This window comes from Chlorocebus sabaeus, chromosome X (genome assembly GCF_047675955.1).
Source record: "Chlorocebus sabaeus isolate Y175 chromosome X, mChlSab1.0.hap1, whole genome shotgun sequence".
NCBI lineage: Eukaryota > Metazoa > Chordata > Mammalia > Primates > Cercopithecidae > Chlorocebus > Chlorocebus sabaeus.
Window position 1 is genome coordinate 51,885,961 of NC_132933.1, and position 140,372 is coordinate 52,026,332.

Consider the following 140,372-nt stretch of genomic DNA (forward strand, 5'->3'; position numbering starts at 1 on the left):
CTATTTTTACACTACTGTGGTTTTAAAGTTTTTATAATGGATGTTAATTGATTTCATTTCAGAAAAAAATCAATAAAGAAATTTCCAACCTCCAGAAGTGTTTTGAGACTGAAAGGGAAATCCATTGTAGAAGTTAATGGGTTCAGTGCATTCTGGAACTTGTCACTCTATCTCTAAATATCCCTTCCAGGCTGGGCGCGGTGGCTCACGGCTATAATCCCACCACTTTGGGAGGCCGAGGCTGGAAGATAACTCGAGATCAGGAGTTCGAGACCAGCCTGACCAACATGGTGAAACCCCATCTCTACTAAAACAACAAAATTAGTTGGGCATGGTAGCCCATGCCTGTAATCCCAGCTACTCGAGAGGCTGAAGCAGGAGAACTGCTTGTGCCCGGGACGGGGAGGTTGCAGTGAGCTGAGATCATGCCATTGCACTCCAACCTGGATGACAAAAGAGAAACTCTGTCTCTAAATAAATAAATAAACATCCCCTAAAAAAAAAAAAAAAAAAAAAAAAGTCAGAAGCTTGGCTGGGCACAGTGGCTCATGTCTGTAATCCCAGCATTTTGGGAGGCTGAGGTGGGAGGATCACTTGAGGTCAGGAGTTCGAGACCAGCCTGGCCAACGTGGTGAAACCCCGACTTTACTAAAAATACAAATAATTAGCCGGGAGTGGTGGCGCATGCTTGTAATCCTAGCTACTCGCGAGTCTAAGGCAGGAGAATTGCTTGAACATGGGAGGCGGAAGTTGCAAAGCTGAGATCGCCCTATTGCAGTCCAGCCTGGGTAACAAGAGCGATACTCCGTCTCAAAAACTAAAAAATAAAAATAAAAATCACAAACTTAGGTCTAATATATAGAATTTGGGGGAAGTTCTAGTAATCTGGTGCAATTTAAATGCAAGGTGGACACTGAAGAATCTCTAGAAATGAAGACCACAAGGTAGACATGGACTACATAGTTATGCCATGCTAAAGAGTTTAGATTTTATTTTGAAGGTGATGGGGAACCTCTCAAATATTTTAAGCACCTATTTCCAGAAGATTACAATCACATGAGTGAGTGCCGAAGTCAAAAAGGAAAAAACTAGAGTAGAGACTTAGTCGATTTCTAAGGTAGAAATGTAATTCCAAGACAGGCAGACTAGGTTCTGAATATGAGGAGTAAGAGGAAACAAAAGAGGACGACCCCTCAAGACTCACCATAAACAATCTGTTCTTTATCCATATTACATTACATCTTCTTCCTGACATGTGTGAAAGGAAATAAGTTACTCTCTCTTTTCTAAGAAGCATGCCAAGCACCTTTTATTTGTGGGGCAGAGTTCACCATAAAAAGTTGAGAACCGCCGGGTGCGGTGGCTCACGACTGTAATCCCAGCACTTTGGGAGGCCGAAGCGGGCGGATCACGAGGTCAGGAGATCGAGACCATCTTGGCTAACACACGGTGAAACCCCGTCTCTACTAAAAATACAAGAAAATTAGCCGGGCGTGGTAGCGGGCGCCTGTAGTCGCAGCTACTAGGGAGGCTGAGGCAGAAGATTGGAGTGAACCTGGGAGGTGGAGCTTGCAGTGAGCCGAGATCATGCCACCGCACTCCAGCCTGGGCGACAGAGTGAGAGTGTGTCTCGTAAACAAACAAACAAACAAAAACTTGAGAACCATGAGCCATTAATCTGATCAAGATTCTCATACCCATCCAGAATACATATGCACATGTGTAAGATGTATCCTTCTTCTCGCCCCGGCTACAGTCCATTTCAAGAAAGTCTTCTTTTAAGAAACTGGCAAAAAAACGGATATTCTGCCAAATATGCCAAGATTCATATATAGATAGAAAGGTTCCCCATCACCTTCAAAATAAAATCTAAACTCCTTAGTGTGGCATAATTATGTAGTCCATGTCGACCTTGTAATTCTCATCTCTAGAGATTCTTCAATGTCTACCTTGCATTTAAGTTGCACCAGATTACTAGAACTTCCCCCAATTTATTCTACATAAATATGAATGTATGTATTCATATGATATACAGTGACTGGTAGATCGACTGTTTTGTTTACTTTTTTAGGCAAGCCAAAATATTTAAAGATAAAATAGGGCAGAAAAAAAAAATCCATTTACCTTCTTCTATGAAAGACAGGAGGATGCCCTTCTAAATAAAAATTCTTTAAGAATTCAATCTAATATTGGCATCTAAGCCAATGCTGCTTGCCATCCTAAAATTATTTTCCTTTTAAAATAATCTTTGATGTCCATTTCCAGTAATATGGTAGCCAAAATAACCTGAATGAAAGTCCTCCCACACTACAAAACACTTAGAAATACCAAATGAGATACCATCTCACACCAGTTAGAATGGCAATCATTAAAAAGTCAGGAAACAACAGGTGCTGGAGAGGATGTGGAGAAATAGGAACACTTTTACACTGTTGGTGGGATTGTAAACTAGTTCAACCATTATGGAAAACAGTATGGCGATTCCTCAAGGATCTAGAACTAGAAGTACCATATGACCCAGCCATCCCATTACTGGGTATATACCCAAAGGATTATAAATCATGCTGCTATAAAGACACATGCACACGTATGTTTATTGCGGCACTATTCGCAATAGCAAAGACTTGGAATCAACCCAAATGTCCATCAGTGACAGACTGGATTAAGGAAATGTGGCACATATACACCATGGAATACTATGCAGCCATAAAAAGGATGAGTTCGTGTCCTTTGTAGGGACATGGATGCAGCTGGAAACCATCATTCTCAGCAAACTATCGCAAGAACAGAAAACCAAACACCGCATGTTCTCACTCATAGGTGGGAACTGAACAATGAGATCACCTGTACTCGGGAAGGGGAACATCACACACCGGGGCCTATCACGGGGAGGAGGAAGTGGGGAGGGATTGCATTGGGAGTTATACCTGATATAAATGACGAGTTGATGGGTGCCGACGAGTTGATGGGTGCAGCACGCCAACATGGCACAGGTATACATATGTAACAAACCTGCACGTTGTGCACATGTACCCTAGAACTTAAAGTATAATAAAAAAATTAAAATAAATAAATAAATAAATAAATATTTAAGAACAGAAAGAAAAAAAAAGAAATACCAAATACAATATAAAATCCTTTTAAATGTACAGCTGAACTTGCAAGTAAAGGAAATCCCCAGAGGTCAAAACAAAGTGGAAAAACCCAAAACCAGAATATTGGGTAGGAGTTAAAATGTCAGTTACTCCACTAGGGGTGGGGGTGGGGTGCAGGTAACTTAGTTATCTCATTAAGTAAGGTGGTCAGGTTTTTTTTTTTTTTTTTTTTTCCCATAGGTTATCAGGGAACAGGTGGTGTTTAGTTATATGAATAAGTTCTTTAGTGGTGATTTGTGAGATTTTGGTGCACCCATCACCCGGGCAGTATACACTGAACCCAATTTGTAGTCTTTTATACCTCACCCCCTTCCCACCCTTTCCCCCGAGTCTCCAAAGTCCATTGTGTCATTCTTATGCCTTTGCATCCTCATAGCTTAGCTCCCACTTATAAGTGAGAACATACAATGTTTGGTTTCCCATTCCTGAGTTACTTCACTTAGAATAATAGTCTCCAATCCCATCCAGGTCGCTGTGAATGCCATTAATTCACTCCTTTTTATGGCTGGGTAGTATTCCATTGTATATATATACCATGGTTAATTTATCCACTGGTTGATTGATGGGCATTTGGGTTGGTTCCACGTTTTTGCAATTGCAAATTGTGCTGCTATAAACGTGTGTGCAAGTTTCTTCTTCGTATAATGACTTCTTTTCCTCTGGGTAGATACCCAGTAGTGGGACTGCTGGATCAAATGGTAGTTCTACTTTCAGATCTTCAAGGAATCTCCACACGTTATTTTTTTTTTCTTTTTTCTTTTTTTTTTTTTTTTTTGAGACAGAGTCTCATTCTGTCGCCCAGGCAGATCGCAGTGGTGCGATCTCAGCTCACTGCAACCTCTGCCTCCTGGGTTCACGCGATTCTCCTGCCTCAGCCTCCCGAGTAGCTGGGATTACAGGCGCACACCACCACGCCCAGCTAATTTTTTGTGTATTTTTAGTAGAGACGGGATTTCACTATGTTGGCCAGACTGGTCTCGAACTCCTGACCTCATGATCCGCCCGCCTCGGCCTCCCAAAGTACTAGAATTACAGGCGTGAGCCACCGCGCTCGGCCCCCACACTGTTTTCCATAGTGGCTATACTCGTTTATATTCCCACCAGCACATAAAAGTGTTCCCTGTTCACTGCATCCACACCAACATCTACTGTTTTTTGATTTTTTGATTATGGCCATTCTTGCAGGAGTAAGGTGGTACTGCATTGTGGTTTGATTTGCATTTCCCCAATCATTGGTGATATTGAGCACTTTTTCATACACATTTGTATATCTTCTTTTGAGAATTGTCTTTTCATGTTCTTAGCCCACTTTTTGATGGGATTGTTTTTATCTTGCTGATTTGTTTGAGTTCATTGTAGATTCTGGATATTAGTCCTCTGTCAGATGTATAGATTGTGAAGCTTTTCTCCCACTCTGTGGGTTCTCTTTACGCTGCTGACTGTTCCTTTTCTCGTGCAAAAGCTCTTTAGGTTAAGACCCAGCTGTTTATCTTTGTTTTTATTGCATTTGTTTTTGGGTTCTTGGTCATGAAGTTCTTGCCTAAGCCAATGTCTAGAAGGGTTTTTCTAATGTTATCTTCTAGAATTTTAATAGTTTCAGGTCTTAGATTTAAGTCCTTAATCCATCTTGAGTTGATTTTTGTGTAAGGTGAGAGATGAAGATTCAGTTTCATTCTCTTACATGTGGCTAGCCAATTATCCCAGCACCATTTGTTGAAAAGGGTGTCCTTTCTCCACTTTATGTTTTTGTTTGCTTTGTTGAAGATCAGTTGGCTGTAAGTATTTGGGTTTATTTCCAGGTTCTTTATTCTGTCCCATTGATCTATGTGCCTATTTTTATACCAGTACCATGCTGTTTGTCTGACTATGGCCTTATAGGATAGCTTGGAATCAGGTAATGTGATGCCTCCAGATTTGTTCTTTTTGCTTAGTCTTGCTTTGGCTATGTGGGCTCTTTTTTGGTTCCATATGAACTTTAGAATTGCTTTTTCTAATTCTGTGATGAATGATGGTGGTATTTTGATGGGAATTGCATTGAATTTGTAGATTGCTTTTGGAAGGATGGTCATTTTCACAATATTGATTCTACCCATTCATGAGTATGGGATGTGTTTCTATTTGCTTGTGTCATCTATGCTTTCTTTCAGCAGTGTTTTGTAGTTTTCCTTGTAGAGGTTTTTCACCTCCTTGGTTAGGTCTTTTCCTAAGTATTTTATCTTTTTCGCAGCTATTGTAAAAGGGGTTGAGTTCTTGATTTGATTCTCAGCTTGGTCACTGTTGGTGTATAGAAGAGCTACTGATGTGTGTACATTAATTTTGTATCTGGAAACTTTGCTGTATTCTTTTATCAGTTTCAGGAGCTTTCTGGAGGAGTCTTTAGGATTTTCTAGGTAAACAATCATATAATCCACAAACAGCGACGGTTTGACTTCCTCTTTACCGATTTGGATGTCCTTGATTTCTTTCTCTTGTCTGATTGCTCTGGCTAGGACTTCCAGCACTACATTGAAAAGAAGTGGTGAGAGTGGGCATCCTTGTCTTGTTCCAGTTCTCAGAGGGAATGCTTTCAATTTTTCCCCATTCAGTATTATGTTGGCTGTGGGTTTGTCATAGATGGCTTTTATTACATTGAGGTATGTCCCTTGTATGCCAATTTTGCTGAGAGTTTTAATCATAAAGGGATGCTGAATTTTGTCAAATGCTTTTTCTGCATCTATTGAGATGATCATGCGATTTTTATTTTTAATTCTGTTTATGTGGTGTATCACATTTATTAACTTGTGTATATTAAACCATTCCTGCATCCCTGGTATGAAACCAACTTGATCATGGTGGATTATCTTTTTTTCTTCTTCTTCTTTTTGAGACAGAGTTTCGCTCTTGTTGCCCTGGCTGGAGTGCAATGGCACAATCTCGGCTCACCGCAACCTCTGCCACCTGGGTTCAAGCAATTCTCCTGCCTCAGCCTCCTGAGTAGCTGGGATTACAGGCATGCGCCACAACACCCAGCTAATTTTGTATTTTTAGTAGAGATGAGGTTTCTCCATATCGGTCAGGCTGGTTTCGAACTCCTGACCTCAGGTGATCAGCCGGCCTCAGACTCCCAAAGTGCTGGGATTACAGGAGTGAGCTACCATGCCCGGCCCCTGGATTATCTTTTTGATATGTTGTTGGATTTGGTTACTAGAATTTTGTTAAGGATTTTAGCATCTATGTTCATTAGGGATATTGGTCTGTAGTTTTGTTTTTTGGTTATGTCCTTTCCTGGTTTTGGTATTAGAATGATACTGACTTCATAGAATGATTTAGGGAGGGTTCCCTCTTTCTCTATCTTGTGGAATAGTGCCAGTACAATTCTTTGAATATCTGGTAGAATTCTGCTGTGAATCCGTTTGGTCCTGGACTTCTGTTTTTTGTTTTTTGTGTTTTTTTTGAGACAGAGTCTCACTCTGTCACCTAGGCTGGAGTGCAGTGGTGCAATCTCAGCTCACTGCAACCTCTGCCTCCTGGGTTCAAGTGATTCTCCTGCCTCAGCCTCCTGAGTAGCTGGGATTACAGGTGCGTGACACCACTCCCGGCTAATTTTTTTGTATTTTTAGTAGAGACGGGGTTTCACCATATTGGTCAGGCTGGTCTTGAACTCCTGACCTCGTGATCCACCTGCCTCGGCAATATCAATCTCGCTGCTGGTTATTGGTTTGTTCAGAGTATCTAATGCTTCCTGATTTAAGCTAGGAGGGTTGTATCTTCCCAGAAATTTATCCATCTCTTCTAGATTTTCTAGTTTAAGCATTTAAGGCGTTCATAGTAGCCTTGAATGATCTTTTGTATTTCTGTGGTGTCAGTTGTAGTATCTCCCCTTTCGTTTCTTATTGAGCTTGTTTGGATTTTCTCTCTTCTTTTCTTGATTAATCTTGCTAATGATCTATCAATTTTATTTATCTTTTCAAAGAACCAGCTTTTTGTTTGTTATCTTTTGTATTTTTTTGTTTGCTTGTTTCAATTTCATTTAGTTCTGCTCTGATCTTGGTTATTTCCTTTCTTCTGTTGGGTTTCGGTTTGGTTTGTTCTTGTTTCTCTAGTTCCTTGAGGTGTGACCTTAGATTGTCTGTGCTCTTTCAGACTTTGTGATGTAGGCTTTTAGGGCTATGAACTTTCCTCTTAGCACCGCCTTTGGTGAATCCCAGAGGTTTTGATAGGCTGTGTCACTACTGTCATTCCGTTCGAAGAATTTTTTAATTTCCGTCTTGATTTCATTTTTGACCCAATGATCATTCAGGAACAGGTTATTTAACTTTGATGTATTTGCATAGTTTTGAAGGTTCCTTTTGGAGTTGATTTCCAGTTTTATTCCACTGTGGTCTGAGAGAGTGCTTGAGATAATTTCATTTTCCTTAAATGTATTGAGGCTTGCTTTGTGGCCTATCATATGGTCTGTCTTGGAGAAAGTTCCATGCACTGTTGAACAGAATGTATATTCTGAGGTTGTTGGATGGAATGTTCTGTAAGTATCTGTTAAGTCCATTTGTTCCAGGGTATAGTTTAAATCCGTTGTTTCTGTCTTGATGACCTGTCTAGTGCTGTCAGTGGAATATTGAAGTCCTCCACTATTATTGTGTTGAGGTCTATCTCATTTCTTAGGTCTATTAGTAATTGTTTTATAAATTTGGGAGTTCCAGTGTTAGGTGCATATATGTTTAGGATTGTGATATTTGCCTGTTGGACAAGGCCTTTTGCTGTTACATAATGTCCCTCTTTGTCTTTTTTAGTTGCTGTTGCTTTAAAGTTTGTTTTGTCTGATATAAGAATAGCTACTCCTGGCCGGGCATGGTGGCTCACGCCTGTAATCCCAGCACTTTGGGAGGCGGAGGCGGGTGGATCACAAGGTCAGGAGTTCGAGACCAGCCTGGCCAATATGGTGAAACCCCGTCTCTACTAAAAATACAAAAATTAGCTGGGCATGGTGGTGAGTGCCTGCACAGTTACTCAGGAGGCTGAGGCAGGAGAATAGCTTGAATCCAGGAGGCGGAGGTTGCAATGAGCTGAGATTGCACTACTGTATTCCAGCCTGGGCGACAGAGTGAGACTCCATCTCAAAAAACAAAAACAAAAACAAAAAGAATAGCTGCTCCTGCTCGCTTTTGGTGTCCCTTTGCATGAAATGTCTTTTTCCACCCCTTTACCTTAAGTTTATGTGAGTCCTTATGTGTTAGGTGAGTCTCTTGAAGGCAGATAGTTGGTTGGTGAATTCTTTTTTTTTTTTTTTTTTTCATGGGATGGAGTTTCACTCTGTCGCCCAGGCTGAAGTGCAGTGGTGCAATCTCGGCTCACTGCAACCTCCGTCTCCCAGGTTCAAGTTGGTTGGTGAATCTTATCCATTCTGCAATTCTGTATCTTTTAAGTGGAGCATTAAGCCTATTTACATTCAATGTTAGTACAGAGATGTGAGGTACCATTCCATTCATCATGCTATTTGTTGCCTGTATAGCTTGTTTTTTTTTTTCTTTTTGTTTTTAAATTGTATTTTTTTTTTTAAGACAGAGTTTCGCTCTTGTTGCCCAGGCTGGGGTACAATGGCACCATCTTGGCTCACTGCAACCTCCGCCTCCCAGGTTCAAGTGATTCTCCTGCCTCAGCCTCCCAAGTAGCTAGGATTACAGGCAAGTGCCACCATGTCCAGCTAATTTTTGTATTTTTAGTAGAGATGGGGCTTCACCATCTTGGCCAGGATGGTCTCGAACTCCTGACCTCGTGATCTACCCTCCTCAGCCTCCCAAAGTGCTGGGATTACAGGTGTGAGTCACTGCGTCTGGCCTGTATTTTTGTTTTATTGGTCCTGTGAGATTTATGCTTTAAAAAGGTTCTGTTTTGATGTGTTTCCAGGATTTGTTTCAAGATTTAGCGCCCCTTTTAGCAGTTCTTGTAGTGGTGGCTTGGTAGTGGCAAATTCTCTCAGCATTTGTTTGTTTTAAAAAAAACCTATCTTTCCTTCATATATGAAGATTAGTTTCACTTGATACAAGATTCTTAGCCAGGCACAGTGGCTCACGCCTGTAATCCCAGCACTTTGAGAGGCCTAGGCAGGCGGATCACCTGAGGTCAGGAGTTCAAGACCAGCCTGACCAACATGGAGAAACCCCATCTGTACTAAAAATACAAAATTAGTCAGGCATGGTGGCGCATGCCTGTAATCCTAGCTACTTGGGAGGCTGAAGCAGGAGAATCGCTTGAACCTGGGAGGCAGAGGTTGCAGTGAGCCAAGATCTCGCCATTGCACTCCAGCCTGGGCAACAAGAGCGAAACTACGTCTCAAGAAAAAAAAAAAAAAGATTCTTAGCTGATAATTGTTTTGTTCGAGGAGGCTGAAGATAGGGCCTCAGTCCCTTCTAGCTTGCAGGATTTCTGCTAATAAATCTGCTGTTAATCTGATAGATTTTCCTTTATAGGTTATCTGGTACTTTTGTCTCACAGCTCTTAAGATTCTTTCCTTCATCTTAACTTTAGATAAGCTGATGACAATGTACCTAGGTGATGATCTTCTGACAATGAAATTCCCAGATGTTCCTTGTGCTTCTTGTATTTGAATGTCTAAGTTTCCAGCAAGGCTGGGGAAGTTTTCCTCGATTATTCCCCCAAATACGTTTTCCAAACTTTCAGATTTCTCTTCTTCCCCAGGAATACCAATTATTCTTAGGTTTGGTCATTTAACATGATCCTATACTTCTTGGAGGCTTTGTTCATATTTTCTTATTCTTTTTTCTTTGTCTTTGTTGGATTGGGTTAATTCGAATACCTTGTCTTTGAGCTCTGAATTTCTTTATTCTACTTGTTCAATTCTATGGCTGAGACTTTCCTGAGCATTTTGCATTTCTATAATTGTGTCCATTGTTTCCTGAAGCTTTGATTGTTTTTTATTTATGCTATCCATTTCACTGAATATTCCTCTCTTCACTTTTTTTTTCTTTTTCTCTTTCTTTTTTTTAAGATGGAGTTTCACTCTTGTTGCCCAGGCTGGAGTGCAATGGCACTATCTCAGCTCACTGCAACCTCCGCCTCCCGGGTTCAAGCAATTCTCCTGCCTCAGCCTCCTGAGTAGCTAGGACTACAGGCATGCACCACCACACCTGGCTAATTTTGTATTTTAGTAGAGACAGGGTTTCGCCATGTTGGTCAGGCTGGTCTCGAACTTCTGACCTCAGGTGATCTGCCCACCTTGGACTCCCAAAGTGCTGGGATTATAGGCATGAGCCACCATGCTCGGCCTTCTCTTCTTGTTTCATTTCCTTTCTTTTCTTTCCTTTTTTTTTTTTTTTTTGAGATGGAGTCTCACTCTGTTGCCCAGGCTGGAGTGCAGTGGCACAATCTTGGCTCACTGCAACCTCCGCCTCCCAGGTTCAAGCGATTCTCCTGCCTCAGCCTCCCAAGTAGCTAAGACTACAGGTGTGTGCCACCACACCCGGCTAATTTTTTTGTATTTTTAGTAGAGACGAGGTTTCACCGTGTTAGCCAGGATGGTCTCGATCCCCTGACCTCATGATCCGCCCACCTCAGCCTCCCAAAGTGCTGGGATTACAGGTGTGAGCCACCGTGGCTCTCCAATTTTTTTTATTTCCTTACATTGGGCTTCACCTTTCTCTGGTGCCTCCCTGAGTAGCTTAATTACTAACCTCCAGAATTCTTTTTCAGGTAAATCAAAGATTTCTTCTTGGTTTGGATCCATTGCTGGTGAGTTAGTGTGATCTTTTGTGGGTGTCAAGGAACCTTGTTTTTTCATATTACCAGAGTCAGTTTTCTGGTTCCTTCTCATTTGGGTAGGCTCTGTCAGAGGGAAGGTCCAGGGCTGAAGGCCATTGTTCAGATTCTTTTGTCCCATGGCATGTTCCCTTGATGTAATATTCTCCCCCTTTTCCTGTGGATGTGGCTCCCTAAGAGCCAAGCTGTAGTGATTGTTACAGCTTTTCTGGATCTAGTCACCCAGCAAGTCTACCAGGCTCTGGGTTTGTACTCGGGGTAGTCTGCACAGAGTCCTGTGATGTGAACCGTCTATGGATCTCTCAGCTGTGGATACCAGCACCTGATCTGGTGAAGATGGAAAGGGGGTGAAATGGACTCTGTGAAGGTTCTTAGCTTTGGTGGTTTAATGCACTATTTTTGTGCTTGTTGGCCTCCTGCTGGGAGGTGGCGCTTTCCAGACAGCATCAGCTGTGGTAGTATGGGGAGGAACAGGCGGTGGGCGGGGCCCTAGAACTCCCAAGAGTATGTGCCCTTTGTCTTCAGTTACCAGGGTGGGTAGGGTAGGATCATTGGGTTGGGGCAGGGCTAGGTGTGTCTGAGCTCAGAGTCTCCTTGGGCAGGTCTTGCTGCAGCTGTTGTGGGGTATGGGGGTGAGGCTCCCAGGTCAATGGAGTTATAATCATAGAAGGATTATGGATGTCTCTACTGTGTTGTGCAGGTTGTCAGGAAAGTGGGGGAAAGCCAGCAGTCACAGGCCTCACACAGCTCCCACAGAATCCAAAGGGCTGGTCTCACTCCCACTGTACCCCCACCCAACAGCACTGAGTCTGTTTCCAGGCAGTGAGTAAGCAGGGCTGAGATCTTGCCCCAGGCTACCCACCTCCCAGCTGTGAAAGCAAGTATGGCTTTCCTTCTTACCCCGCCTGTGGAGTCTGCACACCAGATTCATGCCCCACCCCCTAACAAGTTCTGGCCAGAAGACTTCTCCATCAGTCCATCAGTTCGAACTGTCTTTTTTTGTTTGTTTGTTTGTTTGTTTGTTTGTTTGTTTGTTTTTGAGATGGAGTTTTGCTCTGTCGCCCAGGCTAGAGTGCAGTGGCACGATCTCAGCTCACTGCAGCCTCTGCCTCCTGGGTTCAAGTAATTCTCCTGCCTCAACCTTCCGAGAAGCTGGGATTACAGGCGCGCATCACTACACCTGGCTAATTTTTGTATTTTTAGTAGAGACGAGGTTTCAGCATCTTGGCCAGGCTGGTCTTGAACTCCTGACGTCCGGTGATCCACCCTCCTCACTTTCTCAAAGTGCTAGGATTACAGGCTTGAGTCACTGTGCCCGGCCTCAGTTCAAATTGTTACAAAGTTCGGCTGGAGATTTCTTTCTCCCTGTGACCTTTTCCAAGTGCCTCTGGCCACCCTACCAAAGGACCCCTGTAAGGCCAGGCAGAAATGGTTTGCTAGGGGACCCAGTGAGCTCACAGGGCTTTTCCCACTCTTTCCTCTACTCCTGTATTTCGCACGGTATCTAAATCAACTCAGCTTCAGGTAAGGTCAGAATCTTCTCCCGTAACCTAGGCCTTCAGTTTCCCCAGTGGGGGTGTGTGTTCAGGGGCAGAAGAGCTCCCTTTCCCACTTCCACAGTTTGGGCACTCACAGTGTTTGGTGTGTCTCCTAGGTCCTGCAGGAGCAGTCCGCTTTCTTCAGAGGGTCTGTGGGTCCTCTTGGGTTTCCTGATTTATTCCTGCAGTCGTTCCGGCGCAAAATTTCATGATGCGAGCGTCCACATGTTGCTCTGTTCGTCCAAGTTGGAGCTGCAATCTAGTCCTGCCTCCCATCTGCCGTGATCCACCTTCTTCTTTTTTTATATGGAACACTTCACTTCACGGATTTGTGCATTATCCTTGTGCAGGGACCATGCTAATCTTTTCTGCATCATTCCAATTCCAGTACATGTGCTGCTGAAGCGAGCACACGTGCTTAGGTTCTGATGGCCTTGTAGAGGAAGGAGACAGAGCCTTCGGCCTCAGTAAGGCAGGGGGTTGGAACTGAAACACCTGTAGGAAGTTGGGAGTTTCAAAGGACTACACCTTCAATAAGGTTGAACTAGACAAAAATTGATTCGCTAGCATAGGAAGACAACCTGGGCTCTAAGAAGGTAGAAAACAGGTCTCCCTCTGAAGCCTGCTTTCACATGGGTTTGGGATTCAAAATGTATAACTCCTACAATGTCCAGGAACCCTCTACACCAAACAATAAGTATAAAGTGTATACTCACTTAAGAGTATAACTATTGTTATTCCTACCTAGCAGAAGCAACATAAAACAACTCTAGAGAGACATATCCCTCACAAGATCCCCACAAGTAAAGCTGCACTGAACACAATTTAAAATAAAAAATTATAAAACACATGAAAAAACACCACACCATAATCAAATGTCTGAAGACACAACGCATAGACCCTGAAACACACAGACTCATCTAATACACACTACAAAATATGCTTAAAATGATTAAAGATATAATTGAAAATGTAAGAAAAGAACAAGACATTATTTTATTTTTACAGATTTGAGGATACAAATGCAGCTTTGTTACATGGATATATTGTGTAGTGGTGAAGTTTGGGCTTTAAAGTGTAACCGTCACTCAAATCATATACATAGAACCCATTAGGTAATTTTTTTTTTTTTTTTTTTTTTGAGACGAAGTCTTCCTCTGTCGTCCAGGCTGGAGTGCAGTGGCGCAATCTCCACTCACTGCAAGCTCCACTGCCTCCTGGGTTCACGCCATTCTCCTGCCTCAGCCTCCCGAGAAGCTGGGACTACAGGCGCCTGCCACCACGCCTGGCCAATTTTTTTGTATTTTTAGTAGAGACAGGGTTTCACCGTGTCAGCCAGGATGGTCCCGATCTCCCGACCTCGTGATCCGCCCGCCTCGGCCTCCCAAAGTGCTGGGATTACAGGCGTGAGCCACCGCGCCTGGCCGAGGTAACTCTTTTTTTCTTTTGTTTTTTTTTTGTTTTTGTTTTTGTTTTTTTTTTTTTTTTTTTGCGACAGAGTTTCGCTCTTGGTGCCCAGGCTGGAGTGCAGTGGTGCAATCTTGGCTCACTGCAATCTCTGCCTCTGGGGTTCAAGCGATTCTTCTGTCTCAGCCTCACAAGTAGCTGGGATTACAGGCGCATGCCACCAAGCCCAGCTAATTTTTTGCATTTTTAGTAGAGACGGGGTTTCATCATGTTGGCCAGGCTGGTCTCAAACTGCTGACCTCAGGTGATCCACCCGCCTCAGCCTCCCAAAGTGCTGGGATTACAGGTGTGAGCCGCTGTGCCTGACCCATTAGGTAATTTTTTATCCCTTACACCTCTTGCACCTCCCACCTTTCTGGGTCTACAGTGTCTATTATTCCACTCCAGTACACTATTTTTAAAAGGCCAGGTAGTATTGAAAAAGAATTCTAGACATGAAAAAAAGTTTTAAATTTAAAAACTCAATAGACATGTTAAACCACAGATTGGGCACAATTAAAGAGAAAAGTGGTAACTAGAAAAATAGATATATAGAATGCAACACAGAGAGATAAAGAAATAAAAAATATGAAAAGAGGTAAAGAGACATGCAGGACAAATTTGAAAGTAATATTCAAAGAAGTAATGATTGAGGGTATTCTAGAACTGATTGTTTAAAAATGTGAATTCTCGGGCCGGACGCGGTGGCTCACGCCTGTAATCCCAGCACTTTGGGAAGCCAAGGCAGGTGGATCACCAGGTCAGCAGTTCAAGACCAGCCTGACGAAGATGGTGAAACCCCATCTCTACTAAAAATACAAAAAAATTAGCCAGGCGTGGTGGCAGGCACCTGTAATCCCAGCTACTCGGGAGGCTGAGGCAGGAGAATTGCTTGAACCCGGGCGGCAGAGGTTGCAGCAAGCTGAGATCGTGCCACTGCACTCCAGGCTGGGTGACAGACTGAGACTCCATCTAAAAAAAAATAAAATAAAATAAAATAAAAAGAAATGTGAATTCTCAAATTCAGAAACTGTGAGTCCTTAGCAAGATAAATACAATAAATTCACATTTAGACCATTTTATTGAATCTTTAGAACATCAAAACAAATGATCCTGGTGATAATACTTAACATTTTCTATGTGCCCCATTGCTCTAAACACTGTACCCAAGAGATAATCATTTTAATATATTGTTATATTTTCTTCCAGTGTTTTATCGATGTATGTATATGCACAATACAAAAATTCAGAATAATTTTTGTATTATTCAAAACAAAATCAGAATAAACCCACACATAAAAACTTGTATTCTTCTTTTTTTTTTTTTTTTTGCTCAACATTTTACCATAAGCATTTTCCTATGTTATTAAGCAGCAGCAATAGCTGCAATAACAGCATAAATAACAACTAACATTTTAGTGTTGTTGTCAGGAGTATGGGTTTTGAAATCAAACTTTCTGGGTTTAAGTCCCAGCTCACCACTTACTAGCCATGTGGTGGACAAGTGACTCATCCTCTCTCTGATTCCATGTCCTCAGTAGTAAAAACCTACATCCTGGGGTTATTGTGAGTTACTATTTAATTTACTTTTTTTTTTTTTTTTTTTTTTGAGACAGAGTTTCACTTTCACTGCCCAGGCTGGAGTACAATGGTGCAATCTCGGCTCACTGCAACCTTCGCCTCCCAGATTCAAGCGATTCTCCTGCCTCAGCCTCCCCAGTAGCTGGGATTACAGGCGCTCGCCACCACAGGTGACTAATTTTTGTCTTTTTAGTAGAGACGGGGTTTCACCATGTTGGCCAGGCTGGTCTTGAACTCCTGACCTCAAGTGATCCACCTGCCTCAGCCTCCCAGAGTGCTGGGATTATAGGCATGAGCCACTGTGCCCCCAGTCTTGTGAGTTCCTGTTTACTAAGCTGTCTGCTGGGCACTGTGCTAAACACATGAATAATGTCATTTAATAATAATCATAATCATAATCATAATCATAATCATAATAACCACCCAGTGGGTTAGAAACTGCCCTTGGTCCTATTTTATAGATGAGAAAAGGGGCTTAGGAAGACTCTTAGGTGATTTGCCCAAAGTCATATGACCAATGATGGAGGTTTGACTTGAGTTCATATCTACCCCCAAAACCTATGCTCTCAATTGTTGTGCTACACTGTTCTTCCATATCATTTTATTTTATTTTGTTTTATTTTATTTACTTACTTATTTTGAGACAGAGTTTTTGTCACCCAGGGTGGAGTGCAGGGGCACTATCTCGGCTCACTAAAACCTCCGCCTCTCGGGATCAAGTGATTCTCGTGCCTTAGCCTCCCAAGTAGCTGGAATTACAGGCATGCGCCATCACGCCCAGCTAATTTTTGTATTTTTTAGTAGAGATGAGGTTTCACCATGTTGGTCAGGCTGGTCTCGAACTCCTGACCTCATGATGCGCCTGCCTCGGCCTCCTAAAGTGCTGGGATTACAAGTGTGAGCCACCCCGCCTGGCCTCTTCTATATCATTTTAAAGGCTTCATAGTATGTACAAATCATAAAGTTCACCAAAATATTCCTCAAATGTTGCACATTTAGATCTTTTCCATTTATTTTCTATTACAAATAACCCGGTAAAGCACATCTTTGCCCATAAAATATTGTGTGCACTTCAGATAAACCCTTTTAGTGGAATTACTCTGAAGTGGACTTACTAAGTAAAAAAAGTATGACATTTTAAGGGTCTTCATGTATGTTACCAAACTGCTTTTCAGAAAGATTGAAACCATTTACATACTCACTGGCAGTGTATGAGAGCAAAGTGGAGTTTTTAATTTTTTTAATTTTAATTTTTTGAGATGGAGTCTCACTCTGTCACCCAGGCTGGAGTGCAGTGGCGTGATCTCGGCTCACTGCAACCTCTGCTTGCTGGATTTAAGTGATTCTCCTGCCTCAGCCTCCCGAGTAGCTGGGACTACAGGCACACGCCACCATGCCTGGACAATTTTTTGTATTTTTAGTAGAGACTGGGTTTCACCATGCTGACCAGGCTGGTCTGGATCTCCTGACTTCATGATCCACCTGCCTTGGCCTCCCAAAGTGCTGGAATTACAGGCGTGAGCCACTGCTCCTGGCACGTCATTTCTGTATGTTGGTAATGTTTCAAGTACTCTCTTCTAGCTACTTGGAAATATACAATATATTGTTGCTAACTCTAGTGACCCTACTCTATTATGGAACATTAGAACGTATTTCTTCTAACTGTATGACTGGATCCATTAACCAACCTTTTATTCATCACCCGCCTCCCACCCACACACCCTTTCTAGCCTCTGGTATCTATAATTCTCTTCTCTATTTCCATGAGGTCAACTTTTTTCTTTCTTTTCTTTTCTTTTTTTTTTTTTTTGAGACAGAGTCTTGCTCTGTCGCCCAGGCTGGAGTGCAGTGGCGTGATCTCGGCTCACTGCAAACTCCGCCTCCCGGGTTCATGCAATTCTCCTGCCTCAGACTCCCGAGTAGCTGGGACTACAGGTGCTCGCCGCCACGCCCGGCTAATTTTTTGTATTTTTTTTAGTAGAGACAGGGTTTCATCATGGTCTCAATCTCCTGACCTTGTGATCCGCCCTCCTTGGCTTCCCAAAGTGTTGGGATTACAGGCGTGAGCCACTGCACCTGGCGGAGGTCAACTTTTTTCATTTCCAGCGTATGAGTGAGAATATGTAGTATTTGTTTTTCTGTGCCTGGCTTATTTAATATAATGACATCTAGTTAGTTCCATTTATGTTGCTACAAATGACATGATTTCATTCTTTTTTTATGGCTGAATAGTATCCCACTGTGTATATATACCACATTTTCTTCTTCTTTTTTTTTTCAGAGATGGGATCTTGCAATGTTGCCCAGGCTAGAGTGCAGTGGCACAATCATGTCTTCAATATCCCACTTTCAGCATTGGACAGATTTTCCAGACAGAAAAATCAACAGAGAAATTTCAGACTTAATCTGCATCATAGAAAAAGTGGATCCAATAGATATTTACAGAACATTTCATCCAACAGCTGCAAAATACACATTCTTCTCCTAGCACATGGATCATTCTCTAGGATAACCATATGTTAGGTCACAAAGCAAGTCTTAAGACTTTTTTTTTTTTTTTTTTTTTTTTGAGATGGAGTCTCGCTCTGTCGCCCAGGCTGGAGTGCAGTGGCTGGATCTCAGCTCACTGCAAGTTCCACCTCCCAGGTTCACGCCATTCTCCTGCCTCAGCCTCCCGAGTAGCTGGGACTACAGGCGCCCGCCACCTCGCCTGGCTAGTTTTTTGTATTTTTTTAGTAGAGACAGGGTTTCACCGTGTTACCCAGGATGGTCTCGATCTCCTGACCTCGTGATCCGCCCTCCTTGGCTTCCCAAAGTGTTGGGATTACAGGCGTGAGCCACTGCACCTGGCGGAGGTCAACTTTTTTCATTTCCAGTGTATGAGTGAGAATATGTAGTATTTGTTTTTCTGTGCCTGGCTTATTTAATATAATGACATCTAGTTAGTTCCATTTATGTTGCTACAAATGACATGATTTCATTCTTTTTTTATGGCTGAATAGTATCCCACTGTGTATATATACCACATTTTCTTCTTCTTTTTTTTTTTTCAGAGATGGGATCTTGCAATGTTGCCCAGGCTAGAGTGCAGTGGCACAATCATGTCTTCAATATCCCACTTTCAGCATTGGACAGATTTTCCAGACAGAAAAATCAACAGAGAAATTTCAGACTTAATCTGCATCATAGAAAAAGTGGATCCAATAGATATTTACAGAACATTTCATCCAACAGCTGCAAAATACACATTCTTCTCCTAGCACATGGATCATTCTCTAGGATAACCATATGTTAGGTCACAAAGCAAGTCTTAAGACTTTTTTTTTTTTTTTTTTTTTTTTTTGAGATGGAATCTCGCTCTGTCGCCCAGGCTGGAGTGCAGTGGCCGGATCTCAGCTCACTGCAAGCTCCACCTCCCAGGTTCACGCCATTCTCCTGCCTCAGCCTCCCGAGTAGCTGGGACTACAGGCGCCCGCCACCTCGCCCGGCTAGTTTTTTGTATTTTTTTAGTAGAGACAGGGTTTCACCGTGTTACCCAGGATGGTCTCGATCTCCTGACCTCGTGATCCACCCGTCTCGGCCTCCCAAAGTGCTGGGATTACAGGCTTGAGCCACGGCGCCCGGCCCAAGACATTTTTAAACATTGAAATAACATCAAGCATCTTCTCTGACCACAATGGAATAAAACTAGAAATCAATAATGAGAGGGATTTTAGAAACTATACAAGCACATGGAAATTAAACATTATGCTCCTGAATGACAAGTGGGTCCATGAAGAAATTAAGAAGAAATTGAAAAATTTCTTGAAACAAATGATAATGGAAACACAACATACCAAAACCTATGTGATACAGCAAAAGCAGTAGTAAGAGGGAAGTTTATAGCTATAAGCACCTACATCAAAAAAGAAGAAAAACTCCAAATAAATAATCTAACCATGCATCTTAAAGAACTAGAAAACTAAGAGCAAACAAAACCCAAAATTATTAGAAGAAAATAAATAATATAGATCAGAGCAGAAATAAAATAAAAATGAAGAAAAGAACACAAAAGATCAATGAAAGAAAAGTTGATTTTTTAAAAAGATAAACAAAATAGACAAACCCTTTGCCAGAACAATGAGGGAAAAAAACAAAGAAGACCCAAATAAATAAAATGAGAGATGAAAATGGAGACACTACAACTGATTCTGCAGAAACTTAAAGGATCATTAGTGGCTACTATGAGCCAATAAATTGGAAAATCTAGAAGAAACGGATACATTTCTAGACACATATAATCTACCAGGATTGAACCAGGAAGAAATCCAAAACCTGAACAGACGAATAACAAGTAATGAGATCGAAGGCATAATAAAAAGTCTCCCAGCAAAGAAAAGCCCAGGACCCAAAGACTTCACTAGTGAATTCTACCAAACATTGAAAGAAGAAGTAATACCAGTCCTACTCAAACTATTCCAAAAAATAGAGGAGGAGGGAATCCTCCCAGTCTCATTCTACAAGGCTAGTATTACCTTGATACCAAAATTAGACAAAATACATCAAAAAAAATAAAATAAAACTACAAGCCAATTTCTTTGATGAATATAGATGCAAACATACTCAACAAAATACTAACCAACTGAATTGAACACATTAAAAAGGTAATTCACCCTGACCAAGTGGGATTTATCCCTGGAATGCAAGGTTGGTTAGACATACACAGGTCAATCAATATGATTCATCATATCAACACAATGGAGGATAAAAATCATATGATGTGGGTGGGCATGGTGGCTCACGCCTGTAATCCCAGCACTTTAGGAGGCCAAGGCGGGTGGATTGCTTGAGGTCACAAGTTTGAGACCAGCCTGGCCAACATGGTGAAACCCTGTCTCTACTAAAAATACAAAAATTAGCTGGGTGTGGTGGCACACATCTGTAATCCCAGGTACTCAGCAGTCTGAGGCAGGAAAATCACTTGAACCTGGGAGGCAGAGGTTGCAGTGAGCTGAGATCATGCCACTACACTCCAAACTGGGCAACAGAGCAAGACTCCATCTCAAAAAAACAAAAACAAAAACAAAAAAACCATATGATGATTTCAATTGATGCTGAAAAAACATTTGATAAAATTCAACATTTCTTCGTGATAAAAACCCTCAAAAAACTGGGTATAGAAGGAATATACTTCAACATAATAAAGACAATATATGACAGACCCATAGCTGTTATTAGACTGAATGGGGAAAAACTGAAACCCTTTCCTCTAAGATGTGAAACACAACAAGGATGCCCACTGTCACCACTGTTGTTCAACATAGTACTGGAAGTCCTAGCTAGAGTAATCAAAGAAGAGAGATATAAAGGACATCCAAATTGGAATGGAAGAAATCCAATTATCCTTGTTTGCAGATAATATGATCTTATATTTGGAAAAACCTAAAGACTCCACTAAAATACCATTAGAACTGATAAACAAATTCAGTAAAGTTGCAGGATACAAATTTAGCATACAAGAATCAGTAGCATTTCTATAAGCCAACAGTGAACAATCTGAAAAAGCAATCAAGAAAGCAATTCCATTTACAATAGCTACAAAAAACAAACAAACAAAAAAACAAAACACCTAGGAATTAACCAAAGACGTGAAAGATCTCTACAATGAAAACTATCGGGCTGGTAAAAAGTAATTGTAGTTTTTGCCATTACTTGTTTTTTTTGTTTGTTTGCTTTTTTGAGACAGAATCTTGCTCTGTCACCCAGGCTGGAATGCAGTGGTACGATCTCGGTTCATTGCAACCTCTGCCTCCTGGGTTCAAGTGATTCTCCTGCCTCAGCCTCCCAAGTAGCTGGGATTACAGGTGCATGCCACCATGCCCGGCTAATTTTTGTATTATTAGAGATGGGTTTCGCCATGTTGGCCAGGCTGGTCTTAAACTCCTGATGTCAAGTGATCCACCTGCCTCGGCCTCCCAAAGTGCTGGGATTATAAGCATGAGTCACTGCACCCAGCTGCCATTACTTTTAATGGCAAAAACTGCAATTACTTTTGCACCAACCTAATATAAAACATTGATGCAAGAATTTGAAGAAGACACAAAAAAATGAAAGTGTGTTCCATGTTCATGAACTGGTAGAATAAATGTTGTTAAAATGTCAATACTGGCCAGGTGCGGTGGCTCACGCCTGTAATCCCAGCAATTTGGGAGGCCAAGGCAGGTGAATCACCTGAGGTCAGGAGTTCAAGACCAGCCTGACCAATATGATGAAACCCCATCTCTACTAAAAATACAAAAAGTAGCCGGGCATGGTGGCACATACCTGTAATCTCAGCTATTCAGGAGGCTGAGGCAGGGAGTCACTTGAACCCGAGAGATGGAGGTTGCGATGAGCCGAGATTGTGCCATTGCACTCCAGCCTAGGAAACAAGAGCAAAACTGTGCCTCAAAAAAAAAAAAAAAGAAAAAAAAAAGTACTATCCAAAGCAATCTACAGATTCAATGCAATCCCTATCTAAATACCAATGACAGTCACAGAAATAGAAAAAAAATCCTAAAATTTTTATGCAACCATAAACAACCCAGAATAGCGAGAACCATACCCAACAAAAAGAACAAAACTGGAGGAATTACATTACCTGACTCAAATTATACTACAGAGCTATAGTAACCAAAACAGCATGGAACAGGCAGAAAAACAGACATGTAGACCAATGGAACAGCATAGAGTACCCAGAAACAAATCCATACATCTACAACAAACTCATTTTCAACAAAGGTGCCAAGAAAATATGCTGGGGAAAAGACAGTCTCTTCAATAAATGGTACTGGGAAAACTGGATATTCATAAGCAGAAAAAATGAAACTAGGTCCCTATCTGTCACCATCTACAAAAGTCAAATCAAAATGGATTAAAGACTTAAATCCAAGACCTCAAACCATGAAACTACTACAAGAAAACACTGAGGAAACTCTCCACGATGTTGGACTGGGCAAAGATTTCTTGAGTAATCCACAAGCACAGTCCAAAGCGAAATGGACAAATGATTTAAAAAGCTTCTGCACAGGAAAGGAAACAATCAACAAAGTGAAGGGACAACCCATGGGTGGGAGAAAATATTTGCAAAGTACTCATCTGACAAGGGATTAATAACCAGAATATGCAAGGAGTTCAAACAACTCTATATGAAAAAAAAATCTAATAATCCAGTTAAAAAATGGGCCAAATATCTGAATAGATCATCAGAGAAATGCAAATCAAAACTATATTGAGATACCGGCCAGGTGTGGTGGCTCACGCCTGTAATCCTAGCACTTTGAGAGGCCGAGGTGGGTGGATCACTTGAGGTCAGGAGTTCAAGACCAGCCTGGCCAACATGGTGAACTTCGTCTCTACTAAAAATACAAAAAATTAGCTGGGTGTGGTGACCCATGCCTATAATCCCAGCTACTCGGGAGGCTGAGACAGGAGAATCACTTGAACCTGGGAGGTTGCAGTGAGCCGGGATTGTGCCATTGCACTCCAGCCTGGGGGACAGAGCAAGACTTGGTCTTAAAAAAAAAAAGAAAGAAAGAAAGAAAAGAAAACCCCCTAAAAAACGATAATGAGATACCCTCTTACCCCAGTTAAACTGGCTTTTATACAAAAGACAGGCAATAACAAATGCTGGTGAAGATGTGGCAAAAAGGGAATCCTCGTACACTGTCGGTGGGAATATAAATTAGTACAACCACTGTGGAGAACGGTTTGGAGATTTTCTCAAAGAACTAAAAATAGAGCTACTATATGATCCAGCAATCCCACTTCTGAGCATATACCCTAAAGAAAGAAAATCAATATATTGAACATATATCTGCATTCCCATGTTTACTGCAGCATTATTTCACAATAGCCAAGATTTGGAAGCAACTTAAATGTTAATCAGCAGATGAATAGATAAATAAAATTTGGTACATATACACAATGGAGTATTTTCCAGCCATAAAAAGAGTGAGATCTTGTCATTTACAACAACAAAGGTGTACCTGGAGGTGATTATGTTAAGTGAAATAAGCCAGGCACAGAAAGACAAACTGCACGTGTTTTCACTATTTGCGGGAGCTAAAAATTAAAACAATTGAACTCATGGAGATACAGAGTAGAAGGATGGCCACCAGAGGCTGGGAATGGGGTGGTGGGGGAGTGGAGGGGAAGTGGGGATGGTTATTGAGTACAAAAAATAGAAAGAATGAATAAGACCTAGTATTTGATAGCACAACAGGGTGACTAGAGTCAACAGTAATTTAATTGTACATTTAAAAATGACTAGGCCGGGTGCGGTGGCTCACGCCTGTAATCCCAGCACTTTGGGAGGCTGAGGTGGGCAGATCACAAGGTCAGGAGATCAAGACCATCCTGGCTAATACAGTGAAACCCTGTCTCACTAAAAACACAAAAAATTAGCCAGGCATGGTGGCGCACACCTGTAGTCCCAGTTACCCGGGAGGCTGAGGCAGGAAAATGGCACGAACCTGGGAGGCGGAGCTTGCAGTGAGCCGAGATCGCGCCACTGCACTCCAGCCTGGGCCACAGAGCAAGACTCCGTCTCAAAAAAACAAAAACGAAAAACCTAAAAGAGTATAACTGGATTGTTTGTAACACAAAGGATAAATGCTTGAGGTGATGGGTACTCTATTTACCCTGACGGGATTATTATGCATTTCATGCCTTATCAAAAATATCTCCCATACCCATAAACATATACGTCTACTATGTACGCACACACACACACAAAATGAAAATGAAAAAAAGAAAGCGAAAAGAGAAAAAAGAGGAAGAAAAAATTACTCTGTTTTCAGACTGGTTTTGTTTTGGGGGATTCAATGCTTAGCCAGTTCATTTACAGCTCTCCCTTGGTGTTCAGTTCCTGCTTACATGGATCCTCATGTCAGCCAGAGGTGAAAACTTAGGTTCTTCTCGGCCCTTTTCTGAGCATATTTCTGAGCATGAGCGCCTGGCATGCATGTGACCTTTTTCAATTCTCTGGTATACACAGGAGCTGTTAAAATCCCTTATTTCCCCACATATTTCCTTTCCGATCTTCTTCCTTCCTTCAGTCTATTATTTGTTCTGACCGTTATCTCTTTCGCCAGGCTGCTCCAGACAATACTGTGCCTTCAAATACTTTCAGCAAAAACGACCTACTTCTGAGAATGCTCCAAGTTGAGTGAAATGAGGCAGGTCCTTGCACCAGTTCTTGAGAGAACCACTAGTCAGGTTGAAGCATAAAACTGCAGCATTTGGAAATAAGGTCTGCATTGCTCCCTCCAGCACTATAAAGTTATACCAGGAGTGTGGGATGCTACCTTCATGACTGCTGCTGATCTAAAGCAGGGAGTTGGCAAGCAGGTGATTAAAAACACCACAGCATTCTTTTACTGCAATGTAGCTGCTGCTTTCTTAATTAAGCTTTCCCTTGCTTGTTGTAAGTTTTCGACTAAATTCCAGAGTTCTGCAAAAATTTACAGTCTTTGACAGCTTGTTATTTGATTTTGGAGGGATGGAGCCCTGGGGTTCCCTATTTTGCCATTTTCCATGACATCACGAACAAGTATAGTTGTCATAAGCTTTTGATTAGTTTCCAGAGCTCTGATAAAGTTGATTTTGACACTGTTTGCCAGTTTATTTTCTGCTTTTGTGAAGGGATAGACTTTTGGAGTTCCCTACTCTGTCATTTTTGCTAATGTTACTTAAATTCAGGAATCTTTTTTAGGGAAAATTGTCCATTTCAGTATTTTACTCCAACAGGGAGTCATTGCTGGAAGAAGACAATGTCTGACCACTCTGGCTTCTACAATGGTCTAGTCATAACTCTCAGATCCAGCAATTTCATTGGCGGAAGCTTTACCTTACAGAAGATGGGCCTTATTAAAACGATAAGCAGTAGCTCCATTAAACAGGTACAACAATATCTAAATTTTTTTTTTTTTTTGAGACGGAGTTTCACTTTGTTGCCCAGGCTGGAGTGCAATGGCTCGATCTCGACTCACTGCAACCTCCGCCTCCTGGGTTCAAGCAATTCTCCTGCCTCAGTCTCCCGAGTAGCTGAGATTACAGACATGTGCCACCACACCCGGCTAATTTTGTATTTTTAATAGAGACGAGATTTCACCATGTTGGCCATTCTGGTCTTCAACTCCTGACCTCAGATGATCCACCTGCCTCGGCCTCCCAAAGTGCTGGGATTACAAGTGTGAGCCACTGCACCCAGCCAACAATGTCTAAATTTTTTAAAGGTTGATTATATAGCTTTTATTCTCTTCCCCTTGCTTTCTTTTTTCCCACTAGCACGTTTTCTTCCTTGCACTTTTCTGTATTTTTTTTTTTTTTTTTTTTTTGGAGATGGAGTCTTGCTCTGTTGCCCAGGCTGGAGTGCAATGGCATGATCTTGGCTCACTGCAACCTCCGCCTCCCGGGCTCAAGTGATTCTCCTGCCTCCGTCTCCTGAGTAGCTGGGATTACAGGCGTGCACCACCATGTATGGCTAATTTTTGTATCTTTAGTAGAGATGGGTTTCACCATGTTGGCCAGTCTGCTCTCAAACTCCTGACCTCGTGGATCCGCCCATCTTGGCCTCTAAAAGTGCTGGGATTACAGGTGTAAGCCACTGCACCCGGCCTCTGTATTTTGTAAAATGTTTTATAGTCAACATGCATTTACATTTTATAAAAAGACATGTAAATATCTTGTTTTATAAGTGGAATAAAAGAGATTTATGAATGTAATAAGAAAGAATTCAAGTTCCTTACTACAGCTTATGAAGAACAGTTAAATTTTAAATTATCTTCTCCCCTGAAGAAAAATATAAATAATTGTAGTTTTACTTTATTATATTACAGTATTCTAGAATTTATAGATTACTACTTTTTATCCCTTTCTTTAGTTCACAGTGGTGATAGATACCTGAAGAAATGATTCTGGTGGGCTGGATTAATATTCAGCAAGTGTTCTTCACTTTACAACCTATTGGAATTACATTTAACCCAACGCTAATTTAAAAACAAGTTTGTGTCGAGAAGCCAGCAGAACAATATTTTAAAACCTTTTTTTTTTTTTTTATGAATCATGGTCAGGTTTAGAATAAGTCAACAAGCATTCAGAATTTCTCCTTTTCCAGAATATATTCAATAAAATCTCATTTTTTCCCATACACAGTCACATAAGCCTAGACACATATTTACTTACTTTTCTTTCTTTCTTACTTTCTTTCTTTTTTTCTTTTTTCTTTCTTTTTTTTTTTTTTTTTTTTTTTGAGACAAAGTGTCACTCTCTTTCCCAGGCTGGAGTGCAGTGGTGCAATCTTGACTCACTGCAACCTCCGCTTTTCTATAATAAAAAAATTATCAGGAGTGTATCCCGGGCCAGGCATGGTGGTGGTTCTAGAATTGATAGATTAGCGCTATTACTGTAATCCCAGCACTTTGGGGGACCGAAGTGGGAGGATCCCTTGAACTAAGGAGTTCAAGACCAGCCTAGGCAACATAGCAAGACCCCTATCCCTACAGAAAATTTTGAAACTAGCCAGCTGTGGTGGCATGCACCTCTAGTCCCAGCTACTCTGGAGGCTGAGGTGGGATGATCACTGGGGCCCAGGAGGTAAAGGCTGCAGTGAGCTGCAATGACATAACTGCACTCCAACCTGGGTGACAGAATTAGACTCTGCCTCAGGAAAAAAAAAAAAAAAAGAATTATTTCTCCATACGTTGGTCAACATGATTTTCAGAAAACACAAATCAGATCACGTTACTATCCTGCTTCAAACCCTCCAATGAGAAACATATCTTGTTCACGGATTGGAAGATTCAGCAGAGTAAGATGTCAATTCTCACCAAATTGATGTAGAGGTTTAATGCTATTCCTATCAATATCCCCACAAGAGGCTGGGTGCAGTGGCTCACTCCTGTAATCCCAGCACTTTGGGAGGCCAAGGCAGGTGGATTACCTGAGGTTGGGAGTTCAAGACTAGCCTGGACAACATGGTGAAACTCTGTCTCTACTAAAATACAAAAATTAGCTGAGCGTGGTGGTGTGCACCTGTAATCCCAGCTACTCGGGAGGCTGAGGCAGGGGAATCCTTTGAACCCGGGAGGCACAGGTTGCAGTGAGCCGAGATCGTGCCACTGCACTTCAGCTTGGGGGACAGAGGGAGACTCTGTCTTAAAAAAAAAAATCCTCACAAGATTTTTTATTTTATTTTTAGTTTTATTTATTACGATTTTTGAGATGGAGTCTCACTCTGTCACCCAGGCTGGAGTGCAATGGCTCACTCGGCTCACTGCAAGCTCCGACACCCGGGTTTATGCCATTCTCCTGCCTCAACCTCCCGAGTAGCTGGAACTACAGGCACCTACCACCATGCCTGGCTAACTTTTTTTTTTTTTTTTTTTTTGTATTTTTAGTAGAGACGGGGTTTCACCATGTTAACCAGGATGGTCTCGATCTCCTGACCTCATGATCCACCCGCCTTGGCCTCCCAAAGTGCTGGGATTACAGGCGTGAGCCACCATGCCCTGCCTATTTTTATTTTTTTGAGACGGATTTTTGCTCTTGTTGCCCAGGCTGGAGTGCAATGGCACGATCTCAGCTCATTGCAACCTCCACCTCCCATGTTCAAGAGATTCTCCTGCCTCAGCCTCCTGAGTAGCTGGGATTACAGGCATGCAGCACAACGCCCGGCTGATTTTTTGTATTTTTAGTAGAGACAGGGTTTCATCATGTTGGTCAGGCTGGTCTCGAACTTCTGACCTCAGGTGATCCACCCACCTCAATCTCCCAAAGTGCTGGGATTACAGGCGTGAGCCACTGCACCCGGCCAAGATATTTTATTAATACAGACAAGATCTTTCTAAAATTCATATGGAAAGGCAAAGGAATTAGAATAGCAAAAACAATTTTGCAAAGGAAGAAAAAAGTGGGAGGAATCAATATACTTAATTTCAAGACATTAGAGAACTACAATAATCAAGACTCTGTGGCAGTAGTGGAAGGACAGACAGACAGATAAGAGGAACAGAATGGACAACCCAGAAGTAGACCCACACAAATATGTCAACTGATTTTGACAAAGGCACAAAAGAACTCAGATGGTATTAGAGCAATTGGACAAAATGACAAAAATGAACCTTGACGTAGACCTCACACCTTATACAAAAATTAACTCAAAGTGGATCACAGACTCAAATTTATAATATAAAAGTATAAATTCAGGCTGGGCACGGTGGCTTACTCCTGTAATCCCAGCACTTTGGGAGGCCGAGGCAGGCGGATCACCTGAGTTCAGGAGTTCAAGACCAGCCTGACCAATATGATGAAACCCTGTCTCTACTAAAAATACAAAAATTAGCCAGGCATGGTGGCATGTTCCTGTAATCCCAACTACTCGGGAGGCTGAGGCAGGAGAATTGCTTGAACCCAGGAGGTGGAGGTTGCAGTGAGCCGAGATCACACCATTACACTCCAGCCTGGGCAACAAGAGCAAAACTCCATTTCAAAAAAAAAAAGTATAAAATTTTTAGGAAAAAATACGAGAAAGTCTTCAGGATCTAGGGTTAGGCAAAGAGTTCTCAGATATGACATGATCCATAAAAGGAAAAATTGATTAATTGGGCCTCATGAAGATTTAAAACTTTTGCTCTTTGATAGAGTCTGTTAAGAGGATGAAAAGACAAGCTATGGACTAGGAGAAAATATTTCCAAACCATGTAACTGCCAAAAAATTTAGAATATCTCGATACTCAACAGCAAAAAAAAAAAAAAAAAAAAAAAAAAAAAAAAAAAAAATCCATATAGAAAATTGGCAAAAGATATGAACAGAAATGTGTGTGTACCAAAGAAGATAGACAGATGGGCTGAGCGTGGTGGCTCACACCTGTAATCCCAGCATTTTGGGAGGCCAAGGCAGTCAGATCACAAGGTCAGGAGTTCAAGACCAGCCTGGCCAACACTGCGAAACCCCATCTCTACTAAAAATACAAAAAAATTAGCCAAGCGTGGTGGCAGGCACCTGTAATCCCAGCTACTCAGGAGGCTGAGGCAGGAGAATTGCTTGAACCTGGGAGGCAGAGGTTGCAGTGAGCCGAGATCACGCCATTGCACTCCAGCCTGGGCGACAGAGTGAGACTCGATTTCAACGAAACAAAACAGAACAAAAAACAAAAAAAGAAGATAGATTGCAAATAAACAGATGAAAAGATGCGCAATATCATCAGCCATTAGGAAAATGCGAATTTTTAAAAGATATCCACAAGATATCACTACATACCCATCAGAATGGCTTAAAATAAAAAATAGTGAATACATCAAATGTTGGCAATGATGCAAAGAAACTCTATCAGTGAGCTTGAAAGGAGTATAAAACGGTACAGACACCCCAGAAAACTGCTTGGCAGTTTATTAAAAAACTAACTATGCTATTACTATATAACCCAGAAATCACACACTTGGGAATTCATGTCAAAGAAATGAAACTGATGTGCACACAAAAACCTATACACAATTGCTCATCGCAACTTTATTCATAACAACCAAAGACGAGAAGCAACTCAAATGCCAATAACAGGTGAATGGTTAAATAAAACTACTCAGGCATAAGGCTAGGTGTGGTGGCTCATGCCTGTAATCCCAGCACTTTGGGAGGCCGGGGAGGGTGGATCACTTGAGGTCAGGAGTTCGAGACCAGTCTGGCCAACATGGCAAAACCCCGTCTCTACCAAAAATAAAATAGCTGGGCATGGTGGCACACACCTGTAGTCCCAGCTACTTGGGAGGCTGAGGTGGGAAGATCGCTTGAGCCTTGGAGGCAGAGGTTACAGTGAGCCAAGATTGTGCCACTGCACTCCAGCCTGGGCAACAGAGTCTCACTCTGATTTTGAGACAGAGTCTCACAATACATAAATAAATAAATAAATAAATAAGAGTATATTCCTGTCTCTGCCTTATAATCTGATCCTGATCAGTTTCTGTCTAAGGAAACTTTTTTTTTTTTTTTTTTTTTTTTGAGATGGAGTCTCACTCTGTCACCCAGGCTGGAGTGCAGTGGCATGATTTCAGTTCACTGCAACCTCCGCCTCCCTGAGTTCAGCGATTCTCCTGCCTCAGCCTCCTAAAGTGCTGGGATTACAGGCATGAGCCACCGCACCCGGCTTGTCTAAGCAAACTTAACTTTAGCTTCTGTTGCTTGACCTGGAGTTACAGTTGAATCTCACAACTCAAGGCTATACTATAGGGAAGCAACTTTCCTAGGAAAATGATCCAAATAAGTGAGATATTCTGGGAACAAATAACAGAAAGAGATAAGGATAAAGCTGGTGTCAGATCCTAGAAATTGGGACTGTTTGTGAGACTTTCAATATAGGCCTGTCATTTTGGTCTTTTATTCTGACTGAAGCAGCACTTTCTTAATCATAGTAAAATAGAAATGAAATGCTTATCTGCTACTCATTTCTCTAGGAAACATGATAGACGTGCTCCTTAATTTTACCAGTCATTTGTGCAATTTCTTCTATTTTGATTAGTGGGTCATAAAATATTAGTAACTATCAATCTAAAAAAATTTTTAGCCTTTTCTCAGTAGAATAATGATGCAAATTACTTGAGAATCAGAACTATCCTGCTTTATAGCTGCTGTGGGACTTATTTAATCCAAAAAAAAAAAAAAAAAGATAGGGCTCAACTGAAATCTGGTAGAAGTTCAGAGTTTACATAGCACAAGTGTGTGACTAAGAGCTTTTGATTCTTTACGTGGGCTGGACTTTAAAAACTGTAGTATATGTTTAAAAAGCAGTACAGAGACCCTAAGTTTTGTTTATAGTCACATCACCTTGCTCGACCATGAACTTTGTGTCATGTATGCAGTGGAAATTGGAGAAGCTGCCCTTTTCGCAGCCTGTGCCTTTGCCCTGGCAACACTGGTAACAACTCTGAGTGTGCTAAGTGTATTATTCAGGTAAACAGAATTAAGATGCTTTATTTAAACCTTCTGTAAATATCAGCATCATTTTTGCTCTATTCTCCTCCATTCTTATTTTTAATTCTCATACCCCCAAATGAGTTCTAGCTGATAGTATTTTACTTCTGCTGAGGATGATCTTTTATTTCCCTTATCTCTTTTATTTAGGAGAAATTTTAATTTTTAGAGTTTAAATTTAAAAATTAAAATTTTAATTTTTAGAAGATATTATATATTTCAGTAAATATTCTTCCATGTATAAAACCCACCAACTATAACGTTGCTTGATTTGTCACTTCTGCAATAATTTTTCTTTAGTTTATCTGTCTTATGTGCCTTTTGGTGCTTCTTCCTAGGAGCTCCTTGGTAGAATTAAAATAACTGTCTTTTTTTTTTTTTGAGACAGTGTCTCGCTCTGTTGCCCAGACAGGAGTGCAGTGGCACGATCTCGGCTCACTGCAACCTCTGCCTCCTGAGTTCAAGGATCCTCCTGCCTCAGCCCCCCTAGTAGCTGGGATTACAGGCATGCGCCACCGTGCCCGGCTAATTGTTGTATTTTTTGTAGAGACAGGTTTTCGCCATGTTGGCCAGGCTGGTCTCAAACTCCTGACGTCAGGTGATCCACCTGCCTGGGCCTCCCAAAGTGCTGGGATTACAGGCGTAAGCCACCATGCCTGGCCCAATAACTCATTTTTATCCCTATTGAAACACTAGAAAAATTCTACATGGTACAAGAACATTGAGTGAACCTGGTCATTTTTATCATTTTTCAACGAATTACCTAGCCTATGTCTGGAGAAGGAATTCTCGGTTTATTTACCTTTTCTCTGTTTTCCCACAGTTCAATTCTATCTTCTTACTTTTTGAATGAACAATTGAATATGCATGGTAAGATCATAAGTGCATCTTAAGTGTCCTGGGCTCTATGTAATGATGATCTATGTTCAACAGGGGGAACAGATTTCTACCTTGTCACAGATGACTGAGAAATGGAAAAATCCAGGTACTAACTGAACTAAATAGGGCATAATTTTTATTTTAAAATAATGTTTTTTCTATTTGAAAAAGTAGTTACATTTATTGCGAAGTGTTAACAAAATACATGATTCAGGAATTGGTTTACTGGCAGTAGAAAAAAGCTACAATATTAGAGGTCTACCTACTTAATTTTTAATTTTTATTTTTTAATTTTGTTTTATTATTTTTAATTCTTAATTGACACATAATAATTGTACACATTTACAGGGTACAGGGTGATATTTTGATACATGTATACAATGTGTAATGATCAAATCAGGGTACTTGACATATCTATCACCTCAAACATTTATCATATCTTTGTGTTGTGAACATTCAAAACCCTCTCTTGTAGCTACTTGAAAATATACAATAAATTATTGTTAGTTACAGTCACCCTACTGTGCAATAGAAAACCAGAACTCATTTCTCCTCTCTAACTGTAATTTTGTATTGGTTAACCAACCTCTCCCCCTCCTCTTCCCAGGTTTTAGTAACCATTATTCTATTCTCTGCTTCTAATGAGATCAATAGTTTTAGCTCTCACACATGAGTGAGAACATGTGATATTTATCTTTCTGTGACTGAGACTTCTTTTTTTTTTTTTTAAGGCAGAGTTTCGCTCTTGTCGCCCAGGCTGGAGTGCAATGGCATGATAGCTCACAGCAACCTCCACCTCCCAGGTTCAAGTGATTCTCCTGCCTCAGCCTCCGGAGTAGCTGGGATTACAGGCATGTACCCCTACGCCCGACTAATTTTTGTATTTTTAGTAGAGACGGGGTTTCACCATGTTGGCCAGGCTGGTCTTGACCTCCTGACCTCACCAGCCTCGGCTTCCCAAAGTGCTGGGATTACAGGCGTGAGTCACGGCACTTGGCCCCCTAACCACATTTCAAGTGCCCCGTAGCAACACATGGTCAGTGGCTACTATAATGGACAGTGCAACTACAGAACATTTGCATCATCACAGGAAATTCTATTAGATAATGCTATTCTAGAGAATGAAATAAGATAGGAAAAACTGTATATATAATGGAAAAAAATGAGATTAAATTTTCTATCTCTTTTCACTCATGTGTGCTTGTATACATAGAAAACCCAAGGGACAGTCACCAAAATGGTGGAGTAGAAGCAATCTGGCTTCATTTTCCCCGACAAAAAATTAAAAACAACTATTCAGTGCCAAACTTGTTACTAGCAATATCCCAGAACTCAAAACTGAGACTGTGTCAATCTCTGGGGCCACAAAGAATTGAAAAACTGTGACTAGATGGTAAGAGAAACAGACACCTCTACCTACAACACCTCTTTCCCCAGCTGCCAGGCACCTTGCAGAAAAGTCCCCCTGGACTCCTGGTTTCTACACTGGAAAAAGCAAGATTGAGGTGGACAGCCAGCTCTCTTACTATCTTGGGTTCCTTTGTAGGAAAGCCATTCCTGCTCAACCCATGGGAAGCATCAGGAGTGTCTGGAAGGAGAAAAACCCCTGAGGGCAGCTAGGAACGAACAGTGGAGGTGTGGCTAGGACCCCATTCCAGGGAAACTCAGGAGCTGCTCTTTATCTCAGTCAAAGGAGATACCAAATCAGAGAGGCAGTTCAGCAGCATCATGCTGTAGGAGGCACGCTCCTAGGGTCCTCTGGCCACTAACCTTAGCCAGCCTTCCCACACAGGCAGGATATTCCCTTTGGGATTCCCAGCCCCCCAATCTGGGGCAATGCTCGGAACTTTTGTGAGAACTACAGCAAATCTTGGCTAACTAGTGCCAAAAAGGAAACAGCAATCTGGGATTAAGGGGACTCAACAAGCAAATTGCATAGAACTTCTAATCAGACATGCTCAAGAAGGACCAAACCAAGCCAGAGAGCAAAGACTGGAATAAATAACTAATCCTTCAATGTGAAGCCATAGACATATATTCATAAGAAACAACAGTAAATGGGAACCATGATCTTCCCAAATGAACAAAGTAATAAGCCAGTGACCAATCCCAACAAGACAATGATACATGAGCTTTCAGATCAATAATTCAAAATAACAGTTTTGAGGAAATTCAGGGAACTCTAAGAAAACACAGAAAATCAATTCAGTATTTTTTATAAGAGAAATTTAACAAAGAGCTCGAAATAATAAAACAAGTCAAACAGAAATCCTGGAACTAAGAAATGCATTAACCAACTAAATTTCCAAATAGCCTGTCTTCAAGCTCACTGAGTCTTTCTTCTGCACAATGAATTCTGTTGTTAACCTCAGAAAGCAAATCTAAGAGACACTGGCCTTAAAGAGGAAACTGAGAAAGAGCAAGGCCTAGAAATCTTATTCAAAAAAATAAGCACAGAAAACTCTCCAAACCTAGATAAAGATATAAGTATCCAGGTATAGGAAGGCCAAACATCACCAAACAGATTCAGTGCAAATAAAACTGTACCAAGGTATATACTAATAAAACTCTCAAAGGTAAAGGATGAAGAGAGGGTCCTAAAAGCAGCAAGAGAAAAGAAGTAAATAATGGGCCAGGCGCGGCGACTCAGGCCTGTAATCCCTGCATTTTGGGAGGCCAAGGTGGGAGGATCACTTGAGGTCAGGAGTTCAAAACCAGCCTGGGCAACATGGTGAAACCCCGTCTCTACTAAAAATATAACAATTAGCCAGGCGTGGTGGTGTGCACCTGTAATCCCGGATACTTGGGAGTCTGAGGCAGGAGAATTGCTTGAACGGGGAGGCAGAGGTTGCAGTGAGCCAAGATCATGCCACTGCACTTCAGCCTGGACCACAGAGCAACTCTCCATCCCCCACCCCCCCCCCCCCAAAAAGGAAGCAGCAGCAAATAATGTATAAAGGGGCTCCCATTTGTCTGGCAACAGAATTCTCAGCAGAAACCATATAGATCAGGAGGGAGTGGGGTGACATATTCAAAGTGCTGAAGGAAGAAACTGCCAAATGAGAATACTGTACCCAGCAAAGCTTTATCTCCTTCAGATGTGAAGGAGAGATGAAAAATTTCCCAAACAAAAACTAAGGGAATTCATCACAACAAGAACTGTCTTACAAAAAATGCTAAAGGCATTTCTTCTATCTGAAAGAAAAGGATGCTAACATGCAATAAGAAAATATCGGAAGGCATAAAATTCACTGGTAAAAGTAAGTAGACAGACAAATTCAGCATACTTTAATACTGTAATTGTGATGTGTAAACCACTCAGATCTCTAGTATGAAAACTAGAAGGCTATCAAAAATAATAATAACTATAACAAGTTTATAGTAGATGGGCAACGTAAAAACATGTAAATTAGTTGGGTGTGGTGGCTCATGCCTGTAATCCCAGCACTTTGGGAGGCTGAGGCGGGCAGATCACTTGAAGCCAGGAGTTCAAGACCAGCCTGGCCAACATTGCGAAACCCTGTATCTACTAAAAACATACAAATTAGACATGCTGGTGGAACATGCCTGTAATCCCAGCTACTTGGGCGGCTGAGGCATGAGGATCACTTGAACCCAGGAGGCAGAGGTTGCAGTGAATCAAGATCCTGCCACTGCATTCCAGCCTGGGCAACAAAGTGAGACTCTGTCTCAAAAAAATAAATACATAAAATAAAAATAAAAAGACGTAAATTGAGCCAATAAAACATCAATAAGGAAAAGCCCAGAACCCGATGACTTCATTTCTGAATTCTACTAAACTTTAAAAGAGGAACTAGGCTGGGTACAGTGGCTCACACCTGTAATCCCAGCACTTTGGGAGGCTGAGGTGGGCAGATCACGAGGTCAGGAGATCGAGACCATCTTGGCTAACACAGTGAAACCCTGTCTTTAATAAAAATACAAAAAATTAGTCAGGCGTGGTGGCGGGTGCCTGTAGTCCCAGCTACTCCAGGGGCTACGGCAGGAGAATGGCATGAACCCGGAAGGCGGAGCTTGTAGTGAGCCGAGATCACCCCACTGCACTCCAGCCTGGGCGACAGTGCAAGACTCCGTCTCAAAAAAAAAAAAAAAAATCCACCAAAATACAAAAAACTAATATCAGTTCTTCTCAAACCCTTCCAGAAAACTGAACAGAAGAAAATTCTTCCAAACTCATTTGGAAAATCTATTAGGCCAGCATTACTCTGCTACCAAAACCAGACAAGGACACAACAAAAAAAGAAAACTGTAGACCAATATCCATGATGAGCATAGAAGCAATAATCCCCAACAAAATACTAGTAAACCAATTCCAGGAGCACATTTAAAAGATCATTCACCATAATTAGGATTTATCTCAAGGATGCAAGGGTGTTTCAGTGTATGCAAATCAATAAATGTGATATAACACATCAACAGAATGAAGGACAAAAATCATTTTATCACCTCAATAAACTCAGAAAAACACAATTGATAAAATTCAACATCCCTTCATGATAAAAAGTCTCAAAAAGTTAGGTACAGAAGAAATGTACAGCAGCACAACAAAGGCTGTGTATAACAAACCTACAGCCAGCATCAGACTAGCAATCCCATTTACAATAAATCCAATTTATAATAAACACAAAAAGAGGGAACAGTTGGAAGCTTTTACTTTCAGATCTAGGACAAAACAGGCATACCCACTTTCACCAGTTTTATTTAATGTAATGCTGGCAGTCTAAGCCAGAGTAATTCAGCAAACAAAATAAATAAAGAGAATCCAAACTGGAAAAAAAGGAAGACAAATTGTCCTCTTTGTAGACAACATGATCTTATATAGAGAAAACCCTAAGAGCTCCAGCAAAAAACTGTTAGAACTGATGAACAAATTCAGTAAAGTTGCAGAATACAAAATCAACATATAAAAATCAGTAGTGCTGGGCATGGTAGCTCATGCCTGTAATCCCAGCACTTTGGGAGGCCAAGGTGGGCGGACCATGAGGTCAGGAGATCGAGACCATCCTGGCTACCACGGTGAAACCCATCTCTACTAAAAATACAAAAAATTAGCCGGGCATGGTGGCTGGTGCCTGTAGTCCCAGCTACTGGGGAGGCTGAGGCAGGAAAATCACTTGAACCCAGGAGGCGGAGGTTGCAGTGAGCCAAGATTATGCCACTGCACTCCAGCCTGGGCGACAGAGTGAGACTCCATCTCGGAAAAAAAAAAAAAAAAGTGACTCCATACACCCCAAGAATGAACTAGTGGAAAAAGAAAGTAAAAAAAGCAATCCTATTTACAATAAAAACAAAAAATACCTAGGAATGGCCAGGTGCAGTGGCTTATGCCTGTAATCCCAACACTTTGGGAGGCTGAGGCAGGCGGATCACGAGGTCAGGAGTTTGAGACCAGCCTGGCTAATACGTTGAAACCCTATCTCTACTAAAAATACAAACATCAGTCAGGTGTGGTGGCAGGCACCTGTAATCCCAGCGACTCGGGAGGCTGAGGCAGCAAATTGCCTGAACCCGGGAGGCAGAGGTTGCAGTGAGCCAAGATCATGCCACTGCACTCCAGCCTGGGTGATAGAGCGAAACTCGGTCTTAAAAACAAAAAACAAAAAACAAAAAACAAAAACAAAAACAAAAAACCCTAGGAATATATTTAAATGAGGTAAAAGACCAAGATGAAAAAGTTATAAAACACTAATGAAAGAAATTGAAGAGGACAAAAAAATAGAAGGACTTTCATGTTCATGGACTGGAAGAATCAACATTTTGAAAAAGTAATCTGTTACCAAAAGTTGTCTATACATTCAATGCAATCGCAATCAAAACACTAATGACATTATTCATAGAAATATTTTTAAAATCCTAAAATTTGTATGGAGTTACAAAAGATTCTGAGTAGCCAAAGTAATTCTGAGTAAGAAGAACAAAGCTGAAGGCACCACACTACCTGACTTCAAAATATACTACAAAGCTATAGTGACCAAAACAGCATAGTACTGGCATAAAAACAGACACATAGACCAATGAAGGAGAATAGAGAATGCAGATATAAACCCATGTATTTACAGCCAACTAATTTTTGACGAAGGTGCCAAGAACATTCATTGGGGGAAGTGACAGTCTACTAAATAAATGGTGCTGGGAAAACTGGATATCCATATGAAGAAAAATGAAACTATACCCCTATATCTCACCATATATAAAAATCAACTCAAAATAGATTAAAGACTTACGTGTAAGACCTGAAACTATGAAATGACTAAAGGAAAACATAGAGGAAATACTTGAGGACATTGGTCTGGGCAAAGATTTTATGGCTAACACCTCCCAAGCACACACAACAAAAGCAAAAATAGAGGAGTGGGATTACATAGGAAAGAAAGAAAATTAACTCAAAATGAATCAAAGACCTAAATGTAAGACCTTAAACTATAAAACTCTTAGAAGAAAACATAGGGGAAAAGCTTCATGACATTGGATTTGACAATGATTTCTTAGATATAACGACAAAGACACAGGCAACAAAAGAAATAGTAGATAAATTGGACTTCACCAAAATTAAAAACTTTTGTGTACCAAAGGATGCTATGTAGCTGGGATTACAGGTGCCCACCACCACACCTGGCTAATTTATTTTTTTGTATTTTTAGTAGAGATGGGGTTTCACCAGGTTGCCCAGGCTGGTCTCAAACTCCTGACCTCAAGTGATCAGCCTGCCTCGGCCTTCCAAAGGGCTGGGATTATACCGCACCTAGCCAGAATATATGAAGAACTCTTACAACTCCAGAACAACACAAAGTAGAACCCAACTAACCTAATTAATAAACGGGAAATAAAGTTGCAGAATACAAAGTCAACATACAAAAATCAGTAGTAACTCTATACACTCCAACAATGAACTAGTGGAAAAAGAAAGTAAAAAAGCAAGCCCATCTATGATAACTAAAAAAACCCTAGGAGTATATTGAAATGGAATATATTGAATAGACGTTTCTATTCAATATTTCATGTGCTAATTGGCCATTTGTATCTCTTCCTTGGAGTAATAAAATAGGCATTTCTCCAAGGAAGAGATACAAGTGGCCAATTAGCACATGAAAAAGGTGCTCAACATCATTAGCCATCAGGGACATGGAAAGTAAAACCACAATGAGATACTACTACATACCCATTAAGATGCCAATTATTTTTTAAAAGTGGAAAATAACAAGTGTTGGCAGGGACATGGAGAAATTGAAGCCTTTGTGCATTGTTGGTAAGACTGTAAAATGGTACAGTCACTGTACAAAACAGTTTGGTGGTTCTTCAAATAGCTAAACATGGAACTATTGTGTGATCTAACAATTCCACTTCTAGGTATCTTCTTAAAAGAATTGCAAGCAGGGACTCAAACAGATATTTTTGCACCAATATTCGTAGCAGCATTCATCACAATATTTAAAAGTTACGAACAACCCAATGTCCATCGGCAGATGAATGGATAAACAAAATGTGATATATCCATACAATGGAATATTATTAGTCTTTAAAAGGAATGAAATTATAATACATGCTACAATATGGATGAACCTTGAGAACATTATGCTAAGCAAATGAAGACAGACACAAAAGGGCTAATACAGTCATCCCTCGATATCTGTGGGGGATTGGTTCTAGGCTCCCCAGGCAGGTACCAAAATCCACAGATGCTCAAGTCCCTTACATAAAATGGCATAGTATTTGCATGTAACCTGCACACATCCTCCTATATATGTTAAATCATTTCTAGATTACTTATAATACCTAATTACAATGTAAATACTATGTAAATAGATACTATATTGTATTGTTTAGGGAATAATGACAAAAAAGTCTGTACATATTCAATGCAGATGCAACCATCCATTTTTTTTTCAAATACTTTCAAACCACAATTGGTTGAAACTATGGACACAGAATCCAAGGATACAGAGGGCCACTGTACTGCATGAGTCCACTTATATGAGGTACCTATAATAGGCAAATTCATAGAGACAGAAAGTAGAAGTTAGCAGGGGCTCAGGAGGGGAGGGTAGAAAGGAGACTAACTATGCAGGAGAGATCTGAATATGGAGACATAGGCAGTAGTGAGAATCAAATGGAACTGGGCTTAAATAAATTATTGGTTCTGCCCTTTATTAGGTGTGTGACATGGGTCAAGTTAATTAACCTTTTCATTTTAATTACATATTTTTATTTATTTATCTACAAAATTTTATTACAAATTCTTCAGGGCTTCATAAATTGTACATCAATAAATTTAGAATATCTAACTGTTAAGAGATAATACAGGGTCACTAATTTAATACTTTTTTTTTTTTTTTTTTTTTTTGAGACAATGTCTCACACTATCACCCAGGCTGGAGTGCAGTGGTACGATCTTGGGCCACTGAAGCCTCGAATTCCCAGGCTCAAGTGATCCTCTTACCTCAGTCTCCCGAGTATCTCCGCAGGCACATGCCACCATGCTCGGCTAATTTTCATAGTTTTTTTAGAGATGGAATTTCACCATGTTGCCCAGGCTGGTCTTGAATTCCTGAGCTCAAGTGATCCATCCACCTCGGACTCCAGAAGGGTTGGGACTATAGGGATAAGTCACCTGGCCCAGCTAATTTGGTAAATTTACCAGGAATCGGGATCTGGTATTCAGGCTCACAACTTTAAAACTTGATCTTGTCAGTTCCCCTTGTCAGCAAACTCACAAGGTATACTAATGGATAAGCTAGAATGACAATTTTAGACACTCAAGTATCTAGAAAGAATGCTCAAACACCTTATTTCGGGCACATCCTTTTATAATTTTGAAGTATCAAGGAGGCTGATGTTACTTGTAAAGTTAGTAATCAGTAAAGAAATGTGGATTGTCTTAAGCAAAATCTAATCCAGACTTTTTTGAGACACAGCAGACAGTACCTGTCTTTCCAGGAAAAGTTGTTCACATCTCCCAGTTTCAGACTCTCTCCTAGAGAGTGCAGGATGTAAAAAGTCAATTCTTTTTTACTCCTCCTTTGCCTATGCTCCAATGAAACTAGATATACAACGGCTTTCAATCCTGGCTACACATTGGAATAATGTGAAATCCGAAATTTAAAAACATACCTAGAGCAATACCCATGCCTCACCCCAAGACAACTGAATCGGAATCTCTGAAAAGATAGGAACTTTACATCTGCATTTAAAAAAAACTCCTCCCAAAATTCTGATGCATAGTGAGCATCAAAAATATAATGGACATCTTATTACATGTCCATTTTTTGTTGATTTTATGTTGAGTTCTTGTCTCTCCTATATTACATACATAATACACTTAAATAAAATATAGTTTAGGCATATACATAGATCTGAGAAGAAAAATCACACTCTAGGGTTGACTGCTAATACATAATATCAAGAAAAATTGTAGGTTTTTTATATTTAAAAGTATATTAAAATAATTAGAAGTTTAGAGTCTGTGTATAATACCAAAATCTAATACCTAGAAAACAAAATTTTGATTATTATAAATAACTGATCAAATTTATCCACAACTTACATATTTCTTTTTAATTCATGTATAATCATAGTACATATTTTGAAGGATACATGTGATATTTGATACTTGTCTACAATGTGTAATGATCAAATCAGGGTAATTGGGATATCCATCACCTGAAACATTTTTATCTTTTCTTTGTATTGGGAATATTACAGTTCTTCTATTCCAGCTATTTAGAAATATATGAGTTATTGTTTACTATAATTTCCCTAATGTACTACTGAATACTAGAACTTATTACTTCTACTGAATTGTATTTTTATACCCCTTAATCAACTTCTCTTCATTCTCCCCTCCTAGCCTGTGGTAATCACCATTTTATTCTCTACCTCCATGAGATCTACTTTTTTAGCTCCCACATATGAGTGAGAACACGCAGTATTTGTCTTTCTATGTCTGGCTTATTTCATTTCACACAGTGGCCTCCAGTTCCATCCATGTTGCTGCAAATGATGGGATTTCACTCTTTTTATGGCTGAATAATAGTCCATTGTGTGTATATACTGCATTTTGCATTTTCTTTCTTTTTCTTTTTTTTTTGTTTTTTTTTTTTGTTTTTTTTTTGAGACGTAGTCTCGCTCTGTCACCAGACTGGAGTGCAGTGGTGTGATCTCGGCTCACTGCAACCTCTGCTTCCCGGGTTCAAGCAATTCTCCTGCCTCAGCCTCCCGAGTAGCTGGGACTACAGGCGTTCACCACTACACCCAGCTAATTTTTGTATTTTTAGTAGAGATGGGATTTCACTATGTTGGCCAGGATGGTCTCAATCTCTGGGCCTCGTGATCCGCCCGCCTCAGCCTCCCAAAGTGCTGGGATTACAGGCGTGAGCCACCACGCCTGGCCTATATACCGCATTTTCTTTTTCTATTCATCCGCTGATGAACACTTAGGTTGATTCCATATCTTGGTTATTGTGAATAGTGCTGCAATAAACTTGGGAGTGCAGATCTCCTTGATATACTGATTTCCTCTCTTTTGGATATATACCTATACCTAGTGATGGGATTGCTGGGCCAAGTGAAAGTTCTATTTTTAGTTTCTTATTAATTAGTTAATTAATTAATTTATTCATTTTTGTAGAGATGGTGTCTCAGTATGTTGCCCAGGCTGGTCTCGAACTCCTGGGCTCAGGTGATCCTCCTGCCTGGCCTCCCAAAGTTCTGGGATTACCGGTGTGAGCCACCATCCTGGCCTATTTTTAGTTCCTTGAGGAACCTCCATACTGTTTTTCATAATGACTGTACTACTTTATATTCCCACCAACAGTATACAAGATTTCCCCTTTATCTGCATCCCTGTCAGCATTTGTTATTTTTTTGTCTTTTTGATAATAGCTATTCTAACAGGGATGAGATGGTATCTCATTGTGGTTTTGATTTGTACTTCCCTAATGATTAGTAATGTTGAGCATTTTTTTATGTATCTGTTGGTCATTTGTATCTCTTCTTTTGAGACCTATTCAGGTCTTTGCCCATTTAAAAATCGGATTAACTATTTTTATTTATTTATTTTTTGCACTACTGAGTTGTTTGAGTTCCTTATATAGTCTGGTTATTAATCCCTTGTTGCATGGATAGTTTTCAAATATTTTCTCGTATTCTGTGGGTTATCTCTTCACTTTGTCGTTTGTTTCCTTTGCTGTACAGAAGCTTTTTACCTTGATGTGGTCCCATTTGTCTATCTTTGCTTTTGTCATCCATGCTTTTGAAGTCTTACCAAAAAAAAAAAAAAATCTTTGCCCAGTCCAATGTCCTGGAGAGTTTCCCTAATATTTTCTTTTAGTAGTTTCATAGTGCCAGGTTTTACATTTAAGTCTTCAATCCATTTTGAGTTGATTTTTGTATATGATGAAAGATAGGGTTAATTAACCTTTTAAAATCTCAGTTTGCTAATCTGAAAACAAAAATCAATAAACAGAATCATAATCATACCAAACTCAGAGGGCAATTGTGAGGGTTAAGTGAAATATCGCATACGAAGCACTAGCAAAGAGTCTAGCACATAAACACTCAGTGAATGTTAGCTATTAATGACCTTAGGACAATTTCCGATACCTAATAAACTTACATTGAAGGAACACATGCAACTGCATATATGCTATAATGAAGCATAGTTAGGGAGGGTGACGAGTGCTTTATAGGGAAAGGCATGCAAAAGAACTTATTGAAAAGAAACTGCAGCATGACAGACTAGAACCCGGAAATACACTATGTACCTGACAATATGATAGTATGTATAGGACAGTTTTTTTTTTTCTGTATTTGTACATCATGTTGCTTCTTGGATCACCTCTCCTCTACCAAAAGAAACCATAATTCATATCCTTTTCTTTCTTCCACTTTATATTTCCCTGTTTTCTTATGAAGGGGCTGGAGCTTTGGCAATAATGAAAAAGTTACATATGTGTATGCTCTAAGTAGATTGTAAATTTCTGAAGGATAATTTTTGCCTCCTTCCCATGAAACACTTAACTATATTTTAAGCATTTAATAAATGTTTCAAATCCCGTCTGGCACACTAAATTCTCAACTAACATTTGTTGGATGATTGAATTTATAAGTGAGCAGTTATTGTGCTCCCCTCCTCTACCCACAGGGATGCTCCCTGAGACACTTCTGTCAGGAGTACTAGTTTCTTCTTCTTCTCCTTCTTTTTTTTTTTTTTTTTTTTAACGGAGTCTCACTCTGTCACCCAGGCTGGAGTGCAGCGGCGCGATCTTGGCTCAAGGCAACCTCCACCTCCCGGGTTCAAGCGATTCTTGTGCGTCAACCTCCCTAGTAGCTGGGATTACAGGCACGCGCCACCATGCCCGGCTAATTTTTGTATTTTTAGTAGAGACGGGGGATTCTCACGATGTTGGCCAGGCTGGTCCCGAACTACTGATCTGAGGTGATCCACCTGCCTCGGCCTCCCAAAGTGCTGGGATTACAGGCGTGAGCTACTGCACCTGGCCAAGAGTACTATTTTCATTTACCAAACATATATATCTGATTCTTTTTGAAAAGGCTTTGAGCAGCTTTTAGTGTTATTTACTGCATGAGACAAAAAATAATTAGGGAAATGGGAGAGAACACACTTATTTAAGATAAAACTCAACATATGCCAGTAAGGATCACAGTTATTACAAGTTGGTAGCAAGTTTGGTTCTGAGCTTCCTAGCAGCCATCATAAATTTAATTATATAATTCACCCTGTCCTTACAATTCAAAACAATTATTCAGCTATTTCAGTTACCAAAAACAGAATTTTCATTTCCGTTTTCATGAAAGGATTCTTTTTTTGATATAATTAATGCCTTCAAGAATATTGTATAGTAAATGTAAAACTGGTCTCTTTGGCCTATTTTGTTGCATAATCCTTGATGTAGCCCCATGTCATAATGCCAAAATGAAGGTTAGCAGATGGATTCTAAAAGGGACCAAAACAATTTTGTCTTGGTGTGAAGCTCTGATAATCTAGTTTAATTGAATGAAAAAAATCATGTCCCAAAACAAAATGATTGTAGAATCGTCTTCCGAAAATATTTATTCCCTACGATTAAGTTTAGGTTAAGTGTTAGGCAGTGGAGACTTGGCTGCTACAATCTTGAACAGGCACCTGCAATGTCGGTAATAGTATTACGTCTTAGAGACGTAAAGAAACCTTTTACATTTACGAAGGTTCTGGAACCCTTCAGGTCACGTGACTACACAGGAAGCCATTTTACAACCCCAACGAGGCGGACCATGGAGTGTCCCGAGGGACGGCTCCCCGTTTCTTCAGAAAATGATTCAACACCAACAGTTTCAACATCGGAAGTAACTAGCCAACAAGAGCCCCAAATTCCTGTCGACCGTGGGTCTGAAACCACCTGTGAAAGCAGCGCCGACATTGCTGGCGACCAAGGCACCCAGATTCCTGCCGACCAGTACGCTCAAACGGATGCGGACGGCAGCGCCCAGGCTGCTGCCCAGGCCCCAGAAAACTTCCAGGAAGGGAAAGGTAGGTGGCTTTTTAAACTTGTTCCCCCAGCCGAGGACCTTCTTTAGGAGAAACAAACTGCTTTTAGTTCGATTCAAAATTTGTTTGAATTGCGGCCCCCTTGAGGAGCAGTGGGCGACGGAACTTGTGCCCCTCTCCAGAGGATGTAAAATGTTGACTCTGTTGAGGAGAGGGGAGCAACTGATCATGTTAGAGGGCTTTGGGCACGGATTCTAGCTGTTCAGTGGGTTTGCCCGGCGGTGTATTTGTCACCAGGCAAGGTCACCGTGCCTAGGGACAAACCGTCCGACCTAACGGAATGGTGGAGCAACCAAAAGCGAGCAACTCGTTTTTATTGTTTTTCTTTTTTTTTCGACGGAGTTTTGCTCTTGTTGCCCAGGCTGGAGTGTAGTGGTGCGATCTCGGCTCACTGCAACTTCTGCCTTCCGGGTTCAAGCGATTCTCCTGCCTCAGCTGCCTGAGTAGCTGAGATTACAGGCGCCCGCCATCATGCCTGGCTAATTATTATTATTATTAATAGAGACGGGGTTTCAACATGTTGGCCAGGATGATCTCGAACTCCTGACCTCAGGTGATCCACCCATCTCGGCCTCCCAAAGTGCTGGGATTACAGGCGTGAGCCACCGCGCCCGGTCCAACTCGCCTCTTAGGAGTATCGCTGTCGCCTGGTAAAAACCTTCTGGCGCCCTGAAGGTTGCCCCTGTGTAAAGGTATTTATTTATTTATTTATTTATTTATTTGGACGGAATCTCACTCTGTCGCCAGGCTGGAGTGCAGTGGCGCAATCTCGGCTCACTGCAACCTCCACCGCCCGGGTTCAAGCGATTCTCCTGTCTCAGCCTACCGAGTAGCTGGGACTACAGGCGCGCGCAGCCACGCCCAGCTAATTTTTGTATTTTTAATAGAGACGGGGTTTCACCATGTTGGCCAGGATGGTCTTGATCTCTTGACCTCGAGATCTGCCCGCCTTGGCCTCCCAAAGTACTGGGATTACAGTCGTGAGCCACCCCGCCCGGCCAAGGCAATTTGTTTTGAAGCCTCGGTCTTGCTTCGAGAGGTCCCTGAGCGGTCGCGTCCCCCTGGGCCCTCCCCTCCGCGCTGGGCGCCTTTCTAGCCTTCCCGCCCAGCACGCGGTGAGCCGGCCACTGCCTCGAGGTCGTGCTTCAGTTGGCTGGGTAGCGCGACCGCGGAGGCGTGGCGAGGCGGGGAGGGGCCGGCGCGCGCCGCTCTTACTGTCCAGGCGCCGGCCGCCGAGCGTTTGCCTCTACGTTCCGCGCGGGAGCCCACGCGCGGTTCGTCCGGAGCCCACAGACCAGAGGCGCAGGTCACCAGCCCCTACAGCCTTTTCGGTGTTGGCGCCAGTCCGCGGAGGAGCGGGTGAGTCGAACGGCCGACCGGGCGTCCGGGACCGGGTCAGCGCCCCCGCCGCTGTGCACCCCGCCGTGGTGCACCCAGCTGCCCTCCCCAGCCCGCCTGCACGGTGAGGCCCGAAGGCTGGGACCCGTTGCGACCTGTTGGGCCTCGCGGGAGGTTTTCAAGGGAAAGTGGATCAAAGCCTAGGGGTGGAACTTTCCCTTTGAAAGCTTAGTGCCCAGGGGATAAGGATGGAGGTCAGTCTCTAAACTGTAGCTAGCGACTGCGAACTTGAAAAAAACACCCATTTAGGCGTGTACTGACTTGCATGGCCTGGAGCATGCTGCCAGGCGCCTTCCAGCCAATTATAATTCCAATTGTAATTCTGCTAAAGCGAGATGGGGCTAGGTGAATGGTGGGAAGGGGTCCTGTTAATTTAATCAGGTATCAAAGAGTGCTTGCTGGAAAAAAGCGGATGCTTTTTCTTAAAGTGAATAACGTACAACTAGTTGTTTAGGTAAATGCAAGTAAGAAATTTAAAAAATAATTAAAACCCAGTTCAACCAGGATTGTCTAACTTCTCTCCCACCGGACCTTTTATTAGGCCTGTTTATCAAACAACTACATTGAAATAGTTTCATTTCTTACATTCGTTCTTCCATAAAAGAGGAATTACCAAAAAGTCTTGGAAATGAACAAAATGCCCTAGTTTTAGTTCTGCTGAGAAATCTAAAAGTTACTACTGATCTGATAAAATCTTGCTTAGCAGCTAGTTCTTCAAATAATCTGTTCCTGCTCCCAGCCTTAATTGTTACTATGTTCTGTTAGGGAATGTGCTCAGCCCCCAGATTTTTTATTTATTTTAATCAACTCTCTTCTTGCATTTATATTTCTCTTTTGTATTTATAGATGCACATATATTCATATATATCTGCATGAAACAAGAAGAGAAGAAATTACAATCACAAATAATGCATCTTTCCCTCTCCCATCCTGGGTGTCTGCTTTTCTACTGCTGATTTTTTTTTTTTTTTTTTTTTTGAGGAGTTTCACTGTGTCACCCAGGCTGGAGTGCAGTGTCGCCATCTTGGCTCATTGCAGCCTCCACCTCCTGGGTTCAAGCAATTCTCCTGCCTCAGCCTCCCAAGTAGCTGGGATTACAGGCGCCCACCACTTCTCCCGGCTAATTTTTGTATATTTAGTAGAGATAGGGTTTCACCATGTTGGCCAGGATGGTCTGGAACTCCTGACCTCAGGTGATCCTCCTGCCTCAGCCTCCTAAAGTGCTGAGATTACAGGTGTGAACCACAGCGCCCAGCCATCTTTCCACCTTTGAGAAAAGTCTCCCACAGAAGTGTGGGCCTGGCTGAGCACAGTGGCTCACACCAGTAACCCCAACACTTTGGGAGGCCGAGGCGGGTGGATCACCTTAGGTCAGGAGCTGGAGACCAGCCTGGCCAACATGGTGAAACCCCGTCTCTACTAAATATACAAAAAAAAAAAAAAAAAAAAAAAAAAAATTTTAGCCGGGCGTGGTGGCAGGTACCTGTAATGCCAGCTACTCGGGAGGCTGAGGTAAGAGAATTGCTTGAACCCGGGCAGCAGAGGTTGCAGTGAGCTGAGATCACGCCATTGCACTCCAGCCTGGGCAACAAGAGTGAAACTCTGTCTCAAAAAAAAAAAAAACAAAACAAAAAAGTGGGCCCTAATACCCCAAATGCATGGTTCTACAAATACATCCCAAATACATGGAAAATAAGATTAGAAATAAAATCTTGGTTCATTGGGAGAACATAAAATTGAAAAATAATGAAAAAATGAAAAATAATGAAATAACTTGGGATCCAGCAATCCCACTTCTGGATGTATATCCTAAAAACTTGAAATCAGTGTGTCAAAGAGATATCTGCACACATATGTTCATTGCAGCATTACTCACAATAGCTAAGTTATGAAATCAATCTAGGTATGCAACAAGTGAATGGATAAATATGTGGTATGTGTACCCAACTGAATACTATTCAGCCTTTAAAAAGAAGGAAATTCTATCATTTGCAACAACATGGATGAATCTGGAGGATATTATATTAAGTGAAATAAGCCAGGCAGAGAAAGACAAAAATCACATATTCTCACTTATATGTGGAATCTAAAATAATTGAACTCACAGAAGCAGAGAGTAGAGTGTTGGTTATTACAGGCTGTAGTAGGGGGAGGGGCAGTGCGGAGATGTTGATCAAATAGAAAATTTCAGTTAGGCTGGTCCGATAGTAGTGGGATATTGTCAGAACTTATTAACATTAATGCCACTAAAGTTGGTATACAATCTCCCACTGCCAAATTTGGCTTTTAAAATTAAAAAAATGAAAGTTGCAGTTAAGGGGAATAACTGATAAGTATTTAAGGTGATGGATATGCTCATTAGATTGATTCAGTCATTTCACACTATATCATAACATCACTGTGTACCCCATAATTATATATGATTATAATTTGTCAAAAAAAGATTAACTTGGAAGGAAAGTATTCATTTCACCAAAGGTATATATATATTTTAAGTGAAGAGATCCATCTTAGGAGTTCTTTTAAATAACTTTTGGGGGCATTCGAAGTAAGTGGTGGTTGTAAGGATTATATGAAATGATAGACCTAATGTACTCAATGTAGTACTGGCCATACAGAATGCACACAATAAAAGGTAGTAATGAATGAAAGGGTAATAATGAATAAATCAAATCAGATTTTATGTTCTCCATAAAATCTCCATCTCAAAAACAAACAAACAAACAAACAAAACAAAACAAATAGAAAAGGACTGGACTCCATGCCGGGCGCAGTGACTCACGCCTGTAATCCAGCACTTTGGGAGGCTGAGGTGGGCGGATCACTTGGGGTCAGGAGTTTGAGACCAGCCTGGCCAACATGGTGAAACCCTGTCTCTACTAAAAAATACAAAAATTAGCTGGGTGTGGTGGTGCATGCCTGTAGTCCCAGCTACTTGGGAGACTGAGGCGGGAGAATGACTTGAACTCGGGAGGTGGAGGTTGCAGTGAGCCGAGATCGCACCACTGCACTCCAGCCTGGGTGACAGGGCGAGACTCTTGTCTTAAAAAAAAAAAAAAAAAAAGAACTGGACTCCCTAACTTTGAGGGTAGCTCAAAGCTGTTGTTGCTGGCTCTAGAGTCATAAAAAACTGCCTGGTCTCCCATGGACTGCTTAATTTCTACTAATCCATTAAGGTAGGTGAAATATTGAAAATCAAGCCCTTGCTTACTTCAAATCATCACAGATCATTTCTGCAAGTGGTTTCTAGGTCGATTTCAGCTTTTGGTTTGCATTCTTCCCTGCAGAGGTTATATAGTTTGCTTAGGGAGCCACCACCGTGTTGTTGAATTGTAGTCTTTTACCTGAGAGTCTAAGAATATGATTAAGAAGATGAAATCATGTTTCATAACAGCTGTTATTTCATTTGTTCATCAAATTACATCATGTAATTTGGATTGACTTTGAAAAATCTACACATATTGGAGAGGAGCTAAGGTAACGTCTAGAAATAATTAAGTTATGTCAAATAAGGTATTGTCTAACTGTACACACATCATTCTAGTGTGTTGGTCTAGTGTCTAGTGTTGTGGGCAAGATCTTGTATAATTTAAGCAGTACTACTAGAAGTGGTCAGGAGGGGGAGCAAGAGGAGTTTTTAGTGACTGTGTTGGTTTTCTTTTTGCTTTCCTGAACTCAAAATCAAGACATGAGTAAAAGCCAGGATGAAGTTCCTGATGAAGTTGAGAACCAGTTTATATTGCGTCTGCCTCTGGTAAGAATTTGTATCTCAGAACAAATATCTTCATAATTATAGTGTGTGTTTGTTTGTTTGTTTGTTTTTTGTTTTTGTTTTTGTTTTTTTTGAGATGGTGTCTTTGTTCTGTCACCCAGGCTAGAGTGCAGTGGCACAATCTTGCCTCACTGCAAGCTCCGCCTCCTGGGCTCACGCCATTCTCCTGCCTCAGCCTCCCGAGTAGCTGGGACTACAGGCGCCTGCCACCACGCCGAGCTAATTTTTTGTATTTTTTAGTAGAGACATGGTTTCACTATGTTAGCCAGGATGGTCTCGATCTCCTGACCTTGTGATCCACCCACCTCGGCCTCCTAAAGTGCTGGGATTACAGGTGTGAGCCACTGTGCCCGGCCAATTATAGTTTAATTATAATTATAGTTCTACTTGGATTCTGTAACATTTCTATTTCAGGTAGGCTATAAAAACTCAGAACATTTGTTTCCCAGGAATCATGTTCTGTAAGCAGTCCTATCATAGCGTGTACTTTTTTGGCAGCATTTTTTCCTCCTGTACATACTACCTATCATGCAGGTTGATTTCCTGGCAAAACAGCTGTGACAATGATGGACCCAGTCACTTACTACCAATACTAACAGCCTGTTCCCTGGACAACCAAGATAAGACTCCTCTGAAATCCTTTCTGTCACCTCAAAAGGGGCAGTGAGAAGGGCCAGCATTATTCACCACCATGCAAGACTTTTAAAGCTCATCTCAACAAGTATTTGGCTGTCTTTCCCCACACTGATACCCGTATTCAAGCAATTACTTAGTCTAGGCAGCTATATTAAGGATGGGGTTCAGAAACCTATTTCCCTAATTAGGGTTACTTAATATACCAAGCAAACTGCAACTAGGTAAGCCTTTCTTTAGCAACTATAACAGACGGGTAGCAGGATTGTAGAGCTGGGGGAAAGTATTAACTGTAGCTACTAAGAGACAATTATGAGTTTAGAGTCAGCTTCATCCTAACTTGACTTATACAGTGCACAGTATCTCATGGTACATGGTCTTGTTAGTAACATTTGGGAGGTGTAAGGTTTTATTTAAGGGAGGACTTTGTTTGATATATTTATTCTGTTAGCTGCCAAGTAGATGTTTAGTTCTTCTGATTTTTCAATTTACCTCCTTTTTAGGAACACGCTTGTACTGTCAGGAACCTAGTACATTCTCAAAGTGTCAAGATGAAGGATAAACTGAAAATTGACTTACTGCGTAAGTAGCTAATATCCATTCACTATACATTGAACAATAATTTATTAAGGGATTGCTATGTGCCAGGCACTATACTTGGTACTAAGGATGTGAAAAATGATAGAATATAGTCTCTGACTTGATGGACTCATGCTTTAGAGAGGCTTAAGTCCTCTTCTTTTAAGAGGAAAGGAAGTAGGAATATTGCACCTCGAGTTGAGTGATTATCATAGTGTGTTTAAGGAAACTTGGGGGTCAACTGTGGGGTTTTCATACTGCTGGTAGTCTCCTATGTATAAACTTTATGATTTCTGAACATCCCCGGGAATGACAAATGGATATGCCATTCTTTGTTTGTAAAGGTGACATGTTTCTTTTTTTCCATTTTTTGAGATGCAGTCTTGCTCTGTTGCCCAGGCTGGAGTGCTGTGGCGTGATCTCGGCTCACTGCAACCTCCGCCTCCTGGGTTCAAGTGATTCTTCTGCCTCAGCCTTCCGAGTAGCTGGGATTACAGGCACGTGACACCATGCCTGACTAATTTTTGTATTTTTAGTAGAGACGTGGTTTCACCATGTTGGTCAGGCTGGTCTCAAACTCCTGACCTCTCGATCCACCTACCTTGGCCTCCCAAAGTGCTAGGATTACAGGTGTGCACCACCGGGCCTGGCCAGTGATATATATTTCTTTCTTTTAAATAGTATTTGTTATATTTGCAAATCGTACATCCAATAAAGGGGTTAATATCGAAATATATAAGGAACTCAACTCAATAGCAAGAAAACAAATAAACTGATTTTAAAATGGGCAAAGGATCTGAACAGATGCTTCTCAAAAGAAGACATACAAGTAGCCAAAAGGTTCATGAAAAAATGCTCAGCATCACTAATCATTAGAGGAATGCAAATTAAAACAACAGCGAGATATCACCTCATACCTGTTAGAATGGCTTTTATTAAAAAGAAGAACAATAACAACTGTTAATGAGGATGAGGAGAAAAGGGAACCTGTGTACCCTATTGGTGGGAATGTAAATTAATACAGCCTTTTTTTTTTTTTTTTTTTTGAGATGGAGTCTTGCTGTGTCACCCAGGCTGGAGTGCAGTGGCACGATCTTGGCTTACTGCAACCTCCGCTTCCTGGGTTAAAGTGATTCTCCTGCCTCAGCCTTCCGAGTAGCTGGCTCTACAGGCGTGTGCCACCACACCTGGCTAATTATTTTGTATTTTTGGTAGAGATGGAGTTTCACCATGTTGACCAGGCTGGTCTCGAACTCCTGACCTCAAGTGATACACCCACTTTGGCCTCCCAAAGTGCTGGGATTACAGGCGTGAGCCACTGTGCCTGGCCTACAGCCATTATTATTTTTTTTAATGGTATGGAGGTTCCTCAGAAAACTAAAAATAGAACAACCATATGATCCAGCAACCCCACTTCTGTGAATATATTCACAGAAGGAATTGATAGCAACACATTGAAGGCATATCTCTCTGCACTCCCATATTCATTGTAGCATTATTCAAAGTAGCCAAGATATGGAATCAACCTAAGTGTCCATCAGTGGATGAATGGATAAAGAAAATGTGATACGTATACACAATGCCATACTACTCAGCCTTTTAAAAAGAACAAAATTCTGTCATTTGGGACACCATGGGTGAATCTAGAGGCCATTTGCACCAAGAGCATGCATGCTCTTGTAAATAGGTAAATAAGTAAATAAATAAATAAATGTTTTCACACAAACTTATCTGCATAAAAAACACACAACCAAAAATAGATAAATAAATTTTGCTAGTTTATTTTTTTTAATACAGAGAAGTATATAGAAAACAAAAAGTGGCCCATAATCTCACCAGTTAGTTAACACTGATTGATATTTTTTTTTTAAAGATAATATAAGTTCATAGTTAGAAAATTCAAATAAAACAGGCCAGGCGTGGTGGCTCATGCCTGTAATCCCAGCACTTTGGGAGGCTGAGGCGGGCAGATCACTTGAGGTCAGGAGTTCCAGACCAGCCTGGCCAACATGGCGAAACCCCATCTCTACTAAAAATGCAAAAATTAGCCAGGCATGGGGGTGCACACCTGTAATCCCAGCTATTTGGGAGACTGAGGCATGAGAATTGCTTGAACCCAGGCGGCGGAGGTTGCAGTCAGCAGAGATCGTGCCTGCACTCCAGCCTGGGCAACAGAGAGAGACTCCTAAAAAAAAAAAAAAAAAAAAAAATCAAATGAAAAAGAAAAGTTCAAAAGGAGAAGAAATAAAACTCTTCTTCTTTATGGTGCCCCAACCTCAATACCACAGATAACTGATATTAACTGTTTCTTGTCACTTCCTTATTGGCAAAACTTTTATGCATAATACTAGAATGGAAACAATCTAATTCACACAAAATGGTAAACATTGTTTTGTGTCTTTCTTTCTTCACATAGTACTAGAAGATTATACTTGAATCCTCTTGTGTCAAAAGACATTCATGTTTGGGACATCTGAGCAGCAATATTCAGAGTTTAATATATGGCTGTTGTATAGAATTTTATCTTTTTGAAGCTAATTAGAGATTTAACTTGAGACTTATTAGCACCATTCTAGGGTCAGTCAATCCTTCCCTCACCCAGCCCTTTGAAAACACACATGTACAATGACACGATTAAATGCTTCTAAAAAGAAAGGAATTGGTTTTAATGAATGGAATTTGCTTTGCAGGATGAGAATGAAACATTTATTGCTTCACACATATTTAGTTCACATCCATTAACAAGAAACTTAGCTACTTTTGCCCAAGTGATGTAAACTAGGAAAAAAAGAGTTCCATATGCTTTCCATTTTTTTCTTTAGGAAGCTATTAATTGTGTACACAATTTTAGCATTATGAGAGATAGTAGGTTTCTTGGAAAGACTAGTCTGTCCCACATAAGTCTTCATTATTCAAACCTTAGGAAGTTTAAGAGTTCACTGGGAAGATATCAACTTTAATCTTTACTTCTCTTCAGCTGATAGGCGCCATGCAGTTGTTGAAGTAGAAGATGTTCCACTAGCTGCTAAGCTGGTTGATTTGCCTTGTGTTATTGAAAGCCTGAGAACGCTTGATAAAAAAACTTTTTATAAAACAGCAGACATTTCTCAGGTATGGACTAGTTTTCTTTACTAGCCTCACATCCTTCAAGGAATTCTTTTCTCTCCCTATTTTTCTTTCTTTCAGTACTCCTTTCCACTTGGTGAATGGCTGCTTGGCATTTCTAATTTCCAGATCGATTGCACAGGAATGAAATGTCATGTGCTGGTTTGGTGTTTGATCCCTAGATTTCAGTATTTTATTTTAACCAAATAGCCTATAGAGAGTCCCATTTGCCACTTATAGTGACTTTTCATTAATTGAAACATATGAGCAGCTGGGATCTTCTGAACTTTGTATTAAAACAGTATGTTGTTAACTCTGGAGGTTTAAATTGGTTCTTATTCATCATCTCTGCTGTTGATTTCTTATTTCCTCTCTAAATCAAAATGCTGAGATAGGCCAGGCACAGTGGCTCATGCCTATAATCCCTACACTTTGGGAGGCTGAGGCGGGAGGATCACCTGAGCCCAGGAGTTTGAGACCAGCCTGGGCAACATAGTGAGACTTCATCTCTACAAAAACAAAATTAGCCAGGTGTGGTGGCACACACCTGTAGTCCCAGCTATTCTACAGATTGAGGTGGGAGGATCACTTGAGCCCAGGAGGTCGAGGCTGCAGTGAGCCATGATCACGTACCATTGCACTCCAGCCTGTATGACAGAGCAAGACTTTGTCTAAAAACAAAACAAAACAAAAAACCTAAACTAAGTTCCAAGATCTGTTTCCAATATATTCCCTCTGTAGTGGCAAACACTCTAGTGGGGGAAAAAAAAACCCTCAGAGTTCATATGTAGTGCTGCTGGTGGCTGGTGGAGGGGAGGAGAGGGAGAGAGAGGGACTGCAAAAATGAGAGAATATAAATGTACATTACAAAATACTTGGTTTTCTGGAAATGGCAAGTATCAGTCTCTTCTGTGCATTTCTAGTGGTAAGAATGATTATGATTGCTAACCCAAAATTTGTGGTCATAGTCAACTTCCTTGTCTTTGTTAAATGTAGATGCTTGTGTGCACTACTGATGGTGATATCCACCCTTCTCCAGAAGAATCAGCTGCCTCTGCTGATCCTAATATAACCAGGAAAAAAGAAAGGGAGAGAGAGAAAAAATATGTCTGGAAGCATGGCAGTAAGTCAATAGCCCCTTGATCATTCCTGCTGACTAAAATTTATTTGCTGAATCCTAATTCCTGGTGAAACAGGGACCTCTTACCACACTTAGGTGTTTGGTTCATTAAGTTCTCAGACACTCTTAAGAGGAGTCATGTTGGCTGGGCACGGTGGCTCACGCTTATAATCCAGCACTTTGAGAGGCCGAGGCGGGTGGATCACCTGAGGTCAGGTGTTTGAGACCAGCCTGGCCAACATGGTGAAACCCCGTCTCTACTAAAAATACAAAAATTAGCTGGGTGTGGTGGTGGGCGCTTGTAATCCCAGCTACTCAGGAGGCTGAGGCAGGAGAATCGCTTGAACCGAGGAGGAGGAGGTTGCAGTAAGCCGAGATCGCACCACTGCACTCCAGCCTGGGCAACAGAGTGGGACTCGATCTCAAAAGAAACAAAACAAAACAAAACAAAGGAATCATGTCATGAGCCTTTGGTTTATAGCATGATCTTTGTCTTTATCAAATTCAGCTATGTGACTACCATCAATCATATAACGTTTCACTGTGTTGTATTTATTTTAGTTACTCCACCACTTAAGAATGTCAGAAAGAAAAGGTTCCGGAAAACACAAAAAAAGGTTAGTTACATGCAGTTTGTGTGTCTGCCGGGCTGATTAGAAGAGGATCATGGGCCAGAAGGAAAGAGAAAAAGTCAGTTGGGAATTAATTTGTTAATTCATTTATATGTTCAATAAACATTTATTGAATGTGAACTAAATGCCAGGCGCTGTATGCTAGCAGTTGGGAATATAGTAGTGAATAAAAATACCTGATCCTTTAGGTTATAGGCTAGTCATTTGGGGTCTGGAAGAATCATACATTTGAAACTTCTGTTAATGCTTTCAGTTTTCGATTGCAAGATCTAGTTTTAAAGTGAACCCATCCAGAACCTGAAAATTGGGAATTGTGGTTATATTCCTAGTCTTATTTTAGGCTTATAGAACCTTTGTCAAACTACAGGAGTATTGTGGCTTGGCTTCTTCTTTTGTTTAAAATTAAACATTTTATTTTGAAATAATTGTAAACTCACATACAGTTGTAAGAAATAAAAGAGAGATATCGTGTACCTTTTTGCCATTTTCCCCATTTTGTAAAACTATAATACAATATCACAAACAGGTAATTGACATGATTAGAATTCAGCAATCTTATTCCAATTTCTCCAGTTTTACTTGTACTCATGTATTTTTGTGCATGTGTTGAGTTCTATGCAGTTTTATCCCATGTGTAAGTTCATGTATCTGCCTACACAGTCAAAATACAAAACAGTTTCATCATCAAAAGGATCCCTCATTTTGCTTTTATATAACCATGCCCATTTTCCTTCCACCTCACACCCCAGTCTCTGACACTTGGTAATCACTAATCTGATCTCTATCTCTGTAATTTTGTCATTTCAAAAATTTAATATTAATGGAATCATGTAGTATATAACATCAGAGACTAGCTTATTTTTTCATTCAGCATAATTCACTTAAGATCCATGTAAGTTTTTGTAGCATTAATAGTTTATTTTTTATTGCTGAGTAGTATTCCATGGTATGAATGTACCACATTATATAACTGTTCTCCCATCGAAGAACATCTGGGTTGTTTACAGGTTTTGACTATTATAAATAAAGCTGTGAACAGGTTTTTGTGTGAATATAAGTATTCATTTCTTTGGAATAAATGTCCAGGAGTATAATTGCTGGGTCATATGGTAGTCGCATGTTTAGTTTGATAAGAAACGACCTGTTTTCCAGAGTGACTGTACCATTTTATATTCCTGCCAATAATGTATGAATGATCCAGTTCCTCCACCTCCTCACCAGCGTTAGGTGTTGTCACTATTTTTCATTTTAGCCATTCTGATAGGTGTGTAGTGATCTCACACCACACCACTAATGTAGTGGTATTAATTTACATTTCCCTGATACCTGATGGGGTTGAACATCTCATGTGCCATCTATTCCACTTCAATGAAATGTCTGCTCATGCCTTTTGCCTATTTTCTAAATTGATTTTTTATTATTGAGTTTTGAGAGTTCTTTTTATATTCTAAATACTACTAGTGTTTTATCAGATATGTAGTTTGCAAATATATTCTCCCAGTCTGTAGCTTGTCTTTCCATCCTCTTTGTAGGGTCTTTCAGAGAGCTAAAATTTTTAGTTTTGATGAGGCACAATATATTGATTTTTTTGAAAATGATCTTGCTTTTTATGGTAAATCTAAGAACTCTTCGCCTAGCCCAGATCCTGAAGATTTTCTCCTGCTTTTTTTTTTAACTTCTTTTTAAGCCCGATGCCCATTTTTGACTTAATTTTTGTAAAGCTATGAGGTTTAGTTCAAGGTTTTTGTTTTTTATTTTTATTTTTGCTTTTCTTGCCAAAGGATGTCTAATTGCTCTAGCACTGTTTGTTGAAAAGGCTATCCTTCCTCTGTTGTATTGCTTTTGCACCTCTGCCAAAATCAGCTGGGCTTGTTTTTGTGGCTCTGTTTCTAGGTTCTCCATTCTGTTCTATTGATCCATCTGTCAATCCCTCCACCAATATCACAGTGTCACTATATAATTGGTCCTGAAATTAGAAAGGCCTGAAATTAGAAGGCTGATTGCTCTGACTTCACTTTTCTTTGTCAGTATTGTTTAGCCATTCTACAGTCCATATCTTTATTTATTTATTTATTTATTTATTTATTTATTTATTTATTGAGACGGAGTCTTGCTCTGTTGTCCTGGCTGGAGTGCAATGGCACGATCTCAGCTCACTGCAGCCTCCACCTCCCTGGTCAAGCGATTCTCGTACCTCAGCTTCCCAAGTAGCTGGGATTACAGGCATGGGCCACCATGCCTGGCTAATTTTTGTATTTGTAGTAGAGACGGGTTTTACCATGTTGGTCAGGCTGGTCTTGAACTCCTGACCTCAGGTGATCCGCCTGCCTTGGCCTCCCAAAGTGCTGAGATTACAGGCATGAGCCACCATGCCTGGCCAAAAGCCTATATCTTTTAATGTAAGTTTTAGAATAAGCTTGTCTATAGCTACAGAAAACCTTGCTAGAATTTTGGCAGGAATTACATGAAACTTATAGATCAATTTGGGAAGAATTAACATTTTTACTATGTTGAGTCTTCCAGTCCATGAACACAGTTGCCTTGGTTTTTATACTCTGTAAGTCAACATTTATTGAGTGCCTACTCAATGTAAAACAAAGTTAAGAATAGTTGTAGAACTCTTTAAGCTTTACTGAAATATAGGCATCATAATATAACTTGTTTATTGTGTTTTATTTCATAGGTCCCTGATGTCAAAGAAATGGAAAAAAGCAGCCTTCCTGAGGTACAGCAGTCATAATATAACTTCATTTTTACCCTTAATATATTTTATTTAATAGCTCATTCATTTCAAATGAATCAAATCAACCACAAAAGCTACTTTTGAGCCTTCCTTCTCACCTCTAACCCTCATCCTAAACACATACACTGGGTTTGATTCACTGAAAAATGAATTCATTGTTTGATGTTTGATAACTCCTGGAGGAAAAGATACAATTTGGCCAGTGACCCCGTGTATTCTAATCTGCTCTTTTTATTCTGACATTTATTTCAAAAGCCATTCCTTGGGAGCCTGAGTGCACTTTTAACAGCAGTTGTTTGCAATTGCTTATTCCCCATCAAAGTCCTAATTTCTATTTGTGGCATGACAAATTGGTTGCTGTGGAGATAATTATGTAAAACTGGATTCAAGGGAGAACATACAGCTAAGATCCAGTTTTTGTAGGAACGTCTCTAATAATAAAGATGTGAGGAAGTGAAATCTGGGAATTTGGATCTTTAAACCAAATTATTTCTAAATAACTAATAAGGAATTATAGTTCTTTGCCAATATAAACCAGGACAAATAATTTATAACTGAGACCTAAGGGTTGCACCTCTGAGAGAGGTCTTTACCATAGAACTGCAGATTGAAAAGATTAAATGTCTCAAGTAATTTGTTTAATTAGGAAAAAATAAGTTTACTGTATAAAATTCTAGACCCTGGCTAAAGATTCCTTCATAAATAGCACTACTTAAAGTAGAAATTTGGTTGGATCAGAATTTAAAGAGGCCTAACATTTGAATTCATTGGTACATAGGAGGGCACTCCTGCAAAACACAGGGTGTTAAATGACAGTATTGGTATCCCCCTCTAATCCCCAACTTTGCTTCAGTACATTGAATCTCCAGATGTGGAAAATGAAGTAAGGAGACTGCTGCGTTCAGATGCTGAAGCCATAAGTACCCGTATCCTTTATACAAATATTTTCTGCATAGTCTGTTCTGCCCCATTTGTACATGCTAACGAAGCCTCACCTCTGGTGTTTGTGTGCCAGCCTTGATGTGTAAAACTTAAGATTTTTTCAAATGTTATGTTCTAGCTAGGAACAGCAAATTCATGTAATAGAAAATTATTTATTGTGTAATTCAATATAAAGCACTTCTCCAAGCTAGGAATTCCAATACAAATGGCCTAAACTTGGACTAAATTAAATAGCACTGTTAGTCAAAGAGCCCCTTCCCTTTCAGCTGTGCCTTTTTGTTTCCTTCTGTTTTTTCCTTGACTACCCACTCCTTTCAGGTTGGGAAGTCGTTGCTGAAGATGGAACCAAGGAAATAGAAAGTCAAGGCTCCATCCCAGGATTTGTGATATCCTCGGGAATGAGCAGCCACAAGCAGGGTCATACCTCATCAGGTACTTTAGTAAAGGCAAAGCAGGAGTTTCAGATAGGGCAGGTATTGACTGGGTATCAGATCATTTTCCATAAATTCATAGGCCAATCCAGAAAAAAAGGATGGTTTCATCCTTCCCTCTTTTTTTTTTTTTTTTGTTTTGTTTTGAGATGGAGTCTTGCTCTGTCGCTCAGGCTGGAGTGCAGTGGTGCAATCTTGCAGCTCACTACAACCTCTGCCTCCTGAGTTCAAGTGATTCTCCTGCCTCGGCCTCCCGAGTAGCTGGGATTACAGGCGTGCACCACCACGCCCACCTTATTTTTGTATTTTTAGTAGAGTCGGGGTTTCACCATGTTGGCCAGGCTGGTCTTGAATTCCAGACCTCAAGCGATTTGCCTGTCTCAGCCTCCCAAAGTGCTGGGATTACAGGCATGAGCCACTTTGCCTGGCCTTTTTTTTTTTTTTTTTGGGAGACAGAGTCTCGCTCTGTTGCCTAGGCTGGAGTGTAGTGGTGCGATCTCGGTTCACTGCAACCTCCGCCTCCCAGGTTCAAGTAATTCTTGTGCCTCAGCCTCCCAAGTAGCTGGGATTACAGGCATGTACCACCACACCCAGTTATTTTTTCTTTTTTTCTTTTCTTTTCTTTCTTTTTTTTTTTTTTTTTTTTTTTTTAGTAGAGATGGGGTTTTGCCACGTTGGCCAGGCTGGTCTCCAACTCCTGGCCTCAAGTGATCTGCCCGTGTTGGCCTCCCAAAGTGCTGGGATTACAGGCGCGAGCCACCACACCCAGCCCTTCTTCCCTCTTATTGGTCCCTTGGCAGTTTCGGGGTTTTAGATTGGTGTTCTAATCTCCCATCCACCGCTGGTATCTTAACTTCCTATGACCCTTAGAGTCTCTAAATGTCTTGATCACTCACTACATGAATGAATGTTACAGTGTTTTGCACTTGCTGTCCTTGTTTTACAAAGGGAATAATCTTCCTGCATGAAAAAAATGTTTTATAAAATTTACTGGTTGCCTGGGGAATGTGAAAGTAAGGAGTATAATTTTATCTGGAGTATGAGTCATTTGCAGAGTTTTAGATAGTTCACCTTCCTCTTGCTTAAAACCAGTAGAATATGATATGCTTCGGGAGATGTTCAGTGATTCTAGAAGTAACAATGATGATGATGAGGATGAGGATGATGAAGATGAGGATGAGGATGAGGATGAAGATGAAGACGAAGAAGAAGAGGAGGAAGATTATTCTGAAGAGTGTCTGGAAAGGCAGCTTCAGGCCAAGTTTATTGAATCTGGCCAGTATAGGGCAAATGAAGGTACCAGTTCAATAGGTAAGTCAGAGAAAAAAACAAAGGGATGGGACCAGGGTGGGTGGCAGTGCTAAAGGCTGACTCTAAGCATACATTAGACCCAAAGCTAAGCTCAAGAAGTTATTGCTCAGATGTGTAGTGGAGTTTTACTTGATTTGGATCTTAGTCCATTCATTTAGGCTATATTTAATATATAAGTTCTGTGTATCTCTGTTAGCCATGGAAATTCAGAAGCAGATTGATAAAAAGGAGAAAAAGCTCCATGAGATTCAGAATAAAGCACAAAGACAGAAGGATCTCATCATGAAAGTGGAAAACCTGACACTCAAGGTAAATTCTTGGCTGGCATAAAGAAATCCTGATCTCTTACTTTCAGTATCTTGCCTTTGTGTTTCCACTTATGTCATCTCTATGCAGGGTTCTTGTTCATTCATGAACCTTAACAGCCTCTTAGAAACTCCTAATAAAAGATAACCCCGTTTCCTTTTACCTGAGTAATTTTGATCATCTAATATAAGCATTTTGGGGAAGGGACTAGGTGATTTGAGATAAAAAATGCCATTATTGAGCATTTGCTATGTAAAAGGCACATAAAGAGCTAAGAATTGTGTACACATATTATCACATTTTATCCTCACATCCTTGAAACATAAATACTGTCACCACTCCCATTTTATAGATAAAGAATGGAAACTCAAAGAGGTTAAGTAACTTGCCAGGGATCACAGTAAATGGTAGGGCATAGATTGAATCCTGTTATATTTATTAAAATGTATACATTGCAGTAAAAAGGAGAAATAATTAGTTTTTAAATTTTTGGTGCATTTTGAACAAGAATAAATATTTTTATTAATATATGTTTAAGAGCTTCAACAAAAAGAAAATGTATGTTTAGGTCATGTTTGCTTCCCTTTTTTAGTGAGGGAAGTTCTGAAGCATTTGGAATTTCCTGCCAGATTTCATTTTCTTCAGAGCTGTATTCAGCAAATGGGAGCACAGAACTATACCCTTTTTGGGTGTTGTCCTTTAGAATAACCAAGTAAGATAACAGATAAGGGCACATTTTGAAAGATACAGATATATGCTATTGTTGTGATTATTGTTACATGTAGTACTAGTTAGGAATAGTGATACTCTGCCCTAGTTAGAGGAAATGGAGGAGTCATCAGCACCAGATTCTAAGCCAGCTTCTCTAACAGGTCACCACAGACAAAGGATTTGTGCTAAACTAGAAAAAGGTAACATAAGGGCATTCCAATCACTTAGGGTAAGACAAAAAAAAAAAATGCTATAGAGTGTATATAAAATCAAATTGGATGGTACTGTAGTTAGGGGGGGATAGTTTTTATACTCTAAATCCTTTAAAAAGAGTGCTCTTTTGTATGACAATTTATTATTTGCGGCTGGGCGCAGTGGCTCACGCCTGTAATCCCAGCACTTTGCGAGCAGAGGCAGGTGGATCACTTGAGACAAGGAGTTTGAGACCAGCCTCGGCAACACAGTGAAACCTCATCTCTACTAAAAATACAAAAATTGGCCAGGCGTGGTGGCATGCTCCTGTAATCCCAGCTACTCAGGAGGCTGAGACATGAGAATCACTTGAGCCTGGGAGGCGGAGGTCGCGTGAGCCAAGATTGCGCCACTGCACTCCAGCCTGGGTGATGGAGGAAGATTCCACCTCAAAAACAAAAACAAAAACAATTATTTGCCAAACTCCTTGCCTCCCTTGGTTTTTTTTTCCTTTGAGACTCAGTGTTCATCATTTATACAATTTATTTTTCAGAATCATTTTCACTCTGTGCTGGAGCAGCTTGAGATACAGGAAAAAAAAAAAAATGAGAAGGTAAGAAGTATATTTTCAAATTAACCAGAAAACATTTGATACAGAGAATCCCCCAGCTCACTTCCAATATTATTGCTGGCTGTTCCTCTCATAGGAATAGTGGTAGCCAAATCTTCTAAATGAAGGTAGCAGGGTGGAACAAGGTCTTTGTGAAAGTTCACTCATTCAACAGATATTGAGTGCCTATGAAGTAAAAAGCACTGGATGTACAGTGTTGAATAAGATAAATATAATACAGTAAATCTTCAGTGTCATTGATAGGTTCTTGGAAACTGTAACTTTAAGCAAAATGAAGTATATATAATGAAACTAATTTTACTATAGGCTAACTGATATAAAGAAGAATTGAGTTCCTATAGCATATTTCTGGTTACAAAAACATCACCAAACTTCTAAATAAAAACCAAAACACTTCTAATATTAAACATTGAAATAAATGTGAGCTATACATACATTTGAGAAAGACTGATAAAAACAAGTAAGACAATTATGTACCCAGTGATTCTAGTTCAGGGTCTCAGATGGCCAGAGCCTATCCCAGCAGCTCAGGGCGCAAGGTGGGAGCCAGCCCTGGATAGGATGGCATCCCATTGCAGGGCACGCTCACACCCACTCTCACTCAGACTGGGACAGTTCAGACAGACCAATTCACCTAATGTGTACGGGGAAGTGATTTTGTTTTTCTCATCAACATTATAATGAGGCCAGGCGTGGTGGCTCATGCCTGTAACCCCAGCATTTTGGGAGGCTGAGGCGAGCGGATCGCTTGAAGTCAGGAGTTTGAGACCAATCTGAGCAACATGGTGAAAGCCCGACTGTACAAAAAATTAGCCAGTTGTGGTGGCATAAGCCTGTAGTCTCAGCTACTCGGGACACTAAGCCCAGGAGGTTGAGGCTGCAGTGAGCCATGATCACGCCACTACACTCCAGGTTGGGCAACAAAGTGAGACCCTGTCTCAAAAAAAAAAAAGAAAAAAGAAAAAGAAAAAAAGCATTATAATGAAATTACATTGAACTAACAATGTTATTTGGAGACTTTCTGCGTGTCATTTTGCTTAAAATTGCAGTTTCTAAGAACCTGTTGACATTAAGTGAGGACTTACTGTAACAAAATGACACTGAACAAAACGATGTTATTGGAGGACCTGCTGTACTTGTCCTCATGGAGCTGTCTAGCAGGGGAGATTGACAGTAAACAAATTATACAAATATAAAGGTACAAATTGTGAAGAAGTGCTATGAAGGAAAAAAGTCAATGGTGCTATTAGAATAAAGAGAGTCTTGAATTAATTGGGGGATCACGATAGACCTCTCCTAGGAGGTGCTATTGAAGCTGAGACCAGAAGGATTAGGTCCAGGCAAAGAGTGGGATGAAGAGCATCTTAGGTGGAGCATATGCAAGGTCTCATGTTCGGAAAGAACTTGGCCTCTTTGAGGACCTTTGGAGTATTTAAAGCCAAGAAGAGAATGGCTTAACATAAGGGTAGAGAAGTAGGCAGAGACCATAGTGTATGATTCCTTAAAGGCCATGATAAGGAGGATGGGTTTGGCCTTAAGTGTAGTGGGAAGCCCTTGAAGAATTTTAGATAGGAAAATCACATCTAATTAAAAAAAATTTTTTTTTTTTGAAATGGAGTCTTGCTGTGTCGCCCAGGCTGGAGTGCAGTGGCGCAATCTAGGCTCACTGCAACCTCTGCCTCTCGGGTTCAAGTGATTCTCCTGCCTCAGCCTCCCGAGTAGCTGGGACTACAGGCACGTGCCACCATGCCTGGCTAATTTTTTGTATTTTTAGTAGAGATGGGGTTTCACCGTGTTAGCCAGGATGGTCTTGACCTCCTGAACTCGTGATCCACCTGCCTCAGCCTCCCAAAATGCTGGGATTACAGGCATGAGCCATCACGTCTGGCCTAATTTAAACTTTTAAAAGATTACTCTGATTATTATCTGGAGACTGGGTTGGAAGGTGAGAGTGGAAGCAAGGAGGCTGGTTGGGAGGCTTTGTGGTACGCTAATAACAGAGGATGGTAACTTGGACTAAGGTAGTAGCAATGGAGATTGAAAGAATATAGATTAATTTTAAACTGCAATAAAAATGTTTTTATAACTGTTTGAGATGTAATTCATAAACCATACAATTCACCCATTTAGGCTGGGTGCAATGGTGCATGCCTGTAATCCTAGCACTTTGGGAGGCCAAAGTGGGCAGATGGCTTCAGCCCAGGAGTTCGAGACCAGCCTGGGCAACATGGTGAAACCCTGTCTCTCCAAAAATTAGCCAGGCATGGTGGTGTGTGCCTGTAGTCCCAGCTACTCGGGAGGCTGAGGTGGGAGGATTGCTTGAGCCTGGGAGGCAGAGGTTGCAGTGAGCAGAGATCCCACCACTGCACTCCAGCCTGGGTGACAGAGTGAGACTGCTTCAAACCCCGTCCTCCCCACCCCCCCCCAAGTTACCCATTTAAAGTATACAATTCAGTGGCTTTTAGTATATTCAGAGTTGTACAACCATCACTGCAGTCAATTTTAGAATAGTTTCATCACTCCAAAAAGAAACCTTGTATCCATTAGTAGTCACTCCCCTCTCCATTTCTCCAGAACCTCTCCCCCGCCCAGCGCTAGGCAACCACTCATCTACTTTGTACTAATCTACTGCCTATTCTAGTTATTTCATACAAGTGAAATAATATAATACATGGTCTTTTGAGTCGAGCTTCTCTCACTTAGCATATTTTCAGGGTTCATCCATGTTATGGCATGTCTCAGTACTTTTTTCCATTTAAGACTGACTAATACTCCATTGGATCAATATACCACATTTTGTTTATTCATTCATCTGCTGATGGACATTTGGGTTGCTTTCACTTTTGGCTATTATGAATAATGCTACAATGAATATTGATATATTAGAGAATATATTTTAAAGGTAGAATTGATAGGAGTTGGGTCAATTACTGGGTGTTGAAGGAGAAGGAATCATTAAGGATGTATGCCAGATTTCTAACTTGAATGACAACTATATTTTTTCAAAGTCACAAGAGAGTGTACAGGGTGAAGAGAGAAGAAGGCAATATAGGCTAAATGAGGGTCAAGTAGCTGTATAGAAAATGTGTGCGGACTCTAACCTTATACTGTTGAGGGTTACAATTTTAAGGAGACTGGAGTTGGTATTATGAGGATGGGCTTAGCATGGTGCTCTTAAAGTACAGGCACTACTCCCCACCCCCATCCCCACAAGACCAGTGGAATTTTTATGTTCTATATATTCCCTTCCTGTCAGCAAATCACTTATTCAAGTACTGCTTTAAAACAATCAGATGAACAGTTAATGCCAGGGTTGTTTTAGTACCCACCAAACATCTTTGTTTTCACCAATGTAAGTACAGTTGTATGCTGCATAACAACATTTTGGCCAATGACAGACTGCATATATGATGGTGGTCCCACAAGATTATAATGGAGCTAAAAAATTCCTGTCACCTGGTGACATTATAGCCATCATAACATAACTGCCCAATTACTTAATTTTTTAATTATTTTAGTATAGCCTAAGTTTGTAGTGTTTATATAGTCTTCAGTAGTGCACGGTAATGTCCTAGGCCTTCACATTCACTCACCACTCACTCACTGACTCACCCAGAGCAACTTCTAGTCCTGCAAGCTCCATTCATAGTAAGTGCCCTATACAAGTGTACCATTTTTAATTTTTTATATTGCATTTTTAGTTTACCTTTTCTATGTTTAGATACACAAATACTTAACATTGTGCTACAATTGCCTACAGTATTCAGTACAGTAATATGCTGTACAGGTTTGTAACCTAGGAGCAATAGACTATACTGTGTAGCCTAGGTGTGTAGTAAGCTATACTATCTAGGGTTGGTATAAGTATGCTCTGTCATATTCACATCATGACAAAATTGCCTAAGGGTGCATTTCTTAGAACATATCCCCATTGTTAAGTAACACATGACTATAGTTAGTATTGAGGAGCAGCCTAGAAATGTAGCTGTAAATTTTATTTACTCAGAGTCCCTTATGTTAGTTCATTTATCCAAATTAGATTTAGTAGGTGTCTACTTTAAGCTACGCTCTGCAGGGAGCTATGATATGCTTATGATGCAGTCTGTGCCTTCATTTGGGGAGAAATTGACAAGAGGGGTAGGGACTTAAAGGCATGAGAGATTGTCCATGGATATTAAGGAAGGCTTCATGGAGAAGATGATATTTGATTGGGGCCTTAAAATATAGGTAGGGTTTTAATAAGGAGATAGGGAAAGGAGTGCATTCCATGAGAAAGCAGCATGCACACTGGCTCAGAGGTGGTGATGCCAGGGTGAACAGTTTAGATTTTTGGTGTAGGTCATAATGAGCCTTCAAAGCTTTTTTACCTGGGGAGTAACTCAGGAAGTTTTTTCTGCCAGAAGTATATAGGAGAAACTAGAGTAGGGACAGCCTGGAGCTTCAAAGGTGCAAGTGGTAGAAGCATACAGAACTTAACAATTGATTGGATTTACAGGGCAAAAAGGGGAACAAAGATGAGTCCAAAGCCTGGGCAACTGGGAAATGATGTGCCATTAACTGAAAATAGGATAACAAGAAGTGGATTTGGAGGGATATGTGGAGAGAAGTGCTTTTGAAAATGGGAAATTGGAGAGAGGCCCACACACAGAAATGATCATTGAAACTGTGGGGCTAGTTGAGTTAGCCTGGTTGACTGTTCAGCAAGAAGTCTGAATCTAAGGAAAAACCTATCTTTAGGGAGTGGCATGAAAAGAAAGAGCCTGCAAAGGCGAAAGAACTGGAGCAGTCACTGGTTGTAATCATGGTCAATCAGGGGTCACTCAGCAACCGAGTGAGAAGAGCCTCTAAGTTACTGCAGATAGCAATTATTGTGGCTTGGTAGGTGATGTGCAGCATAGGATTGTTTTATAATGTTCCTTTCATTTCACAAACTAAAAATTAATTCTGGTATGGAGTGTCCTGAAATGAATAATATTCAAAAACAACCTTTGTTATAAAGATGGCATACATCTGTGAATGTTATTGGTCACTTCACCATTTCAAGTTAAAAAAATTAAATCCTGTACCACAAAATATTCAAGGCTTCTAACTTAGAAAGCAAAAGTAGAACATCATCAGGCTCCTGATGGGTCAGGACTGACTAAGTTTCTAAGTATCTCCTAATGTGGTAAGAAGCAGCCAGTAAGACTCAGTCTAAGACCCATTGTGTTCACTGGGACAAGAGAGTGTCCCAACTGTTTTACCATCTGACTCTTAGAATATGGTTACAGAGATCCCATCTCCTTTGCCCCTACAGTGAGCTGTGACCTCTGTATATTCTTCACAGAAGCACAAATTCTTAATAGCAAACACATTTTTTAAAGCCTATTCAATTTTAAAGCTTAATATAGTTTGTCTGTGTCCCCACCCAAATGTCATCTTTAATTCCCACATGTTGTGGGAGGTACCCAGTGGGAGGTAATTGAATCATGGGAGCAGGTCTTTTCTATGCTGTTCTTGTGATAGTGAATAAGTCTCACGAGATCTGATGGTTTTAAAAAGGGGAGTTTACCTGCATAAGCTCTCCTCTCTTTGCCTACTGCCATCCATGTAAGACATGACTTACTCCTCCTTGCCTTCTACCATGACTATGAGGCCTCCAACCATGTGGAACTATATAAGTCCATTAGACCTCTTTTTCTTGCCAAACTCAGGTATATCTGTATCAGCAGCGTGAAAACTGACTAATACAAAGCTTCCCTTCATAAATTGGGCATAATAAAGGACATCATCATGGCTACAGCATTATGCATGCATTCTTGACTGTGGCCAGTATTCTCTGGAACATTGCAAGGCTAAGATAACCTTATAAATGCCAAATAACAATAGTTATTTTTGGTTCATGTAAGTAAATTCTAGATCAAGTAATGGGACTTCAGATTTCAAATGAATTTTTCATGTCTTTCTACTTCTCCCTACAGCTCATTTCCCTACAGGAACAATTGCAGCGTTTTCTGAAGAAGTGAGGAGAGCCATTGGCCTGGCACACAAACCTTGGATCCACCATCCAGACTGAAGACTGGATGAAACTGTGCATGTTTCTGTCCCTTCCGTTGCCTTATGTTGAATCAGTTATATTTATCTGTACCTTCTTTGCTACTTATAATATGCTCAAAGTTTGTAGTCATGTAGAAAAGGCCAGTATAAAAATATAGTAGACTTAGATACCCCACACGACCATGAGACTTTCTCTTTGTCAATTTGGGAATTATTATTATTAATTTAGAAATGGGGTTTTGTTAGGTTGCCCAGGCCGAATTCAGACTCCTGGGCTTAAGGGATCCTCCTGCCTCAGCCTCCTGAGTAGCTGGGACTACAGGTGTGCACCACCACACCAAACAAGAATTGATTATATTGCTTCTGTGCTATGGTACCAGCAGATGATTCAGTCATGCTTCCAAAGGCAGTCTAGTCTAGAGGCCATACAGCTGTTTGGTTTGCATATGTTTTAGCTTTTCTTTTGGTTTTTAGTATTTCCTAAAACATAGGGGAAAAAACGAGGTCATTTCTACTAAACACTAGAACCTGCCACAGTGAGTTTAAGTGCCTACCTTGCAGCAGTTAATACTAGATTGTGTTCTGTCTTTGTTCGGGCAACAGGGCTGCATTCCTGCTCAAGGATGATTTCTTGCTGCTGCTTATATTTGTTCTGTTGCTTCTAGGATGGAGCTGGTTGTTATTCACCAACTAAGGGAACAGTTAGAGCAGAGATGAATAAATTATGAACTGTTATCCTTATTCTGAGCCTTCTCCTCCTAACCCTTATTCTGAGCCTTCTCCTCCTAACCCCCATCAGTTAAGGTTAGGAAGAACAAGATGCCATAATGCCTATGAAGACTTCTTTAACAATCTCATTTGGGGTTTTTCTAGGTATATTATTAGTGTTTTATGGTCTGTGTTCTTTAAACAATAAATAAATTGTTCCTTTTAAATGGATTGCTGTCAATTTATTAAACCATCCCCGATGATGAGTGTACTCATATCCAAAAGGAAACAAGAAGAAAAGCAATAAGCTCTATATCTTAGTTCATTTGGGCTGCTGTAACAAAAATACTATAGACTGGGTAAATTATAAACAACAGAAATGTATTGCTTATAGCTCTGAAGGCTTGGAAGTCTACGATCATGGTGCCAGCAGCTTTGACATCTGGTGAGGGATTTGTCTGCTTCCTAGATAGCGTCTTCGGGGTGCATCCTCACACGGCGGCAGTGCAAACTCCCTCGGGCCTCTTTTAAAAGGGCATGAATTCCATTCATAAGGGTGGAGCCCTCATTACCTAATCACCTCCCAAAAGCCCTACCTCTTAATACTAACACACTACTGATTACATCTTAACATATGAATTTTGGCGGACACATTCAGACCATAGCACTCTGATTAGAAAATGGCAGATGTTATCAGCCTTGAGGCATCCTTCCAGAGTTCTTAGGGTAACTCCTAATGAATTAATCAAATCAAATTCCAATGCTATATGGTTAAGGTGAGAAGATTGGCTCCAAATCCCAATGCTATATGGTTAATATGAGATGTAGCGGGGGAGGGTATAGAGAAGTGATACAAATGGCAGCTCCAATATTTGGGTTGAATTACCATGCTGTAGTGGAACTCACACAAGGACGGAACTTGCCTTGGGCAAGCCCCTATGTTTTGTTTTATTTTGTTTATTTTGTTTTGAGATGGAGTCTCGCTCTATCGCCCAGGCTGTAGTGCAGTGGCACTATTTTGGCTCACTGCAACCTCCGCCTCCCGGGTTCAAGTGATTCGCCTGCTTCAGCCTCCCGAGTAGCAAGAATTACAGGCACCTGCCACCACACCTGGCTAATTTTTGTATTTTTAGTAGAGACGGGGTTTCACTATGTTGGCCAGGCTGGTCTCGAACTCCTGACCTCAGGTGATCTACCTGCCTCGGCCTCCCAAAGTGCTGGGATTACAGGCATAAGCCATCATGCCTGGCCGCCCCTATGCTTCTTAGAGCCTCTATTTTCTCATTGTAAATCGTGGGTGATAATGCTTACCACCAAGAAGCATCTGGGGGTTTTCTGGAAGTAGCCCAGCTAGCCCCAGGTCTGATCCCAATTGACAAAGTCAGTGCTGCTTTAGGAAATATACTCCCAAATTCTCTGTGCCACTTTTAGTGCTACTCCAAGTCAAAGTTAAGCCATGGGCAAAGGAGAGGTCATGTATGAGCAGGGCCTGTGAAGTTGGGATGGAGATGGCAGGAATGCTGGGGGAAATGCAAGGGAAAAAGTAAGACTAAGGGAGATAGGCGTGTTAAAGGCAAACAAAATGGAGCCCAGATTAGGAGAGAAGTTTGAGGATTGCTTGAAAACCAAGATGATATTTTAAAAAGACAGTTTTTTTTTTCAGAAACCCATAACTTAAAAGATGAGAATAAGGAGAAAGAACGAGGGAAAGGAGTTGAGTGTCAGAGGTAGAAGGTGGGGGAAGAGGCAGAGTTTGAAAAGATGATAGGCCTTTCCAGATAAAGGCAGGCAGGGGACTGATAGAAAGTACCTTGGGGTTATGCTGGAGAGACAGGCCAGTGAGTGTTTCACATGTGCCACAGCGGGCATCCAGGAGTGAAAGAGGTAGAAGAGCCCTCGTACAGCCTCTGTCTGATATTGCAGCCTGAGAACAGCCAGTGCTCTGCTGAGAGGCAGGGTGGTAGGGAAGACAACACAACAGGAAGGGGCAAGGGCAAACTAGTGTGTTTGCAATGCCTCTCCGTCTCCTCTGCTACCACTTCTCAACGTAACCCAGCGGGGCTGCTTCACCACTGCCCTCCAGTCACCCAAGGCTATTGCCGTTCTGACTTTCCACCCCACTCCAACGTACGCCTGCACACATTCACTCGGACACCTCAGAAAGTTTTCCTTTGCTATAGCTTAGTGATTTTGGCTTCTGTATGCTACAGACTTGTGTTGTCCAATATGGCATCCACTAGGCACATGTGGTTTTTGAGCACCACATGACTAGCCTGAGTTGAGATGTGCAGTAGGTGTAAAATAAACACTGGATTTCTATAAAGGAACTGCTCTGTGCCCACATCCTGATGACCTTACACTATCCACATAGGCCACACAGGCCAGGCTCAACTGCAGGCTGACTCAGGTCCTGGCATAACACCCTGTGATCCTCCCGGAACACAGGAAGACAGGCAGTCTTGTGAGAATTTGCTACAAGAGCATTTCTCAGTCATCTCCCTATCTTAAGGGAGGTTGCCATGAGGCAGCTTGTCACCTGCCTCCCTCATTCCAGTGAAGTATAGGGCTTTCTGCCTGCTTCACACTCCAGAGGGTACAGCTGCAGGCCATAAAACTGCTTAGCTGCAGTGTCGCATTGGCTACGCAGTACCAGGGGGTCCTATCATTCATGCTGCCTGTCATCTAGCCCCTTTTGTTGTCCTGTTATATTATTCTGTGGGACGAGGGATGCAGGGAGCTGATACCATTGCTGATCTTGCTTTTGCTATCTCTATAAGGAATAAACTGTCTGGATCTGTCTGGATCTCGTGTGTGTGTGTGTGTGTGTGTGTGTGTGTGTGTGTGTGTGTTTCCCCCAGCTGAATGTGTCAGCTTGCTTGATATTTCCAAAGACTTAGTTAAAAATATATTTTAGCTGGGCTCGGTGGCTCACGCCTGTAATCCCAGTACTTTGGGAGGCCGAGGCGGGCAGATCACGAGGTCAGGAGATTGAGACCATCCTGACTAACACGGTGAAACCCCATCTCTACTAAAAATACAAAAAATTAGCCGGGCATGGTGGTGGGCGCCTGTAGTCCCAGCTACTCGGGAGGCTGAGGCAGGAGAATGGCGTGAACCCGGGAGGCAGAGCTTGCAGTGAGCAGAGATCGTGCCACTGCACTCCAGCCTGGGTGACAGAGCGAGACTCCACCTCAAAAAAGTAAATATAAGTAAATATATATATATATATATATTTTAAATCTCATTAATAATTGTTTTATACTGATTACATGTTGAAAGGGTAATATTGTGGATATATTGGGTTATTAAAATTAATTCCATCTATTTATTTTTATTTTTGTAACATGGCTGCTGTAAAATTTAAAATTACATATGTGGCTTGCATTATTTTATACTGGACAGTGTTGCTATAGTTTGGTGAGAGGCTGAGGCAGGAGAATCGTTTGAACCCGTCAGGCAGAGGTTGCAGTGAGCCAATTGCGCAACTGCACTCCAGCCTGGGTGACAGAGTGAGATTCCATCTCAAAAAAAAAAAAAAGAAAGAAAAAGAAAAGAGGGACTGACAGGGTTTTACTTATTGACAGGATATATATATATATTTTATATATACATATTTATATATGTTATAAATATATATATATATATAGTGTGTGTGTATATATATCCATAATCTCAGAATAAAAGGTAGACCCTTAAACTGAATAAATATAATTTTACAAAAACTCAATGCATTGTCCTGACTTTTCTTACAATGCTTCGGGCTGGTGAAAAATCCTCAGACTGAGGAGGATGAAATTTGGAAACCATTGCTACATACAGCTCATCTCATAAGGCGCTAACTAGCTAATTTGGGGAGGGTTGGGAGGATGTTGAGAAGTGACTAATCCGGGTAACAGTGGCAGATGGGCCCAATGGGGAGGTCTTTTTGTGTCCCATAGGTGTTGGACTCATCTGGTGGCCTTATGTTTTACAGTACTTCTGTGGCTTCTTGGTCTACCCTCTCTTCCCACCCCTAAATAAGGGAAAGATATGAAATATCGGACTCGAAGAGTATAACCAGAGGAACCAAAGTAAACAAGTACAAATTTATTCTTTTCAAAGCAGAATTCAAGGGAAAGGGGGAAGGCACCACAGTGAGTGGCAAAGTTAACCAATTTGTTCCCAACCCTGTCCCTTTGTCCCCTAGACTTCCATGCCACCCTTGTCACCTCCCCCAAATCCTTTCCCCAATTTTCATCCTGTGACCAGTTCTTGCAGTCAGCAAGCAGCATAGCAGACTTTGGTCAGGCCTCAACACTGCCATAGGGGACAGCAAGGGCATTCAGCAGGCCCCCTCTCAAATGCGGCAGCTGTGGGAGAAGATGGACTCTGCGAGCTGAGCCCTGGCCTTGAGCCTTTCTTTCTCCCACAGCAATTGGTGTTAAAAGAGTAAGAAGTAGCTAAAGTGTTCCTTGTTCCCACGGGAGCCACACAGCTGAAGAATTAAGTCTCCACATCCCCAGGATAAGGCCCCCAGTTTTTTTCCCAGAACTGCTCGAGTTAAGATAGCTACTTTCTTGCTTATCTGTCACTTATGTGAAGAGAAATTGGATGGGATTTTTGGCCTTGAAATGGTGCCACAGGCCATGACTCTGCTGTTGAGAATGTGAGTTCAAATGCTGGATATGGAGCCCAAATCTTAAGCACACACATCAGGAAGCACAGGTATTCCTTAAAATGAATCCGGAGGAAAAACATCTCCTAGGATTGGCCTCTTCCTGGCCTCAGGTTTTCTTATTTTTGTGTCTTGCCAACCCATTTCCTGGAGCACCAAAAACTCAAACAGATTTCTCCGTAGGGAAATATTTCCCAACTTTGGGCCTTGAAGAAAATGGGCACTTGAGAGTCTTGATTCTAGCCTTTCTAATCTGGAGGGAAGGGTACATGTCCTCTCTAGGGAAGCATAGCACAGCCTGATTTCTTCCAGCTAGTCAGTCTTCCATGACAATGCCCAGTCAATGTGAATCCACTATGCTGTCACTGGAAGCAGAGGTATCCTCATAATGGCTTTTTGGCCTCTATCAAATTCTGTCAAGAAGAAATCACCTCTCAGTCCTAACTGTTCTTTGATACTATTTGACAATAACCCCAGCAAATGCTCACATACCTTATCATTGATGCTAATCCCACAGTCAGAAGGTTTTCTTTAGGCTACCAACCTAGCAACTCCCTTCACCATCCTTCTAGTGTAAGGCTATAAACTAGACAGTGCCATGCACAACACCCTTAGGAGACTAATACACAACAAGATGTCTAACGACATACAATACATTTTGGTAAATCCAATCCCAAGTTGGATTCATAGTACCCAAGGATCCATTTACTTTACTGTGGGAAAATTCCCCACACATACTGCAGTGACTGTCCCTTGACCCTTGAACAATATACTCACCTTAGGCATTAAGGTAAACACAGGACCACAAAGTGTGAGTGACCCCTTAGTGAGAATTCAACTCCTGACCTGCTGCTTCAGTCCACCTACAACACAAACCCTACATAACAAGATCTACATCTTTTCTACCATGCCTGGCCCACTGCAGTTGCCACAGGCCCTCAGCAGCCCAAGAGCTCTCAGGTGGGGTGGGGATAACAAAGGATTTTCCAGGACTTTTCTGGTAAAATATTGCTCCATAACATGTACCCACCTAAGGCTTAGGCAGGTATATGCCTCTAAGTCCTTGAGCCCTCTGTCCCACATTCCTGCCCACAATCTAAGTTCCTACAAATGTGCTCCCACTCTGACTGATGCCCAGATTCTATGATTGATGCCTGCCTACCACCTGCTCACCATCTATCCAGATACCCAGTTCTTCTGCCCAGAGACCTCATGAACACTAAGGCAGATGTTATGCTGTGAAGTCTGACACCCTGAACCTGTGGCTTAGTGGTGGAGGAGGCAACCGAAACCTTCTGGACCCAAGCCGCTGCCCTGCCTCCCCTGTGGCAGATCAAACTAGGTTCCTAGCAGTTCTACCCACTGGCCCACTGCTGGATTATAATACAACACCCCAACCATCACTCCCTCCTGATTGTGGTGGCAACTGTTGCTTTCTTTAGCCCTGAGCGAGATCATAAGAGCTGGAATGTTCTCTGCGTCTTAGCTGGCAAAGGCTAATAAAGGCCTGTTTGTCCTTTTCTGCATGGGGTGGGCAGAGCTTGGATTTGTTCTATTTTTGCACCTGAACCATTTAGGGGAGCCCAGGAAAATTTACCCAAGGTCCAGGTCTCAAGGGAACAAGATTTGGAATGAGTGAAGAGAACAGTGACCTTCCTGTTAGATTCTCTGTGACCACGGATTTCTGTTGCTTTGGTCTTGAGGACAGCCCACCCCAAACATCAATGGAGAGAGATATCCTAGGGGAGCAGCCAGGATACATCTATCTTTCCAACCAGAGGCTGGGGCTAACAAAGAGCAAGGCAGAACATTAATACTTCAAGAGGTATTAGAATTTAATGTGTGAGTGAGGCCAGGAGAGCACTGATGTACAGTAGATATGTAGAATAGATATGTATGTATATAAACTTAGGCAAATGAAGTCAACTGCAGGGCTCTAGGTTATAAAGCTCCTCTTGGTAGAAAGCTGTCTAAGTGGGCTCTGAATCTATTCAACATTCCCAAGCCCACTCCCCCACCCCTACTATCTATTCTGAACAGTTTCTGGATAAAGAGATCATGGTATATGTCGCTTAGGAAGAGTTAGTTCAGTTTGAGGATTGGATTCACCTTCCAGAGTTAGAACAATTTTAGGCACAGGAAGGCCTTGCTGTTGTCTGGGTGGAAAGCGGCCAGCTTCCTGATTTGTGGCCTGTGGCTCCTATGGAGGGGCCACTACACAGGGTGGCCAGCTGCAAATGCCTTATGATTAGCTGGGGACAATCAGCCACCTCACCTGATTCAGCCTGAGAGCTAGAAGGGTCACAGCCTGGAAGGGTGTTGGATGGCAGTCATACTACTCCAGACTTGAGGTGGGCTTCCTCTTCCTCACCCAAGGAAAGCAACACTCCCTTGCTTAGCAAGCTGCCACTGTGTTCCCAGGTCTGTGAGGACAGACTCAGAGGAGCAAAGGGTGGCTTCAGCCGGGTTTCCAGAGCAACTTGCAACCCAGTAGGTCTCTCAAAATGCTGAGGCCTTTAAGAAATAGGAAGATGTGGGGCAAAAAAAAAAAAAAAAAAAAAAATCTAAACCCGGAAGTATAGACGTAATGCTTCCAAATATAATGTGAAAGAACCAGAATGAACTGATCTCCCCTTAAGGAAGGTCTGTCAGGGACTGAGGCTAAAGAAAATGAAGATATTTGAGGAGAAGCCAGTACCTAGGTAGCATTAGGATGGCTAACGATCTGTCCTGGAGCTGAAGTAATAGAACACATACTGCCCAGACTTTTTCAGGGGCACCTGGGGCAGGGAAGGTGTCTCAGGGATACCCTTTTGCCTCCCTGAGTTGTGCCAGAGAGTACGGGTAAACCCTGTGGATTCATAATGCTGGAACCTTGGGGTAATTAGGCTTCTCTCTCTCCATAATTCCACGGAGAAGGAAGAGGGGCCAACGGGTACCACTTAGCTCTGCAAGGCAGCTTCTCTATTCCCCATCTGAATGGCCAAGTGATATTTGCCTGAGCTGCAACAGAAAGGTACTTAAAGGACTGACCTCAACCTTGAAGATTAAAGGGAACATTTCTAGAGGCAGAGGAATCATGCCTCCCCTTCTCCCATCACTGCCCGCACCCACCTCACATACCACCAGATCCCTGCTGCTGCCCAGAGCCCAAATAATACTAGTTAAGGAATGTGGGGCCAGTGGAAACTGGAAAGGTTGGATGAAGGCTGAGGAAAGGCTTTGACCGGAACCAGGAGAGGACAATGAACTATAGGATAGGGATCTGGCTCCATCAAGAGGCCAGCAGGGTGTTGGCAGTCACATCAGAACTTCGCACACTGGGGAAGGCGTGACGGAGTTTCTCCATGATGTCCTCCAAGCACAGGCTGACATCCTGGCTCTTTGACCCCACATCATCTGGGTTAAAAAAAATAGAGATTTGAGAAGAGAACTAGAGACTCCTTTATGAGGCAAGGGGCCAGATAGAGTTCGGCCAGCTGAAGGGCAGACCTGCCCACAGCATTTGCATCTTCTCAGCACAACGCCTAGTACATAGGTTGTGCTCAATGTACATTTATTTGTAGAATAAGCATATGAATTAATCAATCAGTAAATCAATCGTCCCTGACCTTAAGCACAAAGCCAAGAGGAGAAACCAGTCCCAGCCCTGCAAAGCATTGGGCAGGAAATCGAGGGCAGGACAAAGCCATGGAGAAAGGGGCGGGGAAGGGCCAGGGGAACTCACCTGCAGCCTCGGTGTCTGGAGTTGTCTGTCCCTTCTCCCGGGGGTGACTGCCTTCTGACTGCTGTGGAGAGGAAGCTAGGGACGAGCCTGCAGAGCCACTGCCATCTGATTCGGTGGGTGGCTAGCAAGAGGTAATGCATGACTTAAGTCACTTTGCCTTCCTGACCTTACTTTGACAGACTCCTGAGCTTAGAAGGGACCTGAGAGACTTCATACCATCCCTTTGCCCTTAGACTTTAAGAAGCTTTTGGTATTACCTAAAACAGTGGCCTCCACTTTTCAGAAACTTCTTAAAATATTGAATTACTCATTACCTTCTTCCTTTAACATGTGTCAAAGGCTCCCAGTTCTTGTAAGAATGGCATTGTAGGCCAGGCGCAGTGGCTCACACCTGTAATCCCAGCACTTTGGGAGGCCAAGGCGGGCGGATCACCTGAGGTCAGCCTAACCAACATGGAGAAACCCCGTCTCTACTAAAAATACAAAATTAGCCAGGCATGGCGGCCCATGCCTATAATCCCAGCTACTTGGGAGACTGAGGCAGGAGAATCACTTGAACCCAGGAGGCGGAGGTTGCGGTGAGCCAAGATCGAGCCATTACACTCCAGCCTGGGCAACAAGAACGAAACTCTGTCTCAAAAATAAAGAAAGAAAGAAAGAAAGAATGGCATTGTACCTAAAGGTCTCTTGCTGTCATTTCAGATATAAATAAGCTATTTAGAACACAATTCTCTCTGGAAATGTAGTTTCACACCTGATTCTTGGTTCATGACATAGCATATGTTAGAAACCTCCAGGAATCCATAGAGGCCATTCCTTGGAGGATCTGGGGAAGAGGCAGAAGAGTGGTATTTTCCATTACATATGATGACAATAATAGGTAACATTTATGAAGGGTGTACTAGATGCCTGGCATCAAGCTAAATTCCATAAATGCATTATCTCCTTTTGTGTTCACCACAATTCTATGAAGTTGGTACTGTTACCACCTCTGTTGTACAGATGAGGAAACTGGGGCTTAGAGAGGTTAACTAACTGTCCAAACACCCCACAGTCAATTGGCAGAGCCACATGCAAATCCAGAGCTGCCTGACTCCAGTACTATACCGCAGCACACACATTGCCTGTCAGAGATGAAAGGTGCAAAAAGGAACAAGAAACACCCTTAGATAGCACAAATCTTTCTCTTGCCAAACTTATCCAAACCCACTTCTTTCTAGCAAATACCATACTAGCAAAAATCAATGTTTTAGATGATTCTTGAAGTTTGTTCTTTTAGTATGGGATTCCAATGGGTTGTGAAGAAATAAGCCCTCAGAAGTCTTCTCTCTGCCCCAGGCCCCACAGTGACTGGAGAGTGACACACAGGATGGCATGGAAGGTAGGTGGAAGAGAGTTGGCTGGAGATGTGACCATACCAGTCTCTTCTTTCCCCCACCCCCCAACAACCGCAGGCCCAGTTCTCTTCAGGAAGCTACTTGAGAGCCACTGCCAAGGAGCTCTCTCTTGTGTCTTCTTTGCCACAGCCCTCAGCTCCCCAGCCCTTCCCCTGGGCTCAGAGGCCGCCCTGGCTCTTTTCCTGTCTCCAGCCTCACCTGCAGGAGAAGTTCCCTCAGACGCTGCAGCTGGGACTCTAGCTGCTTGTTGTGATCTTCGAGGATCTGCATGCGCGTCTCCAGGCGGCTCTTGTGTTGCCGAAGGATACGGGCCTCAGCCAGAAGCTCCTCATTGCGATGGTCTGGTGCTGCCTCAGTGGAGCCGTCAGCCAGAGTGGGTGCCTCAGCAGCCTCCTCATGCTGCCACTTCAGGCGCCTTAGCTCTCCCTGGAGAATCCTGCCATGGAGAGAGACACCAAGACCTATGGATCTAACAGGGCTCTGACTGTCCAGGTTTCAGATATCCCCTCAGGCCTAGGTGTGAACAATCCCTGTGCTCTTCCACCCCACCTCACCCCCACCCCCACCCCCAGTTGTGCTCTTGCTTGAATGGCCACATCCACTTCCTCTCCAGCACGTATGTCATTTACTCTGCCATCCTGAGACCTCAGAGCAGAGAAAGTTGACATTTTGCATAAGAAATGTCTCAGGGCTTTGATGTGCTGCTTTAGGGATTAATTCTGACCTTAAAATCAGGCAGAAACACAGTCTGCAAACAAAGGAGGCATTAGGGCCACTGACTCACCTACTCCATATTTAGATGTTTAGATTCCAAGGGAAAACATAACATAAACAAGAGACCACCTGTCTTGTCTCTTCTCTCCACAACCCTCCTCTTTGGCCTACTTTGAACACCCATGCTGTGTCATCAAAAAAACAAAAAACAAAAAACAAAAACAAAAAACAAATTCCAAACAGGTGGCCTACTTTTGGGGATATCACTTTTGGCTTTGTTCATTTTTTCTTTATTTGCAACAGAACAGTCACTCTCTGCCCAGTGTTTCCCAGGGCCTGCGGACTGCTGCTCAAAGGCAGTGTTTCTCAAATGATTCATGGTAAAAATTCAGGTTTTTTTTTTTCACTCTGTTATGGACCAGTATGTGGTCCCAATGCACATGACTAGTACATAGCTCACACCACGTGCAATTCATCACACAAGTTCAACAACACTCAAACTGGTCTCTACCCTATTCAATGAGATGAGTCTACTAATTCTGTGCTTGAATATCATAGCAATGTCAAATTGCTCTTGGACTGGTGACAAACTGGTCACAAACTGGCCCTGGTCTGCTCTTCACACTCTGAGTAGCACTGTTCTAAAGACTTGCTACTCCAAGTGTGGTCTGTGGAACAGCAGCATGGGCATCCACTGGGAGCTAGTGAGAAATGCAGAAACTCAGACCCCACCCAGATCTGTGACTTAGAATTTGTATTTTGCCAAGCTTCCCAAGTGACTATCTTATGCACTACTGTTTGCAAAGCACTGCTCTGAGGGGTACTATGAATTCCACTTCATGCCCCACAAGTGGCTTGGACCCTTCTTAGGTCCCTGCTGCCACCTTTACTTTATGGAAAGTCATGCCTTCCCTGTATTCTTCTTCACCATCCTTCTTCCAGACCTCAAATGCTCTATGTAGTGTCATCGTCCTCTGGAATACTTTTACTAGGTGATACATATTTCTTTCCACTTCCAACATTGAAAGGTCTCTGAGAGCAGGAACATGTCATACCCTCTCCTGTTTTCTCTATGCATTCTCTCTGCTTGCATCTCATGTGTTCTTGGAAAAATTTAGGTTACATTAAAAGGATTCAGGCTGGGCACAGTGGTTCATGCCCGTAATCCCAGCACTTTGGGAGGCCAGGGTGGGCGGATCACTTGAGGTCAGGAGTTCAAGACCAGCCTGGCCAACATGGTGAAACCCCATCTCTACTAAAAATACCAAAAAAAAAAAAAAAAAAAAAAAAAAAAAAAAAATTAGCCAGGCATGGTGGCGCATGCCTATAGTCCCAGTTATTCGGGAGGCTGACGCATGAGAATCGTTTGAACTCAGGAGCCGGAAGTTGCAAAGAGCCGAGATCACGACACTGCACTCCAGTCTGGGCAACAGAGTGAGACTCTGTCTCAAAAAAATAAAAAAATAAATTAAAAAATAAAAGGATTCAAATAATTATTATAATAGCTAGCATTTATTGAACCCTTACTATAAGCCAGGCACTGAGCCAAACACATTATATGCCTGATCTCATTTGGTCTTCACAAGTGATCCTAGGAGGCAGGTTTGATGATTATCATCCCCATTTTACAGATAAGGAAATAGAGGATTACAGAATTTAAGTAACTTGCTCAAGGTCAGACAGCTAGGATGTAGAAGTGCCTGAACTTAAATTCAATCTGTCTGCCTCAAGAACCCACACAGATTTCTGCTATCATCACGCCCACCGGTTCTCATCTTCCAAGTGGGCCAGGATTTTCTGTAGCTCTCCCTTGCTTTCTGTGGCCACACTGCATGGAGCCTGCTGTCCAAAGGCTGGTTCCCGGTCTGTGATGGGGCTGGAGTGCCGCAGCAGGTACTGGTCCTCGTCTCTGCGTGGGTATGGGGAAAGCAGAGTAGGTGGCCAGTTGTTGAACAGAGAAACAACTCAGGGCGTAAGTTCTCAGCTCTCAGCTCAGGCCCCAGGAAATGCATGCTGGAGGATTCACTTCTAAGTCACATCGAGAGGGAAAGGACGTATATTGAGACTTGAGAGGGATGAAAGTGTTCAAAGGAGGCAGAGGCTGTGGTTGGGGGTACTGAGAGAGTGTTTTCAGGATGCAGGTTTCTGGGTTCTACTTACAGCCCCCCGGGAAACAATGATCAAATCATTTCCCTTTCTGTGCTATTCCCCCACTCTACCCGCCTTTGTTTCCTCTTCCTCTAGGGGCATCTGAGTCCCAGTCAGGGCAGATTGATCCATGTAGCCAGCAGCTCCTAGGATCTCTGAGCAGGGTGGGGACCTCCCTGGAGACACAAGTCCCCTTCTCTGGGCTGTCATACCAGGGAGTTCCCTTGTTATACTTCAGCCAAGTCCCTGATGTCTCCTAGAGTTAGTGTAGCACTAGATAGGGCTTTGGCATCTTGACCACAAGATAATGGCTCCTTTCTGAAACTTCAGATGAGGGAGGGCATATTCTTTGTTCCTCAAAGTTGTGTATAGATGGATGGGATCTTGCAACAGGAAGGGACTTGGAAAGATGGCAGGGAGCTAGTACATCACTCATTTCCTAGGTCGATTGATAGAGGGAAGAGTGCCTTTCTTACTGAACATCATGCCCAGAAAGCAGTCTTCCTTCCTTAGGGAGCTAAGGATCCTAACCACCACACACCCCCATTCCCTGGAGGATATACCCTTCCCAAACAGTGGCACAAAGATCTCAAGGAGAGCTATTTCTGGCAAATAAGCAGCTGTGGAAACTCACATGCTGTCATCTGGGGACAGGCTGTCATTAAAGAAGGAGCAATTTTGACTTTCCATCTCAGCAAGCCTAGGAATAAAGAGCAGAGGCAGGAGAGAAAACAGGATGTGGGGCCTGCTTCCATCTCAAGGACTCTAATCTCACAACAGGATCACTGGCTTTGAGAGCTACCCCAACTACTCCTAAATATTGGGCCTTGCTGGCTGCAGCACACCCCACTCTGCACATCCCCTGGCCCTGACTCCATTCTCCTTGCCCTGACTGAAGATCTTTTCCCCTCAGACTTCCTACAATAGCTCCCACCCACCTCCCGCAAACCTGGTGGTACCTGCTGGCAAAATGCTCAATTCGGGAGTGCGTGTCGGCATGTGGCAACATCGGGGAAGAAGCCGGCCTAGAAGAAAGCAGCAAAGACTCGGAGGACCAAAGACTGGGCAGCCTGTTTCCTCCTCCCTCTCCTGCTCCCTACATTATGGACGTGGGCAAGAGCTGATGGGAACAAAATACAAAGATTGGATTCCAGTCTACTTCTCAGGCCAGAGTTCAGGCCAGGCCCAAGCTGAACTGCCCTATCACTAGTGGGATTTACCTTGGAACATTCTCCTAGACCACCTGGGACTCAGCTCCTTCACAGCCTACGATCGGGCTCAGTGAGGCTGCCCACAGCCCCTGCTCAGCCACCGGTACTCACGTCTCACTGTAGTCAGCCTCCAGCACTGATTGCACAGGCAGATAACCTCGTTGAGGGTGTTTGCTGAAATAATGCTTAGAGCGGAATTTGTTCTTTAAGGTTGTGGCAAAGTCCCTCATGTTCTCACTGGATGTGGTCTGAGGAGAACACAGGGCACAGGAACTTACCCTAATGGCTTCCAGATATACTGGGCAGGTGTGGCTGTTCTGCTAGAGCAGACAGCCTGCTGAGTAATCCACTCTTGCTCATGCCCACCATACCCTGCTCCTAGAAGAAGGTCTGGGAGGATATATGCCAAACTCTCAACACTGGTTGCCTCTGGGAAGTGAACTGGAGGGGTGGGGGCCAGGGTGAGGAGATAGGAGGACTTTCATTTTATACTTAAAAGAAAAATTAGTTGCCTCAGTTCCTCTAAAAGAAAAAAAAAAATTTGTAGAGACAGGGATCTCACTAATTCCTGGGCTCAAGAAATCCTCCTACCTCAGCCTCTCAAAGTGTTGGGATTACAGGTGTGAGCCACGGCATCCAACCTTTGTTTTATACTTTAAACACTTTTATATGATTTGAATATTTTATAATGAGCATATGTTTGTTAATTTTTAAAACACGTTTCTATGAATTCTAAGGATGTAGAGGATGAGCAGGTGGTAGAGGATTATCAGTCTACCAGATCCAGCCAGTTTTCCAGGTATGACTTTTCTAATGTTTTCTTTAAAATGATAATAAATGAAAAGTAAAAGGCATGGTCCCTGTTCTCACCAGGCCACACATTTCTGTGCCAACAGGATTTGAAGAGATGAAAGCTTGGACAGATGGATTGTGGGGCATCAGGTTGAAAAACAGGAGAGAGAATGGGGGAGAGAGAGCAGTGGTCGGAGCTGGGGATATGATCAGGGCTTTGGGAGCATTTGCGGGGACAGAAAAGGATAAAGATGAGTAGGGAGCAGAGTCAGTGCTGGAAGCTAAGCATGGAGCTGTGGGTTTTAAACACAGCACAGGAGCAACTCTGTGGCTGGAGTTCAGGGATGCTGACCGAACTGGGCTAAGGCAGGTATGGAGGACACGGTTACCAGGGAAAACTAAGTGGAGTTTAGGGGTCCAGGTAAAGGACATACTTTTCTTTTTTCCCTTCAAGGGACTGAGTAATTAATTTGAGCATAAGCTTTGGTACTGACTAGAAGGGGTAGAAATAATGACAAAGCATCAGGGAAAGACTGAGTGACCCAGTACAGAAGCAATATAGGAAGCTAGCCAGGAAAAACTCAAGTGAGCAATGGAAGGCAAGTCACCTGGAACTGCCTTGCTCTCTCTGTCTTTGTCTGTTTTGTTTTGTTTTTTTCCTGAGACTTTTCTCTGCAGTAAAACAGCGAATAGCTGAGAGTGTCCTGGGCCAGCCGTGGCCAGGCCTGGTGAGGGAGAAGCTCTTCTGGAAGAATAGAGAGGCCTGAATCCCCCAAACTGGTGAATCACCAGAGCTCCTTGGAGAACACTCCCCACAGGAGAGCAGAAAACTATGAGCCAATGCTGCGCAAAGTGGATCAAGGCCTAGTATCTGAGAGCTGCCTAACCCTCCCACCCAGCCTGGAGGCTTCATACCGGTGTGTAATACTCCATGATGGGGTAGTGCAGCTTATTGCCTTTGCTGGCCCTGCCTGTCAAGAAGCAGGTCTGGCAGATGTCAACGTTGAATTGCTTCAGACTCCGGTACCTTGGGGGAAAGGAGATGTAGTAGTAAAGAGAGTCCAATGTGCCACAGTGACCTCCCCGCTGTTCCTCTAACATTAACATATACACACACAGTAGAAGGGGATGAATGAGGCATGGAGCCATAACATGCCCGACAGCATATACATAGCAGTGGCTGAGTTCTCAACAGATGAACAACTTTATTCTACAGACCATGAATCCCTATGAAATCATAAGGCCAGATTCCCAGGAAGTGTGGGAAATAGCATTGTCTCACCACCTTTGTTTAAGGGAGACAGGAGGGAAGCGGGGGTAAATATCTCATTATATCAAATGGCCTTCTAAACAAGGATGGCCCAAACAGGTCAAGGCTCCCAGGGACCACCACCTACACTGGAGAAATTACACTTCCAATATGAAGGCAGTTCTTTCTACCAGCCTTGGCTAAGTTGGCTAAAAGTTATTTTCAAAGGTTGTTCATAATAATATACCTATTATTGCAGAATACAGAATAGCCCTTCAGATCTACTTCCAAAGCCTGGCTGAACTGCCCAACCTTGTAGCATAGGACAGTGAAATGCCTAGACTTAGAGGAGTCATACGATCCAATATCTAGTCTAGATCTACCACTAATTAGCTGTGTGCCTCATTTGTTCATCTTATGAAAAGCAGGGTGACGGTAGGGAGAGTTGTGTGTTAGTGCTTTACAAAGGTAAAAAGTTGAGTGTTTTATGATGAAAGTCTAATCCAGGATAGTGGTTACCTTTGTGGGGGAAGGAGGGGAATATAATCAAGGAGACCTCAAAGGTATTGCAATAATGTTTTATTCCTTAAGTTGGTCATGGGTATATACTGTGGTGTGCTGAGGCCAGCTCATACCAGCTCACGACAGCTGGCTGTTAAAATTTCAGGGGTTTTTAAGCCAGTTGTCAAATCTAGCCATTATTAAATTATATAAACTCACAATTAAATAAATTATATTACAAACAAAGGTAATAAATACTCAAAACTCATTACTTCCTAATTACTTTGCTACTGTCTATACTCTTGAGATTACTTACATCTATTGTATCTGCATGGCAGACATATTATATAAATGGTGTGCAACTGAGTGTCTCTTTCTGACTCTGCTCAGAGACCTCCTGTAAATAGCCTGACGTCATTCACAGTGGGAGTATATACACCACAGAATTTAGCAAATGCTACAGATCAGGTTTCCTTTTTTCTTTTTAGAGAGTAAGTTGTGAAACATTTGCTGGCATACCATTTAGTACATAGGTGCTCTTACACCTATGTTCTTCTATACATTTTTGTAGGTCTGTAATACTTTATAATACAACTAAAATGAAATATTTCCTCACTTCCCATTTAAAACAATTAAACATTCTGCAATAGAAAGGATTATAACAGTATATAATAATGTATAATACACTAGCTATAATTATATAATAATTAGGTAACACTTTATCTTATAATATCTGAGTTATATGTCACATGAAATATTTATTATTATAATCTCAGCAGGTATTGTTTTCCCTACCTGAACCCCTTGATGGGGCACTGCCTACAGATAGAGCACTTGGTCTGATGCTTCACTTGCTCAGCAATGGTGACCCGATGCAGAACAGCCAGCCACACCATGGACTGGGGCTCCAGGTTGACCCACTCCAGGAACTGGGATGCTTCAATGACTGGCTTCCCAGTGCTCTAGGGAAACAAGAAGACCAATGGGAATGATTGAGGCCCAAAGTGTCTTATCCCTAGAATGGCAGCCCTCAGAGGGGCAGGAGAACCAGCAGGGGCTGGGTTGGCCTGTTCTCCAGAGATGTTCACCTTCTGCCCTGTGCTAGTTGAGCTGGCACCCTCCCCAACAGGACTATGATTCTAGAGCCCCCAGAACCTTCTGCCTTGTTGTTCCATCCCAATAAACTCCCTTGCATCTGCATATTTCAGATCAAAAGCCTAGCTCGTAGTCCTTCCCTTCTTCCCACCCTTCCTACAACCTCCCTTCCCTCCCCCGCTCCCCAGTTCCATACTCACAAAACGGAAGCAACTACGGACACTGGGTTCCACGTTGCTGCCCCCAAAGGCTGCCACTTCACCCAGCTGACGGGGCACCTGAATGGCCTCATGAAGCAGGACACCAAGATGGCGCTGGTCACACTGGCTGCCTGAGTTGGCCACTTGGCTGAAGAGGTCTGCTGGTCCCACCGTCAAGAATGGCCAGCCCCGACACAGAAATGGCCGGAGAATGGTGAGGAGAAAGGGCAGAAAAGGAAAATGGGGAAAGAACACAGACTGAACTAATGACTTTTGAAACTGGACTACATAGAGGTCTATCCCTGACCTTCTAGAAGTCGAGTTCTAAAGAGAGCATTCTCTGAGTTCAGAGAGAAAAATCAGGCCAACACAAAGAGAGAATATCGGGGGAGGGGAAGACAGAGAGAAAGAGTGACAGAAAGTGAAAGCAGGAGAGAGAGAGAGAGAGAGAGAGAGAGAGAGAGAGAGAGAGAGACAGATCGAGTGCACTGTGTGTAAGAGCAGTGCCAGACACAGATATGATACTGTTGGGAAAACAGATTCTTCCAGAAGCAGGATGAGGGGGTGCAAGTTCAGGGGCACCTGAACATGAGTCACAGTCAGGCTGCCATACCCTGTCCTGTTTATGTGGTCTAACACTGTAGTAATCTCTCAATTGTCCACACAAATGGAAGGAAACACTGGCATGCATAATCCAAAAAGAGAAGCTAATTCAAAATATCTGATCATCTAAAAATTATCTCAAAGTCATTGTGGAATCTACTATGATACTTATCTTTGTATACGGGTTATTTAAGCCCTTCTATGGCTGTTTCCTGTCACATCCCAATCCAGCCTTAGCAAACCTCCTCCAGTGGTTATTCTCTGTCTGCTTCATACCTCGCTTGAGGCTTAGAAAACACACAGAAATAGAAGGCAGAGAGCCTAGGTTCAAGTTCTGGGTCCATTACTGACTAGTTGTAGAATCATGGGTAAGTCATGAATCTCTCTATGCTGCAGTTTCCTTACTTTTTAAAATTAGAGATGGAGTCTCACTATGTTGTCTAGACTGGACTTGAACTTCTGGGCTCAAGTAATCCTCCCACCTCGGCCTCCCAAAGTGCTGGGATTACAGGCATGAGCCAGCATGCCCAGCCCAGTTTCCTTACTTTTAAATTGATGATAAATAATCACTGTTCATCCCATCACAAGGAAATGTTGAGAGAAATACATAATATCATAGCCATGGACATGTTTGGAAATGTTCTCTTTCCTGTAAAGTTTTTCCAGACTGCTGTCATCTGTCTCTTTTCTGTCATTTGTATAGGATATATTCTTGGCCATTTGGATTATTCTCATCAGTACTTTCTAAAAAATGCTTTCTGTGTACTTCCATCTCCTCCTCTGGACTGTAAATCATTGGAAGCAGGGACAATGTCTAATTTAACTTAGCACTCATCCCATTTAGCAGAGTGGTCAACACACTAGGGCTCAACAACTAATCATGTTGCTACTGAAAAGTTCAAAATGCTGAACACAAGATGGAGGACAGAGGGGAAAGCAAAGGTACTATAAGCCACAGATGTGAAAAACTACAGAAGAACATAGTGTCCGCCTCCCAGATATTGGGGATGACTGTGCCCTGCCTGTGTATATAAGAAGTCTCTAGTGACATGGCTTGAGCTTCAGACTGGAAGAGGGCTAAGCCTAATAGGCCGCAGGGGAATGCAACTAGAACATCAGGGCCCTGGGCACCTCAAAATGCCAACACAGATCCTGACTAAGCACTTCCATCAGTTCAGAAGGAATGAAGCCCGTTGGAATGACACTGGGAATAGTAATAGGCCTTAGGCCCATCTTGTCCTTTGGCTGTCATGTGTTCTTTGCAATAGTGTGAACCAAGAAGCATCATAAGGTAGCCAAAGTAGCCCTCTGCTGAGTCACAAGATGTACCTTCTGTTTATCTTACATCCTTCCTCCTCCCTGCAACACCTCTCCCTCTACCCAACACCACTCCACACTTTGGAGTTATACTCACACTGAAGTTTTTCCTTCACTTCCGTGCCACACAAGCATGCAATGCCAGTCTTAAAAGACAATGCCCGCATCTTTCCGCTGCGACCACTAGGTTTAAAAGAAGAGACTGAGAACATGGATGTATGTAAAGGGTTAACATCTTGGCAATCATTTCCCTCACAAAGTTGATCCCAGCAGGGCCCTGTTCCAATCATGCCCCAAGCTGAGCTGGGTCCAAGTCTACTATGGGAGCAATACCTTTCCACTAGGCCCACTTGAGATATCCCATTGAATTTTATCCTGGAGCCTTCCAGAGCTGAAAGCCCTTACCTATCAAAAACATTGAGGAGCCAATTGAGGCTCATGTCCACACAGAGTGGCACGTTGACCAGGATGCCTCTTTCCTCCTCCAAACGTTCATATAAGGCAGTCAGGCAGTGAATGACCTCCACCACATCCATCACGTGCTCACTGGCCTGCAGATCATGCTCATTGAAGATTTCCAGGGCTGTGGTTAAAGTTACCAGGTCCACTGGTAAGGAAAGAAGAGAAGGGAAAAAATATAGCCAAAAGTAGAACCCCAGGGATTAAATAAGGAGATAAAGCCACCAGCATCACCAAATTTGACTCAATCTCCAGATCAACCATCTGCAAATATGATACAAGCTTGTCCTTTACTAAGACCCTCATCCAAGGAGGAAGAAGGCAGCAAAATGTTCCTCAAATTAACCCAACATGTTATTATATCCAATGTTCTTTGACATCAGTTTCAAAAAGATGATGGGACATAAGTAAATTCATCTCCTACGTTGTACTAACTCCCAAGGGATCAAATCCCATTTTGAGTTTCCCTGTCTTTACATGAGTTTCAACTGCAAATAGGTTTGTCTATAAAATTTGTTCTGAGAACCTAGACACCAGCAATGAAGGCTCAGGTATGGTTGGGGAAATGTGACATACATCAAGAGGACACCTTAATTAACCCCAAATGCTGGCTCAGCCTAGCCAGACATGCCTAAGCCAGGAAGTCTGAATGAATAGTGTCTTTGAGAAAGGCCAGAAGGCATATTATATCTGCAGCAACACTGTTCCCTAACCACTGCTATTTGCTTCAACAGTTTTGCTACTATATCCAATAACCCCAAGATGGCAAATCATGGGTTGCAGTACTTCCTGTCACAAAGCAGTTGCTTGATTATACGTACTGAGCATGGGGAAAGGGTCAAGGAGGAGGATAACAGTGGGGTTAATTTGGAAACACATCTCGGGCTTAGTGAGAGTGGAAGGGAACTGGGAAAAGCAGAAGTTGACAGCTAGCATATTGCAGGCTTTGGAGAGTTTCCACCAAGCCAATCAACAACTTCTGCCGAGGTGGGATGAAAATGAGAAACAGCAGACAGATGAGGAACAGGAGAGTGGTGGTGAACGTCATAGGGAAGTACAACAGGAGACGTACAGCGCAGGGCTTTCTGGACTCTGCGGAGCTTCATGGCAGTGCGATAAGCTGAGAACTTAATGTTGTTCAGATCAGCTGCAAAGAATGGAGAGAGACCCACTCAGATCAGAAAAATTCAAGTTAAAGGCGCAACAAGATACCATTTAACACCCACCAGACTGGCAACAAATAGAAGTCTGACAATAGCAAGTGTCAACAAGAATGGTGATGAATGAGAACTGATGGTGAAAGTGTGAACTGACACAATCATCTTTGAAAACAACTTGGTATTACCTAGTAAAATGGAACAGTCATATATCCCACCACTCCGCCAGCTATATATCCCAGAGCAGTGACTTGCAAATACTTTTTGATCAAGACTTACAGTATGAAATTCATTTTATAGCATACATGTGTATATGTAAAAATAACTAAATCAAACATTTCAGGAAGCAATTCCTTACTAGATTGGATAGAGTGAAAACAACAAAATTAATATCAACTATGACTCTTGCTAAGGATCTGTTGCATATTAATATTTCCTGGTCTATTTCAATTTTTTAAATATTTGTCACAACAACAACGAAAAAAATATTTGTCACAACACACTGAAATGATGTTATGACCTGCAGACTGAAAAATATGTCCCACAGAAATCTTTGCACACATGTACTGGAAGACACATACAAGAAACTCCTCAGCAGCACTGTCCTCATTAGCTCAAAACAAGAAATGACCCACATGTCTGTCAACAGCAGAATGGATAAAGAAACTGTGTTATATACAATGGAACATTCTACAGTGGTAAAACAGAATGAACTGTAGTCACATGCATCGGCATGGATAAAATGTGCAACAAACATAATGATGAGTCTCTCTTAGCAGGTAAAGATAAGGCACGTGAGAGTCACATATCACAGCCTGGACAGTCTTTTAAAGCAAGTCAGACTTCACATCTGTAAGAATAATGCACTAATCCGATGATAAAATGGTCCAGAGGGGAATGTAGAGCCTCCAGTTGAGAAAGGTGCAGAGGGTAAAAGAAAGGCAGGCTGTTGGAGAAACGATGAGGCACTCATTCCCTCTCCCACCTGCTTATTGACTGAGATTCTCTTCTATTCTTTTTAAAACCACTCTATTGAGTTATAGTTGACATACAAAAAGCTGTACAGATTCAATGTCTACAAGTTGATGAGTTTGGAGACAAGTATACATCTATGAATCCGTCACCACAATCTATGCCATTAGTACATCCATCACTTCCAAAAACTTCCAACTACCCTCTTTATTGTTTTTTTCCGTAAAAACACTTAACATAAGATCTACCTTCTTAGCAAATTTTTAACGATACAATCCAGTATTGTTCACTGTAGGTACTATGCTGCACCATAGATCTCTAGGACTTATCCATCTTGCATAATTGATACTTCTTTGTACTCTTGACCAATATCTCCCCATTTTCCCCTCCCCTCAGTCACTGGCAGCCACCATTCTACTCTCTGCTTCTATGAGTTTGTCTATTTTAGATTGATTCCTTATATACATGAGATCATGTAGTATTTGCCTTTTGTTTCTGGCTTATTATTTCACTTAGCACAATGCCCTCCTGGTTCATTTACATTGTTTCAAATGGCAGTATTTCCTTCTTTCTAAAGGCTGAATATTCCACTATATGGATATGTCACATTTTCTTTATCCATTCATCTGTAGATGGACATTACAGGACAAAGGCAGCTGTGTATATGCCCACCATATACAGGAAGCCCACATTCTTACCTAGGGTTTGGTATAACTCTGTCATCTTGGGATGGTCCCAGCATGTGGTCTGAGCCTGGTGGCTACAAACAATAGCATCAATAGCACCAGCATCTATACCACCCACCCACCCCACATACAGGTGTGCACACCACTCGGTGACAGGTTGGATGCAAGAAGCTGCAGGATTCGAGGGTGAACCCAAGATGCCAAAGCCCAAGGGTTCACCTTTACCCAAGTAGAATCTTGAGATCTTGAGATGAGTAGGAGAAAACCCGAACTGGATGGAGGAATCCCAACAGACAGAGTGACAAGGATAGGTAGCAAAAAGGCAGGAGAGGGAGGGGGTGGGCAGGTGACTGACCCGCTTCTGATTCAGATGGTCACTCACTTGATGTAGTAGGGAACTTTATTGGGTGAAATTGCTCTTTCCCAGGGAACCTGGACAGAGGCTGGTAAAGGAGAAGAGAAAGAGAAAAAAAGCTGGCCACTAATGCTCTTAAGGCCCCCAGCTACTCCCTTGCTCTATCCTCCCAAAGAGGTGGTCAAGCCCAAAAGAGGATGTCTGAATTTCATTGCTAGCTCTTAACAGCCTCTGAGGGTGGGGCAAAGAGTTCTAATGAACACGCTTCTCTCCCTGATGTTAGGGCAAGGCAAGGAGAAGAGGCTGTCACCGATATCCTAACATACCAGAGATGTGGCAAGGGTATGAACAGGAATACTTGGCCTTGGCCACCCTGACAATCTTCTCCCTAAGCAGACTGCCATTTCTACCCATCAGCTGCAGGCAGCTGGATTAGTCTTGTGGATATGAAGTAGACTCCACTTTACTCTTAGGGCTCAAAGCTCTTCCCCTAGAAGGTCAAGCTTCTCAGTCCTGTGGGACTGTGGGTAATGGTACTGCCCACTTCTCTCTCTCTCATGAGGAACTCTGGAAACTCATGCCTCTCTCTGCCTGTGTCTATCTTTTGAACTTCCAGGAATGGCCCCGTTTACATGGTCAGCTTGCTCACTGCAGTTTTCCTCGGTACAAGAGTCCTCTGACTGCAGGTATAGCTGTATGCCAATGATTATAATAGCAATAATTTTAACCACAGTTAACATTTACTGAGCTCCTACTATGTGCCAGATATTATGCTCATTGCTTTGTGTGCATATCTCATTTTTCTGTCTGTATATTCTTACCATCTCCACTGCTACCAGCCCCCTGGTCTGGGCCACCACCAGCTCCCAATCTGGGCCACCATAATCCTTCACCTGGATTATTGCAATGTACCTTCAAATAGGTCTCCCTGTTCCCACTCTTGCTCCCCAGTAGTCTCTTCTCAACACCCTGACTCTGTTGAAACATAAGGCAGATCATGCCATCCCTTGGCTCAAACCGTGCCAATCGTTCTCCATTGTATTGAGAATAAAATCTGAAGTTCCTCCCATTGCCTACAAGGCCTTACATGCTCCAGCCTCCCCTACTCCCCCGCACTTTGCTCTCCTTGCTGTTTTTCAGACACATCCTTACCTTAAGGGTGTGGAATATGCTGTTCTCTCTGTCTGGTATGCTCTTCCCTCAGTTATCATCCACACAGGTCAACCCTTCACCTTCTTTAGACCTCTGCTCAATTGCCACCTTCTCAGTGAGGCCTCTGTTAACCACCCTGTTCAAAATTGCAACACCTCCCCGCTTAAATCCAGCACTCCCTATCCATGCCTTTCCTGCTTTAATTTTTTCCATAGCCCTTGTCACCAAGTAACCTTATATATATTTTACTTATTTGTTTGTGGTCTGGTTTCCCCAGCTAGAATATAAGCTGTCTAAGGATTTCTGTGTATTTTGTTTACTGATGCAGCCCCAGTGCCTAGAGCAGTATCTGGCCCACAGAAGGTCCTCAATAAATTTCTTTGAAAAAATAAAGTCATTTAATTCCCATAACCTGATGAGCTAGGTAATATTTTTCCTTCTTTTTACATATGGGAAAATTGAGGTTCCAAAACAGTAAGCTATTTTTTTAAATTTTGAGCCTGCATAGCTATTAGGTTGAGGTGTTATGCCTCAGATCCAGATCTCTCCAATTTGAGAGACTGTTCTTTTTTTTTTTTTTTTTTTGAGACGGAGTTTCACTCTTGTCGCCCAGGCTGTAACTTCCACCTCCTGGGTTCAAGCGATTCTCCTGCCTCGGCCTCCCAAGTAGCTGGGATTACAGGTGCCCACCACCACACCCAGCTAATTTTTGTATTTTTAGTAGAGATGGAGTTTTGCCATGTTGGCCAGGCTGGTCTCAAACTCCTGACCTCAGGTGATCCGCCCACCTCAGCCTTCCAAAGTGCTGGGATTATAGGCGTGAGCCACTGCGCCCAGCTGAGAGACTGTTCTTTTAACCACTATACCACACTGTTTTATCCTTACTGCTTCTCAGGTGTCAAGGTATACTGGGCTCCCACCAGGGCCCCAGGGGATAACAATAGACTTTCCAGGAAGATGGCTGAGGTTCTGCTAAGTGGAGTCCAGTTTGGTTCACGTACAGGAGAGAAAGTGCTGTGACCCAGGCCCAAAGTCCCGGTGGGCATCCTGGAGCTGCTTAAGCCTCTCACTAACTGACGCCTATGGAAAGAACAGGGTGAGATCAGTAGATTCATTCCAGTTATTTAGAGTGGGATCCCCAGGTACCTCCGGGAATCTTTATGAGCTTCCTCAGAGACTGGCTTTTCTCTGGTTCCAGCCTCTCCCACCGTCACCCAACTCCTAGCCATCCCCCAGAACTCCCAAAAGTCACAGCAGAGCATCCCTAATTCCAGGCCACAGTCACTGTTCCCCTGCTCCTGTCTATCCTGAGTGCCCAAATCCAGAAAGACCCCTCTTATTCACTTCAATCGTTCCCTGCAGTGTAGAGGTTGAAAAGCCCATTCCCTAGCTCTACATTCTCCACTCCTCTTTTCCCATGCACATCCCATTTCCATAACCCTGAAGAAGTTTCCCCCAAGCCTAGTTATATGGAGGCACCTCCCCATGGTTCACTCCAGGCTGCTCTTCTACCTGTAGTTGTTTCCATCGGACGTTGATCTGTTCCAGGGCATGGGAATTCTCCATTGACAAGTGCACATCAGAAATGGCAAGCTGGTGGGCCAGATCATTCACCAACTTTACTCCATCTTTCATGGGGGAGAATTCTTCTTTGAACAACTGGAGAACCAGGACCCAAGTGCCACAGCAGACAGAGTGGGAAAGAAGAACCAATAGTCATTCACCTCTACTCCTCCCTCTTCACCCAGAGGTTTTGTTTCAATAACACAGGCTAGTGCTTGCCTATTAGGGCAACCAGACTAAGGTGTGGGTGGCCACTGTCCTTATCCTCTTCCTCTCATCCTCAGAAAACACCAGGAAAAGAGAAGAAAGTAGAAAAACAGAAGAGACTCCAGCCAAATCAGCCCCAAATCTAGCACATAAACTGACGGCAGTTCAGTTGTAGTCCAGGCCAACAATGGAGTCTCAGCAGCAGAAACATTGTCAGGGTCTGGGGAGAGTGTCAGGTCTCAGGGTAGACTGTAGTCAGGGGAGGGGGCTTGCATACCTTAATAGCCTGGATGTGCTCTGGGAGTGAATCAATGAAGAGATCCCCGATGGGCTCCCAAGTGGCTCGGACTCCCTCAGCTTGGCTCAGAGTAGTACTTAGTTCCTCCATTGCCCCTTGAATCTCCAAGAGCTGCTCCAGAGTCCGCTCAATATGACGGTGCTGGTCCACACAGCGGGCTGTCAGCTTCTCCCACAGTTCACTGGCTACTGTCGCCTGCTTCCATACAAAGCGGCTGAGATTCTGGATTCGCTGTTTCGGGGAGGTATCTGCAAGAGGAGGCAGGAAGCCAAGTTAGGCCAACCAGGCAGGGTCAGCCCAGAGAAAGAGACAGAAACAGCCCTTTATAAAATGTGTGTATGTGTACATGTGGGCATGTTTGTGTATATATTCATATACACACAAATACATATTTTTCCATGGTTGAGGCCTTTAATACATTCACTTAAAAAAAAACTGTTTATATTTAAATCATTGTGGAGTCATAGGCAGTTATAACACAGAGATTTCATGTACCCTTTACCCAGTTTCCCCAAATGATAACATCTTGCAAAACTACAGTACAAATATCACAATCAGGATATTGATATTGACATAATCTGCCAATTTTGTCCAAGGTTCCCCAGTTTTACTTGTATTCGTGTGTGCATGTGTGTACACGTGTGTTTAGTTCTATGTGATTTTACCACATGCGTTGGTTTACATATCCACCACCACGGTCAAGAGACCATACTGATTTTTTCCACTTACTATATCATGAGGACTTCCTCATATTTTAAAACAGTAGGAAATGAAAAAGTAAGACATTATAAGAGGCATAGTGAGGCAAATCATCTAGAGCCCTACTCACATGACCCTGGAATGTGATTTTGCATTAGTTTCTGTTGCCCACTTCCAGCCAAGGGGAGGCATTTTATGAAGGCTCAGCCCAGGAGAAGTTGGTATGTGTCCAGCTTTTCCACCTAGGCTCCTAATCTATAGATTTCTTCTTCCTCCCTCAGATCTCTCCTCAGAAGATCCAGAGCCCCATAGCCCCAGGCTAACTAGAATTGTGCTGCTCTTTCTAGAGCTTGTTCTATCTGAGGCCCACTGGGCATCAAATTAAGTACTGGCCCTCCCATTGAGGGGCCAGAAGTAAACTAAGAGGGCATATGGCATTGACAAAGGGCTCAATTCACAAAGGGTTCTTTCAGGCTATTCACAATCCATCTCAGAGGGTTGAGGATTCTTTTCAGAGAAGAGGGCTTGCTAGACCACCACTCACATCTAGTCACCATGAGTCCCATCCCGCTGCCTTATTTGAATCTAGACCAGAATGGCCCTCTCTATCAAGGGAAGGGGCTAGAAGTCATCGGAGTCAGTATCAAAGAGTCACAGTTGGCTGGGCGCAGTGGCTTACACCTGTAATCCCAACACTTTAGGAGGCCAAGGCAGGCCGATCACTTGAGCCCAAGAGTTCAAGACCAGCCTGGCCAACATGGCGAGACCTGGTCTCTACAAAAAATGCAAAAATTAGCTGGGTGTGGTAGCATGCGCCTGTAGTCCCAGCTACTCAGGATGCTGACGCTGAGGCAGGAGAATTGCTTGGGCCTGGGAGGTCAAGGCTGCAATAAGCTGTGATCACGCCACTGCACTCCAGCCTGGATTATAGAGCAAGAGGCTGTCTCAAAAACAAAGACTAAACACAAAAAAATCCCAAAGAGTCATAGTCAATTTGCCTTTCAAAGGCAATCATCACCTAACTTTTTAGATTTTATAAAGGTTTATTATTTGCTAGTTTGCATGTCCCTCGATGTTGGAATAAAGCAGTATTCTAAAATTATGATTATTTTACTTTATTATTTTATTTTATATTATTTATTTTTAGAGTCAGGGTCTTGCTGTGTTGCCCAGGCTGGAATGTAGTTGAGCAATCATAGTTCATTGCAGGCTTGAACTTCTGGGCTTAAGTGATCCTCCCATTTCAGCCTCTCAAGTAGCTGGGACTACAGGCACACACCACAAAACCTAGCTAATTGAAAAAAAAATTTGGGGCCGGGCGTGGTGGCTCATGCCTGTAATCCCAGAACTTTGGGAGGCCGAGGCAGGTGGATCACGAGGTCTGGAAATCGAGACCATCCTGGCTAAGACAGTGAAACCCCGTCTCTACTCAAAATACAAAAAAAATTAGCTGGGTGTGGTGGCGGGCACCTGTAGTCCCAGCTACTCAGGAGGCTGAGGCAGGAGAATGGCGTGAACCCAGGAGGTGGAGCTTGCAGTGAGCCAAGATCACACCACTGCACTCCAGCCTGGGCGACAGAGTGAGATTCCATCTCAAAAAAAAAAACATCTCACTATGTTGCCCAGGCTAGTCTTGAATTTCTGGGCTCGAGTGATCCTCTTGCCTCAGCCTCCCAAAGTGCTGGAATTACAGACATGAGCCTCTGTGCCCAGCCAGCACTGTGTTTTTAAAGGACATACTGGTACTTTTATTTATTGAGTCAGTTCAATTCATTTGAGTGGTTTTTTTGTTTTTCTTTTCCACATCTCATTAAATGGCCACACATGCTGCTCCAAAGAGCCACATACAGCTTTGGGTCACACAACTGTTGACCCCTGCTCCAGGCTATATTCTCTTTGCTTTTTTTTCCTGCAGTAGGAATCTTGCTTTCCCCCAAATTTGGATGGACTCCTGGGGGAAACTATCCTCCCAGATAACAGATAAGAAAATGAGTTTGGGGAAGGCAGGAGGGTGTTTGTTCAGCAGTACACAGCTCAAGAAGAAGTGGGAAAAACAGAAGACCACCTACCTTTGCTCTCAGAATGAGGCTCCTCTAATTCCTCAAATGGGTGCTGGGACAGGAAGGCCTGAGCCGACTCCAGCACAGAATAGATGTAGGGGCCCCGAGACTTGACTTCTTCCATAAAGGCCTATAAAGTTTAGCAATATGGTCAACAGGAAAGTTTTTCAATCACTTTACATTCCATCCTGCAACTGACAGCCTTTCTTCTCAGTGCGACGTGATTCTTTGGCATTATCAGGTATCTTTGAACTACCTAGACAAAAAGACGTGCAATCCTCCTGATAGGCAGAAAAATAACTCTGACACTGGAAGGTCTGTTTAGTATGAAATTTGTCTGTCTGTGCCACAGGATAGAGAAAAATGTGGGGATCTTGTTTCTCCAGAAGACTCAGAAAGCTTCCTGTAACGGTCTTAAGAAAATCAAAACCAAGATAGGCAGGATTTATATTAAAATTATAATTAAATTTTTGGTTGAAATATATACAGGGTACACAAACTAAAAGTGTACATTTTGATGTAATCAGTACTGAGATCAAGAAACAGAATTCTATCAGCATGCCCGGTGGGCCCTCCTAGTCACTATCTCATCTTCACGCCCCACCCCTCCCTCCCCTCCCACAAAGGTGACCACAATCCTTGTAAAACCACTGATTAGTTTTGCCTATTTTAAAACTTTATATAAGTGGAATCATACAGTATGTACTCTTTTTGTATCCGGCTTTTCTTTCACTCAACATACTGTCTGTAAGATTCACCCATGCTGTGGCACGCAGTTATAGTTTATTTTATTTTATTGCTGGATTCTATTTCATTCTGTAGTCATTTTAAGAAGTATTTTAACTACAGCAGTAATATATATCACAGAAATACTAGAAATTTCAGAAAGATATGAAGAAAATTAGGAACTCCAATTTTATTACATAGAATTAATCATTGTTAACATTTTGATATAGTTCCTTCCTATGCTGTTATATGTATGTAAACATCACACTCATCTATATACATTTTTATACAATTGAGATCCACTTGCACTTAGTTTTGTATCCTGTGTTTTTTCACTTAGCATTATATTATGTTCATTTCCCCATATTCCCATTAAAAATCATGGCAGTATTTTAAGGGGGGCCAGAATTTGATGGGAGGGGTAGAAAAAAAATACTTGACTTAGGCTGTGGCATGCTAGCCACAGGCTAGTAGGATTGCATACAGCCTCCTATCATTTAGGTGTCTAAGCAGAACTGGGTGTCGGTCAGGGTACTGCAGAAGGGATTCCTCCCCAGCTGAGAGGCTACACACCACGGCTTCTCTGATTCTAACCTACCGCATGTGTCTCCTTCTCCTGTTGCACCAGGGCCACATCCCCTTGTAGGGGCAGCTGAGCTGACAACTCCTCATCCTTTTGGCTGAGCCAGTCAATAATCTCTTGAAGAGGAAGCTGAAGCTTTCCACTGTGGTCTGAGAAGGCCTCTAGGCGAGCGCTGCACACAATGGGTAAAACCAGTGATGTTCAGTCTTCTTTTTAAGTGGCAAAACTTTTTTTCCAAACTAAGTTATATGGAACTTTAATATCGAGAACAAATTCAGGAGGAGCTTTTCTGGTTCAAGTGGGAGAAGGCCTGGAGTCCTCCCTCTTATCCACCCAAAGAGGGTCCCAAGGCACCTCCACATGGAGCACAGTACTAAAACCAGTAGGTAGAACCATGGGTGTGGAGGCATCCCAAACTTGAATGGCTTAAAATGTCACTTTGTGGATCTCAGTTACTTCAGTTGCATGCCAAATAATAGGCTGGGAAGGGTAGGAAACTGAGCAAGGGCATTAGAGGTGACAGCTGTCTGGTTCCCCTCTTGCCCTGGTAGAATTCAAGTCACGCCAAACTGCTCAACCATAGAGGCTGTTTCGAACTGCCCTCTGAGCAGGAGAGGATTCAGTAAGTGGAAAGGGCAAGTTGGGTGGCTGAGTGTAGGCATGCACATGTGCAAGGATGCATATGAATGCATATGCATTGGGACCTTGGGACATTGGGACCCAAAGGAACATTGGTTAGAGGTCTGAGATATGGAAACAGAAAAATCTGTACTGTATAATTATCTCTGTCTGCCCTCCCACCCTGCTGCCCTCCAAATGAACCATGGTAGGAGGCTGGAGGCTGGCCAAGAATATGTGCAGTCATCAAGCCATTCCCCTTGGCTGACAATAATAACTATCTTTATTCATTGCTCCCCTCCCCACCACCACCTAGACCAAGATCTTTACCTAAATTATTGCTTCAACTAATTCTTACAACAACCTTATCAGATAGGCATTCCTATTGCTCAGAAAGGGTAAGTAGGTTCCTAAAGGTCACACAGTTAAGTCATTGATAGAACAATGATTTGAACTCAGGTTTACCTGACTCCGAAGCCTGCATTCTATCAACTTATCCACAATGCCTCACCCCTAATAAAGCCCGCCAGAAGCCAGAAGCTTTGATGATAGAGGGTGGAGAAAAAAAGTGGCAGGCATGCACAGACAGCTAGGGAAAGCCGATCAACTGAGAAAAAAACTGCCTTTAGGCTCTTACAGAGCTACCCTTAGTTTGGGGAGAAATAGGTGGGCTGAAAACTTACAGATAGAACGTAAAAGGATGGGGAAGAGAACAGATGGGACCTGCTAAGATGTAGGACAGCTATGAGAGGAAAAGGAGATGGGAGCAATCATCCCCTTCATTTATACATCGGCACTTTTAAGTTTAGAAAGCATTTCCACATCTGATTTGAATTCCCATGACCACACTGTGAGGTAGTTAGAACAGGTATTATTCCTCCACTCATTTTTTGTCCTTATAAAGAACAAAAACAAATGGAAGCTAACATTTCGAGAACTCAAACAAGTTACTCAGGGTGACACAACTACTTAAAACTGAGGCTCAGATCCAAGTCTTCTGACTTCTAAAGCAAGGCTCTTTCCCCAGTGCCAGCATAGGAAAGGGAGAAGTGGGTGGGCTGAGGAAAGGGGGATGCACAGGCTGAGAGGAGAAGGACAGGGTGCAGCAGCAAAAGGAGCCCAACACCATCTAAGCCAATTCCCTAAGGGACCTGTTTCTTACCGGAGGTTATGAGACTTCTTTTTTATTTCATTCCAACACAGATTCATGGCTGGTGGTTCCAGGGGTCCAGAGGCACCAACAGACCCGTTCAACAGCTTTAGGCTTAGGCAGGGAACCCCAGCACCATCTTGAGGAGGTGCAGGGCTGGTGACAGCAGCTCTAACCTGGACAGAAACACAAACATCCTGTGATCCTTGAATTGTGCCACACCCTGGTCTGCACCAAGCCAAGGGTGAGAGAAGTGTGAACAAGGGGAGAGAAGGGCTGCTGCCAGGGTTCAGAAACGCTATTCTCTGTGTGTTCAGGGGTTGAGATGAAGAAAGACCCTGTGGTCCTGTTCATTGCCAGGTCTTCTCTTGGTACAGGTCAGTTACATAGAACTGCTGCCTACTATTATTGTTACTCATTATTATAAATTTTGGCCCTAGGGAAAGGTTAACATTCCCAAGCTGGGCCCCCACCCCTCAGGACCACTGCCCAGATGGGGTCTTGGAAGTACCTACATTAGGTAAGAAGCTGCACAGAACTGCCCAAATTCTGGACAACCATACCATTCCAGGTAAGCTGTTGGCTCATACTTCAGGGTCCTACAGTTTACCCAACCTTCTAGAAAAGCAAGCTGAGAAGTTTCTCCATAAAGATTTATAGAGGGAGTAGACTGGCAAGAGAGAACGATCAGTGATCTATGTCTTACTTCCCATATGAACCTTGGCTTTGATGTGTCTACCACCCTTCCCCACCTGTACTTCCCACCACAGTCAGGAAGCCTGGACACAGTCTTCAAGAGAACTGCTCATAAAGATGAGCGAAGGACTCTGACCAGAGTTGGTGGCCAAGAGGACAAGCCATGGAGCCTGCCAAAGTCTAGTCTTGAGCCCTCAGGCACATACTCTATCACTTGCTCTCCTGGGCACTGGTAAGGCCCTATGGGGAGAATTGTGGGGTTTGGGGAAAGGGTGGTTATCCCAGATAGCCCCAAGGAAGGTAGCTACCTATAGCACAGTGCCAGAACTGCCCAGCCAGGGGGCCGGAGCAGGCGGAGGGAAGGGGAATTGGAGGAGGAAATCAGCCTGGGCTGTTCTACCACAGACTAGAGAGAGCCACGCCTGCCTACCTGCCTGTCTACACGCTTGCATTCATTTGGAAAGAAAATAGCCCTGCTAGTCAGTGGTTGAGACTCTTGTAGTCTCCCCTTGCCCCCAAACCATATTTCTTCCCCACGCAAGACTCTCCAGGCAATTTAGGAAACCAATTATCCCATTAAAATCATAGCTCACAGCCACACCGACAAAGGGAAGTGAAGAAGCAGTCAAGCTATGGGAAAAGCTCAGCACTCAGCCAGCCTGTAGCCCCAGGAGCTCACCCTACCTGTGCTGCCTGGGGAGTCCGTAGCAGGATCCGGCAGCTCCATGATCATCCCTCACCAGGAATCCAGACCTAGTGCCTGACGAGCTACAGACAGGCAGAATCCTGACAGGCTCTAAGCAAGCCCTCTCAGGGAGGCAGGCGGGGCTGAGCCAGGCCAGGAGGCGGGGGTTGTCACCCTGTTTGTTTACTGACCCCCCAGGAATCTGGAGGGGGCGGCTATGTCAGGGCCTGGCTGGTGAATCAGAGCTTTGTCTCTGGAGAATTCCGGTTCACTCCCAACTGGGCCTGCCACACCGGGGCCAGGATGGCCCTCTGAGGCTTGCAAGGATGGCAGGAATTCCATGCCATGGAATTCCATGGTGCTGAGGAGGGGCATGCAGAGGGTAGCTTCTGTTGATTTATTTTCCCTTTCCATGGAAGACACAAAGGGGTCACTCTGCCTCTAGGCCCACCCCTCCCCTGAGGTGGAGGATAAGATCAGACCACCTTGGTGACAAGCTTCTGGTAAGCAATTTCCCCAAGACATGATAAGAGGATGGGCTTGGAAAATAAGCCTTGTCTTAGACTAAGTAAGCCTCCTCAGAGACAGCGAGGAAGGTTTCAGGGACAAAGGACATGGGATGGCAGCATCAAGAAGCAGGGGCAGCAGAATCTCTCTGAATGTGATTATCCTTGGGTGAGTGCAGAGGCCAGGAAATTTGTCAGAGTCCACTGTGAAAATGGAGGGGTGCTCTGCCCTGCCTTTGAGAGTTAGAGAGGAGTGGAGGGAGAGCCATAGCCCTCAGACCTCTCGCTGTACCCTGAGGCCAAAGGGAAATGGACGGTTTGTGGGCATCCCATTGAACCTTCACAGGGGAGGGAAACGGGTCATTGGGACCCAGCAGTTCCATGTAGGCAGTCATTGCCAGGGAGGCTCCTGTGCCCTGCCTGTGCTACCCTGGGTGGGGGCAGGGGAAGGCCCTTTCCCATAAGCCACTGGCCTGAGGGGTAGGGCCCCTCCTGAAGTGGCCACTCTTCTCCTTTTTCCAGCAGACTTGTCTGGGGAAAGGTTAACATTCCCAAGCTGGGCCCCCATCCATCAGCACTGAGGGAAAACACAACGTTTTCACCAATAAGTGTTCTGTTCCCATCCTCATTTATCTCCCACAGAGTCTTCTGGACTTTCCAGCAGTTCCACATTGTTTCCATGCTGAGGCCCACCTACAGGAATAGTTGGAACAGCTGCCTGACTCTTTCTGGGGTTCTGGGGTAGAGCCAATCAGGGTGGCCGGGGGATGGCAGGGGATGGCAGGCCAAGAGCAGGGAGTCGCTCTAGCTCTGGGCCATAGCTTCACTCATGCTGGGTCCTCTGCACTGAGAATGCCACAGCGTTAGCAACAGCCCCTTGTGACCCAGCCATAACCAAGCTGTCCTGACTCTGAGGGGAGCACCCATGTTGAGCTGGGCTCCACCCATGTCAGCTTTGCATTCCCTGCAGACTTCTTGGTTTCCTAAACCTCCACCCAGCTGCCATACTATTCTCCATCACCCTGCTCTCCCTCTCCTAGTTCCCCATATACTCTCAAGTCACACCTAGCAGAGCCAGGCACACAATAGGCAAATGATGAATAGTAATGTTTTATTTCCCCTTCCCTATCAATTGCCTTCTACTTCTGGCTTTTGCAGCCAGGATATTTGCTTCTTGCACCCCACTCCCCTTGAGGTTCTCTATCCATCCCTTGAATCTTTGAGAAAAAGGCTGCAGAAAAGGAAGAGAAACTGGATTGTGGTAGAAGAGAGAAGTTGGGCCATGCCATCGGCAATCACAAAATGAAGCCCTCAGGTTTCCCTGCCTACATGGTGGTGCTTGGTGGGGGTAGACAATGAACAGGGTAAGCCTTTTGGAAGGGCTCAGTTTCTCAATCCCTCAACCCTGTGAAAGTCCCACTCTAGGGAAGGGGTAGGTTAATGGGGGAGTCTACGTTGACCCTTGCTTTGAGAATATGTTCCAGGCAGTAATTTCTTTCTGGCTGGATGTGGGAAAATAGCTCAGGGGGACCTGACTCTAATGCCTCTCTGGACCTTGACTTTCCTTCATTACTGCCCCCAAAATGGGCTCCCCAGCATCCACATTCTCCATCCCCACTTCCTTTTTCCTCCCTTCTTCCTTCCTGTATATTCAACTGCTGCCTGCCCCCCAGCAGTGACTCAGCACTGCAGCCCATCTGTGAGGCTCCAGGGGACATAGTACTTTCTCACACTCCCATAGCCTCTGGACCCCAAAGTATTGTAGGGCAACCCAAAGTATGCTTAGGCATCTCCCTTCTCCAGTCAACTTTCCTGAGACCTCACTCATTGTTGGGAAAGGGGGCTGCCCTCCCTACTGTCTCACACACATCCTCTACCTGCTTACCAACATACACAGGCAGGCACATACACCACCACCATCACACTACTACGGGAGCAGAGAGAGAGAACAGGCAGATATGGAACTCAGGGAATTCTAAGTGGGGCTGAGCCAGGAGCTATGAAAAAGGCTAGGAACCTGAGAGGAAAAGCTGATGGCAGGAGAGAGACACCTGCAGAATATGGAAGGCATGCCACAGAGAAGCCAAGGCAAAGGAAGGACCTGCCTTGTCCTAGACCATGCCCTGAAGGATCATACTCTTCTAGGACATTCCTGGACCTGTAACTCTTAGAAGGTTAACATGAAACCAGCCCCGCTCAGCTGCAGTGGGCCCTCTGAGCTGCTCAGCCCAATGCCCTTCCTTTCCCTATGCCCCCCCATAAAAGACATCATGAGTAATGAAGGATGGGCCCAATATATTCCCCATGCTATCCAAGGGATTGCATGTATACAGAGAATGCCCCTGAGCCTTAGGAAGTGTGGGTACCCCAAGGATACACAGATCCTGTGTCCACTCTTTCTCCACAGGTCTTTCTTTTACTATCAGATTCTTACCTGAGGGTGGGGGCAGGTGCTTCGGAGGCTGCTGCTATGATGGAACTGGTCAGCTGCCTGCCAATCATGACATCGTGGGAGGGTATAAGGGCATCCCTGCATGACCATAGGTTGCATAAAAACCAAGGCTCATGGGGAGGTGAGGATAGGCAGTGCACCAACTATTGATCATTAAGCACCTGGAAAATCAATACAGAGAGATTTCGAGTCAAGACCTAGAAAAGCCTATGAATCAAGCATCTACCCAGAGGTGGCTTGACCAGATATACAAATAAGTATTCAAAGCCTACTGACCTACCCAGGCCACCATGTACCATAAAAGACTTTATTTAATTATTGACCAAGGAAGCATTTATTGTTTACCTATAGTGCTTTGTGCTAGAGACATAAAGATAACTGCTGAGATATCAAAGCCTAAGGGTGGAGGTGGGGGAGACGGGTAGGGGAGGCAGTCATGTATGCTGATAATTATAATAAAATGTTACATAGCAAATGCTAAAATCAAGAGTTTACCAAAAGGCTAAGGGAGCACAGAGTGGGGAACAGCTAACACTGAGAATGTGCACATATTTCAGAAAGAGCACACTTCAGATGAGTCTCAAAAGATGAGTAGATATTTGCTTGTGCAGAGGAGAAAGGGAGAATGGCATTCCCAGCGGACGGATCCACCTGTGTGAAGGTGGATGTCATAAAAAGGCCTAGCATGTTCAGAGGACAATGTGATCAGTATGGTAGAGTTTAAGAGGCACAGAGATGAAAAGACATGGGGGCTTCCCCTGAGGAGTATCACATACAGACAGAACAAATGTGGAGAAAATAATGGCCATAAAGTGTTATTTGAGGTCATAATGGAAGTGTTTATGGGATGAAGTGAAGAGACTGATGAGGGAATCATGAGTTCTATCTGGTCATGTCAAGAAAAGTCTCCCTAGAGGAAATGTGCTTGAGGTGAGTCATGAAAGAGAAACAGATTTGTCATTAGGCAGTGAAGGTTAAAAAAAAATACAAACATGAAAATTAAATGTATGGTGTGTTCGGTGTGACCAGAGTACAAGGTACGTGCCTTGTTGTGTGTAGCAGGAGATGAGGCCATGGCCAGATTGGGCCATGCCTTGAATGACAAGCAGAGGATTGTAGGCTTTATCTTGTAGACAATGGGGAGGTACTGAAGATTTTAAGTAGAGAGTGACATAATGAGATTTGCATTTTATTTTATTTTATTTATTTTAGACGGAGTTTCGCTTTTGTTGCCCAGGCTGGAGTGCAGTGGCACGATCTCGGCTCACTGCAACCTCTGCCTCCCAGGTTCAAGTGATTCTCCTGCCTCAGCCTCCTGAGTAGCTGGGATTACAGGTGCCCGCCACCATGCCCCACTAATTTTTTTGTATTTTTAGTAGAGATGGGGTTTCATAATGTTGGCCAGGCTGGTCTCGAACTCCTGACCTCAGGTGATCCACCCACCTCGGTCTCCCAAAGTGCTGGGATTACAGGCATGAGCCACCGTACCCGGCCAAGATTTGCATTTTAGAAAGAGCCCTCTGCCTTCCTTGTAGAGTGATTCTCCAAAAGGAAGAACCTGTTGAGAAGCTGTTAGAATAGGCAGGCAGTTGCAGTGAAGATGAAGCAGACAGCATGACTCTGAGGTACATTAGAGAGGTAAAATACACTGGGCTTGATGATCAATTGGATGTGAACAGTAAGGGAGGAGAAGGAGTCAAAGGTTTCTAATTTGGGAGCTGAGTGGATAATGTTGCCAAATGCAAGAGAAGGAAAACAGGAGAAAGTATATTTGCTGTGGTAGGGGGTGGGGCAGTGTTACATAATAAGCTATGCTTGAGACATATTCAGCTTTAGATGTAAAGAGCTAAGCTTAGTAAAGGAGAAATATGGGGACAAAGTTTAGATGTACAAACCAATTGATGGTTTAGAGAATGTACACAAATGTGATGAGAATAGGTGGCAAAGATGATGCTAGGAAATAATAAGGTGATCTCTTTTAGTGTGGGGCAAAGACACACAAATCCTGATTCAAAGGGCCGGAACTGAGCATCTTTTATTCATGATGCTGATAATTAAATAACCACTATTTTTAGACTCTATTCCAGTGGTTCACGACGTTTTAGATATAAGGGGCCCTTCTTAAGACTAAAAAAAAAAATCTCACTTCACCCACTCTCACCCACAGTAGTAGCTGTAATTTTAGAACGTACCGAGTGAGAAAAACATTTATGCATTTAAAGATCTGTGGACTCCTTGCATTAAGTACCCACCCCTCCTTCTCAGGAGACTATAGTCCAAGGAATGAAGATTATTACAAATCACAAGGGCACAAGAGGTCGTGGTCTAAAGGGTACTTTGCTGTAGTCAAAGTCCCTAGAGATTATACAGCTATGTAGCTACTCATCCCCAAAGAATGACTGAAAATATGGCTCATCTGTGATCAGACACCACAAAAGCATTAGTCACTTAGATTAAAAAATGAAGTACTGCTATGGATGTGTTATAAGCATAAAGGCTATAAGAGGCTTGCTTTCAGACCTCTTTTTATGTTAACATTTTTATTTTTGCTGATTATAGAAGTAATACATGATCTTTATAGAAAAACTGGGAAATACAAAAAATAATAGGGATGAAAATAAAAATAATCTTTAATATTACCACCCAGAGATAATCATTACTAACAGCTATGAATTTTTAATTTTTCTCTGAAAAATATATACATACACTTTTAAAATAAAATTGCCATCACATGCTATCATTTTGTATCCTGCTTTTTTCACTTGTCATTATACCATGGTCATTTTAGAATGTCATTAACTATTCCCTTAAAACATGATTTTTTTTTTTTTTTTTTTTTTTTTTGAGACAGGGTCTCTCACTTTGTCACCCAGGCTGGAGTGCACTGGCGTGATCTTGGCTCACTGCAACCTCCCAGGCTCAAGTGATCTTCCCGCCTCAGCGCCCCCAAGTAGCTGGGACTACAGGCGTGCACCACAATGCCTGGATAATTTTTTGTATTTTTGGTAGAGACGGGGTTTTGCCATGTTGCCAGGCTGGTCTCAAACTCCTGAGCTCAAGTGATCAGCCCGCCTGTGCCTCCCAAAGTGCTTATATTACAGGTATGAGCCACCACGCCCAGCCTAAAACATGATTTTTAACAGCTGCATTGGAAGTACAGCACTGTGACTGAGGCCATGGGCACTGGCATCAGACAGACCTAGAGTCAAATCCACACTATTCAGCCTATTAGCAGTGTGGCCCAGGACAAGTTAACCTCTCTGAGCCTCAGTGTCCTCATCTGCAAAATGGGGATAAATAATGATAGCATCCTCACAGAACTATTCTAATGATTAAAGTTAATAATTTAAATAACTTAGCACAGTGTCTGGCAACAATGCACAACTCAGTAAGGGTTAGCTATAGTCATTGTATAGTATTCCACTGAATGGATACACCATAATTTAACAATTAGACATATGTTTATAGTTCTTCTTTTTTATAAATCAAAGTGCAAAGAACAACCTTGTGCATATTTGTGATTTTCTCCATGGGATAATTGCCTATAAGGGGGAATTTCTGGATCAAAGGGTTTATGATATATATTTCTAAATTGCCCTAGAAAAAGTTACATCATTTTATACGACTACTAGCAATGTATAAGAGTGCCAGTTTCCCAGCACACTTGCCAACAGTATGTATTCTTACTTTATTTGCCAACTTAGTGAGTGAAAATGGCATTTTGAGGATTACTTTGCATTTCCTTAACTGCTAAAGATATTTAGCTTTTCCTCCACACCTTAGTGGTCGTTTTTATCTCTTTTTTCATCAACTATCTCTTTTCTTCTCTTTTGAGATTCACTTATCTCCAGATTAACTTCCTTCTTTCTTATTCCTCTACTGACCTGATGCTAAGTTGAGGCTTCACAAAACAAAACTAAGGTAAACCCAGGAGTCAGATAATTCAGACCTTCTAATACCAACACAGGCAGGAAAGGAATAGATTTCTTCTGGTCCTAAAATGACTATCCTCTGCTCTTTTCAGACTTTACCCCTGACCTTGACCTCAAGTCATATTGCCTCTCTAGGCTTAGTTTGCTAATGTATCAAATGTTAATGTTTAAGGATTGCTAAGCACCAAACACTATCATTCCCTGTATTCATATAGCATGCCTTTGTAGTCTGTTGTGCTGTCTTTCATGATCCTAAGCACAACCTAGTAAAGTTGTCCCAGCCAGAATTAAGATCCCACTTTACAGATGAAGATGCTGAGATGCAAGCGAACCAGGGCCTCCTGATTCCTGGGCAAGTGCTCTTTGTTATACACAAAGATTCTTCTGCCTCTATCTAGCTCAATCCTATCTCAAATCACCATCTGCACATACTGATTCTTTTCCTATTCCTCTTTTTAATTTGCAAAATCTATGAGAGATTGAAGATGAATCAGACTTGGTCCCCAACTGGTCAAATGTAGGAAACAAGACATGTAAACAAAAAAAAGTATAATTTTGGGGGGAAAATTATTCATACCCTACGTGGGTGCTGTGGTTTGAACATCCATCCCCAATGTGACAGTATTGAGAGCTGGGACCTTTAAGAGTTGATGAGGGCTTTGCCCTCATGAATGGATTAATCCATTCATGGATTAATGAATTAATAAGTTATCATGGGAGGAGAATTCATGGCTTTATAAAAAGAGGAAGAGAGATCTGAGCTAGCACACTAAGCCTTCTAGCCATGTGATACTCCATGCCATCTTGGGATGCTTCAGAGAGTCTCTACCAGCAAGAAGACTCTCACCACAGCCCCTCGAACTTGGACTTCTCAGCTTCCATAACGGTAGTACATAAATTCCTTTTCTTATAAATTACTCAGTTTCAGGTATTCTGTTATAAGCAACAGAAAATGAACTAAGACAGCAGGACACAGAAATCATGCTATAAGAGGTCACAGAGGAGGAACTGTTCACTTCTAGTTGGAGGGATTTGGGATGTATTTATGGAAAATAAGCTTTTGAGCTAAGGTGAAAGAGAAGATTTTGACATATGCAGGAGTGGAGGATGCTTTTTGGGGGGCAATAAGCCTTCCCTGCCCTCCCCTAGGGATCCTGCTGGATATGAAACTCTGGCTTTTTGCCACTACAAATAATCTTCCTGATTCTAAAAGCCATACACAGGCTGTTTCAGGAGGATTCAGTGGGAAGGTATTGTTTCTCTTGAGCAGAGATAAAAAGCTTTAAAAACACAGGGGAAATATTAGGATTTCAGTATGAAAGCAAGATTGTTGGCTCATGGAGGACAAAACCCACACCTGATATTTATTTATATCCCACATATTTTTAACACAGTGCTAGGCACCCAAAAACTGGAGATGTCTAGGAACATATGCTACTTAAATTTGTGTGGAATAATGTACAATGTTAGCATTTGAAACAAGTACAATAATAAGTACGATGTTGGCATTTGAAATAAGGCTTGAAATGGCACAAAAAAAATGCAAAAACTTAAATGTCTATCACTAGGGGACTGATTAAATAATGGTGTATCCATACAATGGAATTCTATACAGCTACTTAAAAAATAATTAAGAACTCTTTATGTGCCAATACAAAATTATCTCTTATGATATACTTTAAGTAAAAAGAAAACAAGAGAAAAATCAAGGTGGTGGTTAGTCTACACTTGTATACTAAAAATATGTGCTTATAGATGCAAAAAAATATCTTTGGAAGTATACAAAAGAGCCTGTTACCATTGAAGAAGGGAACTGAGCAGTAAAAATTCTCCCCATCTTTTTGGGATTTCTACTATTTCTGCCCTTTTTAAAAATAAGAAAAACACCTATAAAAGTACATAAAGATATATGCAAAGTATATTAAATCATTATAAAGTAAATTCATATAATCACTTCCCAGGTTGAGAAATAGAATTATTCCCCACACCACATAAGCCCCATGTTGCCAATAGAAGATAAAATTTTTTACTAAATATCATTTTGTACTTTTTGAATTTTGACCCATGTGAACACATTACCTATTTAATAACAGCTAATTCTTCACCCCCTCTCCGCTCCCCACCAAAATGCAAGGAGGTCATCAACTATTTTATGGAAAGATTGGTGTGGCAGCTTTTCCATAGCCAAATAAATAATAACTGTATTCTGTGTTTTTTATATATTAACTAAGCAGTCTACATACACTAACTCCTTTAATCCTTATGACAACACTATAAAGTAGTTACTATTGCTATCCTCATTGTGTGGATAAGAAAATGGAGGCACAGAGATGGTAAGTAACTTGTTCAGAGTCATATTGTGAATACATCGTGAAGAGCTGGGATTTGTACCCAGGCAGTTGTGTCTCAGAATACAAGTTATTCACCATTATGCTATTCTGCCTCTGTAAATTCTAGAACCCAGGCTCTGAGGCATTGTAATCACTGATACCTGGATAGTAGACAATTTTTGGCTATGGACCACCAGGTGGGAGCCCAAGCATTGACTCAGTTATGCCACTACTCAGGCAAAGACACAAGCAATTAAAAACAGACAGGATGCAGTGAATCTAAGGTCTGGGGCAGCACTAGGCTGGCAAACAGTGAAAAGCACTTAAGTGACCTTTACAGGACATCTGAGAAGTGAAATTCTGGTCAAGTCTCCTATTTTGAGCTCAGAGCCTCCCCAATGCCTAAAGCTCAATAAATTTTTTTTCCAGTAAATAAGCTCTTTCCATCTAGAAACCGTAGAAATCTAAGAGCCTATGTTACAAAAAGACCTCCAGAAGTGGACAAAGATGTCTGCTGCAGTATTGTTTACAATAGCAAAAATCTGCATTCACTCAAATGTCCACCAACAGGGAACTGGTGAGTAGACTATGTCTGAGACATATCACAGCATGATTGTCTGGGGCATAGGCTCTGAACCAGGATGCTCTGGCTTGCACCCTGCCCACTTATCAGCACAGATATGGACAAGCTCCCCAGTCTTACTGTGCTCCAGTCCCCACATCTGTGAAACAGGGATAACAAAAAAGAACTACATCTTAGCTTTGTTGCAAGGAGTTAATTCATAGTTTCTGGCATTTAGTAAATATTCAAATGTTATTTATTATGATAGCCACTCACATGGTGGAATATTATGTAGCTGTTAAAAAGAAAGAGGTAGATCTATATGCACTGATTTGGACAGATTTCAAAGTTATATATTTTAGGCCAAAGAAAACAAACAAATGTCAGAATAGCATGTGTAATGGAACTCCAATATTGTAAAAACAATCTACTGTGTGTATGTGCAGAAAGGAAGCCTGGACATCTGTTTTTTGTTTTGTTTTGTTTTGTTTTGTTTTGTTTTTTTGAGACGGAGTCTCACTCTGTCGCCCAGGCTGGAGTGCAGCTGGAGTACAGTGGCATGATCTCGGCTCACTGCAACCTCCACCTCCCGGGTTCAAGTGATTATCTTGCCTTAGCCTCCCAGCCGAGATCGTGCCACTGCACTCTAGTCTAGGCGACATAGCGAGACTCCATCTCAAAAAAAAAAAAAAAACAAAAACTTGCAAACATTTATTATTCTTGGGAGAACAAATTCAAGAGATAGGGAAGACTTCTAAGATGAAGAGGTTCTGTAAAGAACAGGGCAATGGGAAGGAGACCCCCTTCCCATGGGCTACAGATTCCTTTCCCCAATCCAAGGTAACACTGTGTAACTGTCTTTCCTCTCACACCACTGCCTTTCTACCTGACAGCATGGCAGTAAGAGAGAAGATACACATTTCATTGGTAACAAACTTTGTTATACTTCCTAAAATAATTCCTGCAATGCAGCCAAAAAAACAAGGTTCTGCTTCAGATGTACCTCATTTAATGAACAAATCGTAGAAACTCAGATTTTCAAGCTAGAAAGGACCTTTGAGATCATCTAGGCCAATCCCCTCATTTACAAATGAAAACAAGGAAACGTATTCCTGAGAAGTTTAGCTGTCAAGCAATTTTGCGAAATAAAATTTATTATCCAATTAAAAAAATCAGAGACGCATCCCCATGGGAGAAAACTCTAAGAGCCAATTAATGCAATAAACATGAAACCTTTATACACTGATGGTGGGAGTGTAAGTTAGTACTATTTTGCACAGTGATTTGACATTATCTCCCAAAGGTAACAATGCACATACCCTGTAAGGGACAATTCCACCCAGATATTTACCCAGTACAAACTGTCACCTAAGAATAGCTACACAAGAAAGATCACAGTACCTCTGTGATTGCTCAAAACTAGAAATAGCCTAAATGTTCATCAACAGCAGAATAGATAAAGTGTGGTATAGTCATTAGAGGAGTATACAATAGTGAAAAAAATGAGTAAACTAGAGCCCCGTGTTATACAACATGGATGCTTTTCACAAATATAACATTGAATAGAAAAAATAAGTTTCAAGCCAGTTGCATTGGCTCATGGCTGTAATCCCAACACTTTGGGAGGCTGAGGCAGGAGGACTACATGAGGCCAGGAGTTTGAGATCAGCCTAGACAACATAGCAGGACCCTGTCTCTATGAAGAAAAAAAAATTAGCTGGGCATGGTGGTGCCACCTGAGGGTTGGTGAGGTTGGAGGATTGCTCCAGCCCAGGAGCTCGAGACTGCAGTGAGCTATGATTACACCAATTCACTCCAGCCTGGATAACAGTGCAAGATCTTGTCTCTTAGGAGGAAAAGAAAAGAAAAGAAAAATCACATTGCAGAAGAATACATATAATACACCACTGATACAAACTTTTAAAACATATAAAGCAGTAGTATATGTTGTTTAAAAATACATACATGTATAGTAAAAGTATATACCTCAATGCATGGGAATAATAAACACCAAATCCAGGATAGTGGCTACTTTGGAAGGAAAAAGAGAACTTTAATCATGGAGAATAGACAGAAGGTTTCAACTCTACTGGTAATGTTTCTTTACTAAGCTGTGCAGTGAATAACCTGATTTTCACCATATTATTTTTATACCTTTTTGAATGTACGAAGATATTTCATAACACATTGTTTAAAAGAATGCAACAAAGCCCATGCTGAAAAGAAAGTTGACAATTTTTGCATATAACAAAATACTAGAAGAAATGTATTAAATGTAAATGTTGCACTCAAAATTTAAGGATTATTCCTTAAATCTGCTTCATTTTCCTGGGACTAGTTTCACAGGAGGGGACCTGCTAGAGAAGCAGCAGTTGGGTACAGTGGGCTGGGGAATCAGGAGATAATCCCAGATTCTCATCAGCTATGGGAAGGAAAACAATATGATTAATCTCTTGGGTTTTTCATGTTTAGAAATGCATTGTTGGACTAGATTATTTTACAAGTGTTAATCCATGTGACAATTTCTTCCAGTTTGTTTGTTTGTTTTTGAGCAGCAATTCCCCAAACTGTATCTGCAAGAGGCAAAAAGTGTTTTTCATAAAGAAAAGTGTTCCCTGGTCAAACCAGTCTGGGATGTACTGGGTTAAACAAAATTAAACAGATTCATTTACAGCAGTACTTCTCAGAGTCTTTAATATGCGTTATATATACTGTGACTCTCCAAAATGAGAATTCAGTTAAGAAGCATTTCCAAAAAAGTATTGAACTGCAGAATACACACACATGCATGCACACACACACCCAACACTTATTTTAAAACAGAATTTATTGGGCCGGGCGCGGTGGCTCAAGCCTGTAATCCCAGCACTTTGGGAGGCCGAGACGGGCGGATCACGAGGTCAGGAGATCGAGACCATCCTGGCTAACACGGTGAAACCCCGTCTCTACTAAGAAATACAAAAAACTAGCCGGGCGAGGTGGCGGGCGCCTGTAGTCCCAGCTACTCGGGAGGCTGAGGCCGGAGAATGGCGTGAACCTGGGAGGCGGAGCTTGCAGTGAGCTGAGATCCGGCCACTGCACTCCAGCCTGGGCGACAGAGCCAGACTCTGTCTCAAAAAAAAAAAAAAAAAAAAAAAAAACAGAATTTATTAACATTCTCTCAGGATGGGGCTCTATAGAACATTGGTTTGGTAAATGCTATCCTAGAAGGATTTATCTCACTTGCTATTTTTGTTGCTGATGCACGTTTAGAATCCTTCGTAAGGGAGGAATGTCATTTCATAGTATAATTTCCACTGAATGGATTTCCTCTTAGTGTGCATCCCTGAGAAGTTTAGAAGGCTATCTTCTCGGCCTTCATTAGTGAGATCCCATCCTAGCTGGCATGGTGGCAGATCCAACATCAGAAACTTCTGAGCATCTACAGTTAGAAGGGCTGAATCCCAGATGTGCTCTCCACATCTGGCTCGGGGCCTTTGCTAAATTCGTTGCTTCAAGCTATGCTCCTCTCCTTTATGGCGGACTTGAAGGGTAATCTGAACTGGAGCACAGAGCTACTTAGCTGAGGCTGAATGCCTAGAAGTACAAATCTCACAAGAAGAGGAGCTCTTTCCGTGTGCCTTCATCCCCCAGCAATGGTTTACAGAAAGCAAGACTACAGGGCAGAGGCCTGCCCACCCAGAGACAGAGGGGCTTGGTCTTCTTTCAGAAACAGGACACAACACTGCCACTTCCAATACTGCCTTTTCACGGAGGTTTCCTTAGAAGGCCCTGAGATTCTCTGGGATCATCTCCCCACGCAAACCTTAGAAGGAAAATCTCCTGAGGCTTGTGGTTCCCACAGGCCTTTTAAAAGGTGATTTACCTGAGGGCCTTTCATCTAGAAACAAGGATTCCTTTGGAAAAGTCAGGAATTAAGATGAACTAGACATAGAGCTTTTTTAAGGCTTTTGTTCTTTTAACAATCAAAATGAAAATATTTTTTAAAAGTATGTTCTTTTCCAGACAACATGCACCATGCTTTCAACGGAAGCAGGCGGCAGCTGCTGCTGACGTCCTCCTCTACCCCACTCCACCCCACCCCATCCCAGCCTTGCCACCTGCTTAGACCCAACACCTGTGAGGCCTGGCTCGACCTGCCTACCAAAGGAAGGATAAACATTAACTACCCATACAGTCTCAGGCCCACTTACTAGGCTGGGGCATTTGGCCTGATGCTGGGAAAGGTGGTGAGAGCAGGTGATGGGGTGTTAGACTCCAAGAGAAGCAAGCCCTATTTGAAACCACTCCAAGCTAGGCTTTCAAGAGTGGAAAGATGCCTCCTGATTACAGGGTGTAGAAAGGAAACCAGGGGAGAAGATAAGGGGGAAAAAATGTCACAGGAAAAACAACAGAGCCAGGAAGTAAATGCAGAGATGAGATGAGCCCTTCAGCTCCAGGCTCTTAGGTCAGAGCCTGGTTTACTTCAGCAAAGAACTCCTGTGTCCTGTCTACTGGCCAGAATACTCATTTGTTCAGGGAACCTGCTCCAAGGTCCCATGTTTCCTCTCTCCTCCCTTGTTAGCCAATGCTTTCCACACACCTTTCCTTCTCTCCTGCCAAGAAATATACCCTTGGACAAAAAGCATGCTATTGAGAACCTAAAATAAATAAATAAATGCCCCTCTCTTCTCAGAGAAGCAAACTGTGTACCTCCTTCTTATTCATTTTTAGACCTTGGTTGCTCAAATTGGCTTGAGTTTCTATTCTTGGGCATCTTTTTTTTTTCTTTATGAATCTAAATGGTGACTACTTTATTGTGGGCATTTTTTAATGCAAGTTTTCCCCTAAAAGCACATGCAAACAGACCACAGGCAGGCACATGTACACACACACACACACACACACACACACACACACACTCATTTTCTCTCTCTCTTCCCCCACCCCCTGCCCGCCACACAGTACCTCTGGAGCTTCCCCTCCCTCAGTCATTTCCCCTCAGCCAGCTGAACAAGGGCAAGGTTTGGAAATAATTTTTCTGTGGCCTACCTTCTGATTCCGTCAGGTCTGAGAAGCAGGCGGCAGCTGTAAGCTGGGAGGCCGGGGCTGGGCTGCCTCTGTGAATCAGCAAAGAAGTCCCTGAGACAGGGATGCCGACAGCTGCTGTATGCACACTCTCCCTCTGTTTCTCCCACCTCCCTGTCTTCCTTCTTCTCCTCCTCCTCCCCTCTCAGAGCTGCTCTGTGTTGCTATGCAATCATATCACCAGGACTAACAGCATCATTCCGACCTCAGGCAAAAATACCCTTGACTGGGCAAACGCAGGAAGAGCAAGGACAGTTTTGTAAAACTACCAGAGATGTGGCGGCTGTTGGAGATTTCAATTCATTAGAAGCAGAGGAGGAAAGCGGAAGAGCCTGAGAAGCAGAGGGGGAGAGAAGGAGACAGGGATTGGGGGAAGACGGGGAGAGGGGGAGAGGAGGAGAGGCTTCCACTGGGGAGGAGGAGACAAAAAAGCCCCGGAGATCAATCAGGCTGCTGAGCGAGCAGCCTGGACCCCAACTTACACTGATCTAGCCCACAGACAAAACCAACTTCGGAGCCAGCAGCTGGCAGGGGCCCCTCGTAGCCAGTCCAGGATTCTATTTCTGTGTTGAGGGTTGAAACGCTGTGATCTAGAATCATCACTGGTACTCAAGGTACAGTTTTGGGCTCAGGACAGTCTGCCAGTCACCCCTAAATCTCATCTTCACACCCTCTTAGATCTCACATATAGAAAAAGCCTCAACAAATTGGGGAAACAAAATGGATCTTGAATAATTCGGGAAAATACAGCTCCTCCATGACTCCCCTCAATGACTACCCCAGGCACCTTCTTGCTTTTGTCCGTACCAGCCCTTAGGAGAAGAGGGTATGAACTCCAAACACCCTGAGAGACCTGGGAGAAGCCACTAGCAGGATAGATAAGATTATATGCCTTTACCAAGTGCCCAGCACACAGTAGGTTACTTAATAAATATATGTTGAATGAGTAAATTGAATGAATGAATAGGTGGATGAATAGCAGTCAGAAAGTCCCCATCCTCATCCTCCTACACAAACATACAAAGATTTAAAGCCCCAGCAGTCCCAGGTCACCACAAAGGATAAAAGCAGCTTTCTTCTTTCCTCCCTCCATCTCTGGAAACAGGGTGTATATGGAGAGAGAGAAAGACTGGTTGGGAGTGGGTTGCTTAACTTCACTGATTTGCCTCTAAAAACTTTATAAGCTCTGATGGCACTGGAACTTAGAAAATACTTCCTAGGGCCGGGCGTGGTGGCTCACACCTATAATCCCACATTTTGGGAGGCTGAGGCAGGCGGATCACAAGGTCAGGAGTTCGAGACCAGCCTGACCAACATGGTGAAATGCCGTCTCTACTAAAAAAATACAAAAATTCGCTGGACGTGGTGGTGTGCACCTGTAATCCTAGCTACTCAGGAGGCTGAGGCAGGAGAATCGCTTGAACCTGGGAGGTGGAGGTTGCAGTGAGCCAAGATCGCACCACTGCACTCCAGCCTGAGCAACAGAGCGAGACTCCGTCTCAAAAAAAAAAAAAAAGAAAGAAAATACTTCCTAGGACTAGTATTTACATAGAATCTAGGACTAGTGTTTACAAAGTGTCTAAAGGACCCAGAATTATGGGTTTTTTTAGTTCCATTTAAAAATTATTGTGATTTTTATGAAGTATTTTTATTATTTATTTTTGACAAACAAGAATTCTATATATTTATGGGCTCCAGTGTGATGTTTTGATCTATGTATACTATGTAGAAAAATTCAGCCCAGCTAATTAACGTATTCATCATCCCACCAACTTATCATCTTTTTTGTAGTGAGAACATTACAAATCGATTCTTTTAGCAATTTTGATACATACAATACATCATTAATAACTGTGGTCATCATGATGATCATTACTATTATTGAAAACCTTCAGCTAGAAAATAGTGTGTATATATGTGTATGTTTTCTTTTGAGGTGAAATTTTAAAAACTTAAGTTGCTAGCTTCAGTAAAAGGCTAGAAATATGGCCTGATTTCCTCTTCAAAATAAGCAACATAGAAACCAATAGCCCCTGTCATCAAGCTTTCAGAGCTGTGTAAGTAGCCCTTCCTATCTGGTCCAAATAGCAGAAGGCAGGCTCCCATGCAGGTGCAGAAAAGGCCTTTGATTTCTGAAGGGGCTTTTGAAAACACGTCCGGCTTCTCAACCTACACATCTGCAACAGAACATTTCTCAGCTACCTAGCCTAGCCCAGGCCTGACCCTGTCTCGCCCTCCATCCTAGCCCTGGAAGCTTACAGGGTTTGTCAACACCATCCAGAACCAGGGCCCTCAGAGTCCTTTACAACTGACTTGGAATGAGTTGGAGTGGGGAGCTGGCTAGAAGAAAGACCAGAGGGAACATTCTGAGAAATAGTTTGGGATGGCACACACAGAACAACTGTGATGGACATATACAAAACACATGGGAACCTGACTCACTGCTCACCTTTGGCACCAGCTCACCACATGCCCAACAAGCACATAGTCTAGGCTCAACTATTTTCAGAGGAGGGCAAAGAAAGATCAAAGTAGGTCGGGTCACAAGCTTTGACTTTAGTTTCACCTTGGTAACTGGCAGAAGGATGTTCAAGGCTCACCCTGGTATCACTGCACAGGACTTTGCTAGGGTATTTCAGATAGGGAGAAAGTATGTGTAAAAGCACAAAGGTTAGAGCACACAGCCTGCTGAGGAACTGCACGTCCTAGTTAAGTATGGTTAAGACAGGGATATGGGTAGGAAAGGGGAGAAGGTGGCAGGAGATGAAGCTATGGAAGCACATGGGATCAGCCCATGGGGATGCTGGAATACCATGCTAAGGATCATTTAAAATGTTTAAGCAGGCAAGTGGTGTGATCAGGTTTATGTTTTAGAAATATCACTCCAGTGGTTTTCATTCAAAGAACCATTACTGAGTGTCTTCTACACTCCAGATTCTGTGCTAGACCCCAGGGGCACAGAGAAGACTGGAAGACTGCCTTCAAGTTGCTCATAGCCTAATGGGTGAGACAGTTAATTAAAAACAAATACAATACAGTGGTAAGTGAAATGAAGGATGAATCTGAGGGGAGAAAGGCTGGAAGCCTGGGTGCCTGGTAGGAAGCAGTTGCAGTACTTATCTGATAAGGGCCTGACGTAGGGCAGTTGGTAGTAACGGTGGAAAAAATGGACAACCTGGTTTTATATTGGAAGAGTGGGCCTCATCCCCAAATGGATCTTCTTAATACTGGCCTTTCCATGTATTGATTCTTCCCAGTCTGCCTACTTGCTGCATTGCTAAAGGAGAAATAAACTGTATTTTTGTCCTTTGTGGGTGGGAGAGATGATATAACTTATTCTCATTGCTGTTTTGCCATTCCACAGCCTTATTTGCTAGTCCCTGACCATGTTTACCAAAACAACTACTTCAGTTCATTTCTACTCTTACCAGACACCCAACCCCAGCCACCTACCTCAGCAAATAACTTTCATTCTCTTGCTTTACTGAAAAAGTGGATGTTATCCCTGCAAACCTCTCTATCTTAGAATGTCTTCCAATCTTTCCCTCCGATGTCTCCAGACAAAATGAAATCGTTTATTACCTCCCTAAGGTCAATGCCTCTTCCCATAACCTCAGGCTGTTTTCTCTGTATTCCCTCTGGGAACTTCCTATACATTATTTTCTTTCTTGCTTTCCTCTGCAATCTTCCGGTTGCCTCCCTTTTCCTGCTGTTGAAAAACATGTGAGGAGCAGGAAGTATGTTGACTCCAATGAGCTGGGAAGTGGGAAGAATGTTTCCCCACTATAGAAAGCCCCACCCCCTTGGGCCGGGCACAGTGGCTTACATCTGTAATCCCAGCACTTTGGTGGGCCTAGAGGCAGGAGGATTTCTTGAGCTCAGGAGTTTGAGACCAGCCCGGGCAATATAGTGAGACCTCGTCTCCAAATAAATAAAGTTTTTAAAAAAAGAAAGTCCCATCTCACGTACACACACACAACCAGTTTAAGACTATGTTATAGACAAACTGGAGAAAGTTTAGAGGGAAGCAGCATCATCAGGGCAAAGAATACCCAGGTTTCAGTAAGGTTGGGAAGTAAAAAGTGTCCCTCAGAAAATGCAGAATAAAAATAAATCTTTGCCAGCTATTACTTGCAGAATATCTTCTGCCATATTATTTGATTTACATAGCAGAGATTGCTTCCAGTGAATTGATGTTCCATGCAGAAAAACCAAAAGTGTTAGTAGAAGAACAGATAGAGGCAAATGTCTCAGGACAAACAAGATTAATATGAATTGGGATGAGAGAATGAGTCAGAGAGTAGGAGGGAGGGATTTTCACCACATAGATGCAGGAGGCTGGGAGATAAGTTGAAGGAACATGTTAAGTTGGAGGAACAGGTTAAAAATATAAGGGCACAATGTCGAAAAGGCTGAAATTCCTCATTGGAGTTGATAAGGAATAATGGAAAGCCATAACAGGCTAAGGGTTGAAGAATCAGTATTGTCCCAGTCAATGGTCTGAGCACTCTCTGTTGCTTTTATTGAACATCTGAAAATGCGGAACTCATTTTACACACTTGGTTACCTCCCACCCTCTTCTGCTGTTCTTCAAGCTTCTGCTAAACCAGACCCAGCAGCTGGGATGTTATATAACATAACTTCTATTTATGTTTTCAAATATATTCCATTTAGGCCAAAACCATTCAAGCTACGGTTAAAGTGGTACAGATGAAAGAATGTTGAATTAGGAGTCAAAAGACAAAGGTTCTAATCCCGATTTTGCTACTAAATTGTCACTGACCTTTTTGAGCTTTGATTTTTTTCCTTCACCAGATAGGAGATAATAGCTGTCTGCCCTGTTTACTTCACTCATTTGGATTGAGATTCAAATGGGATAATGGATGTGAATGTATATTGAAACTATAAAGTGTTATTCAAATGTAAGAGATTATTATTTCTATTGCTTCAAGGTCCTGGTGGTTTTCCTATATGCAGAGGACATACATCCTAGAGTAGACTATAGCAGCTAAGGACGTCGTGCCAGGAATTTAATTAGCTCCCTGTTTCCATGCTAGATCGGATACTATATTTCTTTAAGTAGATATACCAACCACACAGTTCAAGTTTATTCACTATCTTTCACATTATCAACCTTCCTATCCTTCTTTCAGCCCAAACTGCTAGACATATGCACATTCACTAGCAAACTTTCACATATGAGCTTCCAAAAAAACATACACAATTCAATAAGAACTACTGATTTTCAGCTGGGTGCGGTGGCTCACACCTGTAATCCCAGCACTTTGAGAGGCTGAGGCGGGTGGATCACCTGAGATTGGGAGTTCAAGACCAGCCTGGCCAACATGGTGAAACCCCATCTCTATTGAAGATACAAAAATTAGCTGGGCATGGTGGCAAGTGCCGGTAATCCCAGCTACTTGGGAAGTTGAGGCAGGAGAATCACTTGAACCCGGGAAGCAGGGGTTGCAGTGAGCCAAGACCACGCCATTGCACTCCAGCCTGGGCAACAAGAGCAAAATTCCATCTCAAAAAACAAACAAAACAAAAACAAAAACAAAACAAACAAACAAACCCTACTGCTTTTCTAGGCTAAAGAGAACTGCTATTGATTTATACTTTTATTGTGTTTAGGATACTGAGGTAAGATGGTCACTCACTTCTTGCTTGTAACGTGGATTGAGGGGGAAGGGAATTAACATTTTTGAGACTGTATTCTGTGCCAGGTAGTGTAAGGCGCTTGACATCTGTTACCTCCTGCAATGCTCACAATGATTCAGTGAGGTAAGGGTTATTATTTCCAACTTTACAGACAAGGAGACTACAGCTCAGAGATGTTAAAAGTAACTTGTCCAAATTCATAAAACGAATAAAAAAATTCAGGCTGGGATTCAATCCCAAATCCACCTGACTCCAAAGCTGATACTCTTCCTACTTCTCTCCTACTTTTAGGCAGGGCCACAGTATTACAAATAGGACACATCCTAGAACTTACCACTTCATAATTCTAGGTGCACTTGAAAGCACATACTGGCATATATGGGCAGCAAGCACCTTGACCACCAACTAGTAGAGACCCCTTTCAGGGATGCCTTTAAACCCTGAAGTTGCTTCGGAATCTAAAGCAACCCTGGGCCTAAACAATGAGAGCTGTCTGTTTTATATCTAGTAGCAAGCTCTATCTGTCTCACAAAAGAAAGGCAAGGTATTTATTTGCTTGGTAGAGGCAAAATGACAATTTCAAGGTGAGATTCTGTCAGTGATAAAAGGATGCCTCATACAGGGCAATAACCAGTCAAACTCGGACTGGTTGGCCCCTCCTTAGATCCAATCTTAAATTCAATCTCACAGGAGTCAGTGGATTTAGTAGGTACCTACTTGGTATAATTTGAGGAGGACTGAAATGCTATCACTAAATAAAATAACTTCCCCTATAATAAAATGACTTCCCCTACTGGCCCCACCATGGTGCCTGCAATTCCCTATTAATCATTTCCTTCAGGTTAAAGCATCTGTCAAAATGAAAGTGCTATCTTCAGTTACTATAACTTATACTCATTAGTTCGTCTCTTTCATTCTAATCACCAGATAGGCATGGGATAGAGGGCAAATGATTTTGAAGGGGAAGGCAAAGGAGGAAAGATTCAATGTGTTGTATGATGCATAGCTAGAGTCCAACAAGGCTAGGTTAAGACATTTTAAAACCCCAAGAACGATGGCTGGGCATGGTGGCTCACGCCTGTAATCCCAGCACTTTGGGAGGCCGAGGTGAGCAGATCACGAGGTTAGTAGTTCGAGACCAGCCTGGCCAACACAGTGAAATCCCGTCTGTATTAAAAATACAAAAAGTAGCTGGGCATGGTGGTGCACACCTGTAGTCCCAGTTACTCAGGAGGCTGAGGCAAGAGAATAGCTTGAACCCGGGAGGTGGAGGTTGTGGTGAGCCAAGATCGCACCACTGCACTCCATCCTGGGCAACAGAGCGAGACTCCGTCTAAAAAAAAAAAAAAAAGCAAAAACAAACAAACAAATAAAACAAGAATGAAAGAGATAGATAATGGTACAAACCCTAAATGCCCATAAATAATTTAGGATACAAATAATACTAACCTATAAAATAAGCACAAGAGAATTTTAACAAAATCTGAACTTTTTCGTAATTACAACTGCAATTCTTTATTGTCATACAGTTCACTTTTTTAAAGTGCACAATTCAGCCAGGTGTGGTATAATCTGAGCACCTTGGGAAGCTAAGGCAGGAGGATTGCTTGAGCCTGGGAGTTCAAGACCAGCCTGGGTAGCACAGTGAGACTTTGTCTCTACTGAAAAATATTTAAAAGTTAGCCAGGTATGGTGGCTCGTGCCTTTAGTCCCAGTTACTTGGGAGGCTGCGTGAGGAGGACCATTCGGGTTCAGGAGTTCCAGGTTGCAGTGAGCTGTGATTGCACCACTGCACTCCAGCCTGGGCGATAGAGTGAAACTCTGTCTCAAACTAAAAACTCCACACTCGTTATCAGTTGCCCCTCATTTACCCCCAGTCCCTTCTCAGGTCTAGGCAGCCACTAATCTACTTTCTGTCTCTATAGAGTTTCCTGTTCTGGCCATCCTACACAAATGACATCAAACAACATGTGGTCTTTTGTGTCTAGATTCTTTCACGTAGCATATTATCATCAAGCTTCACTATATCATTCCCATGTATGGCTGAATAATATTCCATTGTATAAATATACCACATTTTATTTATCCATCCATCAATTGATGGACATTTGGGTGTTTCCACCCTTTGGCTATTATGAATATTATTGCTATGAACATTTGTGTACAAGTTTATTGTATGAATATATGTTTTCAATTCTTTTAAGTACATACCTAGGAATGGAACTGCTGTGTTACATGGTAACTCTATATTTAACTTTTTGAGGAACTGCCAGACTGTTCATCAAAGTGGCATCTCCACCAGCAATGTACAAGGGTTCCCATTTCTGCATATTCTTGCCAATACTTGTCTTTTTTAGTATAGCCATCCCAGAGGGTATAAAGTAGTATCTCACTGTGTTACCACACGACTGATCCTTTTTAAAAAATATATCCAATACTCAAATCTTTAAAAAAAAATCTTTAATGCCTCTATTTAGCTGGTTTCCTAAGCATGTGCTTAACCTACCTATTATTAGGCCATTGAGGGCTGGTATCAGTCAAATTAATTAGGTTCCTGGGGCTGGAAAGCAGATAAGGGAGGGCCTGCTCGGCATAAAACATTTCCGACACCAAAGCAAGATTCAAAAATGACTAAGTCACAATCTCTGTCTAATAGGGGAGGCAGACACCTACTCAAACAACTATCAAACAAAGTAGAATGAGAAAAGTGCTATAATAAGGCAGTGGAAGTGCAGAGGGGTGTTAAGGCAAACTAGATGCAATTCTTCCAAAGTACAGTACTAAGCAGCCTCAAACATCACCAAAGCAGCCTAGATCCTTTCCCCTATGCAGCTACCCCATTAAGCCAGAGTCTTCGTGGAAACAGCTATAAGAGCAGGGAATAAGGCTCTTGGAGATATACTGTGCTGGAACTGAGAGGTATATTTGTCATTTTCTCATTTCAATGACTATTCATACTTACTACCCACTGGGTAACCTTTCAGGCCTAGCCTCATTATTTTTAGTCTTATATCAATTTGTAAGACTGTACTGAAGAATAGCTGTAAAGTGCTTTGTAATTCTATGGTGTGTTATAAATAATAATCTCTCATTGCAACCACCTTACCAATAATAAGCAAATCCTACTCCAGCAGTTCCACATTGTCCCCTCTCCAATCTACTATTTTACCTGAATCATTCCCATTACACTTCTTTGTATCAGAACACTCCAACTTCTGCAGATAATGGTTACAATCAGCTAAATCTTCGGAGAGCCTTTGTAGTCTTAGAACCAGTTTGATTCAGTATTTTGCTTCGGAAATAGAAAGCAAGCCAGGGAGATTGCTCCCACTTCATAAATGGAGACAGTGAGGTACACAGAGATTAAATGACCCAATAATTAAAAAGGAAATATTACTAGACTGAAATTCTGTGTGTCGTCCCCATCTTACCCTCACTCTACCCACAACTGTAGCTATTAAGGTTGTAGGTTTGGGGTGCCTACTCCCCAGGTCCCAAGCCTTTCTCCTAAGAGTAGCTAAGAGTAAGCAGACTGCCAGAGCACAGCTAACTCATATTCAACAGACCAGAGAAGGCAATTTCACTTTTGAACTGTTCTCTACTTTCCTGAAGTGGGACTCAATTGTGCTTGAAAATGCAAGCACAACCTAATTGCCCTCAACCATCTGTCTAAACTTCCTCAGAGCAATGGGCCAAAAACACGTGACACTGCCTAAGGGAGGCCTTGGGGGAAGCCCTTTGGAAATTAGAGCCCTCTCATCATTTATTTATTCAAATATTTATTGAGTACATACTCATTTTAATATTTCAGAGTGGTACTAGCATAGTGGTTACCAGCATGGGATCTGAAGGCTGACTGCCTGGGCTCAAATCCTGATGCTACTACCTGCTTATTGATTTTAGTTTCCCTCTCGGTAAAATGAAAAGACTAAAATTGCCAGAGGGTAGGTATGAGGATGAAATGAGATGCATATATGAAGTGCCTAGCACATTGCCTGGCACATGGTAAGTATTAAATAAATGTTAGCTAGTATTGTTATTCATGCTGAATCAGAGCAAATCTGTCAGGGATCAATGAACAAATACATAATAGATAATGGAGTACAATTTTAGGGACGTTCCACCAGTTTCATGGGCCCATTGCTGAAAGCGTTCTGGGGAAGAAAAATGTGCTAAGAAGAGCAGTAGAGAAAGTGTTGTGATTCAAGGAGGTAAAGTAGAAATTACACTTGGATGCCAGAGAATGACTTGTTGCATTACTGAAGTTTCAGAAGAATATAAATGCTAAAGAGGACATTATTGCATATCAATGCATTCCATTCTAGAGGAAAAGATTCCTGCTAACAAGCCCAGTCCTTAGCACCAATGTTTTCCATCACACTATAAAGCACAGAATTAAGGCAGTGATTCTTAGGTGCAAAGCCCAGAACCTAACAAATTATCCCCAATTTATCCCAGCAACACTTTCTGGAATTAGTTCTGTGAGTTGGGGTACCTCAACTGACCCCAAGAAAAGGAAATAGTGGCTGGGCACAGTGGCTCACGCCTGTAATCTCAGCACTTTGGGAGGCTGAGGCAGGTGGATCACCTGAGGTCAGAAGTTCAAGACCAGCCTGGCCAACATGGTGAAACCCCATCTCTACTAAAAGTACAAAAAATTAGCCGGACGTGGTGGTGCGTGCCTGTGACCCCAGCTACTCGGGAGGCTTAGGCAGGAGAATTGCTTGAACCTGGGAGACAGAGGTGGAGGTTGCAGTGAGCTGAGATCGTGCCACTGCGCTCCAGCCTGGGTGACAGAGCAAGACTTCGTCTCAAAAAAAAAAAAAAAAAAAAAAATAGAAAAGAGAAAAAGGAAATGGTGTCAGAGAGAAAAGCCTATTGATGAGCCTACTGAGAGGATTAATTTAGGACTACCTTGAGGGGCTTGGGGGCCTCCTGCTGGGGCAAGGCTCAAAAGAAATGTAGGGAGGGTGGGGAGTGACAGTGAGAACTCTGTTTTGACTATACTAATGACTGTCAAGCAGGGATCTTTAACCTCATTCCTGGCTTTCATGTTTATTTAGTGTCTATTCTGTGCACAGCAGTGCCAAATATTGTAAGGGATACAAAAGAAGCTACAAATAAGCTTCCAAACTGTGATTAAATTGAAGTGGGAAAAATATTCTGCATTTTCTGCCCATAACTTAATTCCAGATTGCAGAATACAAGGTAACAGCTGCACTAATTGCTTTTATTTTACATACAGCACTTAGATTTAGGGCCTCTTGAACTCAATTCACAAACTGACATAAAACCATGTGTGAGTGCTTCTGTTTGTTATAGCATTGCAGCCAGAACTGTATAAAATTCTATTTTTATATTCTTTGTTGCACTGGTCTCTCATTGGACTGGTATTCCACAGTCTTTAAACAATAACTAACCCACTGAAATATTTCTGGTCTTTCTAGGGATCCCAAGGACATAGACACAGTGGATTAACACCATCAGCCATTCCTGTATCAGCTCTACTGTTTTGTCTCAAGTCCCTTTGCCATTTCAAGGTCCTGTTTTTGTTTTCTGCTCTCAATGGGCTGAACCTCAGAAACAGTGGACTGGTGAACAACCATTTGTGAACAATCTAATTGTGAGAGAAGCAGGACAATGGCAGACTGAGCAGAATGAACCCTAAGCATCAACAAGCTATGAACCCATGCATCGGTACACTCTCCAGATTCCTCAGAGTTCCACACACCTCCCACTTAGGGTAAGAAGGCTCACAATGAGGGGGAGGTATGAGGCAGAGGCAAGTACTTTTCTATGATTATTTTTCTTTTCTGCAAGACATGCTCAAAGAGTTCTCCTTTGATAGTGTGGGATGGGTTAGGTGTAGTTCGTCTTGAAAGCAAAGAGACAGCCTCTTTCACCCATGTGAATCTGATTATGCTTCCTGACTCCCACAGAGATGAGCCAAGCACCCACACTGTCTAGTCTTTTCTTCTGTCCAAGCTAGCCAAAAGATCTCCTCTTATTGAAAGCTTGCAGCTACTGCTATTACTATTACTACTGCTTTTTATCACTGTTTCCTGCTCTTGGAAAAGCTCAGTCTGATAGCGCAGGAACTGAGAAATTAATTCTGACCTCAAAAGGGGATAGCGTCTGTGAGACTTGCGAGAGGGGCTGATATTTAAACCAGTCACTAGGCAGAGAAGAGCATTCCAGGCTGAGCAAACAGCATGAGCAAGTGTGCAGAGATATGCAAGGGCATTGTTCTCATATTCAAGTTCAGGAAAGTGAATAATCTAGTGGGGCGACAGGGAAGGCCATCAGAGCAGTGAGAGTGATGCCAAAGAAACTGGAACAAGGTAGAGTGGAGCAGATTTGTGAAGCACATTGAATGCCATTAGCAATGAGGCATTCTAAGCAGATGAAACACAATCCAATTCACTCTGGCAGGAGTATGGAAGTTTGATTGGCAGAGATAAGGAGACCATTTAGGAGGCTCTAGCAAGGGTCTAGATAAGAAATCAGAACCACATCTAGGGTAGTGGTACTAAAAGGTGGCAGGTTTGAAAAACACTAAGAAATAGTAGTATGTTGCTAAAAAAAAAACAAACAAAACAAACAAACAAAAAAACTAGCTCTCTGGAAAAGCCAGGAAAAGAGACTTCACTAAGAACAAAATTGGCCAGCACCCTGATTTTGGACTTTTCAGCCTCCAGAACTGTGTGGAAATAAATTTTGTTGCTTAAGCCACCCAGTCTGTGGTATTTTGTTATGGCAGCCTAAGCACACTAATACACATAGTATAAGATCATTAAATACTTGTTGAATGAATATTCAAGTGTTAGGACTGATCCTAACATTTGTATTGGAATTAGTATTTTTTAGAAATAAGATCTATTAAGACATAATGAGAAAATAGAATTAAGAAGAGGCACCACGTGACAGATCTTTGGTGATGGATTTTTCTCTGATGTAAGCTTTGCTCTGTGAGGCTAGTGAGGGGTTTCTTGCCAGGGTTTAAAACAGTATCACTAGCCAACATATCTTTCCCTGAGGATCATCATATTCTTCCTCCTCCATTCTTGATTTACTTATGACATTAGAAATGCAATGGGAGGGCCAAGCATGGTGGCTCACACCTGTAATCCCAGCACTTTGGGAGGCCGAGGCAGGCGGATCACTTGAGGTCAGGAGTTCGAGACCAGCCTGGCCAATATGGTGAGACCACATCTCTACTAAAAATACAAAAATTAGCTGGGCGTGGTGGTGCACGCCTGTAGGCCCAGCTACTCAGGAGGCTGAGGCAGGAGAATCGTTTGAACCTGGAAGATGGAGGTTGCAGTGAGCCGAGATTGAGCTACTGCACTCCAGCCTGGGTGACAAAGCAAGACTCTGTCTCAAAAAAAAAGGGGGGAAAAGAAAAGAAATGCAATGGAAAGCTGGGCGCAGTGGTTCACAACTGTAATTCTAGCACTTTGGGAAGCTGAGGTGGGGGAAACACTTGAGACCAGGAGTTCAAGATCAGCCTGGCCAACATGGTGAAACCCCATCCTTACAAATAAATAAATAAATAAATAAATAAATAAATAAATAAATAAATAAATAAAATTAGCTGGGCATGGTGGCAGGCACCTGTAATCTCAGCCACTCGGGAGGCTGAGTCAAGAGAATCACTTGAACCTGGGAGGCGGAAGTTGCAGTGAGCCAAGATTACCCCACTGAAGTCCATCCTGGGCAACAGAGCGAGACTCCATCTCAATTTAAAAAAAAAGAAATGCAATGAGAGAGTTAGAAAGGTATTTATTAACTAAACAAATATGTATTGAGTATCTACTGTGCTATACAATATGCCAATTATCTTATCTATTTTTTACCACAAGGCTTAGAGGCACTTCATATTACTCCCATTTTCGAATAAATAAATTGAGACTGGTAGAGGCTAAGTAATTTGCTCAAGGTCATCTTATAAATGGTATCCCACCTTTAAACTCATGTCTTTTTAAAAAATGATCTTTTCCCCTTCCTTACTCCTACCAACCAGCAGGGGGCGTTCTCTACTCAATAGATCTCTTGGCTTCCGCTTATTTCCACATGAGGGGGTACCGTGCTGATTGCTCTACACGCATTCTCTTAATTCATTCTCATGACAACCCTAGGCATCTAGCGTAGTTTCTGGCAAATAGTAAGTATTCAATAAATACTTTTTAAAAGATCATCCGTGTAACAATAATAGTAACTAACATTTATTTTGTCTTCTGTGGGTCAGCATCGATTCTAAACATTTCACATGCATTAACTTAAATTTTAACACAAGGAGCTAGTGACCATTATTATTAATTTTAGAGATGTTTATCGATTATAACCTTTTAGTGCTTTTGGCTCTAATGGGTGTCAGTTGCTGGCAGGAGTTGTAGTGATAGCAATAGTATTTTCAGTCCTTTCAGTATTTCAAGGTGGTAATACTTGGGCAGACCTAGACTGATTGTGATAATGTCTCTAACAGTGCAACAAAAGTTACAAGCTTGTGGGCTCTACCTCAGGACTATTAGTTTCTGATTTTTGGGTATCACTCTTCTTCCTTTTGTCCCACTCCCTTTCTCCCTTTTACTATGCCATGTATCCAAAATCTTTGTAACTAATTTTATTTCAATAGTTTTTGGTTACATGGATGAGCTATTTAATGGTGAATTCTGGGATTTCAGTGCACCCGTCACCCAAGCAGTATATGCACTGTACCCATTACGTAACCAATTATTTTAAGAGTTGGGGTCTCCCTCTGTCACCCAGACTGGAGTGCAGTGGCATGATCACAGCTCACTGCAGCCTCAAACCCCTGGGCTCAAGCTATCCTCCCACCTCAGCCTCCCAAGTAACTGGGACTACAGGCATACACCACCACTCCTGGATAATTTTTAAAAATGTTTTTGTACAGACAGGGTCTCACTATGTTGCCTAGGCTAGTGTCAAACTCCTGGCCTTAGGCAATCCTTCAGCCTCTGTCCCAAAACGCTGGGATTACAGGTAAACCATCGTGCCCAGCCAGTAACTAATTTTTTTTTTTTTTTTTTGAGACAGTGTCTCACTTTGTCTCCTGGGCTGGAGTGCAGTGGCGCAATCTCGGCTCACTGCAACCTCCGCCTCCCAGGTTCAAGCGATTCTCCTGCCCCAGCCTCCCGAGTAGCTGGAATTACAGGTGCATGCCACCACGCCCAGCTAGTTTTTGTATTTTTAGTAGAGATGGGGTTTCACCATGTTGGTCAGGCTGGTCTCGAACTCCTGATCTCAGGTGATCTGCCTGCCTCAGCCTCCCAGAATGCTGGGATTACAGTCGTGAGCCACTGCGCCTGGCCAACTAATTCTTTTTATTAAATTCCCTTTTTGAAACACCAAGAGTAATTTCTCTTTACCTAGCTGGACTTTGAATAAGACCTAAAAGAACTTAAAGATGAAACTACTGATTCTCTATTGACAATCTTTGAGAAACAGTGATGATTACAAGAATAGCAACAGAGGGTTGAAAACAACAAAGCACTGTACTTTTTTAAAGCTTTGGGTTTTTGGGGGTTTTTTGTTTGTTTGTTTGTTTGTTTTTGGAGACAGAGTCTCACTCTTGTCACTCAGGCTGGAGTGCAGTGGCATGATCTTGGCTCACTGCAACCTCCACTTCCCAGGTTCAAGCGATTCTTGTGCCTCAGCTTCCTGAGTAGCTGGGATTACACACATGTGCCACACACCGGGATAATTTTTTGTATTTTTAGTAGAGACGAGGTCTCACTATGTTTGCCAGGCTGGTCTCGAACTCCTGAGCTCAAGTGACCCCCCCGCCTCCGCCTCCCAAAGTGCTGGGATTATAGATGTGAGCCACTGTGCCCGGCCTTTAAACCTTTTATATTGTAAAAAATAACACCTACAGAAAAGTGAGCACACAAATATGTAACTCAACGGTTTACCAGGAATCAAACAGCCATGTAACCAGCACCCAGGTCATGAAAAAGAACATCTCCAGCAGCCCAGAATTCCCCTGCCAACCAGGAAGGCCTTTCTCTTCCACCTAAGTAATCATTAACCTGACTTTTAGGAGAATCATGCCCTTTTTTTTTAATAGCTTTTCCACCTACACATGCATCCCTGAACATTAGTGGCTTAGTTTCACTGTTTTTTTTTTTTTTTTTTTTTTTTTTTTTTAATTTGAGACACGGTCTTGCTCTGTTGCCCAGGCATGAACCAATATGCCCTGACTTAGTTTTGCTGTTTTTTGAACTTTTACATATATGCAATCAAGATCTATTATTCTGTGTCTGGCTTCTTTCACTCAACATTATATTGCTGAGATCCACCCATTCCTATGCAAGAAACTATTCATACATTTTGTTGCCGTATAATATTTCATTGTATGAACAAACATGGCTACTCAACAAGGTCTGATCTGAGACCATATTTTAAAAGTAGATAACATCAGGCACAATACCAATTAGGTGGCTTGCTGAGGATGACCAAGATAGTAAAGATCTAGTTGCTTACACTAGAAAGAGAAGGCTTGGGGCAAAGAAGAAAAGAAGTCACAGCTATCTTACAATTTTTAAAGAGCTATTATGTAGAAGAGGAATTGAAACTATTCTCTGCACTTTTAGAGGGCAGAATTAGAACCAATAGGGAGATAGCATAAATAGGTATATTTCGGCCATCTTGTTTACTATATTCTTGTCCTTACCATCCCATAAAGTTGGAGATAACTCTGGTCAGATAGGCATGCTGTAGCAGCCCTAAATATAGATAAACTAAAATGATCTGCATGACTAGCTGCCTGAGCCAAAGCTTCCAAACCCAATAAAACGATACTAGAAATAATCCTTAGCATTCTCTGCATGCTTTCCTTCAAGAGAAACTTTTCAGTTGGAGCAAGCAGAGGCAAATCGGTAGGCTAGGAACTGTAGTAGATACTGACTAGTGTCAAGAGAACTAAAAGTGTGGAGACCTCTGAATTGAAAAATTAGGATGCCATTTGAGTTTCACACTAATCTTAAAAATCATTCCCTATACCAGATCATGTTGTGAATATTTCTAACAAAAAGGTGACCTTGAATATATAAAGTCTGAGGAAAAAAGAGCAGAAATTTCTTAGAGCTTGTGTGTGTGTGCACATGTATGTGCGCATGTGCATGCTTTTTGCCTTAGGGAGTTATAAAGTTCAAACCATATAAAGTAAATATAAACACTTTATAAACTCTTAGGTGCATTAAACTGGAAGATTAACTTAAAGAAAAAACAAAGTTTCAAAGAACTCTCAGAAGAATCAGCCTAAAGTTCCAAACCAGGGTTTAGGCTGAATGATTTTTCAGAAATGAAGTTCCTCAAAATTTCCTAATGAAATTCTTGGACAGAATTAAAGACATAAGAAGAATCCACCTCCAGAGAGGGAGTTAATTTCATGCATAATGAATAAACGCTAAAGGGTATACCATTATACTGAGAGCCTCAGGTCAAAATTTTGCTAAGAAAATAGCCTCTTCTAGTCTACCACCTCTTTAAATACACTGGAAGAGGTTTTCCTTTTATAGGCCCATCAAAGCACTAAATGGGTTGCCTGAGTGGTAATTGCAGAAATGGCTGATAACCAAAGTGGGTTTTGCTAACATTTCTTCCCCTAATCTAAGTGTACTGAAGAAAAAGGTATGGAACCTAGTGTTAATAGTGAATGGTAGGATAAAAAAGCTCTCCTAGAGCTTTCAAATTCATGTTAAGATTTGGTGGTGAACGGCCGGGCGCCGTGGCTCACGCCTGTAATCCCAGCACTTTGGGAGGCTGAGGAGGGCGGATCACGAGGTCAGGAGATCGAGACCATACTGGCTAAAACGGTGAAACCCCATGTCTACTAAAAATACAAAAAAAATTAGCCGGATGTAGTGGCGGGCGCCTGTAGTCCCAGCTACTCCGATGGCTGAGGCAGGAGAATGGAGTGAATGTGGGAGGCGGAGCTTGCAGTGAGCCGAGATCGCGCCACTGCACTCCAGCCTGGGTGATAGAGCGAGTCTCAAAAAAAAAAAAAAAAAAAAAAAAAAAGGCCGGGCGCGGTGGCTCACGCCTGTAATTCCAGCACTTTGGGAGGCCGAGGAGGGTGGATCACGAGGTCGGGAGATTGAGACCATCCTGGCTAACACAGTGAAACCCCGTCTCTACTAAAAATACAAAAAATTAGCCGGGTGTGGTGGCAGGTGTCTGTAGTCCCAGCTGCTGGGGAGGTTGAGGCAGGAGAATGGCGTGAACCTGGGAGGCGGAGCTTGCAGCCAGCAGAGATCGCGCCACTGCACTCCAGCCTGGGTGACAGAGCAAGACTCCGTCTCAAAAAAAAAAAAAAAGATTTGGTGGTGAATTTGTAATGAGTACACTGATTTTAATTACCCCTCTTTCAATTTACTATCAGCCATAATATGATGCTTCATTGTGCTTATGAGCTAGCGGGGAATTAAGACTTAAAAAGGACACAATAGACCATCCTGGCTAACGCGGTGAAACCCCGTCTCTACTAAAATACAAAAAAAATTAGCCGGGTGTGGTGGCGCGCGCCTGTAGTCCCAGCTACTCGCGAGGCTGAGGCAGGAGAATGGCATGAACCCGGGAGGCAGAGCTTGCAGTGAGCGGAGATCGCACCACTTCACTCCAGCCTGGGCGACAGAGCGAGACTCCATCTCAAAAAAAAAGGACACAATAAGAAAAATTCATGTCTAACAGAAAAACAAAGTAGATGTGGTTGGGTGGGTTTTTTTTTCAAGGTTGGAGAAAACGAAAAGACCGTAAAAAATTTTAAATGTTACTAAATAGCTGCAAAATACAGAAAATTACAAAATATTGCTTTAATTTTAAAAAATCTAAATAAATAGATTAATATATTATGCTTATTGGTTAGAAAACTCATTATTTTAATGTTAATTTTACCCAAATTGATGTATAGGTTAAACACAATCTCAACAGAAATACCAGCAGACTCTTTTTGTGGAAAACAACAAGATGATTGGCCTGATTTAATCATTCCATATTGTACACATATACCAAAACAACACATTATACCCCATAAATATATACATTATGATTTGTCAATTAAAAATAATATCAATAAAATTTAAATTTATATGGAAAAACAAAGGTCCTAGAAAAGCCAATCTTAAAACAACAACAGCCGGGCGCGGTGGCTCATGCCTGTAATCCCAGCACTTTGGGAGGCCGAGGCAGGTGGATCACGAGGTCAGGAAATCGAGACCATCCTGGCTAACATGGTGAAACCCCATCTCCACCCAAAATACAAAAAATTAGCCGGGCGTGGTGGTGGGCGCCTGTAGTCCCAGCTACGCGGGAGGCTGAGGCAGGAGAATGGCGTGAACCCGGGGGGCGGAGCTTGCAGTGAGCTGAGATTGTGCCACTGCACTCCAGCCTGGGCGGCACAGCGAAACTCCTTCTCCGGGAAAGAAAAAAAAAAAAAGCTGGAGGGCTTACACTATCAGGTATCAAGACTTGTTATAATGCTACAGTGATTAAGACCATATGGTATTTATGCAATGATAGTCAAATAGACCAATGGAGCACTATATAGAATATAGAAAGAGAACCACCCATATCCAGTCATCAGATGTATGGTGAAGGCACCATTACAATTCAGTGGGAAAAGGTTAGACCACTTTTTATTAATAGTGATGGGTTAACTGGTTATCTATACAGAAAAGAAATGAACTCTCTCAAACCACACACAAAAATTAATTTGAGATGGATACTAGACCTAAATGATCTAGAACAACAGAGATTGGCAAACACTTTCTATAAAGGGCCAAATAGTAAATATTTTAGGCTTTGTGGCTCGTATGGTCTTTGTTACACTGACTTTGATGCTGAAGTGTGAAAGCAACCATAGACAATACATAAATGAATGGATGTAGCTATGATTCAGTAAAACATTATCTGGGCCACATGTGACCTTTGGGTTGTAGTTTGTCGACTCCTGTTCTAGCAAAACACATAGAAGAGTATCTTCTTGATCTTAGGGATAGGCAAGGATTTTTTAAGTAGGGCATCAAAAGTACTAACTAAATAAAAAATGATAAATTGGACTTAATTAAAATTAAGAACTTCTGGTCAAATGATCCCATTAAGAATATGAAAATTCAAGCCATAGACTGGGCGATTTCCGTAATATATATGACTAAGGACTTGTAGTTAGAATATGTAAAGAACTGGGCCAGGTGTGGTGGCTCTTGCCTGCAGCCCCAGCACTTTGGGAAGCTGAGATGGAAGGATCGCTTGAGGCCAGGAGTTCAAGACCAACCTAGGAAACATAGCAAGACCCCATCTCTACAAAAAAAAAGTAAAAAAAAAAAAAAAAAAAAAAAGGAGCCAAGTGTGGTGGCACACGCCTGTAGTCCCAGCTACTCAAGAGGCTGAGGCAGGAAGATCACTTGAGCTCAGGACTTTGAGGCTGCAGTGAGCTAGGTTTGCACCATTACACTCCAGGTTGGGCAACAGAGTGATACTTTGTCTCTAAAAAAATAAATAAAAAATATAGAAATCTTACAAAACAATAGAAAGACAAAAATTCAGTAATAAAATAGGTAAAATACCTGAACAGGCACTTTACAAAAGAAGATACCCAGGTAGTCTCCGCTGCCTGCCAGCGGAGACAAAGCTCCTGATTCGCGGGGCACCTTTGTTGGGTCGGCGGCGTCAGGTATCCGCCGCGGCATGTGGTCGGAGTCGTCCTGCCCCTGGTGCACCCCCGCGGCAGGCAGAGCTCACGCTCCTGCCCCCCGGTTGGTGCTGGGTCTGGGCACCGCGTCGACGGCGGCTCCGCAGGACGCTCAGACCCGGCCGCAGCCCATTCCCTGAGCGGACTGCATTATGAGGCATCTGCCTTACTTCTACCCGGGCCAAGCGATGCGGGGCTTCGGCCGCGGCTCCAAGCAGCTGGGCATGCCCACAGCTAATTTTCCTGAGCAAGTGATAGATAATCTTCCAGCTGACATATCCACTGGCATTTACTATGGTTGGGCCAGTGTTGGAAGTGGAGATGTCCA

The 140,372-nt window shown here is 42.4% G+C and overlaps 2 protein-coding genes, 1 non-coding gene and 2 pseudogenes across 5 annotated transcripts; 3 read left to right on the top strand and 2 right to left on the bottom strand.

The window, feature by feature from the left end:
• The window catches only part of LOC140710836 (NANOG neighbor homeobox pseudogene), a 2,897-nt pseudogene extending 2,714 nt beyond the window's left edge, over positions 1-183 (top strand).
• Positions 184-12,750: 12,567 nt separating this feature from the next.
• On the bottom strand, positions 12,751-12,857 carry LOC119621062 (U6 spliceosomal RNA). Its single transcript, XR_005237588.1, has one exon. It is a non-coding gene; the product is annotated as a U6 spliceosomal RNA (small nuclear RNA).
• A 34,264-nt stretch (positions 12,858-47,121) lies between these two features.
• Positions 47,122-70,411, top strand: TAF7L (TATA-box binding protein associated factor 7 like). The gene is made up of 13 exons (XM_073013103.1): positions 47,122-47,259; positions 50,985-51,052; positions 52,207-52,285; positions 55,260-55,393; positions 56,384-56,510; positions 57,069-57,124; positions 59,823-59,864; positions 60,736-60,808; positions 61,143-61,256; positions 62,351-62,566; positions 62,763-62,875; positions 64,329-64,388; positions 70,367-70,411. The coding sequence occupies exons 2-13, from the start codon at positions 50,987-50,989 to the stop codon at positions 70,409-70,411; spliced, it is 1,125 nt and encodes a 374-aa protein (XP_072869204.1). The 5' UTR covers positions 47,122-47,259; positions 50,985-50,986.
• Positions 70,412-75,221: 4,810 nt separating this feature from the next.
• DRP2 (dystrophin related protein 2) lies at positions 75,222-120,192 on the bottom strand. Of its 3 annotated transcripts, XM_007992280.3 has the most exons (23): positions 119,638-120,192; positions 107,765-107,943; positions 103,456-103,619; positions 101,691-101,847; positions 100,376-100,496; positions 97,587-97,855; positions 97,052-97,198; positions 96,541-96,619; positions 94,415-94,475; positions 94,045-94,106; positions 92,290-92,364; positions 91,164-91,365; positions 90,856-90,941; positions 88,839-88,996; positions 88,339-88,505; positions 86,709-86,820; positions 85,113-85,249; positions 84,750-84,815; positions 84,425-84,490; positions 83,408-83,551; positions 81,127-81,364; positions 79,532-79,652; positions 75,222-79,203 (listed from the first exon to the last, which is right to left on the bottom strand). In XM_007992280.3, exons 2-23 carry the CDS (start codon positions 107,879-107,881, stop codon positions 79,079-79,081), a joined length of 2,874 nt encoding a protein of 957 aa, XP_007990471.1. In that variant the 5' UTR covers positions 107,882-107,943; positions 119,638-120,192; the 3' UTR covers positions 75,222-79,078. The 3 variants fall into 3 exon arrangements, with proteins under 3 accessions (XP_007990471.1, XP_007990474.1, XP_007990475.1); XM_007992283.3 differs by lacking the exon at positions 92,290-92,364; XM_007992284.3 differs by lacking the exons at positions 107,765-107,943; positions 119,638-120,192 and adding an exon at positions 104,824-104,938.
• A 20,004-nt stretch (positions 120,193-140,196) lies between these two features.
• The window catches only part of LOC103232354 (riboflavin kinase pseudogene), a 387-nt pseudogene continuing 211 nt past the window's right edge, over positions 140,197-140,372 (top strand).

Coding starts and splice junctions, on each gene's coding strand:
- TAF7L (XM_073013103.1), top strand. CDS start 50,987: ATGAGTAAAAGCCAGGATGAAGTTCCTGATGAAGTTGAGAACCAGTTT. Junction 61,257..62,350: donor GCAGGGTCATACCTCATCAG/GTACTTTAGTAA, acceptor TAAAACCAGTAG/AATATGATATGCTTCGGGAG. Junction 62,567..62,762: donor TGAAGGTACCAGTTCAATAG/GTAAGTCAGAGA, acceptor TATCTCTGTTAG/CCATGGAAATTCAGAAGCAG.
- DRP2 (XM_007992280.3), bottom strand. CDS start 107,881: ATGCAACCTATGGTCATGCAGGGATGCCCTTATACCCTCCCACGATGT. Junction 91,366..92,289: donor AGTCCAGAAAGCCCTGCGCT/GTACGTCTCCTG, acceptor TTTCCTTACCAG/TGGACCTGGTAACTTTAACC. Junction 85,250..86,708: donor TCATGGAGTATTACACACCG/GTATGAAGCCTC, acceptor TGTTCTCCTCAG/ACCACATCCAGTGAGAACAT.